Source organism: Struthio camelus, chromosome 1, assembly GCF_040807025.1.
Source record: "Struthio camelus isolate bStrCam1 chromosome 1, bStrCam1.hap1, whole genome shotgun sequence".
Lineage (NCBI taxonomy): Eukaryota > Metazoa > Chordata > Aves > Struthioniformes > Struthionidae > Struthio > Struthio camelus.
The window spans coordinates 128418421-128561281 of NC_090942.1; the positions used below are offsets into that span (position 1 = coordinate 128418421).

Sequence of the window (142861 nt, forward strand, 5' to 3'; positions counted from 1 at the left end):
TTTTTTTTTTGGGGTGAATCAGGCTAGGATTTATTTAAAACAATACTGCTGCAGCGGTGACATGCAGTGGCTCAAGGTTTTAGTGATCCTCCTTTTATGGCTTAGGGAGAAAGCTGATTTTTCGAACAGCAGGCTCAGTTTGTGGCTTGTTTGTTGTGAGGGAGCTTCCCCACTTAACGGTTAAAAACCGAATACGTGCTTGACTCACCACGAGTGGCCGCTTGCCCCATGGCAGCTGATACATGGGGCAGGCGCAGGCCCGGGACGCCCCTGCAGGCGGTCGAGGTGGCCTCGCACTCCTTCAGCCCCGTGGGGTGTTGCTCAGGGCCCCAGGGTGTTGCGGCCGACCACCCTGGTGCCCCCTCAGAGGATGTGTGCTCCCGCTGCCTGTGGGGAGGGTAGCTGCCCCACAGCCACTGCTAACCTCTCCTTGGACAGCTTTCCTCTGTGGAGTGGCATGTGCAGGGTTGTGTGCCTGCTTCCCCTTCGCAGAATGACAGAAGGGTTGAGGTTGGAAGGGACCTCTGGAGATCATCTGGTCCAACCTCCCTGCTCAAGCAGGGACCTCTAGAGCACATTGCCCAGGATCACGTCCAGGTGGCTTTTGAATATCTCCAGGGAAGGAGACTCCACTACCTCTCTGGGCAACCTGCTCCAGTGCTCTGTCACCCTCACAGCAAAGAAGTTTTTCCTCATGTTCAGATGGAACTTCCTGTGGTTCGGTTTATACCCGTTACCTCTTGTCCTGTCGCTGGGCACCACAGAGAAGAGCCTGGCCCCATCCTCTCGACACCCCCCCTTCAGATACTTGTACACATTGATGAGATCGCCTCTCAGTCTTCTCTTCTCCAGGCTCAACAGGCCCAGCTCTCTCAGCCTTTCTTCAGAGGAGAGATGCTCCAGCCTTTCTTCAGAGGAGAGATGCTCCAGTCCCCTCATCATCTTGGTAGCCCTCCGCTGGACTCTCTCCAGTAGCGCCATGTCTCTCTTGTCCTGGGGAGCCCAGAACTGGACACAGTACTCCAGATGAGGCCTCCCCAGGGCTGAGTAGAGGGGGAGGATCACCTCCCTCCACCTGCTGGCAACATCCCAGGATACCATTGGCCTTCTTGGGCACAAGGGCACATTGCAGACCTTCTTCCCTTCTACCTCCAGTCTCCTCTCCCCTCCTTTTCCCCTTTTTTCTCCTCCTGTCGCACACTCAGGTCTCCATGCACTCTACCCCCTGAACCGTCTTCGCCCCTTCTTCACTCTCTGGCTTCCCCTTTCTCCCTCGCTCCTCTCTGTTGCTGTTCTTGCGTCCGCATAAACATTCACTGATTTCCAAATCCGTCTTCCCGAGGCGGCGGCTGCCGCTGCTGCAGTGAGCACCGTGGTCCTCAGCCCTGCTGCACCAGCCCTCCTGAAGGCAGAGCCTGCCTCCAGGTGATTGACAGCAGGTGCTGATTCAGGAGTGTACGTGGGATCCAGCAGCAACCGCATTAGGCGGATTTACGAAAAAGATAACGTGCAGCGCTGAGCTTCCCTTGGTAATCGTGCGGCACACAATTCGGGGCTGCGCTGAGAATTTCGGCACAGATGACAGGTACACAGTGCTGATCCAATTGTCCTTACAGCTGTTATTAACCAAAATAAGGGGCAACTGGAATTACAAACGATTTCTGGGTAAATGCTTAGCTCTGATTCTGAATGATCCCTCGGCAATAATCCGCACATAATCCTCAATACAGAGAGCCTGCTTTAAAGGCAGCTCCATTTTGAGCAGGCCTTGATAATGCATGGATGTCCTGATTCACAAAGTAAAGATGGAGAGGTGAAAATAAAAAAAAACACATTTGTTTTGCAGCCTTTTTCCGGGTTGAACAAAATTTGAGGAAGTGGGTGATCACATACATACCATTTATTAAGCAAAGATTACCTGCTTGGCAGTTGTTTCTTCGGGAGAATAATTTTACCTACAATGATCACATATGAATGTCTCAGATAGGGCTGATGTATCCAGAAAATACACAACAAAATAAAAATCTCCTATAATGAATTGGTTTGTGATATTTAGTCCTCAAAATGCTGTTGTTGTTTTTTTCTTTCAAAGGAAAAAGTCAGCAACTGGATAGTTAACGGGACCAGAAATAAGGACGCAATACACTTATGGTTAGTACTGTCTCTAGTCTCCTCTGTATATGCTTGCGTGAAATATAGCCTGACCTAGTGGCTATATACATATAATATATAGCATATACCATATATATCATATACCATATATATATACAAAATAACCCCATTGCCATGACACCTGAGTGCCCCACAGTCTTTGGTGCATCAGTTAGCCTCATCGCAGCCCTGTGAAGCAGGTCCCCAGAGGTGTGAGGGTGCCTGTTTCCTACTCTGTGTCCCACTGATCCCAGTCAGAGCCCAGCACCTGGCTCTCCCGGCCCTGACCCCCAGGGGGGTCCATGCTCCCAGGATTTGATTTCTGAAGCCCCGTCTCCAAGTTTTCACCCAGACTATTCCTTCCTATCCTCCAGCTCAGCCCACCAGAGCGCGGTGGACTTAAATCTGGACTTGCCGTCACTTACGATTGTACTAAAGTAGTATCATAGACTCCCACTTTGTACTGGCGTGAGACTAGATCAAGAGTTAGAGAGAGAGACTGTATTTCTGAAAGCACCTGCCCATTTTGGGTGTTTTGTGTTGGCATAAGACCAAGGGCCAGGTTTTCAGACGGTCTCATTCCTCTTAGCACCCCCTTGAGCTCTCATGCTGTGCTGTTTCTCTCTTTTACGAATGCTTTCCCTATAACAACTTGATTGCCAGAAAGTGGGCACAGAAGAACTTGAGTCTGCAAAAATTGCTTGAGTGAGTAATCCTCGGGTAATCCCCAGAGGTTTTACCTGACTGACTAAGGATTCTCGGACTATCACCAAACCCTTAGATGCATTCTCTAAAAATATTTTTGGCCCATTGCTTTCTCTAGGACTTTCAAGGGGGCAGGAATAGGTTTTGTAATCTCTGGTGCATCTTAATTAACGCCCCTACGACATTTTAAACAATGGGATCAGTTCTTCTTGGCTGTACAATAGAGAAATGTGGGAAATGATATCTGCTCATCGTGAATCATACTCTGCTAGCTATCTGCTACAGAGGGAAAAGGAGACGTTGCCAAATACCACTGAAGAAATTTAATCTTTTCCTCCCAGCAAATTCTGAAAAAGCAAATACCATTTTCATAGTTTGTTTACTCATTTGTTCCTTAAAAGAGGCAAAGGAATCTGTGAATCAGAAGAATTTCCATCTCAAAAATTGCTTTGGCAGCCAGTGGCTTGTAATTTAAGATTAAGTGATTGAATTTCATGCAGCCTTGCTTAAAATTCACTACCCCACACACTTTCACCACATGCTTAGGAAAAAAACAAAAACAAACATCTATAACATCTTTTGTAAGCTAGTAAAAAAATGTCCAATCAGCTAGGAGGTGACAAAATGTACTTAATAAAGACGTTGTCTGCGTGACTGCTAGATTTTTTCCCTTCACAGCGTTTGTAGCCTATCAGAGAGTTTCTGTTCCTATGCAGTGCTGGTGCCTGGGCTCTCTTCAATCAGGCTGCACAAATCACTGGAGCAGAAATGCCTCCTTCTCTCCATCACCTGAAGCCAATGCTGATTCATCTGTTCAGACCCACTCCTCTTGCCTGTCGCCTGAATTAACTGATTGCTGAATCATTTTTTTTTTCCTCTTTTTTCCTGTACCGAGTGTCCCGCACTGAATGCAACATACTGCGTTTCCAGATCTGGCTCAAAGGGAATATGGAAATTAATTGGCTCAGGCTGTGAACAGCTTTTTACACGCGCCTGTATTCTGTGAGAGGTGCAGTGCAATTGCCTTTCCATTGTAACTCCTCAGCAACCACCTGTCTCCTTGCGCGCGCGCGTGCGCGCTACTGCGGCTGCAGTCGGCGTGGGCACCGGAGATGGATGTCCCCTTCCTCGCCCTATTATACAAGAGGGAGGGCAGCTGGCAGGGCTGTCCCTGAGAGGGTTGAAACTGCCCCTATTTGACTCAGAATAGACCAGATTTGGTGAATTCTCCAGCTTGTGGGAAATAGCGTGTGACTGGTGCTTTGGCGAGGGCTGCAGAGAGATGTTTAACAGTACAATGTCACTCCTGTTGAAGCGGTTATTTGTTCTCTCTGCCGGAAACGGAGCCCAATTCAAAGAGGAGCAGCCAGGCAATGTCCCTCAGCTGTGGGAGGCTCCTAGTAGCACTGCAAGGCACCCCCTGGGAGGACTGGTATAGTTTGACCCTGTGGCTGTGCTTCATCCCAAACATTTTCATAGATTTCTGTCTTCCACTGCTTTCAAACCAGGTTTTTCTCATGGGGCTTTCTTCTGACTGTGGAAAATTTGGTTTTCTCTGGTGAAGTTGCCCTGTTTCTTGGATGTCAGAGTGATTTTACCGTTACAAGAGCATGGACTGAGGACAGTGGCCTTGCTGTGCTGTGCTGAGCACTGCACGGACACCTCCATGGCGCTGTGGAGCTTTTCCATCTTCATGAAAAAGATATAGCCGGGGAGAAGGAAACCCTTATCACTATGTCACAAGGGAGGCACAAAAAGGAGAAGGACTCACACTGGGCCAGAGAGGAGGGCAATGTCAGAGAGGCCAATACCTAAAGAGTGGGGGGAGGAATGGAGAGCCGTGGCACCACTCCGGGACTCTGTGAGTGCCTGCCTCAGGAGGCAACGGGCAAAGTGGACAGGCTCCTTTGAAAGGTGGATGGTGCAAAACCAACCCTGACTCAGTCTTCAGCTGGAAGGGCAAAACCAAGGTATAATATCCAGAAGAGTATTGGTCATTTGCACTGATTATTTTTTTCTTTGGCAGCATTTCAAAAAGTGTCTTTTAGAGACTCGAGGAGGATTTCTGTGCCCAGAAGCTTATCTAATTTCCCCATCTATATTCAGCTAGTCTAATACAAGATATTGTCTTTATGCACAGACCTTGTCTTACCTATGTCCTTTGACCATTACCGCCGCCACAGATCTACCACGAGGTTGTTAGGGCATTTGACAGGAGGCCAGTGTTGCAGAAGTTGCAGAACTCTACAGCTCCTCCAGACTAGGAATAAGAATAATTAAGCAGAGACATGCTCACCTCACGCACAGCATCTACCCATGTGCCCTCATCTCAACAGGCTGATGGCCAGCTGAGCCCCAGTAGATGCCTGGGCTTTGACTCTCACATTTTGAAGGACCCAGGAGGTGAATCATACTCTCTCGACACCATAAGTTTGGTGCTGGCTGTGATGTCTCTGGCATGAGGCCTGTTTTTCTCTGCCATATTTGTACAGTCTCTTGCCCAAGGAGTTCTGGCCTACAAGAAAGGCTACTTCCTCTTATTAATACCATAGCAAGAAATGAAGGAGTAGGCACATCTGTACTGCAGTATCATTTGCAGAGAAAACGCGATCTCAGACATCCTAGATGTCAAAAACAAATGTGAAACTTTTCTTCCAGTTTTATCACAGTTTCTCCCAGAGCCACTGCTGCTTGCACTCTGGAAATTTACAGGATGAAGGATTTTGTCATGATATCTAATTCTAATCTGAAGTGATTTACTGTTAAGTTGAAAATCAAGCCTGTACATATCCCTCTCCAAGCGGTTTCTATGACAGTTTCTATTAACCATAAAAATGTCACTTGCTAGGAAGTATCAGCCTTCTTATAAGCTTTGCAGTCATCACTACCAGATGCACACCTACTGAATGGAAAAAATAATAGTCTTGTACAATTAGCCTAGGTGGCAGGGCATGTCTGGCTATCTCTCTCACCTCTGAAGTGAAGTTCTCAAAAGCAAATCTGTATATCATGAGATGAGGTCTATCTAGATTCTCTGGAGTTCTTCCAGTTCTTCATATCTTGAATTACTGTAATGCCTTATGGCTAGAGCACAGCATTATGAACTTAGGCTTACAGTTTTGTTGCATATCTTCTTCGTTTCAGTCTCTATAAACAACAGAAAAATCCATTTTCCATTGCTCTGATCCAACATGTAGATTATTTGATGTCTTTTTTGTGGCTTATGGCTCAGTGGCATTTCCTGGCATTGCACAATCACAGTAAACCTGGTACTCTGTGTGTGCGCCGTACACACTTTGTCCCTAGCTATCCTTCAAGGAAATTATGCACATGTTTCTTAAGACTGGGGGTGTGGATGACTGCTGCTGTCCATGGGATGCGTTAGCAGCATTCACAGATCTGGCTTAATCTGATCTTTACGTTTGAGGAGAAATGAGAGTTTAGATTTGCATCATGCTCTGTCAGAAATCCTAGCCATTATGCTCAAGGTCTCTGCTGTTGGTGGAGAACTCCAGAAATCGACTTGAATGATGAAAATGGCACTTGATGTCCTGTTCCTATGAAGTGCCTACCATTTAGGCCATATTCCAAAGAGGAGACGTAAAGAAAGCTGCAACCTAGACCTTCATCGATGTGTTCGGATCTGAGGATTGAAATCCAGAGGGTATCAGACACAAGATGGTGGGTTTGGCCTGCATTAGACACATTGCCGTTGGAGCAAAGAGCAGCCTTGTGTTTTTCATCTGCCTGCAGGACAAGGTCATATTCTGCTGTTATGTGCACCAAGTTCAGTGTGAAGTTATTGGACTTTGACTCGCCTTTCAGGGAAAAGTCACCATGACACAGTTTGCAGTTGGCACAATATATGGAGATAACACTAAAGTCTACAGAGCATCTGGCTCACTTGGTGAACTGAGCTTACTCAGCCTGGATGCATTTTGATGTAGTGAGGTGTGGAAGAAAGCATTTGGTCGCATTTCTAGAGTGGGGAGACTGTTTCTGAAAGGAGCAGCCCTGAGAGGTACACAGGGGCTACGACTTCAAAAAAGTTGTAAGTTCACTAGCTCCAGTGGAGCTATGCTGGTGTGAATGAGAGCAAATTACTCCCGCGTCCATTCGTAAGGTGATCAGAGCCAGGACGTGAACAGAGGAGGCTTCATGTGGCTGTGGGGAATCATGCAAGCAGGAGCTCGTGCATCACACTGCACAGTGCTAGTGCAGGAAGCTAAGGCAGACAATGGAGGGTTTTGCCTGCTTTACAAAGGCTGTTGTTAAATTGGAAAGGATTTGAAAATATACGGAAGAATGATTTGCAGTCTGTCAAACCTGCTTTGGAAGGAGAGGTTGAAGAAGCTCAGTCTATGAAGAGCAAAGAAAAGCTTGAAGTATGACTGGACCTCAGCATAGGCAAAGTGAGACTGTTTCTGATACTACAAGGCCCTTTGTTTTTCATTTATCAAGCACATATCTCAGAGCTAAAAGCCACTGTGTGTCCCTGACCCATGGAATTTATAAAGATTTATAAATTATAATTATACAACTCAATAGTACACAACATATAACTCTAAGCACTGTTGTCAGTGGGAAAAGTGCCTGTGGTCTTTTTGTGACTGCAGGATCTGTGATGAATACCTGCAGTTTTCCTCTCCTGGTAATGTTGTTAATTGTTTTTTCACATGATGAAGTTGGTTTGAAGCCATTTCACTGGCCCTTTAAGTTTTCTAAAAATAGAAAGCAGGTTATTTCAGTAGTGAGAAAGACAATGCTCACAGTTGTTGAAGAATTGAAAGCCGCATATATGCTCCAAAGTCCGCGGGATGAGGCTACTTTCTTCACAGCAAAGTTAACACATGCATCTTGGAAAATCTTATCTCAACTAGCATCTGAGTATGCATTACATTCAATGGCTCAGGAGCAAATGCGCCACCTTTTATTCAGCAGCATGGAGCTCCAAAATCAATGTCAGCTAAATATACTCATTGCTAACAAGCTAAACTTATTCACAGATATTATTGGGATCAAAAGTTGATCAATAGCACTGGGCAACACTGATGAACATAAATTCTCTAGACTAGAAGCCTTCTCACCCAACAGGGTCAGATGGGAGAAAGGGCAGGAGTCATTTTTGCATATTTTCATCCCCACTATCTATGTTGTGGTTCTTGAACTGCCAAATGTCACCAAAAAAATAGTGATTTGGCAAGGATTTTGTGTGGAAAGGTCCAGCGTAAAAAGTGGGACAAGCAGGCCACACTGAAAGAACACACCGTTTTCGAATTCCAGTTCAGTACAGCTTGGGAATTAATTGGGCCAGTTAGTAAGTGGTCTTTTCCATGCTTCACAGTGATAGCAGGTACACAGACACATGCTGTGTGCAAAGGCATTTGCTGAAAAAAAAAAGTTCATATCTCTGAAAGGTGCCAGACTGATAAAAATGGGAAGTAGAGTCTTTCATCTGCAGAGCAGGTATGACAAAGGTCCTGGCAGCCTGAACTTCTCCACATAGTGGAGAACACAGTGACCGAGTTTTGTTTTAACGTTTGCTTCCATGAGGAGAGAAAGGACAACTCAGTAACAGTTGGATGGTCCCAGCTCGCTTTGTGAGTGCAGCTTTAACATTATCATGTATTAGATTCCTCACAGCAAATAAAGAAATAAAATCAAAATTGCAGTAGAGGCTATACCTGAATCTCAACTGCATCATAAAATGTAATTTAGATTGCCATAATAATACAAATACTTGAAAGCCAGGACAGCTCAAGATTTTATCTTTTTCAAAAAATTCTCAAACAACCCAAGCCCTCTCACTCCCTACTTCTAAAATAAATGCATTCGCAGCTAATGTCTGTATGAACAGACTTAACATTGACTCTGTCCCTCTACATTCAGTCCATAAGGGAGCATGATGAGAAAATGAGGAGCTTGGAACGGCTGTTCAGTGGCAAGTCAGACCACAGCATTTCCTACCACAGTAGTAGATCAGCCTGCTCATGGGAAGGGGTCCTTGTCTGGAGCTTCTCACTCGTGTTCTGTTGACTTTATGGATAGCCCTCGCAATCTGGTCCGAGCACATCTGAATGTTTGCACAGCACCTGACGCAAAGGGGCCACCGACCCGCTTCATTTATCAAATGATAAATACCATAATAGTAGTATAATTGAAGTCATTTGTACCTATGGTAATCATCTGGTGATTCAGTATAGCGTAGACTTGCTAGATGGAAGAGTGCACTAAGCTTATGCAGAGATTTCTATCTTGCCCATTAGTTTCTGCACGCTAAATATATTCTGAATTTACGAATGTTGAAGTTTTAAGGTGAGATTTTCTATGCTTGGGCTCAACCCCAAAGTGATTCATTTTCGTAATGCCAGAACAAAACCATTCAGCCACTTTTGAATTATGTGAGGCTGAAAGACAAGATATTGATAAAGTTGGTATTAACAGCTGAATCAAGATTCCCTGACAGCACATATAATAATATTTTTTTATTTATTGAACGAGGATCAGCAATACAGGGGGAGGTGGAAGATAGGAAACTTCAGAGAGTTTATGCCTGCCAGTGAGCAACACCCAAACCAGGAATCAGGCTCTGGTGATGTGCAGCGCACGGAAAGTATACTTGAATTAATGCCTACGACCTGGCTGATACATACCTCATAGTTAATCTGGTTACACGGGGTTTATTTCACAGTCGGAAGTTTTTGCGCTGGAAGGGAGTCCTGCTGGGGTTTTCTGAGCACATGACTGAATTAATGAATGAACAAATGCAGCTTGCCAGTCCAGATTTAAACTGCTTACCAGACCAAAATCTGCTCATTTTCTCTGTCCTTTCGCCGGCCTCTCTGCCTTTTATTTATTAATTTATTTAAGAAAACAGATAAGAGCAAAGAAAACGCCTGCGGACATCATCAAGGCGGCGAACCCAGATAAATGGCCATTTGTCATGCCTGCCTGAAGCCCGGCGCTGGGCTTCGAGCCCAGCCGCGGCCCCAGGCAGGGAGGTCCCTGGCGGAGGAGGCTGGTGCCGGGCTGCCGGTGCTGGCCGCGGGGCTGGCCAGCAGCCCCTGCTCTGCATGAGGCCAGGGGCGCGATGAGCCCCTTGGAAGAGGATGGTTTTAAGAGCAGCGGAGTCCACTGTGAAAGGCAGGAAACAAAACCTGGCCTTGCTTCACTGGAAGGATCACGCCGTCCCTAACTTTCAGATCCACGCTGCCTTTGGTATTAGCCCACTGTCAGATTTTAGTGGGCACTTGCTAACAGGATCTCTGAAATATTTTCATTTATTTGGCCACTGGGCAGATCTCCAGCCTGCCGTTGTGACTGTGGGGTTTGTATTTTAATAGGAATTTTAAGAAGGCTTGGTTAGGGGTATTTAAGGTAGTCCCTGAGCTTTTATGTGGGCTTTCCCAGTGCTGATTAAAAAAGTAGCGCCGAAGAGAGGCAGAGGCAGGATTTAAGCAGCAGGGAAGCAGGGACCCTGCAAGCGTGCAGCCAGCGATGCCCTCCCGAAGCCTCTTTCAGACGACTGAGCTCATTTCACGCTGCCTGTCGCCTCTCCTTTGGCGGACCAGCCTCCGGACTCCTTAACAGCCCTGTCCAACCTCGCTGAGCAAGGCCGAGATGTGCGCAGCTGTCCGCTCTTGCAGAGCCGCGGTGCAGCCTGCTCCACCTTCAGCAGCTCCGGCAGAGCATTGTGGCAAAGCAAGACGCCCGCTGGCCCTCCCCCTCGCTGTCCCCAGCCCCACTGGGCAGGGCTGGACATCTCTCCGAGCCCTGGCACTGAGATGCGCTGCAAGGACCCAACATACGGACATGGGGAGCTCAAGGCAGCCAGACACCTCCGCAGCCTCTGGTTCGCGCGCTCCTGAGCAAAACGGGTAGGAGACAATCGTCGTTGCGCCTGCAAGGTGAAGGGCTGCAGTGGCATGAAGGAAAAGCAGCCTGTGCTCCGTGCCAAAGCCTGGAGATCCTCCTGAAGACTCGTTGCTGTTCAGTTTTTGTGGCATCTCAGATATGAATTTTAGAGCTCATGAGAACAAGAGGCTAATAAATCTACAAGGTTAATCAGGAGAGAGATGCTGCCAATATATCCAGGTATCCTGAGCTGCACTGTCCTTGCTCTTCCTCACCTTCCCCTCCTCATGCTGTGGATGTAGCCTGGGCAGGGATGGATAGCTATGCTGCACGATGCTGAGCAGGCATGCAGGCATCTCAGAGAGCAATACTGACCAGGTTCACTTCACTCACCTAGAGACTTTACTGTCAATTTGAATCCAGGTCTCCAGAGGTGCAAGTCCAATGTCTCCAGACACCACTCTGCCTGAGGCTGGCTTAGCATTGCCTGTTTGGACCCTGAGGAGGGTAGGGTCAGCACCACAGTGCATTTCTGCAGCACCTTGCCGTCCCACAGGGAGCGGAAGCACTTCAGAAATGAAAATCTGCTTTGACCTGAAGGACTCAAGCCACTAATAAAATGAGGAGCTGAGGAAGACATCTGTATGGACTTTGGAGGGCCATGGCCTACTTAATGTTCTCTGGGGAGCAGACTGATCTCAGAAAGGGCGTTACGATCCTGAGCTCCCTGACCACTCCCTGGAAGCAGCGAGGCCAAGCAGGTCCACGGTGGATGATTTTAAAAAGCACCATGGGGCCCAGTGTTTCAGGAAACGCCACAGTCATTTGGAGCCAGGCTTCATAGAGCTACATCTGTCAGCACAAGGACTTGCAAAGAGAGTGGGCCGTACACAGCTGCTCGGCCCCTGCACTTGGAGCTCCCCATGGGGCAGGCGGAGGGGTACGCACCAAGAAGCAGGACCGTGCGAGTCCTCATGGTGAGCCTGGGAGCCCCATGGCGAGCCTCGGATGTGCTGCTCGGTGTGCCCACAACTACCTGCTGCATCACCAGCCACTAGCTGCCTATGGAGGGTGAGGCTGGGTCCCAGCATGTTGCGCTGATTTGCAGCACCAGGAGTTTGGGAGGCTGAGGAAGAACACCAGAGCACCTTGGAAAAGGGCAGGCTGTGGCCAGCCGAGGAAATCATTGCCAAGTGGCAGATTCATTTAGGAGCAAGGATGCAAAAAGCAACCCATCGCAACTTCAAACTTCACCAGCTTCCCCAAGCATCTCTTGAAATGCCAGTTAAAATGAGCAGAGGGAGCGGAGTCTGCTAACAGGATCACAGACTCTCCTAAACTGAGTAATAAACATGTAATAGGCGTCTATGTTTCCCCATATGCATATTTTCCAGGCTGAGTTGACTGTAAATGTTGCGGTTATATGAAACCCACATAGAAGAGGATGCAAACATCAACTAGAAAGAGAAGCAAGGCCTAGTCACGAAGCTGAAACAGAAAAAAAAAATCATGACAGTCTTCCACATATAAATAAATAACTGCCTGAAATGAGGGCTAATTAACTTGCAATAAACCAGCTTAACCACTTAGGGGCAGCGTTAACACAGAGTTAACATGCAAAACAAACCTGTATTTTCTCACCTGGTTAATTTAATATGCACTGTGAATATTCATAGTGTATCAAATACTGATACATCAACACACTGAATGATGCAATTTCTCAAACCCAGGAACGCATGATAATAGGAGTAACTCAATTGCTGCTCATACAGTGTTGACTTTGATCACTGGGTTTTTCTAAACACACTTCTAGATGTAGGACTTTACTTCTTTTCCTCTGTCAGGGTCATGGAATATGTCTCTACAAAGATTAAAATCTAAAAAAAAGAGGTTAAAGAAAGGGTTTCACTTAAAATAGACAGAAAGAAGATGAAACAGAAAAAAAGCTGTCTTGAGAAATGCTGATCTCGCATGCAGGAGCTGAAAAACACATTTTATCTCCATGGCCACATTCAGAGTCACTTTGCTTTTGCACAACATGCTTCTTTCTCTACTGCACATTCAACAAAGTCCTGGTTCCTTGGATACCTCTGAAACATTTCCTTGCATTATGAAAGAGGCCAGACCTGCTTCAGGTATGTTTACGCTCCCCAGTCAGAACAAGTAAATAAACGAAAGGGGTTTTCTTAGTGTGGCTTGACTAACTTGAGCTAGGTCTGACAGGCGGGCACAGCAGGAAGAAGAAAGTAACCTGGCTTTTTTCAAACAGGGCTAGCAGCTTAATTCAGCCTCCGGTAAAACTCGGCTTATGCTCACCGCTACTTGAACCTCAGGTAAGGAGAGCAATTTTCTCCTCCTCTTCCTGCCCCTTCCCCCTGTGTTGGCTCCCTTAGGGTTTACAGCTCCTGTGTGGGTCATTAGCATCCCAGCTTTATCTCTGCAGCCACTAGGTCCTTCTGCCTTTTCTGGCTGGGGCTGTGGGATCTGGAGCGTGCTCCGGTGGTGCTCAACCCCTGCCACGGTGTGCCCAGGTGCCACCAGCAGCTGTCGGAGCGTGCTGAGGCTGTGCTCCCGTGGTAATTAATACCAGATCCGTGCACGACCAGATCGTTCGGCAGTGCAGCTCTTGATCGGCATCAGGTGCAGGAATACGATCGCGTTTCTGTCGAATTAGCCTGGGCGCACGGTGTGGAATTTGTGCTTTATGCTGGCTGAGGGAGGACAGGCAATACCTGATCTGGCATGAAGCTAACTTGGTGCAGAGAGACGATATCGGATATGGCACAAAGTTAAAGCGGGGCAGATGATAAACAATATCTGATCTGGCATAAGAAGCTGCTGGTACAAAGTTGGCTTGTCAGAACCACTAAAACAAATTCAGAGCAGTAGAGTAACGTGGCCAAAGCATTTCTGCTGCAGCACCAGGGAGCCCAGAGCCAGATTTAGCCCCTTGTCAAACTCTGTGCTCAAGAGAGGGAGGGAAAGAGGAAGAGCCCAGCACGGAAATGTGCGGCCACCCTCACCGGCATGCCTTTCGGGGGAAAGACACTGCGACAGATGGGGCGGTGAAGGGCCAGGGATGTTCACGTTTGCAGACGTGGACCCTGCCTGGCTTTGCCCAGGCCCTGACAGCTATCACGGAGCAGATCTGCCATAGCAATGTGCTTCGCGGAGGGAGGTGGTGCTGGCGGCGCCGTGCTCAGGCTGGTGCTGGCTGGCAGGCGAGGTGGAGGAGGAGAGGAGCGCCTGTGACGGCTGCCAGCGCCACCGAGGGAGGGGATTCAGGCGCCGGAGCAGTCGCTCTGCCAAAAGCATTAAATCTACTGAAATATGCTCCTGCAAGAAGAGGAAGCAAGCAGTCTGAGTGGAGAGCGAAACAACGAGCCCACTGTACGGGATCATCCACAAACCCTTCTCCACTGGAGTGAAATTTCGCCCTTTCATCTGCCTCAATCGGATTAAGAAAATCAGCACTCAGGCACTGGCTTTCTTTGCCTCTAAAATTCAAGTATCGCCCCTTACTTTTCTTGCAGGACAGACAGTACAGCTGAGGAACATCCAGTCCCACAGCTTCTAGGAACTGGAAAGAGAATGGCAGGGTGGAGTCGTCATGCGTTATGCTGAATATTTACCCCTCATGCATGCTATTTTATTTTAAATCTAGCGTGTAATATGCTTTGCATCTAGCATGTTGCTCTTGTGTGTTTTTCCCTTGCCCTGCCTGTCTCTTGCTGGCAGCTGCCATCATGAAACAAAAGGCAGCTGCCAGTTTGAGTGAACATCTCTCTCTTCCCCCCTCTTGCTCTCTGGAGCTGATGCAATACCACTTTGCAGATTGGGTGGCGGGTGCTGATGTGAGGGAGGTTTGCAGCCCTCGGGAAGCTTGGGCATGTCCTGCCTCAGAGAATCACTGCCAGAGCTCAAAGCCGTATTTAAGCTCTTGAACCTGGCTCAGCGGTAGCCCGGAGAGAATCTGCTGTCACCGTGCCAGCACACCAGCTCGAGCTATCATCTCCATTGCAGTGACTGCCCATTTCACGGGATTTAACGTTGCTGCTTTTGGCAAAGGTAACGGTTTATTAAATACAACTTTGGTCTTCTGCCTCAAGATGTGTAATCAAATGTAGGGATTCCTTCTCCAAACATGTGGTAGAAGGAATAAAAGTCGAATGAAGAAAAACCAGAAAAAGGGAGATCGAACTGAGGCAGCATTTGGGAGAAGATCCTTTTCTGTGTCAAATTAAAATACTGTGAGGATAAATAAGGAAGAATACCCAGGACCTGGACACTCAGGCCAGCTGTGAGCCTCCGATGCTGCTATGCTTTGGCCCATGGGAGTACTTGGTACACAAGTTCCTGTGCATGATGAGGGAGCACATCTGAAACTCAGCTGGGATATTTATCCCTCGACTCCTCTTAAGACTGGCCAACTCCATGATCTAGGAGACTGGAGATCATTCGAGGAAACAGTTCAGCTATTTTTTCCAGAGCTGGAGTGTATGGATGAGCTTTTCTTGCGGAACCTTTAACTTGAGCCACAACACAAACTTGCTTTGAGAAAAAAAAGTTGAGCTCTTGACTGCTGTAAATAGACATGGGCTGGATAATGCCTCTCAGAAGCGAGTGCTGAGAGGGGCAGAAATGAGTTGAAGTTCACTAGAGCTGTGGTCACTGACACATTCGCAGTGTTTCCTTATTTCTTTGGGCTGCGGAGGGAGGTTGGGGAAGAGGTGAGGTGCACAGGGCAGGAAGGTTATGAGAAACCAAGCAGAACCCCAGGTGACAATGTGAAAGGAAAAAGCAAAGTAAAGGCAAACCTCAGTTCCAGTCAGGAAAGTTAAGAAGTGAGATCTGAAACAGCCTCTTGGGAAAGTCTGTTGCGTGCTGAAGAAGCACACTGAAATAAATTCTCGTGCAAGCTGTATCTCTGATTGTCAGAGAAGCTAAGCCCTCACTGCTTTTCTTTGTGGCAGTTTTCTTTCAGACACCTCCTGGTTTTTCCATCCTAGAAATGGCTATCCTCACGTCATTGTAAGCCCTTTTGCTGAAATTATAGGACTTTGGGCTTGTTCTAAGGAATAGTTTGGAAAGATCCTGGTTTGACCATTTTGCCTGATTATAAAGTCCAAAGCAGACGTTATTTTCCTAAGTGGAGAGCCAAGTGAGAGAAAGAAGCTGCAGAGGATAGGTCTGGAGTCTTTGAGGAGCTGTCAGGACAGGGGAGAAATCACACAGGCAGGTGAGAAGGTTGTAATTTTACAGTCAAAGAGCAAGCTATGCCTTCTAAGTGCAGACGATTTCTTCTAGATTAAAGAGGGCTGAAAATAAACAAAGAATTAAAGTTCATCATTGTGAGGAAGACAGAGCATCTTGCATTGATTCACAGTGCTGACTCTTGCCTCTGAGACAGGCTGGCAGGCTTCTTGCATTGAAAGAGTGCAGTGCAGGAAAACAGAGACATGAACGCTTCTGCCTGAGCTATCATAATCCTCCTCACCTGAGCACCTGGATGGTGTCCACAGATTTTCTCTAGTCCCAGAGACACCACAAAGGATGCAGAAAATACAGTTTACGGATATCTGTCCCTTTCAATTTATCTAAGCCACCTGCTAGCAAGCGGATTGTGAGGAAGCGGCAGTATAAATTAACGACTGGATTCCTACGGACTACAGTGTACCTCCCTTGATCTTATACTCTGTTTTCCCAAAGTTGTGCTGTGAGACTGTCAAGAAGTCCAACTGCAAGGGCCTCTGTTGCTTCGACGGGACACAGGGCCCAGAGCTGCTCTAACCCCCACACCAGTTGTGCGATAGGTGAACTCTGAAAACCTGTATATTTATTTTGACTCCTCTAGCACTGATGGGTTAATACAGCTATGACAGAGAAAGTGAAAGAGGCAGATCCTTTCCCTTTGCAACCATCTGGAGTGGCAGGTAGGGCCCAGCAGTTGGGCCAAATTCTGCTTTCCAAACGCCCATCCTTTGCCATTGGTTTGGTTTCTCCTCTATGCCAGCTAAGGAGCTTTCCTGATCTACATATTTTCTTAGCAGCTTTCCCTTGTGAAGAGCCCTCTTTATCACCAGTCCTGGGTGCTCATTTCTTGTCTTCATGAGCGGTGGTCCTGGTGAGCTCCCCACTGCTGGAGGTGCAGCTGCAGCTGCTCGTGCTGGGGGCTCTGGGAGTTCAGCTCGGCCGCTGCACTGCCTTCTGCTGCCGCCCATCCTGCAGGATGACAGCCTGCAACAGTCCTCATACTGTAAGCAGGGCTCCCCTAGACAGACCTGCCAGCATCAGCGGGTCTTCCCTGGTATGGCTTCAGGCTGGTCTGTGGCTTCAATTCCCCTTCTCCAGGCACAGCTCCTTTCTCCAGCACAAATGACGCTACCGACTAGGTCCTTTGGCTAAGTTATAAGAATCCTTGTAAAAGGATTTTAAAATATCTTCACAGAAGATAAAAAAAAAATTCCCCTTGCCCTGCTCTTCATTTTCCACCCATATTTTCTGTAAGCTTCCCTTGGTTTATCCAAAGTTATTCCCTTGGTTTATTCCCTTGGTTTATTCCCTTGGTTCCCAGGCTCCATTCAGCCAGTCCTTGCCTGCTGATGGCAGGGGGAACTGTTCCCATTCACCAGGTGGCAATGGAAGGGGAAAGCACGCTGTCCTCTGCTGTGGTCCCAGTCTCTGCCTCATGGCTCCAGCTATTCTGGTTTGTCTCCCAAGACTCTCCATCCTGGCTGCCCTACAGGAGAGCCTCCATTGCCCTTTCTTCTTTCCTAATATTCCCTTCCTGCCTGCTGGCAAACTGCCTGTGTGGTCCTCAACAGGCCAGGGTCGAGGCACGTTTCTGCCACTCTGATGTGCGCTCTATCACCTGGGGACATGGGCTACCTCGGCATAGGCAAAGAGCACCCTCAGGCCCTCTGGGAAGGACAGGATCATCGTGGGACACGACGGTCTCTGGGAAGCCTGGGTGTGAGAGTTATAGCCCCTGGGCTCTGGCACACTGGGGTAGACAAAGGTTTTGCAAGTCTTCGCCTTCCCCTAGCCTGGACCTCTGTCCATCCCGGAGAGACTGATGAGACACAGAGGATCAAAGCCACCCACCTCCTTCCCCCTCTGACTTCTGACCTCTGACTTCTTAGTGAGAAACTAGTCCATGTATGACCGATTCCCCTGTGCAAGGGAGAGAAAATCACTCACTGCACTCAGACAAAGAGTCAGGAGTGACAGCGAGGATGAATCAGACCTCCACCTCCCCGAACAGTTCAGCAGTTGTTCCCTTGCTGTAACAAGAACCAAGACAAAATTTTTCTTCTTTTACAGCCCTTTTAGCTGCTGCATCTTCAGCTGAAACTAAGGTGTATACTCAGCAGCCTCTGCTGACCTCCATCCTGTGGGAAGTTTTCCAGCCACAAACAGTCATTCCATTAGCCAGGGTCTAGGCCCTGGGCTCAGTTTGAGGCTTTGAGGCCAGATCTTCCCCACTAGTATGCAAAACCAGCTCTTGTGTCTTACCTTTCTGTATTTTCAGCTTTAAACTATGGCAAGCTGGAGACAGACCTTAAACTCAGATTCAGGCTGAGATCATTACAAGCTCTGAAGACCCCAACTGCTGGAAAGGCCAGCTGAAGATGCTGAGTATTGCAGTGCCGGAGGATATCCAGACTGCCTAAATTAGTAGCTGGGTTGACCACAGTGAGCCATGCTAGCAGGGCAATCTCAAGCCCTCCTTCCCCTTCCTGCATCAATATTCCTTCTGGAAGCTGGCCTGAGTTGTGCAGTTGTGCTAGTTAAAGCCCAGGCACAAAATGAAACTCAAAAACCTCGCTAGCAAATCAACAAGAGTAGACAATGTAAAGGGCACCTGGAGTCTGAGAGTTGTGGGGTCACTTCCAAAAGGGCTCAGCAGCAGGCACCTTTTCTGGAGGGCTCTAACTCTACAGTGGCACTCTGGCAGGCTGCAAGGACACTGTACTCCAAGACACAGCATACGTGAAGAAACCAAGCCCCTAGTCGCCTGTAAACCTCAGCAAACTGTGGAAATTCCCTCTTTTTGTCAGTAAAATGGTGTCCTGTGTGTGGAGGAGGAAGGCCAAGATGACACACTGTTGAAGCCTCCCTTTTAAGATCCTTTTCATATCCTTTTTATCACGTCTGCCCCCGATCTGTAAGGCTTGTCCTTTGGAAAACGCAGCAGCAAAGCTGAATCTTAAGAGCTGTCTTGCAATTCTTAGTTGCTTATCCCTCAAAAGAGAAAGCAGAAAATGGGGGGATGCTGAGGGCCACGATATAAATATGCCATGCATGTGTGGTGCAGGTAGATCGTTTAAAAGGGGAGAAGGGAAGAAAACCCCGGACCCTCCTATAAACATCCAAAGCTCCCAAGCCAAAACCAAATAACAAGCCTGCCAGCTGTTCCCCTTCCTCCAACCCTGCAGGGGCTCTGAAGGCCACACAGACACCTCAGGAGCTGGAAAGCCTGCGGGGTGACGGCAGCCACAGGACGGGGGCAGCCAGCAGAGGCGAGAGGGCTCTCTGTGGGCATCCCCTGTGCAGCCCTGCGGGAAAGGCATGGCCCTGGGGAGGTGCGAGGTGCCTGCGAGCAGGCTGAGTCAGCGGGAGGCAGCGGTTTGTGTGACCTCCAGCAATCCATTATTACAAAGGGGCTTTCAGAAACTCCTCTGTGCCAAGCACAGCGAGGGTTATTGATTGAGGAGACAGTGTAAATGCACAGAGAGGCTCCATCCATTAGGGCCGCTGCTCTCCACCAATTAGAAAAAAATCATTACTCAGCAGCCATCAATGGGCTCTGCGCAGCGCTGAAGTGCATGCATTCAATCTATCTTCTCCCACCTCCCTGAAAACTTAATGACAACTATTAGAGCTCCACTGAATGCCCGGTGTGTACAGAAGCAAAAGATTCATTTGGTAATCTTTGTAATTACGACGCCATAGGAGAATGCGTGCTAAATTCACACAAGGGGGTGGGGGCGGTGGGGGGAGTTCCTGAATTCCTGCATTGCAAAAGCCCCTGTTGTACTCCGCCTGCCTCCGGTCCCTTCTCACTCACCTGCTGCCTCCCTGCCCCCTCTTCCCAAAGTCGCTTGAGAGGGTTTCTGAGGTGCTTTCTGGTTTTGCTTTTCTGCATTTTTTTGCCCTCCTCAAAAGGGAAAAATCATTTCATGAAAGTAAATTGAAGTGGGGTGACTTGGGAAATATTTGAGACCTCTGGATGAGGCACAAGCCTAGCAACACTGTTTGACAGCACTGCCCTGAACGATCAAGAATATGAATTCCCATTTACACAAGCCTGTAGAGCCACTCTGGAGTCTCGCTGGCATAACATACGCAGGGTGCAATTTATTTACTCTGCCACATCCCTCTCTTTTCCCTCCCCCTCCCCCAGCCTTTTCATTTACACAGGGCAGAATGGAGGCTGAGCCAGACCTTCATCTCACTTCTTGCCTATGCATGTCACTCCAAGTTACAGGGAAAGCCAAGTCCCAGGAGGGAATTTTTGGAAGAACTCAAGGATAGATGCAATGTGTCATTGAAGTTGAAAGGAGCAGTTACTTATAAAAGATGGTGCTTTTTACAGGTCTCCTCTTCACCGATCTGGGAAGAGGTAAGTTACCATTACATGAGGGGCATTGCCTCTATTCATCAATGGTGAGAGCCTGAAGGCAGCTGTCAGTCATGCCAATCTATAGTACCACACCTCTCAGAAGAAGAGTTTCTATCACACCATAGAGAAATATGCACATGGCAGATTTAGCGAGGACAAGAGACAGCTGAAAGAGCAACATTAGTATTCCCTTTCTAAAATTCTCCCTCTACAGGAGTCGTTCCTGCCAGGGACAGCTAGCACAACACCAGGCAATATGAAGGGGAGGATGCCTAATGCAACAAAAAGACATGCCACCGAAGCCTGCCTCAGTTAAAGGTGGCAGGTTGATCTTGCAGGGTGTGGAGAAGCTGGGTCACCACATTTCTATAGCTAACCTCAAGACATTAGCTGTGCATGATACAGTTGACCTCTTGAGAGAGGTCTCAAGAACAGTCAAGAGAGACCATTACTAGACTTTTTAGGCCTTTTCTTGATCTCCTAGGACTCCTTTGCTTGGACATGTTGTAGGAAGAATGTGAAAGTTCCTACAACAGTTGACATACCGAAAATATGTCAAAGGGAGATGAGAGGTCTCAGACAGACAGACATATGAGAATTAAGAAAAAATAAGCCAAATCCTAAAGACCCTACTTAGCTTTTATTTTGGTTTTACTCAAGGAAGGTCCAACTTCGTTCCTCAAGATTTAGTAAGCTGAGTGAAGGCCTCGAAGTTCAGTTGGTTTTCAAGAAAAATGCAGCTCCCCAACTTTATTAGAAATAACAACAGGAGAAGAAAGGCAGTAAAGTAAGTAAGTCAGTGGGGAGAATTACTTTCCTTCTCTTTATACAAAATATGAGAATGGCACTGAGGGAGATGATACCTTGTCTGCCCTGTTACACAACATAGGACAGGAACAGGGTGCCCATTCCTTGCTGAGGGCCAAACCCTCAGCCTTGCTGAGGGTTAAAAAAACCCATAGATAAGTGATGTTTTAACAGTCATCTTAATGTTATCCAGTAACAGTGATGAAAAAACACATGTGGCTATAAGCCACACACAAAATGGTATTGCAGCCTGTATCTGCCCCATAGATTCATGTACCCTAAGTCTCTCACAGGCTAAAATCAGTAATCAGAGGTGACTCTCACACTCTGTCCTGATGACCCTCTCATAACTGTTATTAAGCATCTTTTAATGTTAAGATATATAAAGAGAATGAATCCCCCCAGATAAGGCAAATGTATCAATTGCTCTTTATTTTGTATGAGGACTGGTTGCTGTCGTGTGTGAACCGGGAGATACTGAGTTCAAAAAGGGCATTCACAGGTTGGAGAAAACCTCTCCTATATCCAGCGCTGGCTGCAAGAGCCTGTGAAGAGCATAAAAGAGATGCAGCCAGAAATGAAATCTTCTCCTCCAGCATCAGTGGTTATAACCAGAATGCAAAACTGTGAATTAGTATAAAAACAATCCCCCTGCTTGGATTCAGCCAGTGCAGGTGAGGAACTCAAACCATTTTGTCCCAAACCATGTGCTGCAAAGGCCGCTCTGATTGCCCAGTCCAGAAAGAAGCAGCTAATCAGAGATAAATTTTCCTTTCCTCTGGGGACTAGGTAATTTCCTGTGCTCCTGGACACACTTGCTTCTCAGCCGTGCGAAAAGGTAATCTTTGTAAAATGCAATGGCAAGCAGTACTTGAACGCACCTGGAAGAAGAAGGGATTGGCTCCATCATAAAACCTCCCAGCACCTCCTTGTGCTCCCTTTCCCCCGAAGCGCTGCCAGACGGCACAGCCCGGCCCTCTTTGTGACAGAAACTCTGCTTTTTTATTAGGGAAGAGCTCCTGAGACAGGGAGGCTGGTGGAGGAAAGACCATGACAACAAGATGAAAAGATGACACCCTTCACAGCCGTAAGGCTGGGGGGAGGATGATTTTTGTTCAGCTGCCCCTGACCTTGAAGTGTCCAGTGTGAGTCAGTGCCAGGAAGGCCAACGTGGGCGAGAGTCCATCTGATCTCCTGCTCAGGGGGAAGGTGCTGGCAGCTACCACACGTGCTACGGATCTGGCCATCTGGTGTGGATGCAGGGTAGCTACACAGAGGCCCAGATGGCAAACCGGCTGATGGCCGGCCAGCCCGTTAAACAGTGAGGAAGATCTGCAGGCTCAACACTGATGGCCCCAGGAAACTGTCTCAGTTAACGTCTCAGAATCATCTTGCTAAGGCAATGAATTTTGTCTGGGCCTGTTGGATGCAACGGAGACCAAGCTCACAGGCAACTCAGGTGAGGTGCTTTGCAAATTGGGCAGAATGGTAGGTGAGAGGACCAAGACCCTTCTTTTTTATGACCTGGAGCCAAACTGGCTGCTAATGTGAACTACAGAGCACACTGTTTGACTGTTACTGTCGCAAGTTATGGAAATCATGGAATTGTATTCCTCGCTTAAATGGGAGTGTGTGAGCACCAGCTCTGTGGTGACAGGCTCCCTGGTGTGTATAAATATGTTTATCTGGAAAGTCTTGAGCAACATCCTCCAAGACTCCTTGTGAAAACTTTAGCAACACGGAGCTGGGAAAAGGACAGGTATTGAATTGATAGCACTGGCCATTTCCTACAAACTGCAGGCTTTGGAGGACAATGGAGGATATGCTGGATCCTTTGAGCAGTGGGACACTTACTGTATTTCTCTGACATTGGTGCTCAAAGCATGGTGCAGAGGATGATTGCCTAGAAATACATGTGCTCAGCTATTTGCTTAAACTACAGAGTCACTTGGGCACCATCAGACAGAAGGAAAGTCATGAGCTCTTTTGCCAAGAGACTACTGATATGCCCTTGAAGAGAGATCTAAAGCTCTAGGCCCATTTGCTGAGCGTCCTTCTCCACATTAAGTATGATTATTGCATTTAAGGGGTAATGACATCAAGATTTAGGTGACAGTTTAAAAAACTCCAACCCAATAAAGACACAGAGCCAAAGCTTGAGGAGAGGCATGTATATTACAATAAATAATCAAAATAGTCTATTTCAAAATTTTTCCTCTGTTAAGACTGATTTTTTTTGAAGCTCCAAGCAAGAAAATGGCTCTAGCATACACCACTGGGGTGAAAACAAGCTAAGGTATTTCTCAGTGTGGCACACAGGGACAGTGGGCATTTCCATCTCCAAGGCTTTAATTTCTCTTACACAACAGACACACACCCTAAATATCTTCTGATAAGACGATGCTTGTCCAAGTTGTCTCCCTGTAACTCTATAGAAGGTCAAAGGAGCTGGAAAAAGAAACCTGCCAAAGGGCCTGTCTGCAAATATAAGAGTGCTTTGAAACTGCACAGTATCCTTTGCTGTTAGGCGGGATGTGTTGCTTTCATTATATTTGTTTAGTTTTGGAGAAAGATCGTCCTGATGGTCCCATCCTACCCCTTTCACAAATACTTCAATCTGAGCCTCTCAGGACTTCTTTTGAGTGTTCCCTTGCCTTTCATTTTAAAACAGAAATGTTTATGGCATTTTAAATGCTTCTCCCTTACTATGGCTGACTGAGCTGCTCCTCCTGGATCCCTGAACTAGTTTTGTCAAAGAAAGCACGTCCTCTCTGACAGACAGGACACCTGCCTTGATTTGGTGGGATCATTGGTTAGGTCTCTTCCTCTCAGCTCCTTTCAATATTTACAACTTATATTTTGCTGAGGTGCCTTTCTCTCCCTATTGTGCGTCCTCTTTTCTGTAACACTTCCTTTCATCACCTACAGAGCATTTCCCAATTTGTCACTCATTTATAACTCTCTCTCTCTCTCTGTCCTTTCCTGTTTCTCTCCGGTCTGCTCTTTCCATTTATTCCTTGTTTTCCCGGTACGGTTCTTCTGCTTCCTTATCTTCTGCTTCCCTCCTCCATCACCTTGGCACCCATCTTTCACATCAGATGACCCCCCTCTGCTTCCTCCCTTACCCTCCCCACCGTGACTATGTCTAGGTACTAATTGCCTTGCTAACGTGTGCAGCAGGACAGGTTTTCTCATCCTCACTTGGTCCTTTCCTGAAATAACTTAAATACCTATTCTTACTCTGGACTGAAGACAAGGCCACCCCTGCAACTCCCACTCTTCCCCATCAGCGAGCTGCCAGGAGAGAGACCTGCAGACTGGCAGGGTGGATTACAGCCCTGTCCCTCCTCAGCACAAGGAAGGGCCTGCTGACCTTGCATCCTTGAAGTCCTTGTGTTTGCATCTACTCCCTTTCTAAGGCTGGTCTGCAAAGAAACTCTAGTTTCTAAAATTCTGAAAAAACATCATCTGTTTTACTCCTATACCTCCTAAAGGTCATGTTTTAATGGACAAAGACTTTAGAAAAGAATTAGTTCGATGCCAGCCCCTCCAGGATGGTGGGTCCAGCAAGCCAAGGTGCTCCGTGAAGCCCTGAGGTACAAAGCTGCCAGGGGAGCCCCAGTGTGGAGGCCAAGCTGGCACATTGTGTCTCTGAACTGCACAACCACTTCCTGGCTGGGGGGCTGCTAGTGGGGCGAGAAAAAGTGGAGATAAAGCTAGTATCTAACTCTTCTGGGTGAGGGTAGCGCATCTGTAATGACAGAGACTGTTTCCTTCTTGCTGTCGTTTGACACTGAGGCTGCCTACAAGGAGAGAGAGAGGAATGAAGGACGAGCTCCTTCCTTTCAGGCTTATCAACACCACCTTGTTAATATTCTTCCCCTTCTCTCCCCTCTGCAGATACCACCTATCGTTTCTCTCAGATGGTCTGACAGATTAACATAAACCCATGCAATTGTGCTCAACCATATTTACCTGGTAGATTGTTGCTTTCACTTCAGACCTGAAGAAGGTCTTATGTTCCCAAAAGCTGGTTGGTTTTACCCAGCTGTACAACTTTGTTTAATGAAAGATACTAGTGCCGCACACAACCCTTCCGCTCATTTAGGTCAAGACACGTAGTGGTACAATCTCCCTGCTTTCTTTCCTGAGAGACTTCTACTTTGTCTTCTCTTCTCCATTCAAAGATGTTTGGTCAGAAAGAAAAGGCTTCTTGCCTTCTCTCTGGAGGCAACATCTCTGTTCTGTCTTTGCACCTAGTGAAATTCATCTTGCTAGAAGGCTCCCTACCAAGCTGCCATGAGCAACAGGCGAGCCACCAGCTCCCTAGAAATCAGACGAAAAGTTTTCTTCCGATTGTGAAATGAGGACTACATACCTGTTTTCCAAATAGTAGACTGGAATGTATTACTGCTAAACTCTTCCCAGTGCTCCCACAGGCATCAAGAAGGGTTAGAAGTGGTGAAGGTCAACAGAATTAGAGCATTAGAGCAGACTGTTACAATCTGAAGAGTGTGCCCTACCCAGCAATGCTAAAATTACTCAGGGTTGAGACCACGAAGTCCACCAGACTTGCCTTGTGCTCTGCTCTGCATCACTCCGTTGCAGACTTTGTTATGCACGTTTATCTGTGCTGCTGTTTTTCCCAGCCTCCGTCTCCAGCAGTAGAGAGGCCTAACCTGCACGACCTCATTTTTCCTGCACGAGGACATCTGGGAGGGGGCCTACGTTTGGCCTGCGCTGTTCCTCTTTTTTGCTCCAACGGTTTTGGAGCAGGGCAGAGCTGCCGTATGCGAGGGGCAGGTGGGAGAGAGGGAGTCCCAAGAGCAGATTGGGTGTGGGAGGGAACTGCTGTGAGGAAGGAGGGTGCCAGCACCTGAGAGTTGGGGAGAGGGAGCCAATAGTGTCAATTGCTCTACAGGTTTTACCACAACATAGAGTCTCTTGGGAAGGATCTTGCTCCTCCAGTGAAACTGGACCATCTGAGGAGTAAGAGTTAGAAGGGGAGAAAAAGAGAAACCCTTGCCTTCACTGAGACTCCTGAGCCTTCCCAGCTCAAATCTTTGTCCCAAAGGTTCAACAAAGTCATGATACTTGATGATGCCGTGACACTTTTTTTGGTATTGGTATCATGGAAGATTCAAACAGCGTTGTCCACCTCTAAAGCTTTTGCAGAATGAATCTGTTTTCCTATCTGTCTGACTTGACACACATTCTCTGACTACTTGGAGGTCACAGATTTAATTAAACCTCAGTGAATACTGGCAGATCTCAGAAATAAGGGTCCTAATCCAATTAAACCACACTTGTACTGCAGTATTGCATCAAGCATGGTCAAAGCAGAAGGGTTGGACAGTGGCAAGCTAGAAGGGCCCCAAGAAGTTCCTCTGTAAACTGCCGCTTATGGATGATAATGTGATTGTGACATTCACAGACAATAGAAGCAGTTTCTTAAACTGGAGGTCCAAGGCTTGATGATATCACACCACAGCCAGTTAAAGAAACATGTGAAAGATCACAGCCAGTTCTTGGGGTAAAATGGCTGTGGCTCTCAGAAGAGCTATTATTTGTCAGGTGGAGATCAACTTTAACAGTAGCTGGTACAAATCCCTCACCAAGTCACAGACTTACTTTATAGTGATTAGTTTTGGAGGAAGTTGGTCCTCTCTCCCCCTTTTTTTTCCTAAAGTCTTTCTCATGTCTCAAGGGAAAAGGCAGAAGCAGCATGTAGCCCTAGGAAGTTCTTTTAACCAACCTACGCAATGCAAATTAATTTTGCATAATGTCTCACACTGCATTCCGCCCTGGAGGAGGCAATGCTTGCTATGTGGGCCAAGCGATTCACTGACGATCAGAAGACTCGGCTGGAATTTTTTTTGAAATTGACAGAAAAGTTTACTGAAATTTTGAGAGTAGGAAAATGTAACAATGTCTTCACAGGCTGGTCATCTTCAATCCAAACATTGGCCATCATTAATTGATTTTCAAAAATTTATTGAAGAAATGGACCTTTCTTCACAATATTCCCCCCAAGCATAGAATTCCTATCTAACCTGGCATAGTAAATATTATTGCACTGATCAGATTAAGGCAGATTCAATCTGTAGGTGAAGTTGTACTGTGCTTTGAGGCATTTTCTGGGAGAGAGGTATGTTGCTATCTGTCAAAATATTTGCAAATACCTTATATGCCATATATAAGCCATGTAAGTAATTAAAAAAAAATTAGTTCTGTAACCACAGCAAGATAGATATACAGACATGGGAGGTGGTTCCTGATGGCAGGTTCTGGTTAGGAGAAAAGGCACCTGAAGTGTATAGCAAGACTATGTTAAAGAATCTTACTGTAGGAGACCTCAGGAGAACATAAGAGCAGAGAGCTGTGCACTTCACAGAAGTCTGTGTCCATCCTGTTCGGAAATCAGACGGGAAGACGGAGTGAGAATTGTTATTACTCCTTGTTATTCAGACTGTGGTAGGAGATAGCGAGCACGTCAAGGATCTCTGTGTTTAAAGCTGTACAAACAGAGAGTAAAGGACAGTGCTTGTCCCAAAATGGTTGTAATGAAAAAGGAATAAGGACATTGGAGGGCAAGAGCAACTTCTGCTTCGTGTTTTTTTCAGGTGGAGCTGAAGTTTTGCTGCACCTTTACTTGCACTGGTGGAGGAGGGGGTACGTATGAAAATTATGAGAATCGAGTTGAAAAATGGGGCTTTAAAAAAGAGAGGGTTGGAGAGGGAGAAAATTGTAATGTTTTACAAACCATTTCACCTGCCTGAAGAGCAATCTATGATCAGCTGCAATATGCACGAGGTAGCTCTCTGCCACTTCTTTTCCAGGGACCTGCTTGGAAGAAGCCTCCTGCTGCGAGCCGGGCAGGGCCCGGCTCTGCTCTTGGTGCTGCTCTAGGCTTTCTGCTTATGGACAAGTTCAATAGGCTTTGTTCCTGTGCTCACCCAGCTGATTAAAAGTCATTTTTTAATGCCAGCAGCATGTGAGCCACAAGGATCTGTTCATTATTGCTCAGCCGTGCTGTGAGATGCCGTCTAGAAGTAATTAATTGGGTAATGCTTTGGAAACATGGAGGAAAAAATAATGGAGAAAGAGGGGAGGGGACTTCGTTTTTCCCTTTGAAGTGGGGATCTTTTGCTGAAAGGGAGGGAAGCAATACCAGAGAAATAAGCTGGCTTGTTATTTTACAATGTTATTCTCCACAGCCGTATGGATAAACATGTAAATTCAGCCTGTTTTTTTCTGCCTGATTTTAAAAATAGCCATATAAGTGGGACTTTGTGAAAGAGAGTTTCCTGTGGGGCATTTTTTTTCACAAGAGGGAACTCTGTCCTTATTCCGAGTCCTTCCCGCTCGTCAGTTCTTGCATTCAGGGAGGCACGGGAAGATCCAAGCCTCACTAAGTCGAGGGGTTTTCAGTGTCATTTGCAGAACATCTGTTCTTTTCCAGCTAGACCTCAAATAATCCTGAAACTTTAGCAGCAACCACAAGTTCATGCAAGGAAAAAAGGGTGGAGACCTAGCAGCTGTTGGGCAGGCCTATTTATATCAGCGCTGCTCGAGTTTGGTGACGTCAGTAATTCCCCCGCGAGGTTTCTCACTCAGCACATCAGCTGCGCTTTTCTGTCTGGCTACGGACCGGATTAAACAGCTCTAAAGCCAAACCAACTTTTTAGACAAAACTGTGTACACCAGCAGCCAGGCAAAACCACCTTTGAGAGCGCAAACTGTTTGGGCCCCTGTTGTCGCGCCTACCTCCTCGACTCAAACCCATGGGACAGATCCAGCCCTCTTGCCCGGCAAACACAGCTTTTGCCAGGTCATCTTGGAGTCGCTGTTTCTCACTGGGATCCTGCAGGCCGGGAAACTGGAAGCAGTCTAAGAAGAAGTGATCTTTAATCCCAAAAGGACAGGGGTGAATGAAGGGTAGGGGAACTCAAAAGGAAAAGGGGGAGCCCATGGAGAAGAAAGGAATATAACAGGAACTCTCAGAGAACGGGAGCAAGAGAGGGTCATGCGGGCAATCCTTTGCAGAGGCAGAGGCCAAGTCTCTGCATGCCTCTGTGTGTGCCTGTGTGTGTGTGTGTGTGTGTGTGTGAAGTCACCAGGCAAATCAGACACTGTGTACTGAATTATACAGAGGATGGCATGGTATATTTTGCATGCCTTTACCAGATTCTGCACTGAGAAGCACACAACTCACCGACTTTCTGTTTTGCAGCACAGAATGCAGGTACCAAATTCAGAGAAGAAAACTGAGTGTCATAAGACCTCCATCTTCTACAAGTTGTATAACTCCCATCTCCCAGAGAAGGCATAAGTCCAAAGGTGACGACTACAGGAGCTGCTGTGAGAAGGAATTTCAGGAATGCAAATAAAAATTAGTAAAGACATCTAATAAAAATAATCTCCCGTAACTCCCGGTGTCCACCCACTCTGAAGCCACACAGCCTCTGCCATGATCCAGCATCAGCATTTCAGAGAAAACATGAACTGCCCTGTCATCTATGGCCCGAAATAAATGAGGTCAGGCTGCCTGCTGCTGATGTAGCCCAGACACCTCTGTCCCACCAGCAACTCTCCTCTGCGGCAGGGCTACACGTATACAGGGCGACAGTCACAGCTCTGGCATGCTGGGAAACCAGACAATGCTTTCGGATTTCTGACTTTGTGAGCAATCTGGAGTACCTTTGATAAAATAATAAAAAAAAAAGATTTGGTGGTAGAAGGAATAATTGGAGTTTGTCAAAAAGTTGGAAAGAAAACAGCTTTTATTTGTGAACCTGTTGTTTTACAGGACTATTGCATTTCTGGTTCAAAGGGCTTAAATGGGGTTTCTTTGGGTCCAGAGTTTTTTTCTGCCCGATCTTCTGGTTGTATTCAATAGTGCTGCTGCATGATGTTGCATGCTGTTTTAAGAAAGAGTGTGGCTTCATCAAAATCATGAGAGGAGCCCAGGTTCTCAGCAGCACCCCTCCTCCCAAATGCACTGGCAAGCTTCCTAAAACATCTAGGGCAGGCAGGTTGGTTTGCCGCCTTCCCCCCTGCCCAACAGCTTCTCTGTGCTCAGCTCCCTTGCACCCCCACGTAAATAATCTGCTGGCTTTTGAGCGTGCACACTGGCAGTGATGGTTATGAGAGAGGGCAGCTCAGTGAACTGGCAGGGAGATGCGAACCTAAGGTCACGCGGGGATCCCCGGCCACGGGCCGGCAGAGGTGGCCCCAGCTGAATAGCGGTGACGTGCTGCCAGCTCCCCCGTGGCCGCAGCCAGCCGGGCCAGGGCTGGGAAGCAGCCCACCCTGGCTCAGGGAAAGAGAAGAATAGGGTAAAGAGAAGGCAGAAAGGGAGAGAGCACAAAAGAGCATGAGGCGCTTAAATAGCGCTCGGGAGGGTTGTCGCGATGTCATTTGGGCCCTTTTGCACGCTGCTTCAGACACGTCTAAGCAAGCAGACAGCACTGAGTCTGAGAGGATTACGTTCACCAGCAACTGGCTAGCCCTGCCAGTAGGTACAAACAAATAGCTTATTACATCAGGGCCAATGTTATCAAAATGGCTTTAAAAAAAAAAAAAAGCAGTTCATCTTAGTTTCCTTCTGCTCATTAGAAGCTGCAGTTAATCATGCACTGTGAAAAGGCTCACCATCAAGTTGCTTACTCTTCCAGCCCTCCTTTTCAGCCCTTCTCACAAATAAATCCCTTATTCAGCTGGGCCATCCCCTGCAATCAAGTAATTCCTTATGCCTGCCACCCACTCTGCCTGGATAAACCTCAGGTGGTCACTACATTGCAGGTTTCTTGAAAAGTGCTGCCTCTGAGCAACCTCTTTTTGTTTTTTTCCCCCTAAGCCTCAGTTTTAAAATCCCTCTGTGTATCATGAACCAGCAAGACTTTCCCCCCACAAGCTCTACCAGTGGTTTAATAGCCTCTTGTTTCTCTTAAGTCCTGGTGCTGAGAGTCCTCAGCCTTATTGGTGCTGGATGTGTGAAGGATGCTTCTGGGGAGGCAGTGATTGCTGGCTCCGAGGAGTGACAACTGTGCTGGGTGTCCTTTTCTGCTCACTGCTCCCGGCAGGCGCTGGGTCCTGCTGCCTGCCCAACTGGGGCTGCTTTCTCAAAACGCTGTGCTTGCTGTACTCTGCCTTATGCAGCAACCCTGCCCTGTCTCACCAGAGCCCAGAAATGCCTCTCGCACGTGTTACCTCCTGCTCCACAGCCATTACAGCATTTTCCTGAAGTAGTAATGGTGGCTGCTCTGACCAGAAAGGTAGGTTTTACTTTCTGACCTATTGACCAGACAGCCTTGAGGGCTATAGCTCCTGCTGTAGAGATTCCCCCCACCCCAATCTTCCTAATGCTGTGTGCTTTAACTTCCTACTTTTATCAAGCTACCAGCCTGATGGGCCAGGCTTGGACACAGCCTGCACTGACAGCGTAGACACCTTCAGCGACTGTTAATGTTGACTAGCTCAACAAATGATGTATTTGCTATGAAAAAGCGTTCACAGACTTTTGAATGGAGGCAGAGGCCAGGGAGACTGGCTTATACGTTGCTGCAGCCAAAATCAAAAAGATCTTCCTTATTTTAGGTGTTGTGCATAATTTTGTAAGGAATCGCTCCTCCCCCAATGAACGTATAGTGTAAATAGGCAGGATGCACTTCCCTACCTAACAGAGTACCTAAAAATGCAGAAAAGCCTCTTACTGGCTTTCCAGAAAAAACCCAGGATCTCACTCTCACTGATTACAAGACAGAAAACTAGATCAGAGGGAAGCATTAGAAATGCCTTTAAATGGAGAAACCAGTGAGACTTCCACCTTCTCTGAAGAGGTAACTGTTTCGGGAGAGCACTGGGAATCTGGTTGATATTGCAAAGTCTCAGCTCTTGGAAAAAGATTTTACCTCTATCTGCATGTCTTGTGTTACTGCCTACCGACCCTCTGTGTACAGCAGCACTGTGTACAAAGGCTTGACTGCCAGTAACAACGTGGCTTTTGCTGAATCTCAGCAACAGCAAAGAAAAAGCACTCTTTTCCTGGTCCGGACACTGTGTGGGATGGATATACCAGGTGCAGCTAGTTACTCACCAGCGGGGGGCTAGCGGAGGGGCCAGCAAAAGGTACCTGCTCCATTACTTATGTCTCTTTTCTGTTACTTATGCCTCTACTTATGCTTTTCTGAATTCGCAGCACCCCGCCAGTGTCTTCTGCTGGAGCCGTAGGACTCATGAGAACGAAGTTCAGCCTCCCGCAGGAGCAGCATGCGAGTCCGCCAGGACATGAGCAACTGGGAAGAGGGAAAATGCATGCTTTGGGTAGCCAAGAATGCCAAAGGATGCATAAAGGGGCGCTCCAAGAAATTATACGTTATGCTGTGACTTGCTCAGGAAGAGTAGGCATCTAGCATTTTCATTGCAAACGGCTTTGGAGTTACTTGTGTTACAGCTCAGTAAAGGTGGCCTGTTGAAAGTTATAGTTTCTTTGCTTTGTTTTGCATGAAAGTGATTGTATCCTTCGCTGCGTTCATAGTGAATCATACAAAAGTCTAATGCAATTTAGTCACAAAAGGTGAGATTCGTCTCATCTAATTTTACATGTCCGCAAAGCCCTGAGGAGGGGGGCAAAGGCAAAACGCTGCTGCGGCACCCTGCTGCCAGTGTGACTGCAGGCCGGCCAGGCTCTTCGCACGTGGCTAGAAGCAGTGGGAAAAGCTGTCGTAGCTCGCGTCTGCCTGGGAACAGCCTGCGTGAGCTGGTGTGACAGCTGGGCTGCGTGGGGCTAGAGCAATGCCCTGGCATGTGTCTCCTATGCCCCCAGCACGGCGCTCCCCCGCGGCACGTGGCGCGGGGCTGGCGATGCCAGCGGAGCGGCTGCAAGGAGCCCCGCCGGGGCACAGCAGGTCCAGGGGCCGGGCTGGATTTCCTTCTGCGGATTTTGGCTGGGGTTGGAGCCGTTTCTCAGCGCCGTTTGCATTCATCACCGACGCGGCTACCCGCTGTGGTCCTGCCACAGGGACCACACAAGGGGTGGGTGGGAGCGCGGCTGGAGGTGGCATGCGGGAAAATCCCTTTGCAGACCGCGCGGGGAACGCACGCCACAGCTGCACTGGAGAGCTGCTGTCGAACACGGCGCTGGCGGAGCCGCGTCTCTGCGACGAGCGCTCTGGAGCGCAGCTGCCGCCGCAGCCGCCGCGGGGATCGAGCTGTGCACGGGGGGAGCGAGGGAGGAGGCGGGCACGGAGGCAGTGGGAAGCGAGCCCTCCGCTCAGGCTTTCCCTGGGTTTGAGAGGGATTAGCCAGGACCATAGCATTATTTTAGCCGTTTCGTTCTTAATGTGCCTTGCGGCGCAGCTGTTCAGAGTTTCAGACGGCACGCAAAGGCGAGTCCTGAGGCTTGCCCACAATTACCCAGCACTTTTTGCATAGCTGCGTGGAGGATTTCCGTAGCTCCCTTATCAAACTCACACTGCGCAGACCACACTGCCTTGTTTAAGATGTCCCCTGCAGCTTACACCCTGTTAACTGCTGCCACCTTCCTAAAACCATTGCGGTCCCAGCACGACTGGTTCACAGCTTGCTACCGCAGCACAAGCAGACCAGTTTCAGCCAAGGGAGAAGTAATGCTCACGCAGGAGGGGGAGACCCTTCAGATAGCGTGCCTGCGGTGTTGGGCCAGGCGAGCGAGGAAGGACGGGCTGCTTTAAGACCTTCCTCCGCCACTGAGGCGGCTGGGGCTGGACGGATGCCCGGGTATAAACTAAAGCAGCTTCACAACTGCTCTAATTTATGTCCAATTGCCAACGGCCCCAGGGCTTTTCTGTCAGCTGAGGCTCAACCAGCTGTAATAGCACCCTACTTTCAGCATCTTTTCTGGGTGCCCACTGCTTTTGCCGGTGGCTGGGAGAGATCCCAGCGCAAGTGGCCCCGGCGTGGGTCCCTCTGGGACGTGGGGTTGCTCTGGGAGTGGAAATCTTTAGGCGTCTGTATGCCCTGTGTTACTCCCCCACTGCAAAAGCCAGTGTTTTCCAGCCAGGCTGTAGCCCGTGTTTCAACCCTCCTGGATGAAAAGTGCTTCCGACACATATGGTAGATATGACAGTGCTCTGCGATCTATATCTGTACATGTGACGTGAGCAGCAGACACCTCTGCAAACCTCCCACAGATCAGCCAGGAGTCAGAAAGCCCCATCACAGAGACTACAAAGAAAGACAAAAAACACCATCTCAAACTCAGAAATAGATGATACACAATATTTTTTCCCTTTTCTTCTCGCTGCCTTTGCTAGAATTAGTCAACAATCTTGGCCTGCAATAGCTGCGCAGCATTGATTTCAACAAATGCAAAGAAAGAGCATTTAAGATAAATATTTAAACTTCCTATTCCAGCCCATTTTATCCTCAGTCATTGTTTGTGCTCAATTCAGACACGTATGCTTAAGCTGACTCTCATTCTAGCTGCTCAGGATATTTATATACTTTTTTCTGTACTGACTCTGATCCCTAATTCTTGCTTGGGCGCCGAAGGAATTATGTGAGTAAAACACCCTCATGGATTAAATTCAAGGTCAGATTACATTCACAAGGAGATGGAGAAACCCTTACAGATCAGAATGGTGATTAAATGGCAGTTATATCCATACGGATGTCAATACCTGCTCTTTTTCCACTTACACCTCCTCTCTCTAGGATGGTGTAAGTAAGTGGTGGTACTGAAGAAAGGAAACAGCACGAACAAAAATGCAAAAAGTTTCCTTCTGGAAGGTGTTTGCATGCCAAGTCATTAGGTGCACATAAAAAATGAGATTGGAGCTAATTGTAAAAAACTCTTTACTGCCTTGGGAACTATTTAAAATGTTTTGTTGTTGTTTTCTTTTTTCGTAGGAAAATTGCTTGAATTGAGCGGTGGGAATAATCAAAAGAGCGTGAACTTCAAAGGCAGTACTTCATCTCTTTAAAACTGAGAATGTCGAAAAGAGGAAGGAATGAAAGTAAACTATTAATTCTGATCTGTGATTGCTCATGCACGAGTGCGACGTGGGTTTCCCTTGGCTTCCTGTAGTCAAACGCGTACAAACGCGGTCTCGACGCGGCGCTGACGGAACAGCCCAGCGTAACCTGTGCCCCACGATGGATACGCTTTCCCCTTTTGTGAGTTCCAATTAGCTTGTGCCAACAGTAGTTTGAACCGGAGGGGGGAAAAGTAATATATAAACTTTAAAGACAGCTCATCTACCACGTGCAATTTGTATTTTACACCTCATGAATTTTAACAACTAAAGTCATAACTTTGCTATTAACCCCCTGTGCGCCGGCGCTTCTGCTGTCAGCAGCTACGGGCAGTGGCAGCAGGCAGCAGCAGTCTGACTGCCTCAGCACGGCTCCGCAGCTGAACCCTTTCCTGGCCACAGAGAGGGTTTCAGCACTTTCCCTCACGGAGCAGAGCTGGATCAGAGGTGCCGATTTCCCTGTCTTCCTCCCCCAGCCTCACGAGGGTAGCAGCTATAGCAGCAGAATAGGATTTTTTTTTCCCTAAAAGAGTGCAGTCACCTGTTAAAGCTCTACCTTTCAGGCACATTCAGGCTGAGTATGGGAGTAGCAAATGCCCTCCAGATACCACTAAACTGCCACTTAAAAGCAAAATAACAAACATAAAAACGCAGATGACTGCAGCATGGAGTTAAAAATCACTGCACTACAGGCAGGCTTTGCTCACAGCCATAGCTGGATGGCTGCACAGTCTATCTTCTGCAACTATTGTTTACGCTGTCATTAAAAATTGTTATTGCGACTTTTAAAAAACACCTCAAAACACTTGGGTAGAATCAGAAAGAAGTTTGTTTTTATAACATATAACTGCACATGCAGGTGAGACCTGGGACCTCCGGTCCATGGTGGTGTTTCATTACGGGCACTGAGACTATTAAACCAACTTCTTAACTGCTTGGGTGCTTGGGTGTTGGATTTCCTCACCTGAATGAACTGGCTCAGAAGTCTGTAATTTATTAAGCAAGGTATTAGCCAAAAGTCTTACATGCTCTCTCCTTGCTGTGCCTGTGAGCTCTAACCCTGAGATCTTTAAATACAGCTCACTGTTTTTTTTTCCATTTGGTACCACAGGAGCCAGATTTGAAGTTGCTTATTAGGTGCTGTGGTGTCTCAGCTCATAGCTTAGTCTCGTGCAAGTTGATTGACTGTAATAAAGCTGTAGACGCGCGATCGGGGGATGACGAGCACCGCTCGCAGTCCTTCACGTTCAAGCTGTGTTTACACAGCAGCGTGGCAGCGCTCTGCAGCAATGGAGGGCTGGCAGTAAATGAATTAAGGCAGATAGAAGCCCAGCCACGGCGGCACAGAGCTCTCCCCGGGCTGTTTCCCTGCTCTGCAGTGGGATGATCAGCCACACAGGACCCTGCGCAGCCACGGCAAGCTGGCTGCCAGGACCTGTAGCAGCTCCCTAAGAGCTAGCTTAGCCATCTGGGTGGCATCATGCAGATATAGCCAGCTGGTCAGCCAGTCTAGTGTGTGCTGTGAGACCCGAATGACCTGTCAGCCTGTTAGCTGGCACATGTTAGCTAGTGAGCAACCTAAAGCTTAATAGGCAAGACATTGTATACCTTAGCGCACCTTAAACCAGCCAAATACAGCTTAGGCTTGCACATCGGCACTCACTTTTAGATTACAGCAGCGAGATCTTGTTCCCAGCAATCCCCCTTTATGTCCTGAGCCGTACGGGACTGTCTGTTAATCTTCAGTCTGTACAGATTTTCCGGTGAAACCTGCTACTAAAGACATTCTTTCCTTTGCTGTTTTGCAAGGAAGCCTTGGAAGTACCCGACGGGCCAGGGAGGCAAACTCCGTCTGGAGACTGAGGTGGCGTGAGCTATCGTCCAGGGTGAAGGCGTCAGGGGAAGCTGTGCACTAGACCGATTCATATCATCTCTCATCAAACTCGGAGTCACCTCTGAACGAGGCCTCACGCCACATATCCTGGAGCCATGTCAAGTCCCTTCACGATTTTTCCAAGGGGCTGCGCTCACCGGTCCTCCATCCAGCTGCTGTGTGCTCCTGCCTCTCTGGAGTGAGAAACAGGAAAAATTGGCCTGTGCTGAGGTCTGTATTGCTGCAGCTAGACAGCCTCCATTGCCTGAGCCAGCTCTTATAAAGCACACAGGGCACATTACTGCAAATGTCCCTGCCTTTGAGACCAGTGCCAAGGAGGGCAAAATTAGGGTGGGCTGGTGCAAAACCACCTGAGAGAACATGGAGCTCCCTCTGTGCTCCAGCTCCTGCACTGTGCATGTGTTTGGGAGAAAGGATGCAGGGGGGAGAGGTGGCCGCATGTTGGGTTGCTCTGGATCCTCCATGCTGTGTTGCAGTCTGCAGCATGGACAGGTTTGGGCTATGATCAAGGGTATCACAAGCTCAATACCTTCTATAAGCACAGCAATCATTTCTCAGACACAGCTCCTTGCTGCTGGAGGTCCAAGTGAGAATTCCTCATATAAATGTACCTTTTATCCTTTCTTCAGAGCAGGAGAGAGTTATAAACAGGCGGCTGATGCTCACCAGTGCGAGGCTGCACTGCATGTTTACTCTGGTGCTCGGTAGCACAGGAAGGACTTTACTTCCAGAGAGGCCTTTGCATTTGCAATCTCAATCAAATCCCATGGGCTAAAGATAGCTGTGACTCATCTATTGTTCCTCCAGCTGGCAACAGCTATATTTCTTTGATGCTTTCAGCCCCCAGTCGTTTCCAAGGAACTGGCAGAGACACTTTTAATGCAGGGCGTACTTGAGCACTGACTCACACTGGTCACTGCATGTGACCAGCCCTCCCGGCCCTCCTTTAGGTGCTCTCCTCCCTGCTGGCGAGGAGTCACCCAGGAACTGCAAGTCTCTGTCTTGCTAAGTGCTGGCATAAGCGGTGTCTGTACATACCCGTGGTGCCACCCTCTGAATCCCCAGTCGGGCTTCAAGGCTGTTCTTCAACAGCTCATCCAAAAATGAGAGTCTTCCTCAGGAGCAGACCTTTTGTGAAAGGCTCACTCGTGCATTTCTCAATTAGTCCTACCACTGTTACTCCGTAGGAAGAAGTAAGTGATATTATCTTTCCTGTATTCCTTGCTTGGTTGTTATTTGGCTTCATCTAGGTACCTTTCTAACCCGCCTTTTTCGCATGTCTATTCGGTAAGAATTTAGTCATCATTTATTTCAGAAGATTTCTGTGCAGTGCCAGTCAAGGAACTACATATTCTGCAAGGTCACTGAATGCATGTTGGTCTCTGAAGTAGTGTGAACAATGATTTGAAGTGGATTAATGTCAGTAAACTCCTATCTGTGATTGCTTAGGTTTGTGTTCTGTGTATGTGCATCACACACATACATATATCATATATACGCATAGCGTGCTGTGTATGTGATTTGATATCTTTGAATCTCAGGGAAAAAAATAGATGAACTTGGTGTTTTTCCCAAAAGTGAATTTGGGATTGTTCCATACTAATTCATGTTGTTAACTGGTTATAGCAGGTAGCCAACAAAAAACATAAAGGATTTCAGATTCCTTAAGAAGAGTGCCAATACAAACACAGATACAGATTCAGATATGGAATTTTCACAGCACCCCTCAGTGAAACTCATTTATTAAGAAGAAAAAGCTCAAAAAATAAATGTGAGATGTTTGCAGTTTACTCATGAACATTTTGCAAACTGGAAAAAAGAGAATGCTGGATCAGCAAATCATCCCCTGGGCATATCAGTAATTCACATACCAACAGAGGAGAGGGATGGGGAGATTTCTGCCTTGCTGCATGCAACAGTGATCCTCACAGCCCTTCAAGGAACAGCAGTGATTTCCTGACTTTTGCAGGAGGTGCTTCTAGTTTATACGTCCGGTCCACCACTGAAAGGATTGCCGTCAAGAGGCATGGAGCCTGAAGGAACCGTATGGAAGATGAATGCCAAAAAAGAGAAAAAGGCAGGGTCCTGAAGTATTTGGCTGGGACGCTTCCTCTCCCACAAAAGAAAAAGCTGTTCCTATATGGAGGCAACATTGCAAAAATCAAACACAGCACAAAGGGAAATGTGCCTCTCTTTGTATTCACCAATAAACTAATGGGAATATCTGCAGCCTTTTCCCCGTTTTCTGGAGACTGTCCTAGTCCCACAGAAGACTGCATCTGAGCATGTGAAATCAATGCTGCTTTTTTAGTACTGTCCCTTCCCCCAACCCTGCCATGATTCCTCCTTTGGTACTGAACAGACATCTCAAATGAAAGCAGCTCTGAAGCAAAAACATTGACCGTTTTGAAAAGTGGCCATGAAGGAGTACAGCTAGTAGGAATTAGATGCTTCAGCAGAGTGGAAATAGGACATGAAAAGAGTTCCAGGAGCAGGTTGCCAAGTGGGCTTAGGAATGGACAAACACCAAAAGCATCGGTTATCCACTCAGGCATTCACATATGTGTTTAGGGCTTTGAACTGTCTGAAGTCGTAGGACTGGGAGTCCCATCTCCCCATGCAGCCTCTGACTCTTCCTCCTCCCGCATAGCTGCGTGGGTGCTTTTCTCCAAGTCCCAGGAGAGTCAAAACCAGTAGAGCTGTATGTTATCCCTGATGGCAAAGGAAGTCAGCAATCTTGATTATCTTGATATAGATGTGGGTGCACGGTCGTTCACATTGCACATGTTTTGAGCACCACCAATGCGCTTGAGGAAATGTGTAAGTCAGTGCTTCACAGGTTCCCTCTGTATTGAGTCCATGGGTAGCCACAAGACTCCTTGTACAAGTACATCCATCTGGCAACTTTCAAAAGCAAAATAGCACTCTGAAGCAACTTTTTATTGTTGTTATTACATGGGGAAACTACAATCCTCATGCGAGAGGACTTTGATTAAAGTCCTCTAAAGGACTAAATTAAAGAATGAAATAAAACTGTTTGCAGAGGCAAAGTTTCTCCCAATCTTTAGGTGGAGCGATGCTGATAGTTGTGATTGCGTGTGCCCTTAGGGGAAGAAATGAAAGCGACTCCATTGCTTGGGCTTCAATCTGATCATTAATAGCCACAAAAAAATTCAGGAAAAGGACACGTTTGATGGAGAGAAAAGAAAGGGTCTTCTCTGATTCCACACTGAAGTCTCTTAAGGGACAGTCCATGAGGAGTTTCTCAGGAGCTTGGACCCTGAAGGAGAAAGGGGTCTGTGAAGGCTCTAGTAAGAAGCTCAGCCCATGAGGTGCAGCTGGCAGAGTGCAGGCTGCCGTGCAGGGAGCTCACTGCTGCTTGGGTGTGTGTGACGGCAGGGAGGGAGAGAGCTGGGACAGCTTACAGGGGCCTGGCCAGCTGGATCCAAGCACAGAGGCCGCTAATTCAGCCCGCCTACCTACAAGGAGAAACAGCTGCTGCGGCTGTAAACAGCCACACGGAAAAGCTGTGTCGTTCGCTTCCCAGCCTGGGAGATTCTCCCCTGCAGAACCGCTGTGTGCCAGGATGACTCACGCTTTCTGCTGGATCCAGGGTTTGGTCCTGTGCCAGGAACACGCTCCAGAGGGAGACCACAGAGAAATACAGAATAATTTGCAAATGCGTAAAAACTGTTGCTTCTCAGTGGGGTCTCTTGGCAGGTGCCACAGCATATTTGTAGCAGGTGTCACCCGCACGCGCGTGCTCCCAGGTGGACGGCTCCCCCATGCCAGGTGATCTGGCATGGCAGGGTCTGCTGAGAAATGTTAGTGAGTGCCTGAGTGTGCCAGTTGCAGTTGCAAGTGTGCATGGGATGGAGTTTTATCTGCCCCTGAACTTTGCAAACAGCTGAGGAGGGGCAGCATGGAAACGTTCTGCACACTACAAAAAACTCCCACGAACCACAAAATGGCATGGAAGACCCCCAGGAGTCTTGTAGAACAGAATGGTGAAATGCAATGAATAGTCAGACATATGGTAAAAATGAATTAATGTCGAGTTGCCATCCACTCTGCCATTTTTTGCTTTCAGTTTCCCTGCTGTGTTTGTCTCCTGGCATCACTGAATCTTGATTCAGAGACAGGCAGCCAAGTAGCTTCCTGTGAAGCCAACATCATATCCTAAGTTGGCCAACAACTTAGTAGTGCTTTCTATTGGCTCCATCTGGCTAGGAATCTCCTGCTTGTCCTGGTGGAGAGTGACCTGGCCTCCGCGACACGAACCTTCACCTCCTCCTGCCTGGCAGGGAGCCGTCTCCCGAAGGAGAGGCCAGCCGAAACAGAACACAACTCTCTTCAAACAGGAGCTGCCATGAGCACGTCAGGTAAGTCCTCCCCTTGGCTCACCTAGGAAATCAAGCCACGTCACAGATCTCAGGCCTTGTCATCAACAGACACAGTGGTCTGAACTCAGGACTACAAAAGCATCACTTGGAGTTCAGGTACAACGGTTGTCTGCTGGCTGGGGGACACTAGCCAGTTCAGCAGAGACTGTCTGGGCAGGGTAAGAAGGAAAGCTCCAAGCTGGTGGAGCACACCCATGGGAATGACTGCTGAGCGCCTACATTGCTACAGGTAGCAGCAGTGCATGTGTGAGTGCGTATGCGCATGTGAGTGGATATGTGCGACTCCACCTAATTTTCCCTCCAAGAAGAACGCCACGTGAGATAAGATAGGCTGTTTACCTTGGGGAGATGCTTGAAAAACTGCAGAAAAGGCATACACACAAGAACTGGACTAGAAAAGGACAGAAATATTATATGCAGTCTCTGCCTTGCTGTCATGGCTCTCCTTGCAAACACGTCTCTTTCTGCGCTACATACAGCATGGATGGACTTGCTCCAAAATAAATGCACCTGTGCTTTACTCTCAACTGGAACTTTTGTCAACTATGACCCAGCTTCAAAAGGCCACCGGAGATAAAACAGAAGGGTTTACTGAGCTTGGAGGCAGTCTCCCAGGCACTCTGCATAGTCAGTGGAGACAAGAGAGCAAACAGGAACCCAGCTGAGGTGCTCTGCACAGCAGGGTTTGCTTTCTCCTCTGGGTACGTGGGGTCCCTGCCTGGCTATTGCGGAACATAGCCGGACAAGCAATTTCCTGGCAGCAGGGCTGGCTGAAGCAGGCTTTCCCCCACCAGCAGCTCAATCCTGCCCCTGCTTGGCTGTGCCCTGTGCGGTGCAGGCGTCACTGCTGACGCTCCCACACAGCACACCACATCAGGGAACTGGTCTTGGCAGATAAAACGACTTTCTTTTCTTGCGGGACTGAGTAAGCCGTAGCCACAGACAGCTAAGGCTTGTATGTGTCGCTGTGTAAGCAGGTGTGTGTGTGTAGTGTGAAGGTGTGCATGCATGTGTGAGCAAGAGAGAGTGCAGAAATGCTTACTTTAAAAGAGTGAAAGAGGAATTAGGACCGGCCACTTTGTGAAGAGACACCTCTTCAGGGCCTGAGAGGCAATAGTGTTTTAATCAGGGCTCCTTGCTGAAATCAAGACTCCACTTTTTTAATCAAAACATCACACCAACTTAAAAATAGATGTCTTGTTATGGTTCCTATTCTTGGATTTCCTGGAAGAAATGGATCAAAGGACAGGAAATAGAGGTCAGGGGACTTGCATCCTTCTGCTGACTTAGCCACTGCCTTGTCATGTGATTTGGGGAAAATCATGCATTTTTTTCCCTGTATACTAAATAGGTGGGAAGGAAAGGAGGAGAGGAGGGGGACAGTGCTGTTAAGCAACCTTTGTGAAGTGATTTGAAATACACGGTTGAAAAAAGACTGTAAATGTCACATCACATTTGGTATTGAGGGTTGGTGGCTATGACCATCACTTGCAGAAAGCTGCTGTGCCCAGGCCAGCCGTGGCAGGTTGCTTCTGCGCCGTGAAAACCGTCCTTCCCATTACAGCAGCTTCAGCTGCACAGGCAGGGGAGGCCCCAGCCACCTGAAATCATTTTTATTATCTGGCAATCACCCGTGACCCAGAGATATTTTTAATGCCTACATTTTTAGTGCCTTTTTTTTTTTCTCCTACATGTGCAGGGCTCTTCAGACAGCCAGTCTAGTCCTCTTCTCGCTTCTTTATTCAGCGCTTGCACTCTTTTCCTTTCACGGGCATCCTGCTCGCATGCCCAACATCAGCGATCAGACGCAGGAACAGCTGGGGAAACAATTGGGTGCCAAATTAGAGCAGCTCTTCAAGTAATTGACTGATGGATCAGCGCGCCTACTTTAAAAAAAAAAAGGTTTTGTAGTATGACTCACTGGGGTGCCGCCGTGCTTTTGCCCGTGCTCTGAGCTGTTTAAAAGTCAGCACGCTGTCGAGGTCGGGGACCGGTGGTATTTTGCGCCTTCCTGCCAAGTCTGCCCCTCTCTTGGGATAAGCTCTGTGCAGGGTCACGCAGTCCCACCGAGGCAGAGGCGCGAGATGTGCCAGTGGTGCCACCCTCGCTCCAGGAAACTCAGCACCCCTGAAGCTGAGTGCCCTGCTCTCGTAGGCTCGTAGGAGGTGGCGCTCAACTCGGCGGTGGCGAACACTCACAACTTCTGACGCGCTGGCAGCCCTGCCTGCAAAACAGCTCCTGAAGGGATGTTTCAGTCAGTAAGTTAAGAGGGAGAATTTCCTCCAGGTCTGGGCTAATCTTGCAGTCCCTCTGGCTTCTTGGTGTGGATGCAGCCAGAGCATCGCAGCCCCACACCAGCACTGCAGGTCCTGCCTGTGCCCTAAACAGCAGCCCTGCCAGGCAGCCATGCTGAGCACATGCAGTCAATGGGGACAGGAAACTTAATTTTAGTTGCTGTTAAAAAAATCATGAGTTTTCTTCCCGCTTTTGCTCCATTATTAATATTTTCAAAGTTTCTTGCACCCAGGAGGGCGAAAGAAAAGAAGAGACCACTAAGACTTCACATTATCACAGGACTCCAGGAGCTGGGGCTGTAACATGACTTTCCAATATCATACGATATGCAAAAAATATATATGATTTTTGAAGCTCAAGCAATGCTGGGGGGAAGCCAAAAACAGCAGTAAGATGCTCTCATTCCTTTTCTTCCTCACCCTTTCTAATTCTGAAAGAAGAAAGAAGATTTTTGCATGTTGCAGGTATAGTCACTCTTGATAAGTCAACCAGGTGTTTAAGAAAAGATACAAGCAAACAAATCTACTTTGGGAAATCAGTCAGACCCCTCCCAGACTATCAGAGAAGTGATTCTTGGGTGAATGAGCAAGGTCACTTGCACAAGGCGTGAGGAAGTTCTTTTTTTAATGTATTGCCCCTTGTCTTCCAGCTCTACCTCAGAGGCGTGAGAGATGTTCAAAATAAGCTGGTCTTACACTTCAGAGCAATATTACCACTTTATCTATAGTAGGAGGAGAGATCAAAAATGTGCCCTGAGTTTTCCTTATAAAACCTTGGCCTCTGCTCCTGAAGCCAGCTCGTTAACAAACTGGAGCATAAGCTTATCGCTGTGGCCAACATACAACGGTAGGCTGTTCCCCAGCGCAACCTGCCCTGTGCTTTCCAGAGGCAGTTGCCCTTACTGTGCACTATTTCATGTCAGAGCAATGTGCCTGTGGCCTGCTGCCCATCAATCCCACCCCCAGGCCTGATTTTCAGGCTTCTCACAAAGCCCTTCGGGGGTTTAAGTGGTACGTTCTCGGCTTTTTTTGGCCTGTCAGAGCACCTCAGATAAAGCGGGTTGCAAAGCCGTCAGCGGCGCTCAGCTCCTTGTACTTCCCTGCTTCCTCATCACTAGTGTCTTGCTCTCATATATTTTTCAGCGTGTCCACGGTGTGAAGGTGCCTCCTCGCCTTCCCTTGGGCCTGATTGCTTGCTTCTTTTTCGTGTACAAGGGAGTGAATGAGAAGTCGGCATCTCCTGCAGCAGCTCGCGTGGAAACTCGATGAGGGAGGGAGACGGAGGTAAGGAAGGGAGCGGCCTCGTGCGCGGAGGGAGAGTGGGGAGGCAGCATGGCCCCAGGGCTCCCTCCGCACCAAGGGCGGGGGGGTCTGGCGTCCCCTTGGCTGGCTCCAGGGCTTGATGCCCCAGGGTGCATCTAGAGCTGTAAATCTGAGAAGCCTCGGTCCTGGAGGTGTTTCAGCCCGGTGAAAGAAGAACGTGCATCCCTCGCTGTCCAAAAGGGGAAAGTCCTGGCCCATGGGCAGGGCTGCTGCGCACGGGCTCTGCTGGCAAGGAGATGCTCAGCGTGGACGTGCTGGGGGGAGCAGCTGATTTTGTCTCTACCCCGGCTGCACCAGATCACGGCTCTTGCTCTGCTCTTATGAGGAGTGTGTGTGTGTGCGTGCGCGCGCGCGCACAAGCATGGGCTCACACGATTTCCAGTCTTCCCCTGGGGCTCGACTAGGTCCCCCCCCCACCCCCCTTTCTTTTTTTCCCGGCTGCTGTAATAAAAAAGTGGCTCAGCCAATTCTTTCGAACCTGAACACAGAAGAGACAGGGAGTGAAAAATGTGAAATCAAATAGGATTTTTTTTTTCCCCAATGGACACAGTCCCTGGGGGAGCAGGGCTGGGAACACCGTGGCTGTCCCCCAGCAGCAGGCGAGAGGGGAAATAGTTATTCATGCCGGCACGAGGAGGAGAAGAGCTGCTCTCCCCGTCTGAGAGAGCTCGTTACTGCCCTGAGTTTGCTTAAAATACAGCTCTAATTACCTGTTTAAACAATAGCTCTGTCCCTTCCTCGGTCTATGAAGACTGCACACATTTTAATTATCAGGAAGACCTTGGCCATTCACCTTTCTGAGGTATTTAATGCTTCCAGTCAAATGCTTGCCCTGATGTACTCTGTTACCATGCCACCTCTCGAACTCTCGCCAGCAGAAAGCTGCAGGATATCAGTGGTGAAATGACATTCTCATGCGGAATTTTCTTCTGCATAATCATGGTATTTGGGTTAATTTTGCTTTGCTGGGCACATTAATCTTTGGCTCCTAAACAAGAGTATGCAGGCCCTTCTCTTGCCTTGCCTTTTCCTCTGTGCACATGCAAAACATAAGGCTTAGCTTGTGTCTTAATGCATGATAATATTGTAATCCTATAAATGGATGCCAAAGCTCGTACGGCAGGAGAGCCTGTTGTAAGTGCAGTTTAACCAGAACAGGAGGGACTGCCCTTTTCCTTTGTCCAGATGTTGATCCCTCTCTCCCAATATAACATCCCATCCCCACGAAACCTCTCACTGAGGAGGGCGTAGGGCAGCGGTGCGGACACGGTTGTGCAGGCGTAAAGCTGGCGGAGGCACTGTGAGCACAGCAGGTATCCCTTGCCAGGCAGGGTGAGGGCTAGTAGTCCTCCCTTCCCCTCCTCCGAGGGGCGGTGAGGGCGTGGGAGTACGACTTTTTGCTGGAAGGGGGCAGTGATGCTCAGAAGAGGGGAAGACACGTATTTGCACTCAGAAAGAAGGAGAGAGGCCAAGCACTGTCCAGACCGAAAGTCTCGCCCTCTGTGAAACCTTGCCCATTTTATTCAGGGGCTCAGTGCAGCTGGCTTGGAGAAAGCCAGAGTGAACTCAGCAAGCTGCCTGGAGGGTTTAGAGCTGTAAATCTCAGCAGCCTCAATTTAAAGAACTCCAAGAAGTTTTCATGAGGTTGGAGAAGTGCCGGGAACGAGGCAGAGGAACACCTGGCTGCAACATCCTCCCCACGCTTCAGTGCTGCTGCCTGGGGTTTTTTCGCCCTTCCCTTTAGGAGTTTGTAAAGTATAATGGAGCCTTTTGGGAACGGAGGATACTGCTCTGATTTAGGGTAATTGCCTGTATGTCATGATTCAGCAAATCAGTTGAACACTTGTCCACCTCTGGACATGATTAACTGTAAAGACCACAGGGATTTTCCATGGGACTTATGCACGTGCTTCCATGCTGTGCTACACTAGGTCCCCCATTACCGCTACCGAGCACAGAGAAGAACGCAGCCTTTTTGTACCAGATCTGTCTTTGTTTCATCCGACCACCGAAATTGCCGAGCTGGAATATTTCAAAATATTTGCTCAGCTGGCCACGAAATGCGAAGGTTTCTTTGGGGGGAACGGTTCATTTCTTCTCCAGCCAGATCAAGCACCTCCAGCTAATGATGAAGCATCGCAGCGCACTGAAGCCCTGCTAATGGCAGCGTCCTGAGGAGCCAAGATAAACAGTGCTTCTCGCAGCATGGGGGTGTGATGATCCCTCCCCTCTGCTCACGGCAGAGGATGAGCAAAGGAAAAGGGGAGGGGGAACAATGTGCTTCTCCGGGTGCCCCAGTTTTCCTGTGCCTTTTTTTTTTTTTCTTTCTTTCTTTCCTTTTAATACCTAGTAGTCTTACCAAAGCTAAGCAAAGAATCTCTTTCATCCACTGGTCTGTTTTCTACCTTTGATGGCTAGCCTTTTATTTTACTTTGAGGTATCCTCCCTCAAAAAGCTCCTCGCTGCCTAGCCAGCACGTTTGTTCCTCTCCGGCCGGATGCAGATGTGACTGGTTTGCTTCCCTGATACGATACGAGTGGAAGCAGAGGCGAAGGGGGCGAGGAAGGCCTGAGAAGTCGGTTTGTGCAGCCAAAGCCAGCGAGAAGAGGGTGGCACTATTTATTCTCTTGCTTCTACCGGGGTCTTCGGTGTCCCGGCAATGGCAAATCTTAACTTTCATGCTGTAGTGCGCCAGGATGCCGTTTACTTCAAAGACAGCATAAATCCCCGACTGCCACTTATATCACAGGACTGTTACAGAAAAAGGGCTTATGGTGTTTCGGTCCCAGGATGAGGTCTGCACTTTCCTGTGTGGATCTAAACAGACCGGCCTGTGGTTGTGGTTGGCCTGAGCGTCCTAACGCACCGCAGGGCAGCAGCGAGGACGATGACGAGGACGAAGACAAAAGGCCGTCCCTGCCCTTCCAAATCATCAGGCCGCTAAACTCTGAAATGCCGGCGCTGGAGATACCCTTTCCTTGTGCGGCCCGATGATGACGCTGACCCTCCTGGCTTGAGCCTCTATGGGGCCGTCTGAGGGCAGCAGGAGAGGTCAGTGAGTGGAGGCGTCCCGGGTGGCTTGGAGAGGGGGCTAAAAACAGGGTGCAGGGGAGGGAAGGGAGGAAGAAGGAAATCCTTTCCTCGCTGCTGCCGACAGCTTTCTGGCCAAACCAGAGGCGAGGAAACCACCTCGGCGAGGCAGCGTCGCCTGCCAGCCGGGCGCCCGCCAAGGTGCTGGTAGTGCCAACACCGGCCCTGCCTTGAGGGTGAAGGAGCTGCCCCGCCACTGCTGAAATCCCTTGGTCTCTGCGGATGCCACAGAGTTGTGCTGTTTTACACTGACCCCAGGAGCTTTTTGGTGCTGTGGCAAATACCAGATTTAACCAGCAAAGTGCTGAAGACCTGCTCAGTTGCAGGAAGGTGCATTTTCAAAAGCGACCGAATGCCCCTGCAGAGCTCAAACGTCAGTGTCAGGACTGAAGTGCACGCTTAGAGACCCAAATCATTTCCGAAAGCGGGACTTAAGCTCTACTAAAATGCTTCCTTACGATCCACTCCTTGTCCACTACGGCAGGTTATCCAGGCCTCTTCCAGGCAGCCGTGTTGCCCCAGAAGACCAGTCATCTGTGCTAGCTGAACAAAAACGAAGCTAGAAAACATCCAGTTAAATTTCTAATAATTTAATCTCTTGGATAAACTTGGGAACCTAGATATTTTGTGAATATTGCTTTCGGAGTGAAAGAGGAGAAAAGAAATTCCTTCTGCCCTCTGTAGTTCAAGCATATTAATAATGCCTTATTTACGGAGCTGTTTATGCATCCCTTCCCTTCTGCTGGGGTACGGCTGTTTATCTGCTCTCATCAGAGCACTGCTATTAGCTGGCTTCATCATGCAGCAATGTTTCATCGTTAGCCAAAGTTGCTTTATCTTAGTGAGGGAGAAATAAGCCATTCCTCACAGAACCACCCATATTTCATGGCCAACTAAGCAATATTGCAAAAACATTGAGATTCCTCAATTTCCTTGATCATATGTAGCAGACGCTGATTTGATGCTAGGAAAACTGATTAGCAAAACCCTTCCTGGCTAGTATGTCATAGTGCTGACAGCACAAATGCAGTGAGCTTGTCCAGCAATAGAAAGACTATTACCAAGTGCATTTTTCATGCAGCGAGAAACAGCATTTCTAGCTGTTTCTATGTACTGAAAACAAATTTCCAAAAGCCTGCATAGCAAAGTGCTGGGGTTATAATCCACTCCAGTACAATATTACCTTCAAATGTGTTATCGTTGGAGCTGTAAAATCCCGTCCCCTCTCATGCCGGAGCCCCACTGTCATTAATCGAAGGCTTTCCACGGCTGGGGGCCTGTCTGACTTCCAGGGCTGGCTGTGAAACCAAGGGCATTGCTGGATGATGTTGTCATGCACAACTGTGCAGGTCCCTTTTAAGGGAATGGCCGAGCCATTGTAGTGGGGGAGCTGAAATCTAGTGTGTATAATTTCAAGGAAATGTATAGACTTGCAGAGGCAAAAAATCGAGATCAAAAGTTCAGGGTTAAATTCAGCTGTCAGGTCTAGATAAGCTTATCTCCAAAAAGTGGCTTACGAGAGATCTGCTCTAGGCTGAAATGCTTAACTGGTGACCTGCAGGACTCTGCGCTGCTTTAGTTCCCAAAAGGGCTTACCTCCCGATCTGCATGTCTCCTGCATTTAAGATGCGAAAGCTTTAAAAGGGAGGCAGGGGGGCCGTGAAATGGGGAGGATAGCATGTCAGGACAGCTGCGCTTTGACCTCAGGCCTCCCGTAGATTTACGTACTTTCGCTTAGCCTCAGTGTCCCAAAGAGAGCACTGAGCATTAAGCACCATGTTTTTGTTATTACACAGAGGCCTGATCTGGCAAAAGGGGAAAATTAGACAATTTTTTCCAAGTGTTTTTCCACTCTCTGAAAAAAAGACATGTCTGCAATCAACTGTAGGAGCGGAACAGCCCTCTTAATTTATTTTAAAGTGTCCTTCAGGACTGTCTCATTAATAACTGAATTCCACTGTGCTGCATTCCCAAAGGGAAAAAAGGCACGGGGATTTGTTCCTGGATCAGGCGCCCTCCCCTTCATCCTGCGGGGACGCAGGAGGGGAAGAGGTGGTAGGAAAGCTCGCGGGCTGACGCAAGGAGGACGCAGGCAGCTTTCCTGCCTGCTCCCCACAGCCCCCACGTCCCTGTGTTTGGGACGCTGCGGAGGGCTGCTGAGGACCCCCTCGCTTCTGCGACCATCTTGCCTCGAGTTAACGTACTTTTCCATGCGTGACTGAGGCCTTTAATGATGGCTGAGGCAGGATGAAGTCTCCGTTGCCCGTCCCTTTCTGCGAGGACAGTGTTTGGTGCAAGGGGGCTTGCGCAAGGGGATCAGGGCAAAGGCCTCCAAGCGCCTCCGCCATCAAACTTGTAGATGCCTGAAATTTCCAAGTCCTGCCCTCTGTCCCCCGTGACGCCCTTCCACGAGGAGGGTGTTCTTCACACTCCTCGCGGTTCAGGTGTGTGGAGGTGCCTGAGGATTTTTCCCCTTGCAGAGAACACCAGCCCTACCCAGAAAGAAAGGGAGGTGCGTTTTCCCAGGACTGCATTTTGCTCAAGGGACCCTGGGATGAACTCCTCAGCTTTATGTATCTATATATCCATATACTTATATATATATAATATAAATAAATATATATAGTATTTATAAATATGTTGATATATTTATATATACTCTTCCTGGTCTAATTCTCTGTAGAAGGGGAAATAGGCTTTCCCCCAAAGACTGGAGCCTTCACACACAAGAGGCTCCCACAGCTGTTGAAGATGGGGCAGCTAGAGAGACAATACGTGTTTAGATCTAGCCCTCCATTGGTTGCATCATAAAACGTATCACAAATTTTAGGTTTACAGCATTTGCATCACATCCAGTGCATGGCTATTTGATTTCATCAGGGATGTTTGTAGTCTGTTGAAATGACAGGTTTCTGGGAAGGGCAGTAAATGGGAAAAAAGGTCATTTGATCAATCATTTTGCAATCTAGTGGCACGGTGGCCTTTGTAGGGAAAAAGAAATCAATCTCTTCAACCCATCTCTATTTTTAAAACCCACATGGAAGTTTCCAGGATGCAGCGCGGAGACACGGCTGCTCATTAAACAGTCAGGTGCCCTGTTACTTAACTGGCCGGTCACAGTGAGAAATTAAGACAGAAGCAATAAAACAAGCCTGGAAGCCTGCCAGCACCATAAAACAGCATCAAACAGGGAGGAGGAGGTTTCTGCCAGGATCGATGCGACAGGCACACGCACCCGCCACCTCCTGCGCCCTGCCCGCCCCTCCAGGAAAGCTGTTTAAGGAGAGACCCCGGGGTCCCGCCAGCGGGTCGGTTTTGCCGAGCAGCTCCTTAATCCCCCTGGGCAGCCCCTCTGCCGCGAGCGGGGCTGCTCCAGCCAGCAGCCACCTCCAGCCCCGGGTGCAGCACGGCTGAGCTGCCAGCGAAGGGCCAACCCCTTACCAGCTTCTGCTCACAGTGTATTATTTCCTTGCCGAGGCACAGCTATATGCGTGCGTATATGCATCCACGAGGGTACTGTATTCCAGCCAGAACGCAAAGTGTGTTATATTGGCGAAGACAAAGAGATGTATCTAAATGCGATAATGTGAGTCACTGCCACGGTGCTGTTGCTACCTTAAAATGATCCAGAAATGTCTGGGAGACTGAAAGTTAGATGTTTCTTCTCCTTAAAAAAAAAAAAGAAAGAAAAAAATAGAGCTGATTTAAAGGCCTAGGAATACCAGTTCAAACTTGTAGCACTACCTATGCTCTTGTTTTCCTTTTTTATTTAAAGGTGGGCTATGACATTTTGGAAAAAAAAACTTGTTGTAGTTTTCAAACAAGCGTTTGTAATATTTAAGAATAATGGGAGAACTATCAAAGCTTTACAAACCCAACAAGCCTTCACTGATAGTTTAAAGAAATCCAGACACCGCAGCAGTGAGATCCTGGAAGTGAAACTACCTTCAGCTCCCTCCTCCAGACCCAAAGATGTGCAAGCATTAAGCTGAGAAAGCAACAGAGACACGTGAAATGAAGTAACCATTTTTCTCCTCAAATTCTATAGCTTTTCAAATACAGCAAATGTTGCTGAGTTAAAGGCTCATGAAGATTGTTCCCTGAACTATTCACTGAGTTACCCCACAGCAAATCTAGAAATTGGGAAACCCTACTAGAAGGACTTTCTTGAAGACAGCAGTTTTATATTTCCATTGTTTTCTTTGCTTTTCTGAGGTCCTTTTTTTTTTTTTTTTAAACAAATGAAAACATAGATAGCTACACAATCACAGAAATCCAGGACTGGAGGCCTTGAGAAAAAATGCAACCTTGTACGACAAAGCTTATCATAAAGCTATATGATTTGGGAACTCTGCTGGAAGGCAAATCTGCTAGACTGGGTTTTCATATCCTGTTCTCCCAGTGAGGTTTCTGATGGCTCAGTGCGGGGCTGTGGAGTGGATTTGAGGCCAAGGAGGGAAAGGGTGGTGGGACGGTTAATATACATGAGAATATCCGATGAGGCACCAGAGCAACAGCAGCCTCTTCACGCCCTCCGTCCAAAAATAAACAGGCTGCAGGGAGTTTAACTCCAGCTAGACCTGGTTAATCTATGCTTAGATTATCCCAGCTGCTTCTGGGATTAGGAAACGCTTTAGCACAGGCTAATCTTGCCCCGTGTACAGCCCGTCTGGCTGACTTGTTAATCCCAGCGCTCCACTCCTGGCGGCTCCTGGGTGGGCAGGCTCCGAGGGCGCCGGGGCTGGAGCGCCGCCGGCTGCCGGCAAATCCGCCAGGAGCCCGTGCGGGGCCTGGGCTCTCCCCAGAAAAGGCTCAACAAGCTGTCGTTTTAGCTGCAGGTTTTTTTTGCATGGGATACACTCACTTTTGCTCTTTCTTGGTTCCCGCTTTTCCCTCTGCTACAATAGACAGAAACGAGGCAGAAGGCTCCTAGCGTGCAGCGAGCGCAGCCCAAAGCATTAGCGCGGGCAGGACACAACCGTGTTAATTACCCCGATTTCCTGAAACAGGTGCTGCGGCAAAAGATGAAAGGGAAGACGGCTGACTGAAGCGAGCACGTTTCTCGCTTTCTGCTGACTGAGGCTTCAAGAAGATCCTGAGCGACGCTTTTGTCCAAGCGTAACCAAGTCCGGCGTGCTGCTCCTCGAGGAATGTTCTGGGGAAGGTAACTCCATCCCCGCCTCGGTCCCCCGGGGAGGAAAATAAGTCATGGGACAGCTGCTGTGGAAATCTCACATTTTGGGAGAAACAAGAAAAAAAACAAAGGATGTTTTCTGTGGGTTTCGAGAGAAGTGAAACATCCTGGCAAAAAAGAAAAAAAAAAAAGGGGCAGAGGAAGGGGATTTTGCTAGTAATAAACCATGCAAAACCAACCCAAAATTTTTGGTTTGCAATGTTTGGCACAATTTTGAGTGGTTGAACTTGGGAAGAAAAGCAGGGGTTTGCAAGTACTAAACACTTGTGGCTGGCGTCCAGCAGCAACCCTGCCAGGGAGCTAAGAGCCTGAGACAGACTACGGAGCGGATTGTGCCAGGCCGTAAGGGCAGCGGGCCTCCGCCGAGCCCTGGCTGGGACACCCCCGCGGCGCGTGGCCCCAGGGAGCGGGGCTGTCCCCCAGGCATCGCCCGCGGCATCCCCGCACGCACCAGCCTCCCTCCGCGCCGCCTGGCCTCCCGCTGCCTCGCAGCACAGCAGGCGCGGGCTGCGCGCAGCCTCCCCCGCAGCAGCCCTGTGCAATCCCTGGCCTCGGACAGGGCCCAAAAGCACCGCTGAGCCCGTAATTGCTGCCCGAGGTGACAATTACGGAGGCCCCTGAGACTGAGGCAAAAAGCAAAACAAAAACCCTGCCCCGAACAAATCAGCAAAGCTGCCGGAGCAGCAACAAATAAACCCCTGCACAATACAAAAGCCTGAAAAGAGACAATAAATAAAGCCAATTAGCCCAGAGACTTAGCGCTGGCTTATGTGAAATGAGTCTGGCAGAAGGGCAAACCTGAGAGCCACTAGCCACAGAAGGATCACATCTTCCTAGGTCCAAAAAACCAAACGAAGCAGCCCAAACGGGCAACAGTGGTGGATGCAAGGAGGGAAGGGGAAGTAGAAGGGAAGATCCTGCAGGAAAACGAGGGGATGGAGACAGCGAGCCCCACGGAGCGCCCCACTGATGTGGGACGGGGGGGCCATCCTTGCTCCCGCCACGAAGGGCTCGCCACCCTGAGCCAGGGCTTTGCAAATGCTGGGCTTCCCCGCTCTGAGCCTGCAATGCCACGAGGACCAAAAGGTGAAAGAGACCTGGCTCAACCTTGTCTGGCAAAACGTTTTTCCTTAAAAAGCACCAGTTCTGCTCTCTTAGGGATGTCTTGGACTCAGCAAGGTTTTGCTGGGCGAGGTTTCCCCTCTGTTGCAGCCAGCTGCTGCCCGCCCAGCTGTCCTGCCTGCTCCTAGCTTCGTCCCATTCTCCTGTCCCCTCCTCCCATGTCAGTGCCAGCACTCTTGCGGGCTGAATCAGCTCTGACTAAAATCTAGTCCTTTTCCTTCCTTTTTTGCACTGTTGGTTTCCAGGTGGGTCAGCGAGCTGATTGCTGAGCCTGGTCAGGAGGAGTGAGAAGCAGCTCAGTGGAAGGGGAGCCAGAGGAGGTGTGGAAATGTGTTGGAGAGGGCGTATCTGCAATCCCCTTTGGGGTCATCCCCAGAACTTGCAGTTTTGTGCCGCGGCACCCCGTCCCTCCCCATTAGGAGCCTCCATCCCTCTCCTGCTCTGGGCCCTGGCGCTGTACGGGACCACTGACCATGGCTGCCAAATGGGGATGGGGAGCGAGAGCTGGTCGTTCAGGTAGTTAAAGCCAAGGTTACAAAGGGATTAATGCGGTGTTTCCAAGACCTTGAACTCTTCTCCTAACATGGACTTAGAGCCTTGAATTCACTGTTTTGGCCATTTACTGTCCTTCCTCCGTGTTCCAGACTGTCGTGTCACTTACAAGAAATGCCCTTTTTGGTGCCCAGAGGGCCCTCTGTGCGTAGGTACCTTTGCAAATCCTGTCCTTCATAAAAGCTGCCTTAAAACCACATACCACTTTGGGACTCAGATACACAATATGCTTCTGTGCTAAGCGTGCCACAGTGTCTCTTAACTCCTGATAACCATTACCCAGCTGCTGAATGAGCCTTCTTATAAGCAATTTTTGTAAATCATATTGAAAGCATGAAGTCAGAGGGAAAAAAAAAAGTATTTCAGGTCGTGAACTGCAGGAACACCTGGCAGGTTGTTTAAAAAAAGAAAGAAATGCTAGGAAAGATGTTGACACAAGATCCTATGGTGATACATTACAGACATCAACATCTATGTCACACCCAAGCCCACAGCCTGGCTCACCCAACTCTCCAGCTGCAAGGTTGACACACTTGTCAGCTGCTTGACATCTGATCGTGTGCATTTCCTTTCCAGGAGCCTCTCAGGAGTTCGGTTCAGAACGGGCCAAAACCTGAAAGGTTTTGAGACGTGGCACAGCCTGTTTTTTGACAGAGTGTATTTCCAAGCCGAGGAAGGCTGGGGCGGACAGGGAGAAATGCGCAGTCTTCTCCGTGTGCGCAGCGGCACGGTATTCACTCCCAGCTATACCCCGCTCGCCCCCGAAGTACAGCGCGCCGCTGCGATCACGCTATTGTTCATGGCAATTGTGTAAGCAAGGCCCAGAGCAGTGGACTGGATAAATTATGCATGTCTGCGTGTCGGTGCTTATGTAGGCTGTGTCACTGGATTAGAGCCGTGTATAGGCCATCTTGGTGGTTTGAATAGAATATTTTGGCCATCACTAATCAAGAGCCTCCAGCAGTGACCCCAAAGAACAAGGTAACGCTCTGGGTGCTGGTGGCATTTGCAGCTCTCGCTGCAGAATACAGAAAGGGGCGGGGGGGAAGGCAGGCAGGCGAAGGTAATATTTAGCATTTGCGTGTTCTCCTCGGGCTTTGCTAAAACCCCTTGCTGAATGCTGCTGATAATATCCAGCAATTAGCAGCGCTGTTTTGAAGACCCTTTCTTAAGAACAAATCCTGACAGGCAGCGCCGGGGAGAGGCGAGCCTCGGCGGTGGAAGCGGTGGAAGCGAAGCGTGCCGAGCGCGGCCGCGGGGCCGTGCTGCAATTCCTCGGGTGCGTCGGGTCTCCGTGTGCCGGGCCCTGCGCAACGAGGAGCGCCGGGAGGAGGCTCTGCTAGGAGAAGCAGAAGGGTAATTGGAGTGATGCCGGGTGCACCGACGCAGCGGGAGCGTCAGCATGTCAGGCAGTATAAAAAAAGCTGGCGCCTAGGAAAAAAAAAGGCGGGGAATCAAGGCGGACAGGCGCGCTGCGCAGGTGTGACAAATTAAAGATTAGCGCTGCCACGCGCTGGGATGTACCGCGCGGGCTTTGTTACCGCCAGGGTTTCTCTCGCTCCCGTCTGCCGCTTCCTTTGCAGCATGTGGCACCGTCCTGACACATCCTCCGGCTTTGATGAAGTGGCAAGACCGATGCCCTTGCTATGACACGGCGGCTCTCAAGTCCAGCTGGCTGTCTTTCTGCCGGCCCCGAGTGCCTCTCGCTGGACTCTGCCAGTCCTTCCGGCTACACCCACTCATTAGCGGTTCACGACTTGCAGCCTCCTCTTTTCCTGAAATCCTGCAATTGCTCAGAAAGCTGGCTCAGACCCTGCTCGCACACGGTAGCGAAACAAAGGCGAGTCAGAACCGGCAGCCCGGCTGCTTCTCACCCTTCAGACATCCCCGCGCAGGCAGCACGATTGGAGGAACAGGTACCGTTCGTGTTTCAAACTAAAATCAAACCAGGAAGGAAAGGAACGGGCTTGCCAATGAGCTGTAAAATAAGAGGAGGTTTTGTTTTCTTTACCGTGAGGCCGTTTTGGCCGGCGCAAAGTATCTATCAAAATGGAGACAGAAACAGCTCTGCTTGAAAATGTCGGGGCCAAATTGGCTTTGAGACTTGAATAGTCCTGAGCCAATTAAAATGTCATAATAATGCAACCTCAGAAAAAAAAAAAAAAAAGACACTGTGTCTGCTAGTCATGAAAGATATTCAGGAGAAGAAATCATTCCCCAGCTAGAAATGTTTATCCAAATGGCTCTCCGCAAGGATATCAGTAAGCGAAAAGAGAGAGGGGGGAGAAAGAAAGCAGCAGTAGCTTAGGTCCCAAGCCTGCAGTCTGCTCCACGTTTGCAGTGTCCACTCTGGTACCCCTGAGACCTCTGTGGATCCAGGGAGGTCTTTGCAGGTCTGGGCAGGTTCTGCCTGCACTGCAGGCCTTGAGCTTTGGGGTAGCTTCATTGCAAATGACAGTTTTAGCCTCTTTGTTGAATTTCCTAGCCTTGATGAGTCTTTGGGAGACATGTGTCCCCCAGGTATATCAGCAGTAATGGAAAGTGCCACTGTCACTACAGGCACTAACTCATCATCTTGACGACCCATCGATCCCTGGAAGAGTGGAGTGGAGGGTAAAATAAATGTGGTTTGCTGGGATGGGAGGGAGGAGGAGAATACTGAAGACTCTGCTTCATGGGCCGCTGAAATGAACGGAGAGCCCGTCGCTGACTCCTGTGGACACAGGGCCAGACTGTGCCTGCGCTCGCCAAAAAACAAGGGAGGTGTGTTGGAAGGCAGCCCCTAAACGTGGTTATCCCCCAACCCAGAGAATACCAGCCGTGTCCTGCTACAGCCGCGTCTGCCCCTGCCGGGCGATCCCGAAGCTGGTGTTTGGTACCACCTGGGCGCGAGGAGCACCCACGATCTGCCTGGTGGGAGATGAGGACTCCCAGGTGCCTCTGGAAATGCATGCAACTGCCCAGGTCCGGGGTGGAAAGAGCGCGTTTCCCACAGCCCCTCAGGCCCGGCGGGGCCCCGTGCCACAAGGTGCAGCGGGCGCTGGGGAGCACGAGTCTCCGGGGCTCGGCGGGGAGCTGGCGGCTGTCAGCACGGCGAGCCCTGGGGGCCGGCTAGCTGCTATCGCCAAGGGCAGTGCTGCAGCTAATTAGCCCTGCTGTGAGGGAAGTTAATTAGCTCGGGGAAAACACGGCGCTAATTTGCCTAACCTGCTTTTGGGACCCAAGCTAACACCTCCAAGCAGTGCTGCAGCACAGCGCCTGGCTGGGCTCCTTCTGGCTGGGGCCGCCTCGGCTCTTCTGGCCCCTCTGCGTGCGGCAGGCATGCCCGCAGGCGCTGCAGCCTTTCGCTCCTCTGAACGCTTTAGCCCATCTCGCTTCAGGCCGCACTCCCTCCGGTTTCCCAGCAGGGACGATGGCTGTCCCGAGGTAGCACCGAGACCTTTGTGGCACCAGCCAGGCCCCCTTAGCAGGTAGATGGAGCAGTCTCTGTCCTTTGCCGCGGCCAGGGGACGGCGAGGCGAGCGCTACGCGCAGCTCTTTGCTGAGGAGCGCTGCTACGGCGTGACTTCACGCCGGGTTTCAGCAGCGGCTACCAAGGTCTGTGCAGAATTTACAACAGATGGGGTGATCCCTGTCCACCTCCTCAATCATCCAGCTGCGCCGTGATTCTGCATGACGTACTGCCTGCCCTTCAGGCCAGAGCTCTGAAAGAGCTAGATTTCAATTTCAATTTTTGTTTTCTTTATAATTCTCCCCTGTCTTGGAACACTGTTAAACTTGGAAAGGACAACCTGAGCAGAGCGTTCAGCTTTTTGAAGCTGGCCACAGCCAGGTTGAGGAATCACTCAGGAGATGGAGGCTGGGCATGACAAGCGGAGAACCTGCCCCTGGCTTGGCAAAATATCACTCCCTCTCTACAGAAGGCCAGAGCAATTGCTCTTGATCTTTTTAGAATCACTAAGTGCTTTTGGCATTCCCACACGTGGCTATCCTCTGCTTGGTGACCCCACTGGAAGCCAAGACTGGTTCAGCACTGCTTCACAGCAAGGGAGGGAAAGGAGGAGAAACACAGACATGCAACAAAGAAACAGGGAGAAAAGTCACAGCAACCAGGCAATCTTCAATGCCAGCTTGCACGTTTGTCTGAAAATAAAGGGTAAAATGGTCCCTAACAATTAGCCAGGAGGCTGCTTTATTTGCAGCAATGCAAGTTCAGCAGCAGTGCTTTTGTCAGGAGGAGACAGGAATATCCCAGCAGCTCTAACCTTGCAGAGAAGGGGAGAGAGTCTTGCCTTCTCTGGCCAAAGGATGTTTCCCAGAGGCAGCACGTGAGCGTGTGCTCACAGGCAAGCACATGCATATCTTCTCTGGCAGCCTAGAGGGAAAGAGAAAGAGGCCAGCGGAAAGGAGATATCCTCTCTGCAACGGCCTACTGACTCACTGGGATTAGCTGCTCCCTGGCCTTCAGTCTGGAAGAAACAATAAAATCCTTCCGGGGGGGGGGTACAGGGGGGGAGGATGGAGGGGGGCAGGGAAATGTAACAGCATCGTGAGTATAAGTGCACTTGACCTAAAGGAGATCAGGCAAGGACAAACAGCACACACACATTTTGGTAGGGAAAAAAGGGAATAGGGACCAAGGACTGGATCACAAAGAGCACCAAAGCCTGAAGTACTGAAGTGCCTTGTCTGGAGACACCTGTTGCATTTCTTTGCGTCTAGGGGAGATGCCAAGAACGTGCTACCCCCTGAACCAGCACGTGGAGTCAGGGTCCCTTTTGGCTGATGGGCAGCAGATGTCAATCTGGGCTTTTCCAGCCAGCCGTAGTGAATGCACGGTGGGTGAATGCGTTCAGGCAGCAGTGCACAAGCTGTAACCACAGCAGGCACCTGGGGTCCTTTGAGGCAAAGTTCGACACCACCAGGTGTGCCCAGACCCTCTGCATGGCCAATGCCGCTTGCTTTCTGCAAGGAGAGGGGTGCCTACATGTTCCCAAGCCTTGGACGGCAACAGGCACCCTCAGCTGTCCAGGTGCAAAAAGGAGGGGGTGTTGGTAGGGAAAAATGTGGGGCTTAATTGTCCCCTTCTCTAATGCCTGACCCTGAGAGTCCTAGGGAAAGCTGAACAAGCATTTTGCTGCCAGGTGACTTCCCTTCAGACCCCCCTTTCCTGAGATGGCGAGGGCAGGGTGGCTGCCCTCCCCTCCAGCCAGCAGGTTACATGCCTGCAGGGGCACCCCTCGTGCAAAGGTGGACAGGCACCCCAGCCACTGCCCTCTCATGCACCTTGGGTGCTCTCCAGCCTCTCCTTGAAATCACCGTCCTGTGCACGAAAGAATGAAAGCGCGGCCAAAGAGATGAAGGAGACACCCAACTGCAGGAGGTCGAGTAACATGTTTGCTCTTGCTCCGAGCAGCCAGACACATGTGAGGCTGCCGCCGTCCCTGGGAGGCACTGGAATTTCTTGGCTTGGTGCCCGGCTCATTTTCATGCGCTGCTTTGGCTCGGAGGCTGCCCGCGAGGTTGTGCAGCGTGGCGCGGGCTGCAGAGGGCGGCTCGTGCTGGCCTGCCTCTCCTTGCCCAAGCCTCTAGGTCCCAGGCAAGCCTGGCCAGCCAGCTCTGCTCTCACGGAGGAGGAATTTCCCTTCGTCAAATGACAGTCCCTGACTTACTGCTGGCTGCATGGAAATGCAGACGCCTCTCCCCGCCGTCTGAGCTTTGTGTGTGTGTCTGAGTGTGCCTGTGGCAGTTCCTCCTGAGGAAGCACGGTGCTCTGTGATGCTGCTCCCTCCCGAAGAGTCTGCTTGCACTGGGACAGCACCAGCAGTGCACCACTGCCAGCTGGAAGTGCTGGAGGGGAGGCGAGCTGGAATAGCAGGATAAGGGGCAGAATGAGGGAAGATGGTCATTAATTTGACGTAACCAAAAGGGTTGCGTTCAAGCTGTGAAAACAGGCCATGTCCCATCTCCCCCTGCTAAAACCCATACACTTTTTGGTGGTGGTGGCTGCTGTTTGCTCACCTTGTTCCCATTCTCATCCAGGGACATAAACTATGTTATGCTCATGGGGGAAGCATTTGGGTGAGACCTGATATGGAAATGATGAAAGGGTCGCAACCCCACTGCCTTGAGGAGGTGGGAGACTTCAGTACAGGTGCTTTGGAGCATGTGGTGAGTGCAGAGGGTAGCCTCTGTGCGCACAGGGCAGCTTAGGTTCACCAGAGCTTATTAGCTCCAGGTCACTGTCTGTTCTGCAGGGTTTGAGCAGCCCTTGATGAGCTGCTGAAGGGTTTCTGTTGTGCTTCCTAAGGCTCCGGGTCTGAGGAGGCTTTGCTGGCCCAGCACCACACCCGGCATGGAGCCAGCGCAGCTCCAGCATTGCAGCCACCTGAAGTCATGCAATCTGGAGTCTGGGGAAGGAGCTGGGCGATTCTACTTGGGGCTGTGGTGCTCCAGCCCTGTGCTGCTGCGTACCCCTCAGGTGCATCACACCTGAGTTTGTATCATGCTACAGCTGAGCTGATAAATTGTGTGGACTTGAAGCACAGGGGTAAATCAAGGGTGTCTGCATCTGTGGCAGGATTCATGCACAGTTCAAGCAAAACATTTACAGGGAGTGGAGAATATCACAGATTCACCTTTTCTCAGCCCAAGCCCACTGGCCGATCTTGCTGCAGGAGGGGCTTCGGTGAATCAAGAGCCCCAGAGCTCTGCTGCACAGGTAAGGGCTGCCCATGCCAGGTAAGCAGCCACCACTTCACAGCCATCTTCCCCAGAGCGAAGTAGCACCGATGAAGATTTACTTCCTAGGAAGGGAGAGAGGTGCCCCGGGCCCATCTGGAGGAAGAGGGCATCTCACGGTGCTTCCCCCATGCTCCTTGCAGGAGGCTGTCTGAGCTGGGCTGCCCTCTCTGCCAGAGGGCTTGGTGGGGATGAATAGCAGAAATGTCCCAGCCTGACTGACAGGGGCCCTTGGGGCACTGGGAGCAAGGCAGAGGGAGAGGCTTCATGTGGGAAATGCCACCAGGCTGTAGGAGCATGAAAACAGGAAGTAGTAATATTAAAAAACACATGAACTTAGGCACTTGCCTCCTGCCATGCTTACAGTGGGACCAGGACTGGGATGTAGTCTGCTTGAATCCAGTTCATTTTATGCATTTTATGACCATGAATATTGCACCCTTGTTACGATAGAAAACAAAGGCCTGAAGAGCCTCCCTCCAACATGATGGCTGTCCCCCCTGCTGCTCCTGTGTCCAATTGCTCAAGCCCATCTCATTCTCTGCCAGACAGAGAAAGGAGCAGAGGGCTCCTCCGCAGGTGCTGCCTGGCCCAACGCTGCACCAGGAGGTGTGACTGAGGTGGGTGCAGACACATCCAGCCCAGCTTTATGCGCCTGCGCTGATGGTGGCGATGCAGCCGTGCGTCTCCCAGGGTCGCAGGCCAACACTGCCACTGGCACTGCTGCATGCATCCTGTGGGCTGCGATGTACGTTAGCTGGTCCTGCCTTATCTTCTCCACCTACCATCATAGGGTCTGTCGGGAAAGCTTTTGGGTGCTTTTTGGGTGAGGGCTGCCTGGGCAAATAGGCCTTGAGCAGCAAAGGCTGCTGTGGGCTGAGCTGCCTGCTTTCAGGGAAACCATTTTGCTCATTTTTGGCAGAGACTTAGGGTTTTCTCAGAGACAGCTCTCGCACCAGCAGTGCCTCCTCTAGGCAGAGGCAAGCTGGAGGGAGCCCCACTTTGGCTAACTCATTCTAAGTTGCCCTAATTTTGCTAATTAGAGCAAAAAGAGTAATGATGTGGGTAATATCCCAGGACTGCTGCTTTCCACATTCAAGAGATGGGTAATCATACCTGATAAAAGTATCTGTCTGGTCTGCGCTGGTGGAGCTAAAGCCCAGCAGTTGAAAGGACAACGTGCCATCTGACCCACGGACAGCAGCTTTCCCCAGAGCTGGGAATTAATCCATTGCTAAACTAAAGAAAATGAGCTTTACATCCCATTTCAGGCAATACCCAGCCCCTGCTGTTGTCCTGTTGATTTTGTGGCTCTGCGATCAGATCTAACTTCCCATCTTTTTGTCCCCCCTATTGCTGTGTGTGAGGCCTGTGCAAACAGCAGGGGAAACAGGCTAATTGCTTCTGGAAGAGAAAGAGCGATAACAGCCATGCTCAAAGAGCCGTCAAAGGCACATGGTTAGCAAACTGAGAACACAGGGAAAAAAACCCCCCTCTCCCCTCTATCCGTTAATCTTAAGTATTACTTGTACCAATAGGAGGGAGCACGGTTCCAGCGCGCGGCGCAGCGCTGATTTGTGAGTGTCCCCTCTACGGGGACACGCTTAACTGAAAAATTTACTAGTCAGGAGGTCTCTCCAGGAGCGAGTTTAAAGCCGGCAATCCCTAAGGCTTGCTTCCGTGCAGCACAGCAGCTGTCGACACCGGATAAAAAGTGAGGAGCAGAACAAGACTGGCAGCGAAACGCGCCAGAGCGCTGCTTTATGGCAGCTTTACGGCGTATGGGGGGACACGTGCATGGCGGTGGGGGGACCGCTTTGTAGTTACACCGTGGGCTGCCCAACAGCCTGCTGGTTTACCTAAGCTATGTCCGCTCTGCCCTCCAGAGAGGGCATTTCAGCTATAGCACAAAGCGCTTAAACTTGGGGCATCCCCGACCATGGGCAAGGGGGGAAGGTGGGCAGCTTGCTGCAAACCTTGAGTCTGGAGAGGTTAGACTGAGTGCCACTGCCTTGCTGTGTTATCTCCTGATACAGAGGACCATCGGTTCCCCTTTTGCCCCAGCCTCACTAGAAACCACGAATTTGTGCGTGTGCTTTTGCCAGCAGGCAAAGTAGGGGCTTTGTGTGAAGGCATGGTGAAGGCCTGAAGAGGAAATTTTGATAGTCAGTAGGGACAAGGATGCGCTTGCCAGGGGTGCTGAGAGGCAACGGCGGCTCAGCCTTTTCTTTGGTGCAGAAAGTTGGTTCTGCTCTGCTCTGCTCCCAGCCTTTTATTGATTTCTCTGCCTAGCTGGGATGTAGAGAAAGGGTCTAATGAGTTTCTTCATTACCTGCTTTTTCCCCATCTCCCCCAGCCCTTCATCTGCTCCTGCTGCAGGAGCTGCATATGTGGCCCCAGCAGCTAGGGCCAGGAGCATCACTGCCACCCCCGCAGGCATCCCGCCACTGCCCTCCGCTTTTCAGAGCTTCTCCTGCAGACAGCGAAATTCTCCAGGGAGGAAAGTGGTCTTATGCTTGGATAGAGCAATGCATGAATGTAATAAATGCATCCTTTCCACGAATGCGAGGAGCGCGCTGTGAGGGAACGGTGCCTACCTGCAAAGATTACAGCTGAGCCACATTAGAAGTGGTCGTGGGGATTTTTTTAAACTGGCAATCAAGAGCTGCCTTAGGATGAAAAATCAATGCTCTACAACTGAGCAGAGAGAGGTAGGGGCTGCCCTGCTCCCTCAGAGCTGGCAAAATCTGCGCTACTCACCGTTCCTGCAGCACCGAGTGACAAAAAACATGCCAGAATGAAGGGGGAAACTTGGACCCAAGTACTAATGACTGAGATTTCCCAGCTGTGAAGAACTGGGCTCCTATGAGCTGCCCAGTGGCAAACCACTCACTTCTCAATTTTCTAAAAAAAAAAAAAAGAGTGAGAGGATCATAACAGGGGACAGGCAGCAAACCCAGTATGTCCAATCCTGCTGCAAGCTTTCCCTGAGCATGGGTGAGTGCTCAATTTTGGGGCTCTGGGAATTAGAGAAGTTGATCCCAGACACGGTCTGGCTCCCAGATTGAAACTTGCCTGTTCTCCCCAAATTCACACGGGGAGGGAGGGGGGTGTCAGATAAACAGGGGCTGCTGATGGAAGCTTCTCTTGCTGGGAGGGGAAAAAAGAAGGAAAAAAAAGCCAACCATAATGCCCGCTTTGGCTGCAATTAGCAGAGCTTTGCATGGCAGGTATAAGGAATGCGTGGAATTTCAATCTGCGCAGTGCAGCACCAGGGCACAAGGCTAATCTTGGATTTTTAAGGGCAGTTATTACAAATAGCTTTGTTTGTGCTATGCACAATCCTTCTCTCCCTGCACGCTCCCCTCTCCTCCCCCTCCATGGCCTTTTACTTCTTCTGGCTTCAGGCATCTCGTGCTCCGTGACGCCGAACGCAGCAGCAGCAGCAGCAGCAGCGGCAGCAGCGCGGCCTGCTGTGTGTTGTACAAGGAGGATCCCGATGTTAGCAGCTTTTCCCAGTGCCAGTTTGCATTTCCGATGACAATAAAGTCCAGGGGCAGAATCTGCTCTTGGCACAGGTCTATTGACGTGCCTGGGGTGATGCCAGCAGAGACGGTGGCTGGGAATTGCTGTTGTTTCTTCAATAAAGGGGAAGTTAAAAAAAAAAAGAAAAGCCGAGAACAGCAGAGCCGCGTACCCGCCTCAGTGCCAGCTGTGTGCTCCCCGGCTCAGGCCGTCCGTCGCAGTGGACAGATGGCTGCTGCCCGCGTTAGCACGTTGCTGTTTCCAGGAGAGACACACGTTTTTTCCTCCATGCTGTTTTGTGCTCCGGATCCTGTCCCCGCTATGAAGCAGCCTGCTATGAGGACTTGGACTGAACCAAAGGCATCGCTCTCCCGAAAGGCCAGGGGTTACTTATATCATGGGGCACCCTTCCACTTGGAGTGAGATACCCGCGCCGGGATGGCTGGCAGCGAGGAAAAGCAGATGGTTCCTTTTCTAGGGGGTAGGGCTTTGGGGGGCAGAGGCCCCCTCCACCCCGAGATCGGGCAGCTCACTCTGCCGTGCTGGAGGGTGAACCCACACGGAGGGCTGCCCGGGGCAGAGCTGCAGGTCTTGCACCTGCTCCCACGGGAGGGAAACGGGCGCCCTCCCGCAGCAGGTCCCGCTGGCCACAGCAGCCCCAGGGTGGTCTCCGTAGCTCGGGAGGATTCGGACCAGGAAAAGCCAGCACGCTTCTGGGGGGAGCTATGCCCAGCATGCGGCGTGGGGCGCGGGGACACGGGCAAAGCCTCGGAGATTAGGTGACTTGCGTAAGGCCACGGTGGCGGGGCCTATGTCAGGGCCAGCGCTGCTATCTGGAGGACCAGCCCGGAGGTCAGAGGGTTGCGACCGCATCCCTCTCTGACTGACCCACGGAGAACACAAGCGTAAAGCCCGCAGCTCCCCGAAATCTCCAGGCACCATCAGCACAGGAGCTCCCTGGTGCAGGTGTCAGCCGTGGGGGCGCGGGACCTGGAGCGAGCAGCAGCACAGCACGGGTGTAGGAAGGTGCATCTGCGGAGCGCCCCGCTCCCCAACGCCTCCGCTCCTCCTTCCCTCGGCGGGGACCTGCCTGAGCCCAGCTGCGTTCCTGGGCGTTTGCTGCCTTTCCCGGTGACACAGAAACGCTTGCCAGGCATGCAGCGCCCAGCCGTGACAGATGGGCCCCTCGCGGGCTGCCGACGCGCGCTGCAAAGGTAGAGCTGCCTGTGGCGCTGGGAGGTCGTCGGAGATGGCGGAAAGCCCGAGACGATTTTCCTGCATCCCCCCCCCGCCTTTTCCGTGCACGCACGCACACGCAGTGCGCACACGCGGGCGCCGCGGGACAGCAGCAGTGGCCTCGGTATAGCCTGGCACTTGGAAAGTGCCTTGCGGGCAGGATGAAGGCAGGGAGCTGGGGGACAGGATGCATTAGCATGCAGAGGGAGGACGAGAAATAAATGATCCTTGCGGTGAGCTGTAGGACTTTCCCTGACGCACACTAGTAAAAAACTATTAAAAACAGGATGCGAGCATGGCAGGAACAGACTGTCTTTGGGCCGCTCCCAGCGATGTGCAAAGCTGGCATCTGCAAAGCAGGAGCGAAGCCCCGAGTGCGGGGTGAAGCTGCAAGGGGCTGCTGAGCCCTGGGCCGGCAGCACCCTCTGGCAGTATGTAAATGCCGTGGCGGGTATTAAGCACGGTGGCGCAAAAGCAGGAGGCCAAATTGCATTCCTCGGCCTGGGAACTTCAAGCCTGGGCCTGACCCGAGGTCTGCCTGCCTCATGCATCACTCGGATGACAGCAGAGTTATTTTTTTTCCGACAGGATCCAGAAACCAGGTCACTCCACATGTAAATCTATAACAAATCTGTCTGGGATTAGGCAGGCCATTGAAAGGTGGCAACATACGGTATTCATCAGATGCACCCATAGCAAATGCCTCTGCACCACACACGGGAAAGCAAAGTGTAGGCACATTTTTTCACGGCACAGCCGTGAGCAGTGGGGTTGCTATGCCAGAGGCTGCCGCGCCGGGTGGGAGGATTTCAGCCACGACGACCCCAGCAGAAACAAACACCACATTCCTGAGAGGCCATTCTTTGCAGGCGATTAAAAAATAACAATTTGATAGTAATAAGCAGATCAATCAATCCCTCCATGAGCCAAGGGACCCTGGGGGGAAAGCTAAGCTTTTCCCAGAACAGACTGGGACCAGCTCTTCTCCAATAAATACAAATAACAATAATAACAAACCTCAGATCTCAGGCCAAACAGCAGCGAATGACACCCTTGCGGCACGCGGGGCGCGTAGGGGCTGCATGTATGTGGCTGCAACGCAGCCATGCAGCGGGCAATGCTGTGGGCTGGGGGAAAAGTGGGGGCCCAGGGGCACGGCTGCGGCAGGCAGGGGCACGCGAGCCGGTTCCTGCTGCCCCCTCCTTCCTGAGGAGGCAAGCACCGGCGTATGCAACGGCAAGAGTTATAACTCAAGGGTGAATCACGTCTCTCCGGCGGCCCGTCTCCCTCATCCAAGCTAATAAGCGGCGCCTTCAAGAGTTAAAGAATAGCGGCATTTATCTTCGTTGGCGTTGCAGGACATACGCAAAAATCCTGGCCCGCTCGGATCAGTTGCGGAGGGAAGTTTTCAGTGGGAAACGCCAGTGCCCTGGAAACTATTAAACCCCGCAGACCCTAGATTGCTTTTCTGACTGCCCCAGGCTGCAGCCTCCGCTCCTTTCTCTTCCCCGCTGCAAACTGCTGGGTAATGATCCATCCCTGCGTGCCAGTTAACCTCCCCCTCCTCCCGGCTGGCAGCGGCGCTCGGCCCGATGCCCTTTTGTTCCGCCTGTGCTGAGATCTGCAAACTCATTGTTAATTACTGCATCTGGGGCCTGCAGCGCCAGCCACAATGCCTGGACTTACGGCGGGCTCCTGACGGGACAAAGTTCATCCCCCGGCTTATTTCCTTACCAAAGACCATTATCTCTCATTTACATCTAAACTAGTTTTTTATACCAGTTTAAATGCTGCCCCTCCCCCTGTAATCTCAATGCAAATGAATTAAAAGTTCATTCTTCGGATGTTCAAATCCTGCGCGCTTTCTTTTCCACTTCTTATTTAAATCACACACTGTTTTGAACTAAACCTTTTATTTCCCCCCAATTATTATTTCTGGTGTGTTTTCCAGAGCTTTACAACATGGCATCTGATTATACACAAAGCTTTGGAGCAAAGCCCTGTTTTTTCCCTTCATTAAGGAGACAAAGGATTCCTGTGTGAGCCAAGCAGCACTTCGGACACTAATACAGCTTTACACCCCAAATCACATCCTGGCTCTCTGCAAGGCAGATGGGGGAGTGGATCCGTGCCTTTCCTTGCTGCCAGCACCCTTTGCAGCCTCCAGCCAGCTCCTCTCCTCCTCGGCGTTAACATCCGATTAAGCGGCGCTAGCACGTTCACACTGCTGCCACCGGCTCTGCCCGGACCGTGACCTGGAGTATTTCCTGGCTAATCCTGCGTGCTCGGGTCCCCTCTGCTTGCCACCGAGGTAGGGACCGGGGAGCTTTGTGGGCCCACCCAGGACTTTGCCCTTGTTGTTCATTTCCCAAGGAAGGGAGTTAGAAGGGAGCTGGGTATAAAGGCCAGGAAAGCTCCGTCCTATGGAAACCCCACAGCCTGCATGGTCCCTGCCAGTCTGCTCAAAGCCTAAAATTAAGGAGCTTGAGAATATTTTGGGCTAGGTGACAAGCCCAAGGTCATAAAGGCAGTCAGTGGCAGAGGTGTGTTTGCCCCGTAGGTGGCTCCTAGGTCCCTGTCAAGTCAGAGATGTCCAGAGGAACCTATCATCAGCTGCAAACTGTCTGAATCAAGCCACAGATACAGAAAACCACGTCACCTCATCCTGAGCAAGTTTACCTTATTTAACAGCATCACGCAGAAAGGAGTAGCGCACGCTGTGTTTACCAAATGAAGAGGGGAGCTCTTTTTTATCAAAATAGTGTATGACTGAGCTGCTTATCTACAAACGAAAGTCTTTGTAAGCAAATGTTTTTGATCTTGTACGACATTCACAGGACAGCGTTTTAAAAATAAACTCATTTCTATCTAGTTCTAAGAATACTTTATTTCCCTTCTTCTGGCCCAAAGAAGAGTTTTTTGAGGCCATGTGAAGCAGACGAGAAGCATTTGGGAAACACAGGGGTTCAGGACAGGTTGTCAAAAGCAGCACAAGGACTCTTAAGAAACAATTTGCCGGACGTGCACAGGATAGAAGTTACATCACTCGTTTCCCCAAAGCCAGACCTCTTTTATTACGGAGAGGTTCTGTCTAACAGGCTTTGCACAGGCCTGTAAGGTAAGGATACCAGACTTTTAGCTCTGATATCGTACCATGCTTCTCCTTTGGGACCTTGGGCAATTCACGTTATCCCTGTCTCTCTTAAAATCCCTATCTGTAGAACAGAGATATTGCTGCCTGCAGTAAATGGCTGCAAAGTGCTTGAATGTGAGGGTTATTACGGTTAAATATCTGTGCAGCTTTCACCTCGGCTGCACGGAGAAGCAAGCGAGTATGAACCATCTCTGCAACATGCTGCTAAGCCGAACGGGATCTTGCGGTGTGGGAGCGAACGTGGACTGGGAAACGCGAGGAAACTGGGAGCTTCTGCACACTGGGGATTTTTTTTTTTTCCTAAATATTCCAAATCTGGTTTAACTAGCTGCTGACGCCTATGGCCACTGGAGCCTTGCCTTCATTTTCGAAACAGCTGAGCCAGGCCACGTACTGCCTTGAAAGCCAAGCTGTCTTTCCTACCCTGCTGTGGAGCAATGCACGTACCCCAGATGCCAGACTGGCCACTTTTACTTGTATCATACCGAAAAAAAATGAACATCTGAATCCCCGGGATCTGGGTCAGACTGACCTCTGGAGCACACGCACAGCCAGGAAGGTCCCAGAGCACCCCAGAGCCCGCGAACAAAGCCTCTAACTGGGTTTTTTTGTAGCCATATTCTGGTTCCATCCGTCTTGCCTTTCTTAAACCGCCCCATGCCGCTTTTAGACTGCTGAGACACAGCCTATTTTTGCGGAGGCAAGGACAGTTGCGATCCTTCGTGTTGCTAATTCTGTAGCGCACATTGTTTGTGTTGGCAGGGAATCCCGTGTGATGTTTTATCTCAGCCGGTCTCCTCTGGCTGCTCGAAATATTTGGAATTATTATTTCTGGCTAACGGGGCCGTTCTAGGTCATGACGTGATTATTCCCGGGTCACGCACAAGCGCCCGGCCGCTTTCTCCGGCGCTGGTGGTCGAGAATGGCCCGGACACGTCAAGGGCGGGAGGGAAGTACAAACCTTTCGCTTGGCTCGGGACAGACAAAATTTGCAACGGGGCGGTCGGCTGTCGTCCTGGCCAGGGAGGGGAAGGCAAAGAAGCGAGGGGAGGGAGAAGGGAGGGGGGTCTGGGGTCTGCACCTCGGCCACAGGGGGCTGCCGCTGCTCCCAGGGGCCGGTTCGGGGAGGGCAGGGGGCCCCGTGCACCGGGGCCAAGGGGGCTCCCGCCGGCGCGGGGTGCCGGGTTCGCAGGCGGAGGCTGCCTCCGCTCGGCCGCTGGGGCCGCGGCGGCGCGGAGCAGCCCTAAATCAGCCGCTGATATTCATAACCGGGGCGGAGGCCGGTCGCTGGAGCTGGGAGGCATATCACAAAGGGCACGTTTTTAACACTCCTTTTAATCCCGCGATCCTGCGCGTTTACGCGCGAACTGCCTGGCCGGCGGACCTCCTTTTTTGCAGCCCTTCCCCCTCGTCCCCCCCCCCTCCCCTCGCCCAAACCACAGCCTGCTCCAGAGAGAAACTAATTAAAGCTGCCCGAAAGCCTGCTAAATATTAAAAGCCCAATAACGGTGCAGACAGGGGGACGTCGCCACATGAATGACAAAAGCCGGTCGGCGGCCCTGACCGAGAGGCGGACGGACCAGCCCGGGCTGCTCCGTGGCCTAGAGCAGGGGGCATCGCCCCGGGGCAGGCGGCATCGTGTCCCCCCCCTCCCCGGCTGGAGCCTCCTCACCAGCCCCCGCCGGGAAGTGACTTTTCCTGCCGCTTTTCCTTTTTCAACCCACGCGACTCGAGGCCGGGGTTACGGCCGGCTGGCAGGGCGGAAAGCGGGGGCAGCTAAGGCCGGTCGGCGCGACGGCGGCGCAGGCGGGCGACGGGGGTCCTGGCCTTCGCTTTTAGTCCTTCCTCCAAATATGCTGCGCTCCCGCCTGCGGTTGGCGGCTCCCGGCCCCGGCCAAGGCTGCAGCTCGACGCGGGGCAGGGGGGGAGCCCGGATTTCGGCCTTGCTGATGTGATGCAAGGGCCAAGCGGCCCTGCGGGGCGAGGGGCGCAAGCCGAAAGGAAAAGCCAGCCGGAAAAGGGAGCTGGAATTCAGCTGAATCACGCTTCTCCCCCTGAAAGTTTCCACTCCTGCAGTTGTTACCAGTAACACGTACTGTTGCTATAGCTGAAAGAAATGATAACAAGCATCTCGTTTTCTCCGCTCGCTTACATCGGGCAGCGTTTTGCGCGCGGGCGGTTGCCCCGCTTTGCTGCGGCAGAGGAGCTGGAAATGGAAGCGGAGGAATAACAGCGCAAGGCGCCTTTTTAAACTGTTCTGCAAACGCCTCTGCGTCTGAACAACCAATAGACAAGCTAGAGCCCTTGGCAAAAGCGATGTGACAGTAAATAACCTGGCAGTTTGCAGAGCTATCGTAACGGTGAGAAAAACCTCCACGTTCCTTATTTAATATCCAGATCCTGCCTGGCGGTGCGGTGGAGTACAACGCGCCGGCAGTAACTTTCCATGACCACGACGGCACCGCCGCCGGCTGTTGTCCCCGTGCGGGCCGCCACGCGGCGGGGGGAGAGCAGAGGCGTTTCCCCTCCCCGGCCAGCTCCACGGGGCTCGTCGCCCGCCCCATCGACCCGGCCGCCTTGTCCCTGCGAGGCAGGTGACGGTAAAACGAGGCGGCGAGCCGCGCGCTCTCCCCATCAACGGCCGTTCGGTCGATGCTCGGCAGTCCCCCTGCCATTGAGGGTGCCGGCGGCCCGTCCTTTAGCGAGCAGGGTGGCCCGAAAGGACGGGAGACGCCGCCGGCTAGGGCGCGCTGGCTCATGAGCGCGCCGGGCTGCGTATCGCGAATTATTTATGCCGCGGTGGCTGCTGCAGGGACCGCAGCCGTGCGGGGGGCTGGGCAGGGGAAGCACGGAGCCGAGCTTTCCCCCCGTCCCCGAGGGCACAGGTTGCTGTCGGCTTCATCCCAGGGCTGACGTGGAACAAGCCAAAACCCCCAAACCACAGTGAGCTTGGAGGGTGCCGGAGGCATCCAGATGCAACCCAGATGCACCGACGGCACTTGTGTGTGGGGGGGAGGGTTTCAGGGCGGGGGGGGGACATCCCGCACTGGGTCCTCTCCTCCTCCTCCTCCTCTCCTTCTCCTGGCACGGCTGTAGCTGATACCCGGGCACAACGGGCGCTGCCGTCTGAAAGAGCCACGCGCTCTTCGGTATCCTGAAATAAACTGGTGGGGGGGATTGTTTTTCACTGCAGTGTAACAGGCCATAAAAATTGCCGCTGGGGGAAAATTCAGACGAAGCTCGCCCGCCCTGTCGTGTGGGCGTGTGGAAGATCACAACCCCGGTCCGAGCTGGGGCTCTGGTACATACCGGTACCCCTCCCTTTCCAGCGTACATGTCACCGGAGTTCAGCCCCCAGCTGCGTTACCCCTGCCTCCGGTGCAGACCAGGTCCTGATGGAAGCGGGACAAAGCCACCGAACCGCCATTTCCCACGGGCCCTCTCTGCATACCCCACATATTTCCATTAGGGCCTCTGAAACCCTTACCAGCTCCCTGCGGGCTCAGCGTGCACATATCAGCTTATCCCACGCTGCCTAAGTGACCGCGATGCTCCCCACGCGCTCTCCAGAGGCTGCTTAGAAACACCTTTTTTCCCCCCCCATCTCATCTGATCAAAGGCAGGAAAGAGGACGGACGCCCAGCACAGTGCCCCAGCTCTCTGTTTACTCTCGGGTTTCCAGGGTTTAGCAGCAAAATGAGCTCCCTAGTGCCTGCAGATCACGTGTCATTTGAGCCACGGGGACAAAGCGTGCTGACCACAGCCTGATTAGAAATTTTCGATTAAAATGACTTTTCCATGAGACAATGATGTGAGCTCATCAGAGCTGATGATTTTTTTTTCCCCAGGAGCAAAGCAGCTCCTATAACGTTTTGCAGAGAAAAGGATGGAATTTCTACTTAAAGCCAGAGTTTGGAGGAAGATAGAGTACCAACCCTGACTGGCCAGGAGCCAAACGATTAGGACAAGGAAAGGCTCAGTATAAGTCCTTTAGCTGAGCAGAGCTTGCATTTGAACCTGGCTCTCCGATGCAGTAAGTGGGTGCCTTAAGCTCGCTTAAGATTGCAAAGTTGTCCTGAAACATCTAATTCTCCTAGACTGTGAATGTGGGATGGGGAGGCAAAACAGAGCGGAAAACTTCCCAAAAGCAAAAGCAAAAAACCCAAACATAGAGATAAACTGGAAGCTGTCATTGGACAGGGAAATTTCCCAATTACAGTCCTGCTCTCAGCTGTCCCTACTCCGAACCAGTTCCCTAACCCTCCAGGGGTATCTCCAAAGTTTCCTTTTCTCCTCCTCTTTCTTTGAATACACACATTGCATTCAAAGTACTTTACATACAAACTGCATAGAAACTTTCCGTCAGACCTTATAGGCTTTGTACTGTACATATAAAAGTATCCACAGCAAAGTGGAGATTTTTACAAAAATTCCCTCTTTGCGTGAGCCGTGAAACCAAACTGTGTTCTGCCTCGATGCTCACAAATGGCACAAAAATTAAGATTTTTGTTTTAATATAATCTTAAACGTTGGTCCCAGTTAAGCATGTGCCCAAGTCCCATTGAAGTTAAGTGCATCATTTCTTTGCTGAACAGGGAAGGATGCTGAATCAGGATTCCAGACTGTAAAATTACCCAATTGCCTTCAAAATTTCTAGAAGAAAAAAGTAGTGTGCAATGAAAGCAATCACAAAATGCATTCGGTATTCAAAGGGTATAAGTGAGTGCAGGGCTTATAATTAAATCCTTATCTACGGAGTCGCTACTGAGTGACTGTACATTCTGGGTAATTTTTAATGGCCTGAAACTCAAAAACCGGCATAACCAATTTTTTTCTTTTTTTACACAAGGCACAGCTAGTTAGCTATAATCCTGCAACAAATCCATTACTGCCAAACAAGCCCCTGGTCCTGCAAGCATCAATGTCCTTACTTTTAATTATCAAGCTTACCAAGGGTAGCCACAGCAGAAGTTGCAGCCGTTAATACAGAGCAGCTTGCAACAGTGGCGCTCAAACAAAAATAAGGATCAGGCTGAGTGTGTGGTGGAGGCGCAACCCTCCTCTTCTATCCTGTGGCTGCTCCTGCCCAGGGCCTGGGAGAAAGCCCGTGGCCAGGTGAGGTATGTGACACTAGTGGTGACATTAGCTACAATCAGCTATTGAGAGGGCAAAAACTTCTTTCACCTTCCTTCCCTCTCAGCTGCTTCATTAAGCCATATTTCCTTTCAAATATCTTATCAACACTTTTTACCTCTGTGAAAATCTTGGCAATGTAGTAACAGCAGTTTAGTAAACAAAGTTGCACATTAAAGAAATGATGTACAGGGTAAAGTTTCAAATCTGGGAAAATTATTTTTTAAAAGCCTGGTAATTTAAAAGACAACTTGTCCAATTTTATCCAACCTTTTGGGAAAACTCTCCTTAGTCCTTGAGTCCAGTCGTGTTGTGGAAATACGGCTTAAAATGGAAAGTGTATGTGGGCTTACTGGAGAGATACTATTGTCTCTCCAGAAAGTACAGTTAGATAGAGGACAAGCTCTTCTCTGGTATAATCTTCTGTAATAATTTGTTCTTTAAAAATATATAATGTCACAATTACAGAAGTGAACCTGAGGCCTTTCCTACAAAAAAAGTTTGCACAGCTTTAGCTGCAAATAAGTTTTATAAAAAGCCTTTAAAAGTAGGTCAAAACATAGCAGGGCCGCTCTTTGTTGACCAGGTTTCCCTCTGTCTTACCCACTTGGATGAGGACATCAGTTCAACTAGATGAATGTAAAGTTTTGCCGTATCCGGGCAGATTTATTCAAGCTATCCCATCAGGCTGGTCTTAAGCAGCAGCAGCAACTGTTCTAGTTGCCCTTTTGTAGCGCCAGTAGGTGAATGCAACACATCTATCAAATCAGCAGCGGCAGCCAAATGAGAAAGGAGAACGTAGGACTGGAAAGCTGTTATTCCAGGGGAATGACACAGACAAGCAAAAATATATCGGCTACGTATAGAAAGGGTCCGCCAGCTTTCCACGTCTCGCTCTCGCCTCCTTCACCGCCCTTGGCCATGCAGGGCTGGGGCTGGTGCTTTTCATGGTCTGGACCTTTCTGTCCTGCTCCTCTGGGGAAGGTCAGTGCCGCTCCTGGCCTTAAACACCAGCCTAGCCCTCACGCAGGCATTACTTACAGTAATAGGCTAAAATATGACTAAGCCCTTGCATAAGGCCACGGCGACAGAGAGACAGGGGCAGGTGGGATACTTGTCTCAGGAGCTGGTGGCTGGTGTCTCATCACACACTCTCCCCTTGGCCCGTCGCATACTTGCCAAGCCTTCTGCTTATACCGTTGTAGGACTTTGGGGATGTGATGTTTGAGCTTGTATTTCACAACCCTGGGCTTTTTTTTTTTTCCTGATTTTGCCTATCTGTAGATTTTATTGGCTTCTGTGTGCTGGTTGCTAAGTAGTTCCCATTCACGCTCCCTTCTGCTTGCCCTTAACTTACTGCGGATCTCTCCGTATTTCCCCATCTTTTAATTACATTAATATCTGTTACACTCAAAAAAAAAAAAAAGTAAGTCAGTCAAGAATGGGCAAAGGCCGGTCAGCAAGGCCAGGCCTGCATCTTTTGGCTTTATCTTAATCCCTCCTTCCAGCTTTTTCAAGCAGACACCCTTGGGTCCTTTCCTTCTCTTGAGAAAAGCCCAGGCATCTCTTGAACTCACTCATGCACTTTGCTTCAACCATCTCCCCCAGTAACTTATTCCATATGTTTACTTGGCTTCGCATTCTGCCATAATTCCTTGTTTACTCCCAGCTTCTGAACCCTTAGATCATATCACTGAGTCTTTTTGTTGACTTAATTGGATCATCAGCCTCACTTTAAAACTTCCCTAGACAATTTTGCTCCCCTCTCTTGGGCTTCCACCCCAGCCCGAGCCCAAACTCTGGTGGAAAACATATTTCAACACTGAATGCATAAATAGATTATGCAAGTTAAATGTAAGAAATCTTAAAGCTGATAACCACAGGTGCACTAAGTGCTGAATCCCCAGCGTGGCGGCAATTCATCAACGTGAAACAAATGCCGCTTTCTAACTCCATGTAATAAGAAACTGCCTGCCCCTGCAGCCATGTGAACAGCGAATGCTCTCCTCATGGTCCCCTCCTGCCCCGCTGCCTCCGAAAGGCTGACGTCCAGCACGGCAAGGTTAAAAAAGGGCTGCTCGCGCTCGCTCAGAGGAGAGTCGTTTCAAAGGGCTGGCGGAGGCGACGCTGGCTCTCCTCCAGGACGCGGGATCAGCCAAGGGGCAGCGCGGACCCTCGTGCCCAGCGCAGCAGGCTGGGCGGGCGCAGCGCCTGCCCGGGAGGCACAAGCCGGCCGTGGAGCTGATCACCAGCTGGGGCACGTCTGTGTGTGCCTGCGCCCCTGCCCCCAGGACACTGCAATATTTCAAACCCACGCTGGAGAGTCTTGTTCCATGGAAAATACGCGACGGGCGTTTTCACGGAGCTGTGGCACTTGCACAGGGATTACACAGCCGTAACGCTAATAAAGGCCATAAACTAGCAAGGGGGGACAGTGGCAGAAGAGCAACTTAAAGCGCTGTCTTGTTGTGCTGTTTCATACATGGCACGACCTGCTTTAGGAAGGAAAGCACAGCAGCTAGAGGTCGTTTTCACTCTTGCGAGAAAATACTGAGAGCCCTACCTAGGTTTACCAACCCTTGAAATCCCAATTGCAACATCACGCTATTGAAATGCTTGCTTGCTGCAATAACATACTGCATGACATGACAGCTTCGAACGTGGCCTGGAAGAGTGTAACTCGCCGCCCTCGCTGTGAGCTGAAGCTCAGGGGCTGAAATTCCTGTCCCCCAGCCATGCATGTCTCTAAGCCTCGAGAGGAGAAAGCACTCGTCCACCCCTCTGCTCAAACAAAACCTTCCTTGTAGATATGCATGTGTGCCCTCGAGCCTTTTGCAGGCCGCTGCCAGCTGTAGGACCTGCTCAGATCACACTACGGCTTTGTTCGACACACTGCGGAGGAGCTGCTCCCTCCTCCGACAGTCCCGCAGGTTGGCTGGTGGGTTTGAAACCCTTACAGCTCTCCACTCCCTGCGCCCAAGCTGAAATGCTGCCTGCTGTTCCTGCAGGGTCCTGCTGGGAAGGGACTGCCCCCGCATCCCAGCACTGCCTCCAGGCAGCAGTCAGTTCTCCTCCAGCTGGACATCTGCTGGTCTCCTTGTGTGGACACATCAGCGTGGTGACAGCCACCACCATGCTACAGTTTTGTACTTCCTGTCACTTCATGGCTTTGGATAGCAAAGAGCTTAGGTACAAAGCCTCCCACTTTATTGAATGCACGATTTTACTGCGCTATTAATCCCTCTGCCGCCTGCAGAAACAACAGGGCTAAGATGGTGCCTCTGTGCTTAGTAACCGTACACACCCCCAACAGCCTCCTCCCGCGAACAGAGCCCAGTCGTTCTGGTATGTCATCTATATGCTAAAAAGCAACGCCATGTCGCCTGAGCTCTGGGCGCGACCAGGGTACAGCACTAGGATGAAAAATATGGAGCAGTTACGTAATCAGGACAGAAATAATTAGATAGATGAAATCCTAACAGAAATAATCCATCTTTTGAAATGAACTGACAGCTTGAGAAATTTAGAAATCTTCATCAAACTATTACGAGCCCGAAGCGTACATGTGCTTTGTTTTATAGGTTCTTAACACATACTGGACATGCAAGTATAATTAAGGGTTTGCATTCCATCTTTTTGATATTGGAGTTGGACATTGGAGACCACAATAAATAATCCGTAAATGAACCTTCAAAAATGAATAGTCTATCAATTGAAAGAAAATGGCAGTTGGCACATAAATTACTTATCTCCTTAATGTTGTCCCCTTTTCATGCTGGAGAACAGGATTAAAAACAGAAAAAAGAGAGTTAATACACACCTACCACGTTATTATCTTAGCTAGCTTTCATTAACTCCCTGCATAATAGGAAAGTAACAGGAGTAGAAAATTATTTCAGCTGATCACAGGCTAGAAGAATAGAAAATGTTTTCTTTCATTTAAGAAAGTGGCACTAAAATGTTAATTGTCACTACGCGGCAGGTTTGCGTGAAGATACGTGCTCTGCTCTATCGTGAAGATGCACGACTGCTCTTTCTGCCTGCCGCAGCAAGTGCCTCTCCGTGTGCACAGGAGCTGCTGGGCTGTGCCGGAGCAGGCAGTGCGCGTGCAGTGGCCGAATGCAGAAGTTTCACCGCGCGGGTCCTCGCAGCCCACACTCCCAAACACAGCTGTTTGCTTTTAGCTTGACTTTTAAACAATTTTCAGCTAAGTCCCATCCTCAGCGTGCCAGCAAAGAAACGCTTGAGAAGGCGCTATCATCTCACACCTTCACGAGGAGAGGAAATGTGTTTTCCCTTATTTTTAAGCTTGCGGTTTGCTAAGCATACTTCAGACTTGTTCGGTAACACCCGCTAGCCGCACTGGAACGACGTAGCTGGTTTACTGGGAGCCAGAAGCTGCTGCCAGGCCAGCTTCAGCCCACGGACGCTTACGCGACTCAGGCTGCCAGAGCCCTACTCCTGCTGGTGGGCTGAGAGACAGCCTCCTTGGCCACGCATGTAGCTCGCCATCCCCCATTTGCAGCAGCCAGCTCCTCAGGTGATATTGAACTTAGAGGTCCTTTTATCAGAGGTGCAAGAGGGAGAGAGAAACAAGTGTACTGACAAAGCAGACAGGAAAACCGCTCTCCATAAGTGCATGCAACAAGATGCGCGAAAATCAGTGCAGAGAGGCTTCCTGTGTGTAAGAGTCACATCCAGACCCCTGCCTGTCCAAACAGCTGCAGCAGACAGGCCGACACATTTTTCAAAATCTTGGCCTGCCTGGGAAGACCTTGATCCTCAAGGATCAGGCCCTCTACAGCCCTTGCTGTGAATATTGCAGGAACCTGTTCTCCACGCCACACCACGTTCCTTGAAGCAATGGAGATGAGGCGAAACTTGCAGCAATTTCCTTTTTTTTTTTTTTTTAGCAGTTGGGTCCAGCCCCTGAAATGTCTGTCTAGTTAGAAAAGAGCACAGAACTCGGCAGACTCATTTTTACACGAGCTGGCACACAGGAGCGGCACCCAGCCCCACCTCCACAGGCCAAGGAGTCCCCATCTGCAGCAAACTCACCTCTCGTGTCTTGCTTAGGCAATCATCTGTCTTACCTGCTTTTTGTAATGTTGGGAGAAGTCTGCCCCCATGGTAACGGTTCTGCCAGACGGACAAACACGCACCCATAACGCTGGAGGAGACGCCTCAAAGTTTTTGCTGTTATCAAATCCTTCTGCTTCTCTCACTGTTTAACTCTTCAAACGCTGACATTTCCATGTTTCAACGACGTCTGGAGTTGGCAGACTGAACCAAATTTGCTGTAAACAAGCAGTCCTATTGGTGACTGTTTGATCTACTCCATTCAATGCACAGGAACCTGTGCATATGCTAGCTATACCTTTTAATAGCTATCTCAAGGCATCATTAACTGTTCCTTATGGGACTGTTGAATTTTTGCATCCTGGTGTTTTTTTACATAGTTAAGCTCTTTTCACTTCATTATTTCAACAAACTCATTTGTATGTATGATGGCTTTAAGGACTGTGTATCAATACCAGTCTTTTACCTTTTACCCATTTCGTTTTTAACCCCTGTCAATGACTGACTGGAAGTTATGGCCACATGAAAACTGGTTTCCAGACTGATTTGAAAAAATAAGGCAACCTCTGCCTGACGAATGCTGCAGACCCCCTTCAGGGCAACAGTGGGTGAATAAGTTGAACAGGTCTGGAGTCATCCTCAGCCTTTTTTGGAAGAGTGACCTTCAGGTGAAGGCCAGCACCTACACATGCAGCTCCTTCCTACTGTGTAACTCCAGTGGTTTTCTGAAGTAGGACCTGTCTTGAAGTTTCTCAGCCAGGTTCCTTATCATTGCTAAAGATAACTCCAGCGCATCAGGTTCCCAAAGACAGGGTCTGAGGGCTTCGAGATGTCCTGACGGGAGCAAGCAGGCAGAACACCACCATCCCTAGCAGCACCCGTGCTGCATGGCCAACGCAGCGTCGGTGTGTGAGAGAGGAAACATGGCAGAAGCCACGTTGAGGATGATGAACCAGCTGCTGTCTTTGCGTATTTGTCTTCCTCCTCTGACATGTCTGGGAGGAGAGATCTTGCTGCTTATGTGAGTGCAGGTGCTAGCAGAATCCTCCAACTGGAGATGCCTTCACAGGAAGCCTTTCCAGGGCGCCAGCAGCCAAGCACACGCTGGAAACCTGCCATTCCAGGGACCGTGGACTTCTCGTTTAGAAAGTGATTTCAGTTCCCGTTTAAGATACGTGGTTACCACAATGGACAAAGCTGATCTTAAATCAGGGCATGGTGGCTATTGGCGAGCTCATTTACGGAGCCCAAGAAAATGAGCTCCGAGCAGGGGCTCTGATGCTAAGGAGGTGATACGAGCGCTCTTCTGGGGGCTGGAGCGAACACAGACAGCCATTCAGACCTTAAAAATGCAAATCTTTGGGCTATAAATTTACTACTCTACCCAAAGCAGTTGTTAGTTTTCCGTATTTATTTATGATTCATTACAATCTGGGTTTTTATAGATCTTCTACTTTAAGTTTTACGTTTAATTGAATGAGAGTCATGGTATCTTTCTGCATGTGTTTATGTGGTTTTCATTAACTACTGTGCAATCTAAGAAAGATCTTTGTTAACCAAAAATAAGGAATGTTTGTTAATGTTTAATGGAAACAATAACAATAAAATTACACAACGATAATTAAAACCACCCCAACCGTAAAAGCTCTTTCTTAATGAATCATATTAAGAGAGGGTTCAAGCATGTATTTATGATCTAGGTTGTGATTTATGGGCTAAATCCTGCCCTCATACGCCTGCATGAGGCTTTCACTGATTTCCATGGGGGGAAGCACGTGCAGCGGAAGAAGGCAGATTTTGGATGCGTGCTCGTTGAGTGCTGCCAGAAGAGAACATTATTTTACACTGACATGGTATATGTAGAACTAAAACGTAACCCTCCTCCCCCCGCACCGTCATTAAAAATAGAGAGACTATGAAGCATGACGCTGCTGTGTATCCTCACGCTCTCCTGGTAACCAGTTGTTGGGCGCGTTCCAACCGACGGCCCCAACTCCCAGCAGTGATTTATCACTAATTGTCATAATGGGCCTAGCACTGCAAGCAGCTTGCAAAGGAAACAATAGCTAACATCGGCAAAAACACTTTCGCAGGCAGCTTGCGAGGCCCAGCCTATTGCATGGTGTTAAATGCTCAAGAATTTGGTTCTCGTTTACGCTAAAATTTCTCTGTGCCGCGCCGGGAGCAGAAAGAGGCCTCAGAGTGGACATGGTCCTAATCTGCTTTCCTTCTGGGTCTCCTTACTTTTCCCGCGTGGACTAAATGGGACTTAGGGCGACTGAGAATCAGACCCACAACATTTCTGATTTGTGCGGAAGCGTCAAGAAAGACAAGCCCATATTTTTGCAAGTAATAAGACATGATTAATGAGTTAATGATTAAGTTAATGATTTTTAATTAGTCAGATATAGATTTTTTCATCTGGGTAATTTTAGGGCACAAGTTGATAGATCTGCAAATAAAATCACCAGGCACAGCTACTTTGGAGGTATTAACAGAAAAGGGCCATCTGTGGAAGCGTAGCCCATCTCCATCTCTTCCACAGTGAGTAGAGTTGCAGTCTTACGTAACAGATCCCTGACGGCTGCACCTTACTGCCGCAACCTCAAACTTGAAGGAGAATTTAATCTTAAAAGTATGCAAGTAGTAAGAGAGGTGTTAGTTCGAGACAGGCTCTGGGCGTCTGCAAGATTTCTTCGCCTCTGCCCGACCGTGTAGGACCCCTCTGTGTCCCTGGTTGTCGGCCTGGCTGTGTCCCCGCTCGGCCCAGCAACAGCCAGCGGCACCTCCTCAAGTATTTTGCAAAGCAAGACCTGGGCAGAACTGCAAAGCAAAAGGGTGGGGGAGGCTGCAGACCACGCTGCTGGTACTTGTTTGTCTGCGTTGCCAACACAACTCAGAGGCTCATTTTTTAAAAAATGGAGCCCCCTAATGTCTATTTAAACCAGTAAAAATATACATCCCTGTCCGGCTTCAGAACAGAGCCCTGGCCCTGCAGAAAGCTCCTCTTAGCTTGCTCAGTTAGAAAATACGAAGCAAGCACCCTCCTTTGGCCGCACAATAGTGACTGCTCCTATTATCCCTGGCCTCCCAATTATCTCTGAGAATCTTTTGCTTAATGAAGTTTCTCTCCCTCCCTTTCCCAGCTCCCCAGACTGGTGGAGGCTTGTAGAACCAATTTAGCAAAATGTTAGAAAGAATAAAATGCAACCACTTTTTTGTTTCTTTCTTTTGCCATTTAGTCTGCAGCTCCCTGCTCTGTTCTCAGCTGTGTCCTTCAGAAGTGAGCAGATCAGAGCAGGGAAATGCATATATTGTGGGTGTCGGGAGATGTGAATCATGAAAATGGAGACAATTCCTTCGCCTTGATCACAGTTTGCCCACTTTTTCATTAAAAGGGAGCCTTAAACAAAACCCTCAGATCTGAACACCTCCAAAATTGGGAATCAGATCTAGATTTTAACTGTAATTCTGCCACCACCTATGACAGTAATGGGTCAAGCCAGACTTTGAAGGTGAGCCATTCCCTAATGGTGCCCTGTCAAAAATCCAGTGTAGATCAGGTTGGGACTGCGGTGTCTCAGGACCAGCTTCTAAAATTACAGCATTTACCTGGCCTTCTTTTTTTTTTTTTTTCACATCACCTTCACATCCTCTTTTCTGCTTTTTCCTCCCTTCTGTGATCACCACTTTATTTTGCCTTCTTTTTTGACTTTAACAGGATGTCCAAATACTCCTTCCATTGCCTTTTCCTGTAGATTTTTCCTTTCCAGGTCACACCTCATTGTAATAAGTGCCACCTATGTTTTTAAAAGTACGCTCATAATTAAGGGTGAAAAAAAAGTCTACTTACCTTTTTTTGTAATATGTGCCACATGTAGCATTGCTGCAGTTAGTTTATCATGTTGGCAGTGTGGTATCTCTTATTGAACACAACATTTTTCAAGAAGAGAGGAAAAAGACTCTTCATCTTAACACTCTCCTCCCCCATCTGACATTCCTAGGAAGGATTTGAGCTTCCAAAAGCTTCTGCTAAGATGTAGATTTCCCTAGTTTAAAATAAATGATTAGCAATCCACAGGCATGCACTATTATTGGCTCCATGAACTAGCCCTACAGAGGGACGCACACGGCAATGTCTGAGAAGAGGTTTGTGTAGCCTGAGCATCTGAGCCCACGTGAGATTGGAAAATTGGGATGTAAGTTTCCTGAAATGTTATGAAAAGTTACTAAAAAAAAAAAATTGGAGAAGGATTATTTGGAATAAGTCAGCAGCAATGAGCATCAGTGGACAATTGGGTTTCCAGCTGAACGTTTTTCACCAAAAGTGTCATATTCTCAGTGAAAATGCAGAGTTCTGCCTGGCTGTCCCTTGTTCTTGCTGGGATGGGCAGGCAAAGCATGGGGGTGGGAGCTCCGATTAATTCCCCTTGTGAGGATTTCTTAATTTAAGTACTTTAGGGTTATTTTGGGGAAGGAGGAGAACTGAAAATTGCACTAAAAAATTACAGCTGGGTGTCAGGTCTTGCTCTGCCATCCCCTAGGAAATGTTCATATTTTTCAAGCGAACCAGCCAGGTGGGGCTTTATCTGACAGCAGACTCTGAGCCTTAGACCTGGAGAATGAAATAAAGAGGCCGAGCCACCAGCCAGCTCTTCACATGCCTCAGGCATAGGACAACACAAAAGCAGCCCTGGAAAGTCAGAAACTGCAGTATAAGACAGAGTTACCCTGCCAGGGCAATCCTCGCTGCTGTTATTCCAATCACGGCAAAGGTGTGCTCAGGTGAGAGCATTAAGAATTATAATTTTAAAGGGATTTTTGAAAGCGTAAGGAACCTAGCCCAACACAAATGCGTTTATATTCCAGCTCATTCCAAACTTATAACACTTGCAGACGCTGTCTTTTGGCACACTGCATCTGCAGGTGCCTTTTGGAAAGCAGTGTTTGGGACCTGGCAGCCAAACTGAGTAAGCAATCCAACATCTGGGCTGTCTGCAACCAGGTCCTGCTTCAGTTCCTGAGCCTGAAGGTACAAACGCCGGGCTGCTAAAGCAAGGCAACACTCCCAGGCTTCGTTTTTGCCCATCCTGGCTCCAGTTCTGGAGTGGAAATCACATCAGTAGCTGAAAGCTGGAATGATAGCAAGTGGAATATAGCTGCTGGCTGCCAGCCGAGACCTCTGTCACCCCCAAAAGCGTGGTACCCAGAGAGCACCTGCCACTCTACGGAGCCAAAGGCTGCTCCTGCCAGAGGAGGCAAAGTCCTCTAGGGGGTCTGTGCTTCCAAAATTTAGGAGGAATCCTAGTTTAGGGGAAAAACACATTGGAAGAGGAGGGAGGGGAAAACACCAGTCTGAAAAGCAATCCTTTATGAGAGCATTTCCCGCTCTGATGGCCCCAGAGCTCAGCACCGTGCAAGCGCTCAGCTTCCCTGCGGGGTGGAGCAGAGGCAGGGAAATCAATTTGGCTAGAGCCAGAGGTGAGCGCAAATCTATCCAGGCCAGGCAGCCTCTTCCCTTCCATATACTGTGAAGGGTATTTTCCTCCTTTTCCTGCCACGTCGTCGAGTCTGTCTCCTGATTTCAATGCTCTGTGCTTCCTGTTTTGATTCCTTATCATGCATCTTTCCAGCTTGCTTGCTGCATTCGCCTCTCTGCGCCCGGATTTAAGGAGCCTCTGTTCACTGCGTGTTGTCGCTCTGGCTGACAGGAACAAATGACTGATGTCCGCTCAATGGATAGCTACTCAATATTTCTTTTTATCCCTGCTGACCGCTGGGCCCCTGCCCTAGTCCACTGTCCCCACCCCATACTGGAATCACTCATTTCCTCATGGGTTACGCTAGGTTGATCATTACGTTAGTTCCCAAACATTTCACTAACAGTCAGGAATTTAGCCCCACTGGGATTATTGCCTCTCTTGTGAAAGGGCTGAGTACAGCAGAGAGAGATAAGCCAAAACTGTGGAAAATCTTGTCTCTAATTTGGGGTGGCCAATTTAAATGCTTAGTTTTCCCTTGTGTTTAGTACTTTATATATCCAGATTAGAGCTCCGGTGCTTCCTGCCACAGCACTGAGTGCAGACTGAACTCCTTATACTGCAGATTGGATACTCCAAAAACCAAGAGTTCATAGGCCAGATCCTGGCCACCTGTACGGATTTTGAGTTAAGCCATTTTGGTAGCACCCACTATGAACTCTGTGGCAGTGGGGGATACAAATCAGGGCATCAGACCTCTTGACTTAGTCCTATGACCATGACATCTCTTCCTGCCATCCTCACTACTGATTTCCGTTTTGGGCACTGGAGGATGCGGTAGTCCCGATCACAGCAGCTTAATCCTCTGCATAAGCCCTCCTGCCTCCCTCAACACTGCCCATTTTGAGCATCAGAGGATGACATCTGTTTCCCAGCAGCTTTTAAGTTTGTTTTCCTGCTGTTGTGTAATGACAGCAGCATTTTATGAGAGCAGAAATGGACATGTGTCCAGTTTTGGACCAAAACCTGTCTTTTAGAAGTGCCTGTGCGTAATCTTTTGTGGTTTGACTGTTGGCCCAGTCAAGGAGATTCAAACTAAGGTCTCTCTCCTCTCTCAGTTTCCTCCCTCTGGCCTCTCTGAAACAAGCCAAGGGAGGACTTGAATGTGAGCCAGCCACCAGTGAGGCTGAGGGTACTTCTACCAGGCCACAGTGCCCAAACAAGTCTGGTTTCCCTTTCCTGCTTTACTCTGTAGCATAACCCAGAAATGAAGCCTACATCTGTATTGCTAAATAAAAGAGTGTCAGGGTTGATTCCTGTCCTGAAGACAAGGGGCACTAAGTAGGCTGTGCCTTAGCACCTCCTGTAAAGCAAAGTGGTTGTCTCTAAATGGTATGGCCTTGGATCCTCTCTGGGCCCACAGGAACAAGCCTCTTTGGTCCTAAAATGTAACTTTGACCCTTTGCACATTTTTTTGAGTTTAAGGCAGATGAAGCAACATGATGGCTGTGTTGCAGCCCAGCAGAGCTGAATTTTATGGTATGGAAACGTACGGCATAGTCTGAGGTGTAACTAAAAGGCTAACGGGGTGGCTGAAGGTGCAACGTTTGGTGGGGCAGTGGTGGAGCTACACTGCGGCAGGAGGAGCCCAGCCTGGTGTGGTGTTAGTCAGACTGCCTTTTGGCAGTAACCCCTGGACCACTCTTGGTCCCTGCTCCTCTTTTGGGACCAATCAGTATGCTCTGGATTGTGCCAGGGCAGTGCTTCAGAGAGCGTTAGCTGATACGGCCCAAATCAGAGCCAAGGAGCAGAGGAAATATTCAGCAGTGAGGTTCTCTGGCGCCCCACGCTCACTCCCTGGCTGTTTGGCGCTTGCACCCGATGAGACCAAACCCAACGGCAGACATCATTTAACGACAACATTCCCTTTGGCATCCATGGGGTGTTCCAGGGTGCTTTTTTGCAGTTGCACTCTTAGCAGCTTTTGAAAAGCAAAAGGGAGAAACCCCTCCACAGACACAATCAGAAGGAAGGTTCTCAACCTTTAAATGGTGCTTTGGCCCAGCAACGCTTTTGGCAGTGATCTCCACCAGCTGGGCTAATGGTATATCTGGTAGTGGTAGCAAACCACTCTCCTCCAGGAGAATCAGCATGTAGGAGGATGGGAGAAATGCACGTTGCCAGGTTCAGAAGAGGACCATGTCCTCTTAATAGTGGTTACGGACCTCTCTACCTTAGGTGGATTTCTGGGTCTTCCATCCCCAATTGTCCCTAGTCCCTGCGTTCGCATCCTTCATCATCTGTTCCCCACGCAGCCTTTGCCTCGTCTGTCTACTCACGCTGGGCACTTCCCATTTCCACCCAGGCACTGCCAGGAGAGGCACTGCGGGCCCCGTCTCCCCCTCTCTGTGCTTCTCTCGCTGGCATCCAGCTGCAGGGAAAGTCTCACTCTGTCGCTGCTGCCTTGGGACTCACTGAGGCACAGCAGCCTGGATGGGCAGAGAAAGCCACGGCCGCTTTCCTCGGGCCCTACTGGGACAGGAATGAAGGTCGCCCTTCGGCGGGTTGCAGCAGACTCAGGTTTGGGTGGATTTGGACAAGGCCAGCAAAAGGCAGGATGCCGGTTCTTTTTTTCCTGGCAAATGCTGAGGTCCGTGGTCCAGAGCCTGAAAATACTCAAAAGAAGCACTGTCAGGATGTTTTTAACATAGACAAAACTGAAGTATTTTCTTTCAGCTTCATTCTGAAAGCCAGCTGAATCATTTTTTACTGAACCGCTTCCCTAAATATTCAGTCAGAGATGCGGGAAACTTCAGGACAAATAGGTAAAAAGAAAAGCGTGCAAGGACTCTGCTGTATAATACACTACGTTAAAGAGGTTTAAGTGCAGACATGCCTGCCTATTCTGGCTCTACGATACACCTCTAACCCTTGCTTTTGTATAGTCTGTGCGTCCTTGACCAATACAGTCAACCTCTGGATGAAATGTCATTATCTCTGGCACAGAGAAGACACTTCACAGGCTTGTTGACACTTGGTCATTTGTGTAGCACTCCGAGGATGAAAAGTGTTACCCAGGTGTTATACATTATTGTTAAGTAGGAGAGTTTCTTATTTTTGGTACCATGTATTATAGTCACACAGGTGCAAGGGTCCACATTGTTTATATTAGAGATAGGTTAGAATAAGGGTAGTCTTCAACTTTCTATCAGCTATTTTTAATTCAAAACCAGATCTGGAACTGAGGTTCAGCCTTTGCTCTTTAATTATCCAATTAGTAAAATTGAGACCAAAACAGCTGGACTTAGGAACAGTTAAGTTTCAGATCATATGAAATTCTACATCTCAAGCCCACGTTTAACATGCTGATACTTTTTCTCCTTGCTTTTACTCTATGTAAGTGATTTTCTTTCTGTTTGCAGAAACAAAGTGTATATTCTTTTTTGTATACGACAACATGGTTTACCTGGTTTAAACATCTAATCTTCATTCCACGAAACAAAAAGGAAAAAGAAGCTGCTTGAAGGTATTAAAATGATGGGAGCAAGATTCAGTGCAATACAAAGCAGATTAGATTAAGCAAACTGTTGAAAATGTATTCTTCTGGTTAATTTTATCTGCAAAATTGTCCTAAAGACTAATATTGTCAATTCTCATTTGGCTCTATAGGACACTCCGTGAATCCAGATCCATCCTTTTTTGGCAGGCCTTTTTATCACCAGTAGTACGGTGACATCTAAGCATCAAGAAGATGGGCCAGTCCGAGCATAGAAAATTGATTTGAACAGCACCCTCCCCCCTTGGCTGACTGCAGATAAACAGTTTGGCTAATATGCTGCTTCTGACCTCTCTGAGGCTGTATTTGAATATGATCTAATACGGCAGCTGCTTCATGGAAACTGGTGGAAGTAAAACAGTCCCTGAGAAGTTTTGCTTTTCTCTTGCATTTTTAAAAGGTGAGGCAGAAGATTAAAAAAAAATAGACATGCAACCACAAGTGTCTTACACGTGAAGGGCTATGTGCTGTTTGCTGCTTAATGATGTTTTTTTTAACACTGAAATTGAGGGAGATTAGTTTGCATTGGGCATAAAGCCGCAAGCACACAATTAAGCCATCTTGGCTCTTTTTTTCTCCGAAAGCTTTCTTTACAAAGCATCTGAGTAACTGATATTCTTGAGACATTTAGATACAATTTGATAGCAATGGTGTTCACCATATTCCTCCCTTCTACCTACCACCTTCTGGGATGAAAACGCCTTCATTTCCCCCATCAGGCTGGGAGCTGAATGAACCAAAGTGAACCAAACCCTGCCTGTGAGCACTCTGCCATCAGCCACCTTTTAAAGCAGGGGCAGCAGAAGTGCTCGAGATCTGAACATCTCTCACCGCCAGGTCCCGGGCTGCCAGAGGGCCATCCCCGCAAAGCGCCTGCTGTGTCTCGGAGGCAACGCTCCGCACGGCCGTGCCTCCCGGGGCATGGCAAGGGGCAGCCCCTGCTTCTTGTCCTGCCCCTTAGCCCCTGTCCCTAGCCCTGGGGAAAATCCCTGGGCACATGGCGCAGTGTTGCAGCTAGGGCAGGCATGCTTCGGCGGTGCGGCAGGCCAGCCACGGATGCAGCCTTGGTGTTGAAAGAGTTAGCTCGTTCCCTGCAAAAACAGTGAGAGTTTCCATCTGCTTCAGGCCTTAGTCTGCTTTTGGATGAGGGAGTGATTGAGCGCAGGGGGAGCCAGGAAATATGAAAAACACAGGGCCCTCTGCTCGGTTTTCTCTTCTTTTCTTCCCATTTGGCGATCAGGGACGGGAGTGCTCCTGCCATTCATCTTCCCCTCCCGTTCGCTTCCAGGGCTGCTGCGCGCTGCGCAGCTTCTTCCAGCACTGTCATCCCCGCAGCATCCGAGCGCCTTCCAGTCGGGCATTACGCGAACTGACTAACATCTGTCACACGTGGCTCATTCTTTCCCTCAATCAGCCTCAATCAGCTTTTCTGCAGGCAGCACTTCCTATCTGCAAATAGCAGCCGTCACGGGGTCTGACAGGACGGATTCACTCTCCTCTGCTCTTCCTTTCCTAGCTGTATTCTGGTTTTCTCTTATTTCATTTCATTGCCTTTTGTTTTCTTCCTGCTCACCATCACCACCGCTTATTTGCCTTTGCCTTCTTCTCCCATAAATCTTCTTTCCTCCCTTTATTTATCTTCTTCTCAATCCATTTCTTATCTCTCTCTCATTTCCCTCGATGACCTCCTTTCTTCCCCGCCTTCCCCTTTGCTTCCATCCCTATCCCCCCTGGCTGCCCGCCCATCACCCCAAAATGATCCAGCTGAGTTACAGCACCTCCTGCCACGAGTGAGGAAGAACTAAACCTGCTCAAGTCCTTGCACCTGCTGCACTGGGGCAGGAACAGCGCAGCCTGCTAGACCTGGCCAGGCACTTTCAAACCAAAGGCCAGTGGGTGGACCCATGCCCTGGGCTTTACCTGGGGTCTCGGGAGCGGTCCTTGGTTGGGATGCCGGGGCCAGTTTGTACGCCTGGCACTGTAACATGCCGGTGGTGGCTTTTGATGAGTGGCTGTGTCCTTAGTGCTGTGTTTATTGTGCACGGCAATACACAGAGACAGTACTCCTCACTTCTTGGGCTCAGCGTTTGAGGACATATTACTTTTAGGATAAGAGGAATGAATCCCCGAGGGCAGAGCACAAATTCCAAACTCTTCTCTAGCTGTGACCAGAATAACACCATTGGTGGCTGAATTAGGAGCTAACTCAAGCCTAAACTTGACCTCCTGTTCCAACCAAAGCAGCCCCCTAACTGTCTTTCCCTGCGTTTGAGACAGAAAACTGCTTCTGAATTAAACATGAACGTGGAGGTGCCCTCTCGGGTCATCAAGTTCAATCCCTTGCTATGGGCAGACAAGGTTCCATATAATCCCTTTCGCAAACTTACTGAGCTGGATCTTAAAAATAGTGAGTTATTATCCTTCCCCTGCAAGCCAGTTGGTACTTCAGAATTTAGCTAGGTGAGAAAGGAGCACAAGATACATTTTTTTTTTCCAATCGAGTTTTCAGTAATAAGGAAGAAAATTTAGGAGAAATATTCTGCCCTCACTGAGCAGTCAGGAAAGTTTGGATGTGAGGTATGGATCATTTTCTTTATAAAAGAAATAGGCATATAGGGAATTACTTATTTGGAGGTAATCTGTAGCGTTTTTCTCCAATATTACCTTAGACAGAAAAATAGGAAGAGAGAGCCCATTTACCGGCAGATGTTTTAACAAGAGTGTTGCATGAATAGCTTGCTCGTTTAGCAGACACTTTCAGCCCCACACCTGTTCAGCTTCAATCTGGTTCGTAGCATCTTAGAGCTAGCTGCTATTTTTGCAGAATTAGGTTTGCCCACTTGTGCTGACGTTAACCAACAGTCAGCGGAGAGGAGACAGTTTTAAAAAGTCAAAAAAGCCAAAAAAGCTTCATTTCAAATCGTCTTGTTTCAAAACTCACCTATATTTCTTTCTTTAGAAGATTTAAAAAAAAAAAAGACAGGTCTGCCTTGAGGCTCGAGAGTTACGTTCCTGGTGCCGCCAGGGCCCTCCGCACCTCGCTGAGGCTCCGCTCCTGGCAGCTGGTCTCCTGCAGGCCCTGGGCCAGCTGCGTAGGAATAAGCAGTAAAGCTGTGTGCTGACCCTACGTTTTGACACCTACCTTGCTGCCATCCCACCAACCCACCAGCTAGGAAGTGTGGGAGTGACAGGGGGTGGCGCGGTAAAAGTGCCATTATCTGCCACCCGTCCCGACCCCGGCGCCCTCGGCGCCAATGCTGAATTCAGGGTGCTGCGCTGGGCAGCCCAGATACCGTCTCTGTGGAGAGGTTCCTTCCTGCCACGCAGAGGACTCACGTTATTAAACAGATAAGATTTGTATTTGTTGTCACTCTGTCATCTCGACAAGAGTGCAGGGTAGTCGGGGCGAGGGGCTGCTTTGCTGTTAGAAGCAAGGCGATCCTCCCTTGTGCATTAAGGCTGAACCTGAAAAGGTCTGTGCGGCCCTTTCACAGAAACCGTCACACGAGAATATTTCTCGGCGTGTCGGGGGGGAAAGGCACGCTTGCTGCACCGGCTCCCTAGCAAAGTGCTAGCAATACGAAAAGCCCAAGCCTGTGAAGAGACACGGGACGCCACTGATCTTCGGCTTCCCAGGAAACTGGGCATCGATGTTGCCACAGCCTGATCTTTCTCACAGCACTTTTATAAAACCGTGTAAATCCTCTGCTATGATGAAGTTTCACTGCCGTACATGGAAGCCGGGGAGGGAAGAGTTGGGCTTAGCCCATTGAATTATGTTGCTGGCTCCATGCTCTTGGCATGACGGGCAAGGCACACGCTCTTATGTGCGGTTCCCCTCCTCAGCAGAAGAAAGGATCATCAGAAAAGGAAATCAGTGTTAATCCAGCCAGCATGCTCAATGGCTGGCATGGGTACACTTCTGTCCTTCATACTGTCAGCTTGCGGTAATATCACACCCTTGCAGAGGGTGTTGCTCTGGGGCGTTGGTGTAGAAAGAGCCAACCAAACTCTATTTATCAGCTTTGCCTTCTCAAAAGCCTAGCTGACACAGCACTGGATTTTTATTTTACTGATTTAACACCGGGATTTATGGGTCGTATCCAACCGCACATTGGAGGGCACCACCTAAATAAGTATTTATCATGTTGGACGGGTCCTGGAAGGGTAGCGTTGTGCTTAGTAGTATATAGCTCCTCATCCTCAAGTCAGCTGCACACAGGCTGCCTGACTGTCACAAGGAGAGCTCGCCCCTCAAATTTACGTTGCTACAGATGGACTGGTGAGAGGTCTTTGCCAGGGACACACATCCATCAGTGGACCAGCCAGCGGCCTGCTCTTCCTGCAAGGGCTGTGTCTGGATGCGCTCAGGGCTTTCCTGGGAACGGGCAACCAGCTGTAGACTTCTCCCTGCTGCTGCCCAGGACCAGGAGCCCTGCATTTGTGGCAATGCTATAAACTGTTCATGGAGGAGAAGCTGGTTGATGCCGCTCAAAAATACATTATGTGTTTCCTAGGTTGCATAGGGGTACCTGCTTGTGCGTGTGCTTCCCTGCTGCCTGTGCTCCGAGGAAGGGTTGAACCACCGTGTTAGTCCACAAGCTAAGGAGCATCTCCCTGAGGAGACCAGGGATGGGGCCAAAAAAGCTTTGTGAAAGCCAGTGCAACTGGTGTGTAAGAGAGGGGTGTTTTGATGCCTCGTACATGCACTGCTTGTGCGTGTGTTCAGTTATTCAGCATTATGTGCCGTGCATCCCAGCCTTCTCACCACACGCTGATTCCTCCCTTGGCCATCAGGCAGGCAAAAGATGAAAATTAGGAAGATGAAAATTGCTTTTGATATATCCCTGTAAGAGGATTCAGTGAAGCCTTTGCTGGTGAAGTATTGGTGGTTTGCATATTTCTGCTCTCTTCTTTGTTTGCTCTACTTAATCTGTGCTAAGAGAGGAGCTTAATTTCTCTCTCTCTCTCCTTCCTCTGCCCCTCCACGTTCTCACAACTTTCACAAGATGAGTTGCTGTGTTTGCCCCACGTGCAGGATAATGTGGCAGGTGAAAGTGAAGAGCGCTACCCTAATCCCTCAGTTTGGAAGACTGGAGCTTGAGATTTCATTCTTAAAGGGAAAATATCCCTCTCCCTTCAGCCACATCATTTCAATGCACTACCGCTCCAGCTTTCTGTGCCTACTTCTCCCTTTCAGCTATGTAACACACTGACCTAGATTAGTATGGGAGGAAGAGGTATCTTCTTTACTTAGAGGGTCATTACTTTGCACAGATAAGCATTTCTTTCCTTTATACCACATTCCCCCCTTTTCTTTGTAACCCTACAGTTCTCTGTTCCCCCACTAATACGCAATCCCATCTGCAACTTTTGCCTTTCAGCCCTCAGTTACATCTCACATCCTCCCCATCTTCAACAATGCGACTGAAACGTAATGCAGGACAGATTCAGTCCTGAAACGGAGGAAAATGGATGGGATAACGAGGTGCACTTTGCCAGCCGCTAGTTGCAGGGCTACGGCTGCAATCAGCATGCTCTGGAGACGGCTCAGAGTACGCCTGTGAGTCAGAGCCCAGAGAAAGGGCAGGAGTGATTCATTAAAAAAACACCACCATGCGCTCGCACACAATCCTGAATGAATGTCACCAATTTCATTATAGAAAAAGAGAGACCAAAGAGAAAACGTGACAAAGTACATTTCATGTTGCTGTAGATCTTTAAGCAACAATGTGATTAGCAGTGTCTTCTCTTTACATTTCAAAGAGTTGGAGCACAATGGCAGAGAGATAAACATCCAGAGGTGCTGCTTGCTGAAAGACATCTTTCTGACAGCACGCTACATTTCATGCCTCCCGCGCCAGAAAGAACATGAGGTTTTAGTCAATGATGAAAGAGAAAAATCCACACTTTATCTACCATAAACAGTTGCCTATTTGTATTTATTTTTCCCCTAGTGAGTCCCATCTTTGAAACCCCGTTCCCCTGCCATCTTCGCACAGCCTGGAGACTGAAGCCACTTTCCCATGAACTTGCAGGGCCCTGGCTCCTTCCCCGAGTGAGCTGCAGCTGCTGGGAAAAATAAAACATCCCTGATTTCTCTCTGCCTGCTCCGCAGACCTCGTGCGTCTCCCCGCTGTCTCCCAGGAAGAGCTCGTTAGCCAGGAGACCTCTGCTCTCCAGAGGCCAAACGCTCTACTGAGAGGGAGCCAAAAGCCAGCAGTGAAGTCTGCACCCTTCACACTCCCCATCAAGAAAATGCAGCACAACTCTCTTCCTCAAGAGTTATTGGCTATGACAGCTGCATCAGCTTAGGCAGGATTAAAAAAAAGAGAGAGAGAGAGAGAGAGAGAGAGAGAGAGAAATAAGAACAGAGAAAAACCCTCCTTGCTTCTGAAATTACTCACAAAGTCACCTTTTTAATGCTAACACACACAAAACGCACTCAGCCACTGATTTCAGCAGACCATATGCTGCCACTGCTGCTGGCCAGGTCCTAAGGGATGAATTTTTTTCCCCTTCAGCAAGCCTCCAGAAATGTCATAGAAATTTATATGCTTATTCACAGAGCCGATAAAGCAGAAAACCGGTGTTTCAGCTATTTTTGTTTTGCTTTGCAGATGGACAGTAAAAGACATAAATCTTTTTCCCACTCCTCTAACACCCTGCCTGGCTCCCTTTTTGTGTCAAACCACCAGTCTTATATGATTTTCCTGTGGTCCATAAGTCACTCCTCTTCTTCACTTAAAAAGGATTAGCAAAGTGAAGCATTAGGAATTTCAAACAGCTTTGAAAGTATCGTGATTACTGAGCTCAAACACAATGTTCTGTGCAGCCATCAAGACAGGACACCGTTTTTGTTGTCTCGAAGGGAGAAACAAACATTCTGCAAGCCCAGAAGATGTCCATGTCCCTTCCTTTTCCGTGCTAGTGTCCCAGCTCTGACAAAACGTACGTCATCCTCCCATTACATTATCTGATATATGCCCCGATTTATAGCGCTGTGCTGCACATGCCCATAAATCAGGGACGAGACTCGCAAGGGGAGCCAGGCTGACCACCTATTGAAGCGTGCGTGGGTTGTAGACCCGGGTGATATTTTAGCGATGTTTGACGTTTAACCTCAGGGAAAGCAATGTGCTGAGGGGAAGGGGAGGGCCGTGGCTAAATCTCTCTCCAAGCTGTATTTACAGTTAAATCTCTGGATGAAGCTTGTAGCATAGCAGAAAAGCCGCCTCGCGTGGCACATTACAGAGGAAATTTTGGATTAGCGACTGAAGCCTATTGACTTGTTCACTGAAGGAAACGACAGGAGAGTTTGTGACTTAGGGCAGGAAACAGCTTTATGGCAGCGGATGGCCTGACGGTTCCCCGAGGAAGTTTTCCCAGTGGCATCCCACCGGTCAGCAGCTTTCAGTGCCACCTCCGGGAGCACATCCCTCCAGGCAGAGCAAGCCTCTGGCCCTGCTGCAATGCTGCCAGCACCAATCCAGCATCTGATGTCACTTGCACCGGCACTGCGGGACCTTGCACCCTGGGACAGCTGCTCCCACTTTTGGTGCAGGGGGATTTCCAATCCGCAGTGTGGCTTTCAGCTTTCCCTTGCTGTTGTGAGGACACACGTGAGGACTGGCATGCCTCGTCCAGAGGATGGGGACAAGAACGGGGAAATTTGGAAAGAGCGACTCTGTTTTGTACTCTGCAGTCGCTCACCAAGACGGGCCGAGAGGGCGGGCTGTGGGACACTTGCTACTTCTGTTTTCCGTCTGCTCCATCGGCTGCGTCAGCTATTGAGAAAGCCTTTGGGGTATAGCCTGGCTGTCACTATGTGTTTTTAGCGAGCCCCGTGTGCAGTGGTGCCCTGATCCTAGCTAGAGCTCGAGGCATTATTGTAGTCCAAATGTCTCTAGGACACAGCTGGTGGGACCAGTTGTCTGCGCAGCCAGAACAGAAAGGGGCTGTCTTACCGAGTCGTGCTGCACCAGGGAGCAGAGAAATTAGGAATAAAACCAAACCCAGTGGGGACCTAGAATTTAGCCTGCGTGTCTCACACAGGGAGCTTGGCCCTTTAGGCAGACTGTCATCCTGGCTAATAATGGCAGGCCAAATATTTAACTAAGACCTTACGATAGCAGGGAACTAGGCAGAAGGAGGCCTGCAGAAAGCAGGCGCTTCCCCTCAAAAGTCTGTTTTCTCCTTATTTAAAAAGGAGGAAATAGGTCAGCTGCCGTATCTGCCAAGGTCAGCAGCTCGATTTGTATTTCAGAGCCCGGGAAAGGTGAATGCGCCAGCGCTACATCCGTGATGGAAACAATCACTCATTCTAATAAGGCTGGCAGCGACGGGGCCTGCCTTGTTCAGATACAATTATTACAGCCAGGGTGTCAGATTACTGCATCTATTAGCCTGGAATCAGCTGTTGTTTCAGAGCAAGACAGTCATCCTACAAGCAGTTGTGATGTAGATCATGCATGACACCCGGTGCAGGCTTTCCCCACCGCGAGGGAGAGGCGAAGGGGGACAGGACCACCTGCAGTGCTAAAGAGAAAGCCTATGTTAGTGACCTCTGGACACAGGTACATCTACCAGATCGTGACGTCAGCATTGCAATGATTTGGGAATACAGTTACTAAACAACTCAATTTTCTGAGAGAGATATCCGAAACTTATTTCAAGCATAGCCCAAAGGCGTGGTCCAGGCCTACTGTGTCCCTTCTGACCAAATCCTAAAAGAGCAAGGGGTAAGTAGCCGGTGGCACAGCTGATTTTCTGCCATAAAAGTGCTGAGGAAGACTGAAAGGGTAAGGAGGGGAGTGATGCTCAAATCAGTGGGGAGCTCTTTGTGCTGGAGCTAAAATAAGAACAGCCTATATCCAAGAGGAAATACAAATTGCTGGTTAACAGAGCATCCACGCCAAAGCACAGCTTAAAAAGAATCCGTGCTACTTTAGCAAGAAGAAGAGGCATGCCTGCCCCGTTCTGGCGAGGCATGCCTAGGAGCCACCCCAGGCACACTCAGACCGAATACCGAGCAGGCTGCTCCCCCAGCTCTTTTGCCCCTCGTCTCTTCTTAGCAGCAGATTTCCCAGTGATGCTCACCCCACCTTTTTTTGTCTGTCCCCTGCAGTGGATCAGCCACCTCCCCACTGAGAAGATGGTCACTGTCTGCTCTGCAATGTGAGGAATGAACCGCAGCAAACCATTGCAGCTCCATCTCAGAAACCACCATTTCAGATATACTCAAGACCTCTGACTTTGTCCCATCAGCTTGCAGCAGTTACAAGTCATAGGACTTTGTGTTTTGTGCTTCTCGGGTCCCTATCTTTGTTTTATGCACTCTGTGTTGCTACTGGGGAGACATGGTATTTTCTAAGTATCCCAAATATTTGCTCAGTGAACCTGAGTGAAATGTCGTGTCCTGCGTACCGTGCCAGCTAACGTTAGACGTGGTAAGGCGATTCTGTCCCCCAGGAGTGACGCGGAGAGGGGGGTAGAAGTAAATAGAGTGACTCAAGGCTGTATATGCCAATTGTCTCTCATGCATTTCTGCCCTGTTAATTCTCCATGTTTGCACCGCTGCTCTTCTGTTTTATTAACATGCTCACTAAATCTGGAGCACGGCATAGGACGACCTTTCCACAAGGCTGGAGCAACAGCAGTATGTGTGTGTGTTGTGGCGGGGTATTAACTATACAGGGCACAGGGACCGTAGGCGCTCATGATGCACCACCACAGTGAGGGTACAGCCATGGGCTGGAATCCCCTCGGTTATGAAATACCGCCAGAAAATAAGGGGAACAGGATCTCCAGGAGTCTGTCTGAGGACAAAGCCAGTTGCTCCATCTGCTGACAGAGTAATTATGGGCCATCATAACATCCGCCCCAGTTAACTGAGGAATGGCACATCAGGCCTGTCTCTGGAAATCGTTTTATTGACCCTAGGAGCAGCTGTTTCTCAGAACAACTTGTTTTGACACCAGCACGGGAAAAGACAACTTTCGGGTTAGTGAGATGTAACCAGGAGGTGTTAACGGAAATCCTACACCGTCTTCCTAAATTCGGCAAGGCAGAGCTGCGTGCAGATATGGCTCCTTGGAGACCGCCTCAGAGGCAATCCTGTTTGGAAACCAGCTTATTTAAAGCTCAGCATTATGGTGAAGGAAGTTGTTAGCAGCAGGCTGAGAATGAGAGATGACTGCAAGAAACTGTGATGGAGGAGCAGACAGCTTTGGCACCTTCCTAGAGGGAGAAAAAAAATCCCAGCGTCCTTAAGAGAAGTACATCAAGTCAGAGAGACCAGAGAAGTGTCTTCTGGGTCAGACTTGCCCACCCTACCGTGCATCCCCTCCACTACTTATTGCATTGGCCTTGCTGGGCACAGACATTACCTGCAGGAAGCTGTACTAGATGTGAGGCCCAAGAGAAAGATGTCCTATTCAGAAGAGAGCTTTGAGGCTTCTAAAGGGCAACTAACAAAGATGCCACCGAAGCGGAGTGGCGTGCAGTTTATTTTAGTGTTTTCCTTAGAGGAAGAAGAAGCCAAAGACGAAGAGGACAACAGAGCAGCATTTGAAAGCTAACTCCAGACCCTGGCCATGGTTAGATGGGACAGAAACGATCCCCCAAATCTATGGCAGATTCTTCTACTTTAAGCCCCAACAAACTTTCTAAAGTTGACTGGAGTAGCCTTTTGTAATGGCTAGTTACAAGCATTCGTCTAACCAACTGAAAAAGGGAGTGGGGCATTTGATCCAAAGCGGGAAGCCTCGGCCGCACAAGTTTAGCTGCTCACAGGACATGCTGCACAGGAGGCCATGGGAGCCTTAAAAAGCAGGTTAAGGCTCTTTCTCACACTGTGCTTGCACACAGGCAGCTAAGTGCCAAAATTTGTGAGGCCGGGGATGGCAAGAGCTCTGCCTTATTATAACAACAGCTCCCTGGATGAACAGACACTTGTGTGGGCCACAGAGCATGCCATACTGTTTGCATCACTTGTCCCTCTTGCTAAGCAGTGCGACTCCCCATCTTGGCTGGGTAGGATGCTTCGGGGATAATTGACCATTATACATTATCATGCCCGTAGGGGAAAGTTTTCTCTTAAGCCCAAGCACTTAGCTGTTGGCTTGTGTCCTGAAGCATGAGGGTTAATATCCCTTGCACATTTTTATCATAGAAATGAAAGAGAGAAGGTATTTTCTGATTCAATGGGAAACAAGTGAATAATAATTCTGTGAAGCCATGTACTGGAAAGGGAGACTTTGAGCGCAACAAGAAACGGGATTTTAAAATTTCATCTGCACAGCAGAAGGTCCTGCCAATTGAACCGTTTCCAGTAAACAATCTGCTAAGTCTGACAGTTTGAAGGAATACCAGACTGCCAGGAGTGAATAGGCTGGGATTTTTAAGAGGTTTATTTTTCATTCGAACACTTTTGTTTGTGAGCAAGAGCTTAAAAAAATAAAAATGCGTGCGCAACGGTGTTTGCAGCCAGGCAGAGGGGTTCCCCACCAGCCCAGCCTCTGGGAAGAGCCGAGCAGAAGGGCTCGGCTCAGCACCCCGCAGCAGACCTCCTGGTCCCCGGGCCTGCAGACTGCTGGGTTTGGGGGGCTCAGAGTGCCCTCGTCTGCCTGCCACGGCACTGTGTTGTTCAGCCTGCTCCAGGGCCCTTTTCATACCGCTGTGATGGAGAGTTTCTACACTGGCAGAGCCCCCTCCAGTCCTCCTCTCACTCCCGCAGAGAGGTCTGTGTTGAACCCAGTTTCCTCTTGCGTTTTCTGCTGCCCTGCCTGCTGTCTGTCTTTGCTGGCTCAGGGATCCCCAGAGGTATGCTGAGGGCTGATGGGGCAGAGGGACCCAGGGGGATGCAGGGGACAAGCTGGAGGCCAGGAGGTGCTGAGCGTGTCAGGGAACCGAGGCGCCAACGCTCGGATAGGAACACAAAAGGCAAATGCACGCTAACGCGGCACTGCCTTCATCGTCAGCACCTGCAAACTGCTCCTGGCAGCAAGGGAGACGGCGCTGGTGTGACTGCGCCTGGGTCAGGTCTGCTGCCAGTGCAGGGCTACTTCCTAGGGCCGCCGCTGACAGCAGCTCGTGCATCGGCAGGGCTCGGCATTGGCTCAGATTAGCGCTTCACTGGGACTCCCCCTGCCCAGATTAGGCCAGGAGCAGAGATTAAGGCACTGAGCCCCTGCGAAGGATCGGTAAAAGGCCTTCTGCGCAGAGCTCAGCTCCGTTTTGCTCTAGGGAAAGGTTAACTGAACAGCAAGGGAGGTGCTGACAGGGAGATATATAGAAATAGCCAGGAAATACAGTGTGCGACGGGAGATGCACAGCCTTTACCTGTTAATCACCATGCTAGCCTTCCTCGGCACCTTTCCCGCATGCATCCCACACAGTCTCCAAAATTAGGGGCTGTTTTGAAGGGGTAGTGCTATTCATCTTATGGCCAGAACTGTCTGTGGGAGTTAGGCTTTAAGTCAAACCTGAAAGAGGACGGGATTATTTTTGACCTGAAAAACATTGACATCTCAAACCCTTCCTGGTCTCCCTCACAGCAAGAAAAGAGGAAAAAGGTCCTGAGCAGAGTTACAGAGACCCAGCTGGGATCTAAAAAACAGTTTCAAGTCTCTTTTCCCACTTCAGGCTGGAGGCTCAGATGCAGAGAGGACAGCCCTGCCTATGTTGCTTTGAGGCAGGATCCTCAGGTTTGTCCTATATCCGGGAAGTGCTTCCTGAGAAAAAGTTGCCCTGCGGATTTTCAGATTTGAGCAACTAACATTTTCTGACAAAGGACACCTCTGTAAGGGAGAAGGGGCTCTCCAGGCTCACAGGCTGCGATGTCTTCCTGTTGCAGAACATATAAACCATTGAGGTATGGCTCATCTCCATCTAAAAAGAGTTTGTTTTTTCATGCCGCCACCACTCCTATTGAAGGCTGCTGGAGACTCTCTCTGCTTCCCACCTGCTCTGTTTTGTAGAAGGATGTCCTGACTGGATAAATGAAGAATTCCTTAATCCTATTCCTGCGTTTATGATAACCCCACAGCATGCCGCTTTACAGTGGAAGGTCCCTGGGTTGTCACAACTGTCACTGTAGTTTTTCCAAATGCAGTTTAATAAATATCCCACCGAAAATCAGCGTGCTGAAGGGTTTTAGTTCAAAAAGGCAATTATTTGCACTTCTGAGACCTAAACAGATAAAGATAAGGTTGTCTCAAAACACTACCAGGAAAAGTGTAGCCTTTCTGATTTGGTGTAAGCAGAGATGGCTGAACTCGTATTCAACATACACAAAAGAATAACAGCATTTCAACAGATTCCTGGAAATGCAGTTCAGGGTTTTGGTGGCAAAATCCCCTGGTCCAAACCACATCTGATTAGCTCATGCTCTCCCAGGGACGTGTCGATTGCTGTGCTTCTCTTTGCATGGCAGAATTGCTTTTGCAAATGCAAGTGCTTTCCATCAGTTTTACTCCCACTTATTATCAGGAGAGCCCAGCTGCAGCTTGGGTATGGTATTTGAATGGTCCAATAAATAACTTCCTCTGAGCCCAAATGTTGGCCTTTAGACTACTGTAATCCACAAAGTAGAAAGTGACCTTTTCTGCTCAGAAATGCTTGAGAAACAAGGCTTAGAGACTAGCTAGAGAGTGAAGTCTAGCGAGGATCCTGGCAGATGGAAACACTGATATGCAGAAGTGTCAAGCAGTAGTATCCAGACACAGTAAAAGCAGGGCTGACATAAGAGGGGCTATTTCAATAGCTTCCTGTGAAGCAGGAATATTTGCCACTCTGAAGTCCAGGACTGGCCCTTCTTTTTGTATGATGACTCCACGCCCCTCCTCAGGTGAGCTGGAAGCTTGACAAAACGTGCTGCCTACACCTTGACTAGGTTGGTCTGGGGAAGTAAGGGCTTGCTTCCACTGGCATGGTAGGGGGAAAGTCTCGTAGTGTCTTGCAAAGAGCTCTTTCTTGGCTGCTGAGTATAAGATAAGCATGGGAGAGGAGATCTGGGTTAGAAGCCCAGCTTCATTTTAACACATCTGAAGTTGCCTTATCAAGGCTTTTCATGGCCACTTTATGATGTACGTTATCCTGCATCATAGGTTTTTTTGGGCTCTACTGCTACTGCTTTCTTTCTTTCTTTCTTTTTATTTTTTTTAAACTCTTAAAGCCTCAAAGAATCAGCCTGAAAAAGTACCCTTGGCTGCAATATTTTTTACCCAGTACACTGTACGAGACGGGATTTGATCTCCACAGCTTAATTCTTCAAGTACAGGACACGTGGGGCTTATCTGTTGCACCTCATCCCAGGTACCAACTTACTGACCAGTTTTCAAAAATGCCACTCATTAAGTAGAAAGGTGAGGAGAGAATACCCCAAATCGAAAAAGGAAATAAATCTACTGGGCACTGCTCCACAGCACTCTTAGGACTGTCCTAGGACGCGGTCACAGGAGAGCGTAGCTTGTTGCCCCTCACAAGAGATGGGCCAAAACCAAATGGCATCTGCCAGTCCCTGCTGATGCCTTTCTTTGTCTCCACAGAGGGAGAAGAGAGGCTTAATCTGCCCTGGGGGAGAGGCACCGATGGGGTCAGAGCCCTCCGGCCACGGTCTCAGTGATGCCCCAAGGCGAGGGAGGAGGAAGGCTGCCCCAAAGGTGACTTGGCCAAGAGACCAGCCGCCCTCCCTGAATGCCCGATTGTCAGCATAAAGGCTGGAGGGGGCAGGGGCAAGAAGGGTTAAAGAGAAGGAGCGTGAATAGCTGTCAGAGGTGCTTCGGGTTTTCTTAGGAGGTTGCATTGAATCAAACTTCCCCTCGCCAGCCACGCATCGGGCTGACAATAAGTGTGTGTGGGGGGAGCTGAGCTTGTTGCCAGGGATACTGAAGAGGATAAGGGTGGGAAAAAAAGAGAAGGAAAGACCAAGAAGGGAACAAAGATAAATTCCAGGCAGGAGCAGAGCGGGATGCTGAGACCAATTGCTGTAGGACTAGCTCCGAGGAAAAACAAGCATACGGCTTGTCTCGAGACGCCCTGTAACACCGGTGTCTATGTAATCTCAATGGTAATGCTGAAGAGCCTTTTTCCTATCTACAAGGCCAGTAACTGTCACTATTTCCCAGAGCTAACGTAAGCTGAGATCACATTTTTCTAATTTACTTTCAGAGTCTCCCTCTTTTATATTTTTAATGTGAATAAACATAGCTTTCTTTCAAATGTGCTAGACAATATATTCTTGCAATATCACTGATCTGTCCCAGAGCTCAAGCATACATCTGTGTCCCAAATCGCCAAATCAGTTTACAAATCATGAGACTTTCTCAGAAAGGTACTTTCTGTGGCTTTCAGTTGTTTAGCACCCTTTGGTTTCTGGCCTATTAGAATTCAACGGTTCCAGGATTTTCTTTGTAACAGTGAAGGCAAGAAAGATTTCTTTTCCAGAAAAGGAAAACCGAGATTCCTACCTCACATACTCATTTTTCTGAGGAAAAACACCATAAAGCATAAGGCTGGAGATTAAATCACAAGAATTGGCAACGTGGAAGCACAAGCGCTGCTTGGTGCTCTGCGGGGACTCTCGACAGCGTCCTCCTGAAGGGATGCCAGCGTTTCAGCTGTGCATGGGCCAAAACACAAAAAGCAGCAAAGTCATCAGACGAGGGGTGAATTTTGAAGCAGAGGCCTCCTCTCTTCTCCAGTTTCTCTTCTCCAGTCACTTAACTGGGACCCCGGCCCTGCAGATACTTGATCGCACAAAGCTTTTTATGTACTTGATTAGTTCCCCTGAACTCCGGGGGAAGCTTGCACGCTGGAGTACGTGGAGGGTTGGAGTCTATAAAGGCAAACAAAGGAGCGGAAAAGCTAATGGGTTGCCTTCTCCCTCCTGCTGCTCCATGGAAAGCTTTTATGTGTTGGACTCTCCCGTCTCCTTCCTTCGCAAACAAGCCTTAGGCCAGAGAGCATCTCTGCACAACAAGAAGCACTTTGCCAGCCTGAATATAACAGTAATACTACGGCAGCAAAGTGCTTTGACACAGACAGCTTATACCAGTAAACCCTATCGGTAGAAGCACAGCTTTCCTAGCATAACTTCACCCACATTACGGCCTTCGTTTGGCACCTCTCTCTCCCCCTTCCTCATGTGGGGTTGGCACGCTGGAGGAGCAAGGACGTGGAGGGTGGGCGACAGTGTGCTGACAGCACCGTTGCTGTACGTAGGCTTTTAGTTTAGTTTTGCATTTAACGGCAGCCAGCAACACGGCATCGTGCACTCCAAGGGTAGTGGAGGCATTTAGCTGCTCGGCTGCTAGAGCAGCCGTGCTCCTTGCGAAGAACGGAAGGGAGTTTATTTTTGCCTCTTGAATGAAAATAACGTGCAAAACTTCTTGGGGCCCGAATGCCTTTTTCAACTCCTGTTACCCGTCTGGGTTTCCCTTATGTTCCAGAGACAGTGTCAACATGACGCTGAGACACATAGCTCAACAAAATTTATATACGGAATCAACTAGAACGGAGCCTCAGACCGCTCCAACTCTTTCATTATTTACTGCATTCTGCTTGCTGACTTAATAGTGTTTCGTCCTGTCCTTGAATCCTGCGTGGATGGATTCAGAAAAAAATCAATGTGCCCTGGCCTGCAGGCCTTCTTTCCACAGCGCAGGGGAATTTCCAAAGTGCCACAGTTTCTAATATTTATTTGTTTCCTTTATGTTATCAGCATTATGGAGCTAATTGTAATGTTTCAGGTGCATGAAATCTCACTTTATACACTCCTAAACCAGTCAGGGAAGAAAAGAGCAGGAGTCATAAAAACAGAGCACAAATAAATGCCAGCCTTCAAAATGAAAAATAATGATGGAACAAATAAAAGGCACACTAATCTTTGTGTACCTTGTTTACTTATAAAGCGCTGCCGTTGTGATAACAATGTACTAATGCAAAATGAAGGAGCAGGAACAGGGTAACTGAAGAGTTCTCCACTGTGGCTTAATTAGGCGAACAGCTACAGCTCGCCCATCACCACCGCTGTAATTAGTGGGTCGTTGCTGAAGAGCGTCAGTGCAATGAGATCCCAAGGCAGCTTGCGAAAGAAAAGGGCCCCCTACCAAGCCGTGCCAGGGAAAGGGCTGGCGTGTCAGACTGACTGCGGGACGTGCGCAAGGGACTGGGCTGGCGTGGGACGTGGCTCAGGGGAGATGTTTTCTATATGACGTGGCTCTGCAGGCAAAACTTGTAAGCAAAGTGCGGGCCTATGCAGCGCTGGACCAGAGGTGGGAGTTACTGGGAGCTACGCTTGGGAGCTACTCTTTCCTGAAGGGGTGAGTTCAACTCACTCTTCTGTGTTAGGCCTGGGCAGGGCAGTTTGCAGAGGTACAGACCCGAGATGGCAAAAAGCCAAACAGAAGAGGAGGTGCATGACCAGGCCAAGGTCTTTGCCTGGCAGGAACATGAGTAATTTGCTGCTCAGTCTCAGTAAAGGACGGCGTTTCTTACTGCTGCTCTTGAGTTGCGCTGCTGCACGCAAGAGTTGTGAGCCTAAATAGCTTCACAGGCTGCTTTGGTGACAGGAGGTCAAGCTGCCTCCAGAAGGCTGGTGGAGAGTTGGACCCTGACATCTCATTTTGCGGCTTCCTCTCCCTACCTGTGCGTACTGCCTGCCCACTGAAAACCAAAATGCTTGTTGCCGTGGGGGCTGTATGCTCTCACGTGCTCTCACAGCACCTGGGACGCTGAGTGTTAAAACATTTAAATATGACATTTAACGATAAATGGACTCATCTAGTATTCACAACTCTTTTATTCAAAGCACAATATTTATAGTCGCTACATTGTCTTAAATCTACAGCGTAAAGGCTCTCCCCGACAAGGTTTACAGACTCATGGGATACAAAGCAGCAGTGCACTTTTGGGGGAAGGCGCGCTGGGCTGGAGGGAAGAGCCCTGCCCGGGGACCAGGTGCTCTCTGCGACTCTTGCCTGGTTTCCCCACCAGGACCTGGATGCTCGGCATATGGGTGAGCGGGCAGCAATCAGTATAGCCACATTAGGGTCTGCAGCACCCTTCCGGCAAGCCCCGGGTCCGGCTCCGACAGCTCAGCCAGGAGCCGCTCGGGACTGTGTGCCTCTGCCCCGGGACGTGCCACTGGGGCACGCAGCACAACCCCCTGGGGGTCAGCCCCTGCAGCTCTGCGTGCTTGGCTGAAGCACCTTCGCTGGGAATATAGCCGTCTGGGGCTCCCCACGTGGCGAATGCAGCTGAACAGCCTCCTGGAGGCACTTTGTCCCGATTGTGGAGCGAGCCGAGGGCAGCCGGCTTGCAGCAGAGCCCTGGTGGAAAGTGTGGTGAAACTTGTGCTCAGGGAGAAAGTATTTAGCCAGTGGCTAAATACATGCTGCTAGTGAGGCGATATGAGCCAGTGCCCTCTTCCCAGTGAGGTTTTGCAGCTCCAGTTCAGTGTCATCCCTTTGCTAGCAGGAATTACCTGGAGAGCGGTTTTCCCAAGAGCGACTGGTGAAGCCTTTTGGACACCAAGACCCCATGTCGATACCCCACAGAGCTGCCTGCTGCACCATCCACAGTAGCTTTTCCATTCGTACAGCAAAATCCCCTGATCTGAGCAGGGGCCGGTGGCCATCCGCAGCACCAGGCATCTCAGCCACCCCCGTGGTGCCTGGGTGGCTCCCCGAGCCCTTGAGCCCAGGCTCCTACTGCAGAGAGCGTCTGCAAGTAACGCACAAACTACTGATGGCCAGGAGCTGTGGCCCGTCTCCTGGCAAGTCGTTCCCAGAGACTCCTCCACCGCAGCAAGGCATTTCTGCCAGTCCTTCCCCCTTTCGCCACCCTGAATCTCAGCCTTCTGCTCCGTGTGCAAAAGCTCAGCCAGGTTCACCCAGGAGGAGGAAGGAACAGCACCACCAAAGAGAAAGATAGAAGAGGTGATTTTAAAGAGGCAACAGATGCAGAGCTGGCTCTCCCACCAAAGCGATTTTCCACATCAAAGTCCCAGCACTGCCTTAAAGTAGGGATTGGCTGGTTTTCACCTCACTTAGTAATCTGGGCTTCTGCCTTCAGCGCTGGCAAATGCAGGGTGCCCGAGGTCTGGTCACTCCTATCCCACAGGATTTCAGGATCTATGGGCTGTTACAAAGCTGGTGGATCCCTCCTACCAAAAGAAAAAAAAAAGAAAGAAAAACAGGATGCTTGCGATCCTTGGAGGGACTCAGTGGAGCAGTCAGAAAGCAAGGAAAACCAAGGTGCTGCTCCATAGCCCAGCTGGGTGCGAGGACACTGGCTGAGGCCTTCCCGGGAGGCAGCAGCCGCAGCAGGGCTGCGATGGGTCCCCCCGTCCCAGCAGCGGGGCGGACACCTCGCTTGCCCCTCCTTGCACCCATGCAGATGCGTGCTCTGGAGCCTCGCTGACCCCTGCGTGGGGTTTCGTCGTCCTTGTCACTCAGGACAGTGGCTGCCAAGTCCCACTTCAACAATACGCCAGGTGGGTTCACAGCAGAAGTCGGCGTGTGTTGCATATAAGTGGGATAAAACCTCCTCTTGCTGGGTCTCCTCTCCTGCCTCTCTCACGTGCCGCCGCGCTGCCTGCGTTGCAACGTGGGCATGGTGCGCTCTCAGGCTGGGGTAGCTCGGATGCACGGCAGCAGTATAGGGTAGAGGATTTCTCCGTTCCCTGCTGGCAGAGAAGCAGTGGCACAAATGCTCAGGTGATGCAAAAACGAAATTCCTACCCCTGGACCTTCATAAGAAATGCAAGAGGTTTCGGCCATCCATTTGAGTGCATAGCAGATGAAAAGAGGAGGCTGGGATCCACGCTGCACTGGCCTCTGTAGTGGCATTGCAATACTTAGCCAATCAATCTCCATTAGAGTTCACAGTCCCTTTGATCAATCTCGTCTTTAAAATACCAGTGCTCCGGAAGACTCAGGAACTGCTTAATGCTCCTTCATTATTTTCAAGCCATTAAAAAATAGAAGTATTAGCTGCTGAACACTTTTTGCTTGCATTCAAATAAAATGCATAGGAAGCACAATGTTAAAAAAGCAGCTGAAAATGATTAAAAATAACAGAGTGATAAAAGCAAAACTGTTTTCTCTAAAAATGTTGATGTGTTGTGTTGCTATGGGCATTGTATTCATGTGAATGAGCACAAAGTGCTCTGCTACCTGTGTCTGTGATGAACTGTGTGCGTCATTATAGATGGCTGTTGCATTAAATCCAGAAGGATTGCCTTCTGCTTGTGCGGAAACAAGGCTCTCTTCTATTGTTATGCAATGCAAGGTGATTGTTGTGTAAAGCAGGCTCATCTGGGATGAGTTTTGGTACACAGGAGGGGTTTTTTGGCACTCACGCATTTTCCTTTCTGAAGAGTCCTGTAAATGGGTGATCTGAACTGCCCTGATTCCTGTTAGCTCCGGCCCTGCTCTTTTCCAGAAACACTGCCGAGCCCTGCAGAAGTGTTTCTGAGCTCGTGGTGTGCCCCCCCTCCACTCTGCACTTCACCGGGGTTATGGGACATGGTGGGTATGTGGTTTACGGGTTTCTCTACTGAATTGGCGAGTCCTCTACTGACACACATAAATATTCACACATGGAGGCCTGGCCAGAGCTGCAGAAAAATCCTTTGCTGGAGTCTCTCTTTTCTTTCTCTGCAGTGCTCTTTGCCATAATGGCAAATCGTATGTCAGTGGTATGCTTATGGGTAACCAAATCAAAGCCTAATTTGTATTTTAGCTACAAGAGAGAGACGGTGCTCCTACTTCTAGCAAGGACTGAAAGACATCAAAAATGAACATCTGAAAGCTGTGGGGTGTCTCTTGTGAAATAACCATATGGTTTCGGGGTACTACTTCATGCATAGTTTTTATTTGTAAGCCAGCTATACATTCAGCAAATAGTATGGATAGGCTTGGTGAGTCCTGAGTGGACATGAAGGCTAAATGCTTCTCCAAACGTGCTTGAGGAATCCACATCCACTAACCACTAAAGGCTGTTTCCCACTAGCCTTTGCACTATTTTGTGATGACTAAACTGGTGGACTCTTGGATTTATCTGGTTCTTTTGGCTGAGTCCCATCCTTGCACCAGGACATGAAGCGAATAGTTATTAACTCCTTCTCCCCTTTCCACACCTCAGTTTCTACCCAAAATAAGTCGATGCCTGCGGGTCAAGGGGAGATGGAGGGATCCTAGGATCAGGTTGCTGTCCAGATCGGCAGGACCCTGAGGCAGGACCAGTCTCGACACAGACTGAGAGGATCCATCCCCTATTCCTGGGGACTGGCACCTGCAAACACAATAAAATCTGTTTAACTTTGAGAGAAAGCCTAGGTGGAAATTTTTACTGGTTAAACACAAATCTGTCACCATTTGCTTTCTAGGGAGATTTTACAGGCATGGACGGGGCCTAAAACTGGGGCAAAAATCACTTCAGCATGTGTAAAAGTGTAAGGTTTCTCTTAGCCAGGCACACTGAGGTTTTCTTTTCCATTCTCTCTGCCGGGTCTCTTGCCAGGCTGGTGCAAAGCCAAAAGCAAGAAAAGGATGAAATTAAAAGAGAATTTGGATGCTTAGTCAAAGCTTATCTGAACTCCATTGGTTTGTAGAGCAGGGCTGCGCAGCCAGCTCTTGCGAGGCTTCTTATGAAATGCTGGCTATTTCTTGCTGTTTTTTCCAGCCTTCCCAGCTGTGAGCCGAGCTCCTTGCGCACGTCTGGCACAGCTCCATCTGGAAGTCAGCAGCGCTGAGCTGCCTCTGTACGACGCAAAACAGGCTGGGGGAAGCGCAGCAGGGGCAGGAAAGGGACTGGACTTGCTGGAGGCGGCTGGATTTAAATGCCTGGGATGCCTTTACCTGGTGCTGGGGTTGCAGCTTCAGTGGGGAATGACGGTTGCTCACGCAGACCTCACTTGAGTGAGGAGAGCGAAGAGCAGAGACAGGTCACTACAGCCTTGCACACTGCAACAGCCCTCACAGGCTCCTCTGAAATTATCAGGAATGATGAACCTCCCATGAGACATTTGAAAAACGGAGCCCTGGGAAATCCTGGAAGCAAATGCCTGTGCATTTTAGGGGAGCTGGTGGGAATGAGGAATCTAGCCTCGATCCAAGTCCATGGGTATGGCAGGAGGAATACATGTGCTTAGGATGTGCTGGTTACAGTCGAGATGTTTATGTGGCCCCTTTCTTCCAAATGGAGAGATTCCTGGCTATTGCAGAGCAGGAACATATGAAAATGGATTGGATTATTATGTATTGGACATAGCAGCAGCTGGAACCCTCCACAGTATACGGCAGTGCAGGTGAATATTCCTATCTGAAAGCATAGCTTCTGCCTATTCATCAGTAAAAGCATATTTTCTGACATCTCCCAAACATTCGTTCTGGAACAGCTTCATAGCAAGTCTCCGCTTTCTCTGCGGAAGCCCAGATATATAGCAACAGCTCCCGGAACGGCAAATCTGCCTTGCTCTTCCTTTAATTACCTTGCTGCTTAAGGAAAAGAAAAACTGACACACTTTTCGTGCAAGTGGAGATTAAGCAGAAATTCAGCTCCAGCTCTGAACGGCATAGCTTCCGGCTTTGATTTTAAACAAACAACTAAAAAATATCCTAATGCCTGTAGTCAGCAACTTCAGACCATGTGGAGGTTCCCCTGTTGCTAGCCTGATTTTCAAAGGTGATGAGCTGCAGCGGGCCCCCTAACCCTGACAGAAATTGCCAGTATCTGAATAAATAAATAAATAAATAAAGCCAGTACAGACACTGGGCCCTAAGCCTTGTCTTCTTCTGCAGCTTTTTCTTAGCAATGCATCCAGTGGATCCATGTGGATGACCAGCATTTTAGGTTGGAGCTGGAGCTGTGAGTGACCGCAGACAGTCCAGGCTTGCTGGGCGCTCGATCTGCCTGATGTAGAGGCCAGATCCCCCACGTGACTGGAGCTAGGCCCCAGGTGACACAGGGCTGAGTCCTGAGGGTGGCTGGAGAAAACGGAGCTCTGTCTATGTCTACCCTCACAGCTGTGCCCTGAAATGCTGCCATAAACCAACACAGTTTACTCCACAGGAGTGCATCTACGTCAGGCCTCCTCCTCCCTGGATCATTGTGTTCTTCAGGCTTATCTGGAGATCAAGAAAAAAAGGTTCTGTTCCTTAAATCCAGAAACGACACTGGATTCAAAAAGGAACTAAAGGTACCTCTCTACTGCTTCCACCAGGAAGGTGTAAAGATACCCCAAATACTTTAGGAAAAAAAAACTGTGCATCAAGGCACACAGTTAAAATATTAGAGAGTAGGGGTTCATTTGTGCGTTTGCCGTGGAAAGGGACTAAAACACAATATTTCACCTCGCAGGACACTGTCCAGCTACTAGCTGGCAGGGCATCCTGGAGGGAGTGTTTCCCCATCACCTGTTGTTGTATAAATAATGATGTCCCACAGAGCTGGGGGGGCAGGACATGAGGGACACCACAGTCTGGGGGGAGAACATCCACTTTGGAAGGTGGAGTCCCCACATCAATGACAAGTTAATATGCTAATATTAGCTAATCACTGGTTTATATTAAACCATTTGGAAGGCACATTATATATGTGCACGTGTGCTCCTTCTCTGCCTGCAGAATGCTGTTTGAGTACCTTAGTGAATGGTGCTTGAATTCCTCTTTGCCATACGAATACTTCCTTTTGGAAGTCACATATGAAAGAGTTATATATTAACGAATTTTTAGAAAGAATTTCTCCATATTATTTCCTGCCGAAGCTGTTTTCCAGTTTAAATCTCAACTGCACTGAACAGTCTTGGCTTCCTAGAAACTACATTTCTCCATGAATAAATAATTTTCCAGTTCTCCCTCCTTCAGATCTTATGTCCTGTGGTATGCTTGGAATATTTCTGCATAGTGCACAGCACCATTTTCCATATAGTTCTGCACTCAATTCCTTTTTAGTTCATAATAAGCAATTGCACAAAACTGGTGCCTGAGCACGGGGGACACAAATGCCCCTTAGCATCCTCCTGGGACTCTGCACCGCTCTGATCTGGGCCACCAGCTTCTGACCATGGGAATCGTCACCAGCTTTCAGTGCATATGATGCTTACTGTTACAGACAGTGCTCTCAGCGCAGGCAAAGGCCACCTCCCTCGCCCACCCCGTCACACTCCCCTCCTCCTCTTGATTAGAGATGTCATCTGTGCAATAGTGCCAGTCTCCTGACAGTGTGGGAAACTGGAATACAGATGTTCCTCTCGATCCAAGCCTCGTACTTGGCAGCACAGTGCATTATGCTCCCTCCCAGACATGCCGCTGGGCCAAACACACACAAACAATTTTATTTTTAATCCAGCTCTTTTCATAGCAGCCTAAATTTTGTAATTCCTACTCCTTCGTTTCCTCCTCTCTCCTCCTCTTTTTTTTGACGGCAGTGCGCTCTCAGGTTACATCCAGCCTGGGCATATCTCAGTATGTAACTCTGACTCTATTTTTACACCTCTTCTTTGCTCAGCTGCTCGCTCTGTGGTTTTTGATGTCGTAGGCAAACTGGCAAAGAAACACCCCTTGCAGTCCGGAGTCACATATACAGCAACCAGTTCCCAAATCGCTGCCTGAGTCTGCCTCTCCTACTCTGCCTGCGTGACGCTGCCCCGGCGGCTCAGGGCTGGTCACTGAGAGCTTTTCCCTCTGCATGTGGTCCTGTTACCCTCCGATCAGGTCAACCATTTCATCTCTGCCTCCCCCCGCCTCTGCTGGAGCCCTCGCTTCCCTTTGCCTCCTGCACCCTGGCACGGAGACGCACAGGCTCCTCTGGCCAAACTACCCTTTGCTGTTCCCCAGAAGTAAGTCTACCTCCATGTGACTGCCTGGGGGCTACTTTTCTTGGGAAAGTTTGCGCTGGTTCCCTCTGTGGAAGTTTTCGTTGTCGTTGTTGTCCTTGTGGCAAAAGCAGAGGGACAAAAGGCTGGGCACCCTTTCCGTGGCTGCTGCAGCGAAGCGAGAGACATGCTAGCAGAGATATCAGAAGGGTTTTTTTTTTAATTGCTTCTATCCACTCTTCCCATGCTTCTTGAATTATCCTTCCTCCCTAGCAGTCGCAGTCACTGCAGAGAGCCACCCAGGACACAGATATATATGCACATTGTTAGTCCTGCTTCAAATCCCGATATATTTAAGCATTCATCACCTCTTGGGATACCAAGGATCAGCATCCTCTCTTGACTCCTCTGATGCTATTTCTGCCCGTCTTGTTGCTTATCCAAATCCTGTGTCTCAATGTCAAGCTGCAGTTTCTGGCTGCACACGCAAGAGGCACCCTGCCCTCACAAGCCAGGAGCTGGCTGGGAGATAGGGGACAGATAGCAAACAGTTCAAGCAACCCTCAGTAGCGAAAATCAGGCTGCCACCAGTAAAAAGCAGGAACTCGAGTCTGCCCTTTTGCTGCACCTGCAGAAACCCTTTTACGTAATTCCAGATATGCCATTGTTGAGCTGATGACTCCAAAGCACTCTGCGCGGAGCAGAAAAAAAATGGCAACTGCAATGTAATTAATGCTGTAACAACTTGTTTCCCCCTTGGAGAATTATACCATTAGCTGCTTCAATTGTGCATGAAATATAAATTACATTACTCAGAGGCATCATGTCTAAGCAGACACAATCCTAAGTGACATGGCTTGCCACAGTGTATCATGCTCCCTGGTCAAAATTAACAGAAGCCCAGTTGCCTGAGGCTAGCAGATACTCATTCAGATATCAAAGTTATAACCAGGGTAGTTCAACTGCCTCCCTGCCTCAGGGAATTTCTCAGCGGAAAGCAACCAGGCTCTATCGTCCGATTAGAGCCACTCACAGGTCTGAAAAACGCTGGCTTCCCCCCTGGCAGCTTCCTATTTCGGATCTCAATTCTTTAACAATTCAGAAACGTTTTAGCATCACCATTCTCGTGCCCACATCCGATTTGCACGCGTCTGATCTCTTTTTGTCAGCAGGCAAAACCCATCCCGGATCCGCATGCTAAACTGTAAAGCTATTCACGGGAGGTGCTTAGTGGGAAGGCTCCAGAAGGATAGCCTTTGCCTTAGTTTGCCTTTGCAAGGTGAAGTCAGACAAATCTCTGCGTTGACAGGAAATGGAAAAAAAGACAGTCCTGACAGCGAGTCAGAGAAGATCAGCCAGTATCTGCTGACACAGGGCCAAATCCAGCAAGGCACTGTGTGCCTTCAGCTCCCATTTAAATCGAAGGGAAATGGGAATGCTCAGCGCTTTCAAGGCTGGGCTCTTCCCATTTTAACATTTCACCTGTGACGTTGTCTGAGAACCACCGACACAGATCTGTCAGGGACAGCTAACCATGGTCTCTGCCAGGATCTGACTCTATGCAAAGACAGTTCAGGCTCAGTACCACCCACAAGGCATACTTTATGACTTGCAAAGTTGCAAAGACTGTAACTTGAATGTCTTTCCAGGGGCCATAAATGTGTGGGCTTTCCCAATAATAGTGCATGCAGAGTAGTGGCTCTGGATCAGGTTAAACAGCAGACGTTGACAAGTCTTATCCAACACAGTTTGGTCTTTTGGTTCCCCGTGACCTCTGCTCCTTGGTAAAGCAGGAAGCGTGCCTGTGGAGTACCTGGTGCTAAGCCAGAAAACCGCTCTGGCGGCAGACAGAGAATGATCCTGGTCCAAACTGACTTTGGACGAAAGGTTGTTTTCTCAGTTTCTTGTCTCACTCAAAATCCAAGCCACCAAAAAGTTCTTTCCTCCAGAGAAACTGTTACTAAATTCAGTCGCTGAGCAAAATGTGCAGCTGGGATAATTTCCAAAGGACGACTTTCTCCCCCTTTTTAATTTTTGATTCCTGAAGGGTTCAAAGTGCAAGATGGCTGGTTTTGCATGAGAAAGGAGGAAGCATTTCATGCAGAAGTGTAATCATCTAGAAAAGCTTACTCTCTGGTAACACAAATTCCCTCCATGTTCAGGGAAAACATACACTGCTCCTGATGTATGTCATGTATGCAAAGCATGAAGGTGGTTATCCTGGTCACAGCTGAAAGTCGTACATTTGAGTACAAAGTCATGTGGCGCTGAAGGCTTTAGCTTTATGGTGGGGCAGTCTCAGTGGGACAAACTTGAAGTAAAGTACAACGTGGGCACTCTGTGCAGGGGAAACCTGGGATATGGCTGTCCCTCTGATAAACAGGAGATCTTTTCAAGTATTGAAATAACATTACCTATCTTCCTTCTATTACACTCACTGACTTCTGTGTGGCAGCCAGAAGGGTGGTGAAGATTTTTGAGGAAAGTGCAGGGAAGATGAGGGAAAAGGAAGCTTTTGAATGGTGTAACTCTATAAGAGCCAGGCACCTGACTTCCCACGTGCATCTTTAGGCGTCTCCCCGCCCCCACAGCTACAGCTGATGCAAACGCACCTAATCGTGTCAATATTCGCAACACAGCACATTAAAAAAATAGCTGGAGGAAATCAAACATGTTGCTTCCTGAGAAGACCGGGGAATATACATTCCCAAGCACTGAGCAAGATCATCCATTATACATTTCTATCCGTTCTGCTGACTGCCTGCATATCTCCCACCTGCCTACACAGAACAAATACCCTTTTTCTGTCTTCAGCACAAGAGAATTGCATCCACCAAAGAGGCAAACACACATCTGCGGCTCTGCTCTCCCAAAATTAAGATGCGGGCACTCTTTCAGGGACAATTTTCTTGGCCATAGAAGATCTTGACTGTCAATTGCACTTCAGCAGTAGCCAATATCGGAAGTAGAGGTATAAATTCTCATTCTCATTAAATGTGTCTGTCTGACTGATGGACGCTGGTAGAATTACACAGCAGATCCAGATTTGTGGATCTGACAGTAATAAACCAAATTTTCATATAGAATACATGTCTCGGAGGGGTTTTGGACGTGTTTTATTTTCATGAATTATAGGTGCCACAAGACACAGGAATGGTGCTGGCCACCGCTGAGGGGAATGGTCACTGTAATGAGACCAGCTATAACAAGTGTTGGAGTGTCCTCAGAGATGTACACTGCATCCATTCCCTAAAAGATCGGCTCATTCACCTCTTCTAATATCTGTTCATCCAAAAGACCTTTTTCTCTGAAAAGCTGCCTTTATACCAGGAGCTGCTTTCTGCACTTTGCTTTCCGCTCAGCTGCAGCGCCCGTGTTGGGAACAGGCAGACAAGGGAGAAACTGGGCAGAGGAGTCTGAGCTCTGTTTCCAAACGCACCATCAATGCTCCTGTCACTGGTAACCTCTTTGGACAGCCACTGCAACCGGAAGAACAGTGAGGAAGGGGCTGCTCCAGCCTGGGCACTGATACTTTTCCTTTAAAGTAAGAGCAAGCTGAAGGTATGCATGCTGGGCCTGGGATGCTGTGGGTCACTGCACCACTGCGTGGCAGCCAGGACACCTGGAGTTTTGTTTTCCAAATCACTACAGCAACGGCCGGGGTTAGATACTGAAGCCATTAATTCTTCTGCATGGCTGCCATTGGTTGTGCCAGAAGGAAAGGTCTGCAAATTTTCCCAATGCGACTATTTCTCAATAATGTTCTCTGTCCTGCTGTTTCAGGTGGCTTAATAAAAGATATAAAATTATTTCCTTGTCTTACTTTTGTACTCTGAGCTTCTGTTTTGTACACAATGCCCTTTTCTTGTACTCTGAGCTCGTTTTGCATGCAATGCCCTTTTCTCCTCTCGTCTCTACCTCTTCTTGGCAACTTTTCTCCTCCCAGCCCTGTGAGCCAAGGCTGTAACCCCATCCTTAGCACAGCTTCCACAGTTCCCACAAAAGGGAACTGAGCCTTTGAGCCTAGGATGCGAGGCACCTTCCCTCGCACTGCCACCCCGAATGCCATCTCTTGAGCGTCCCTCCCAGCATACCTATCAGGTAACAGGCAGGGAACTTCAGGTCCCACTCACTGGCTTTCCCTGCTGGAGTCTAATTCCCTGCCCTCAGCCCTCTACCCACAAGCCACGACACCCTCATCCTGAACGCGTCTCCCGTGCTTGCAGAGTGTCCTCAACGCAACAGCCTATTTTCTCTGGTGGCTGCGAGCCCCTCTGCTGACTTGGATTACTTCAAGTGAATCCACCAGCAGCAGTTTTGCTCTTAAAGTCCTCTTGACAGCACTTTCCTCCCCAGTGGAAGCGTCAAAGAAATTCCCCTTGAATGCACAGGCAGCCGTAGAAAATGAGCTGGGAACGTGCTGAGTGGAGGGCTCTGGTGGGTCTCATATTGCGGGACTAATCCTGAGGCTCACAGCACTGGAGGATCCTGGGGATGGTGATGCCGGAGCTCCCCCTGTACACAAGCAGCCCAGACTGCAGTGCCTCAGGAGTCCCGGAGGGAGGATTAGGTCAGTGCACTGAACAAATGGATGGCAAACGGAAAGCTCAGTTGTTTTGGGGTTGCAGATAAAAGGTGTAAATATAGACCTAAAAGATTAGTTTGAAAGGAGATCAAACTTTAGGAAAGCAGAAAGTGAGTGGGCTGGGTTGTAGCACAGTCTGCCACCTGGCCCGTTCTGGCCAGAAAGCACTAAGCACTAACGAATGAGGGCCATTAGCGTGGGCCGATGGGCTTACGGTGCAAATGATGGGCAGGACGGGTCTTGGGCTGGAGTCAGGGACGCACCTCACAAGCCGTGTTGGCTTGCACGGGCACCACGGGGCTCTATGCTCCCCACGCTGCCCTTTGCCTTGTGGTGCAGCACAGGGTAAAGCCATTTCACCACCTGTGTTTAGGGAAGGCTTGAGTGGACACCGGGTGACTTCAGGGCACATGGTGAAGGAAAAAAAAGTGAGGACAGTGAGAATGTGGTTAGGTAGATTATATAAAGATTGGGCCTCTTATTTGCCAAAGGGTGTGGGCAGTTTCTGTGTTGATTCTGGTTCCAACAGCATGTGTTTGTTTAGTTTAATGTTTACCATGCAATTTTTCCCCCAGTCTCAGCCTTTCTCCCTAGAATTCCCTTTGGTGTTTCCATACCACCGAGGTTCTCACAGGGAATGGAGTAAATAGTTACCCACACAGTGAGAGCTTACATTTTCTGAAATACCTCGGAGATTTTTCTGTTCTTGAAATGCCAGCCTTGAGGCTTGGAGCTGGACTGAATTTTATGTTGTGTTTTAGAATTTGCATTTTGTATTTATGATGTGTTCCACTGAACAGCCCAGATTCTTCATCCTTTGGAGGAGGAGATTTCCTCAGTCTCCCGTCTCCACTATACCCTTTTAAACCCAATATTGAGCAAAACTAAGCTGATTTTTGTGCTTTCCCCAGTTGCTCTCCTAAACTGAGTCCATGACTTTTAATGCCTTATTCCCCTTCCTCAGTCATGTATTACTACAAGCCATACAGATTGCTGCTCATCTGTAGTGTGATAGCAGATGTCTGGAAACAGAGGAACAAAGTGAGAAATGAAAAAATTGTAAAAAACAAAAAACTGATCACTTCCCCATGCATTCAGAGATCAAGCAGTGGTCATTTGCCAGATAAACGCTCCTAAGACTTTTCATTGCAATACTTCCCAGTGGCGCCTGTAATAACAATTTGGGAAACTACTCTGAGCTAAGAGTCGTTAAGAACCTCTGTCTCAACAATTTCAGACCTTGCATTAAAGAGAAGGGCTCAAATCATACCTTTCAACAAAATCCATTTCTGAATACTTGAGCGTCCAAGAAGGTTCAAATTCAGATCAGCAGTTTTGCCTTTGCTGTTCAATAGTCTGGATCAAATCTAACAGTCGCCACAGGGGCTGGCCAGGCCCCATGGACAAGCCGAGCAGCGGCGCCGTGCTAATTGGCTTGATAAAGCTCAGCCGGGCCCTGGTGCCTGCCCCAGCCCCTGTGCCTCTAGGGCACTCCCGGACGTGGCCTTCTTCTTCTGTGCCGTGTGGCCAGGCTGTTTGGATGGTGTCCACTCTGCCAAACATCGAAGAGAGGCAGCACTGCGGAGAAGAGGCAGTCAAAAATCACTCACCTGTATTTCATAGAAAGGTCTTCAAGCATAATTATAATCATGCTGGCCAGCAGAATTGTTTCCCCCAAACCTCTTTTGCAATGGGTCCTACTGCTTTCTTTAAGCAGTCTGCCCTCTGTTTTTCTGGCAGTGGGTGGTCACCTCTCAGTGTTGTGGAGCTCAGTGATCTTTTATGTGCTTTCCTTTGTCCTTGTCAGTTAAATTCAAAGAAATGAAATGATATACCATTGTTCTTGAAGCTAAGTGTTTGAGATGCTATGCAGACCTAGTAAAGTGGCAAAAGGTTATGCCAATGAAGCTGAGAGTCTGAAAGCTTTATCATCGATGGATACTGGAGCCTTGTAACCCCTGGTTGGTGGGCTCTAAATCATTTTAAAAAATCAGATAGGAGAGACCTTTTACTTGGGTAAAATCTTCAGATAAGAACAAGGTACACAAAGAACCCTTTCTGCATCCACCGGAGGGTAATGAGCCTGAATATATATACCCTTGAGGCAGATTATGTACTGGCTTGAAGCAGACAAAAGTGATTTTACTGACATTTGCTCTTCCTTCCCACATTTTGCAAGAGTCAGACGGCAGCAACTGGAACTGTAGGATGTTAAAGGACTTGGCAAAGTTATCATAGATTGTGACATATTTATCAAGAGCTTGAGCTACTCTGAAAAGCCTGACTGCACCAACTGTATCTGTTGTTTGATTAAAAATACTCATAATAATTCATACCCTCCCGCAGCTTTTGCACCAAGCTAAGTGCTGAGCTGTTCTGTGGGAACTCTCCTTGACCGATATATTTCACAATGCTCTATGTGATAGATAAATATTATTGTTGCATCAAATACTAGTTTAGTTTTTGATAAGCTAGGCAGAGTTGTACCAGGCTACCATGAAGATGTTACAAAGTCCAAACTGGCTAGTTCGCAACTTCCAGTAGCGATAGACTATAAGTCAGTATTTAATTTGAGAACACAAATTGTACGTTATTTGAAGCAGTCTGTATTTGAGCTAGATATTTTTGCCTCGTACTTATTCAACAGTGATCCTTAAAGGCTTGCAATATCTTAATCTAAGTGGGTATGCATATACCATTTCACATTCATTCCAGCCTCTGTAGAAAGAGTGGACTGGGTTTCCTACTGCACTTCCTACATTTACTGGGCAAATGCGGGGTCCCATCGTAACTTAAATTGTTATCACAGGAGCTCTCCCTAAAAAGAAGGACAATAGCAGTCTTGGCCAACAATGTCAAACTGAAGACACGGGCAGTTAATGCTGGGCAGGAGTCTTTCAGGTATTTCTCATCTAACGCCAAACTTTCCTGCTGGCCTTTCCCTCCAGCAAGGGCATCACAGGATAGTGATGGAGCGCCCTGGGTGTCCCTCCTAGAGGCAGGGGGGACAAATACGCCAACAGCCTCACTGCTTCCATTGCCCACACAGGAGGTGGGCAGGGAGCAACGATGCTGAATGCCCGTCGGCTGCAGAAGCGCGTCGGGAGCAGGAGCGAGGATGTGGGAAGCAGGGGGTGGCTCTGAGTGCTGCAGGAGATGGGAAGGACCAGGGCGGACTTCAGCTCCAGGGACAAGAAGTGAACAGCGGTTACCTCTGGAGGCTGCAGAATCTGGTGGAGGGGAAAGAGCAGCGGACGAGGCCCAGGAGCAAAAGGCATTCACTCCTTTTCTGCTTAGTATCTACTCTGGACTGAGTCCAAACCTGGACGCTTGACAGCTCTGACCCGCCTACACAGTGTTAGCTGAGCTTTGTGTAAAGTTAGAAACAAAAATCCGTAGCTCTGAAAATCAGGTGGCTTATTTACATAGCTAAATATAGAATTCAGCGTCTAACTTCGGGGCACCTTGCTGAGCAATTCCTGCCTTGCATGCAGAGAAATATGTCCTATCTGCTGATATTCTCCCCTCAAAGGACAATGCAGTCAGGCCTGCACTGCATTTCTCAGTTTTTTTGGGAGAGACGCAAGGATAGGAGGGGATGCATATTGAGGATGGGAGAATTATGGTGAGGTCCCAAGCTGATGTCCTGCTCTGAACTAACCAATCTGGCCCTGGAAACTGTATAGTCACACTGTATTAGTACTGGCACGCAAGCTAGTCTACTCCGCAGGTGATTGTAGCCTTCACCTAGAGGGAGGTGGCAGGCACGTAATGCCTCAGGGAAGGCTGGACAAGACACTTGGACAGCCTGGGTCTCTATTCCCAGCTCTGGTACTACCCTTGGGGGAGTGAGGCACTTCCCATTTCTGCTCCCCACACTCAGAAAGGGGCAATTTATGACCCTGACCTTCTTTGTGCTGCCAAATCAGCTGATGAAAAAGCACTGTCTAGGAATTGATTAGGGACTGGTCCAAATCACACCTATAAATCTAAATGCCCCCTATCAGGAATTGCAATATGAAGCTGGGTTTTTACATTGGCCCTTATATCTATAATGGTCCAAATCTGGACTCTGAAATGTTGCAGCTCACAATACTCCTCCACAATACTTTAACTAAACTTTTTTGAAGTCTAGCTCCTACATATGTTAGTAGCAGTGGGTGAATTAATGATCTCCAGCACTTCTGGAGTTAATCAAGAATAAATTGGCATTTTCAACCTGATTCAGATTCAGCAGGTCTGGCCATAAATCGTTTGTATGTCTGTATGATAAAAAGCAAATATAAATTTTCAAAAAAATTTCACCTTGCATGGTGTATAAAGAGAATGTATAACATTCTTGAGCATAAATACATCTCAGATCAAACCTATTGTATATACACAGAATGCATAATGGGTTTGCTTGAAGCCTCATGCTGCAGTTAAACTGGGAATCTTTCTATGACCGATATAGATATTTGCAACGCTGATGGTACTAGCTTTCTCTGCACTTGTGCATATGCAGTTTTTCAGGACTAAGACACAGAATCTTCAAGAACGTGTAGGTGTGCAAAGTATATATAACACCTATCTATTATTGTAAGAGTCAGCTGTGGAAGCTGACTTTCTGTACCCTAGGAGGACAGAGCCTGTAGGGAAAAAGCAGTATGTTAAATGAAGAAACACATATGCCAGTTGGAACACAGAAGATAAGCTGGAGCTCCCATCACATTTATCTAACGGTTTAAGAAAGCAATGAGGAGCTGCTGCAAGTATACGCCAGTTTGATGATTCTTAAGTGCTCACACTGCAAGAAGAGGAAAGACGCTCTGGCTGCCAGTAGCACAAATAAGGAAATGTCACTCACTGCCCTGCATTTGCTTGTGCAGCTGCACAGCGCCACACGGCACGGTGCTATGCTGAGCTACGTGCTTCAGTCCTGCACCACCTCCAGCTGGGCAGCGGGCGCTGGGCTCCTGAAAGAGAGGGAGGGATGCCTGCGCAGTCAGGTGTGCTGTGCTGGATTTCAGATGTGCTGGTCTGGTCCCAGGCACAAACCAAAAGAAGCTGCCCTGTTACTGACAGCCATCGTCCACATCCTCATGTGCCTTCGCAGCTAGACGGTTCCTTCTGAGACGGAGACGGCTCTGCCTGGGTGGGCTCTGCAGGCAGCAGCTGTGGAGCTCGCTGGAAGAGGAAGGGATACTGCCGACGTGTGTGAATGCACATATGTGTGTGCACAAACACATGCACACTTTTGCTTGTGCTATATCCAGGCCTGGCATAAGTCACATCTGCAGGTCTAGAACTGCAAGTCAAACGACCAAACTGTTATTGCTGAGTTTGAAGGAGTGTGAGGTTCACTTGCATCCACACGGCCAGGCACCTGGATGAAGATAAGGGGTGGCTGTGCGCAACCCCTCTACGTCTTGCTTGAATTGCAACCTGGGCAACTAGGAAGCAGGGGACAGAAATCCCTTCCACTGACCCTCCTGCCAGGACTATCAGAGGTCTGGGACAGCAGGTCTCACCGCAGCACCTGCCTGCCCTGCGCGGGGACTGGGTCATGGCGGGAAGCTGCTGGGGCAAGCACGGAACCTCATCTGGCATCCCTATGGCAAACTCTTTCTGAAGCGTGTGGGAACTCTGCTCCCCAGTCCCAGTTTCTTGCTCGAGGGCTGCTGCTTCTTTAATGTTAGCAAAAGCTGTCTCATCTCTATACTGACTCTCCGCAAATGTAACTGCAATTCACAGGAAACCGATGTGAGGTGGAACAGCAGTGCTGCACACAGGAGACCTACTACAAGAATAATATTTATTCCCTGCTTCCAGTCACACGCCAGAGAGCAGGTTTATGAAAGGTTAATACCCCCTTATACAGCGGCTGTCAGTTCTCACTTCTTCCAGCAGCTATGTTTCAGTCTTTCTTCCTCCACCCCCTCCTTTTCTCCTGTCTAAGAAATGCAGCTCAAGAGACATGAAAGGGAGAGAATGAAGAAATAATACCTGTGTCCCCAGTCGGCAAAAGTGTGATGACCCAAGTGGTGTTAGAAGTGACTGGGAGTGCTGTCACTGAGCTGCAGTGCCCAGCTGATGTTTTGGCCAGGTTTTCTTCTCCATCTAGTCTCAGCAGTGGCAACCCTCTTCTAACAACAAGGTAGGAGCTCCCGCTCCAGTTTTCTCCTCTGATCCAGCAGCTTTGTGCTCTTTCAGTGATATAAATTGTTATCCCCAAGTTTTGAGAGACATCCCATGTGAAGCCCCTCCATCCAAAGTGTCTGCTGTCTCCTTAGGTGATAAGGCAGTGATTTCACACCCCGCCCCTCTGGACCACACTTGTGCACATGTGAGGGCATGCAGTTAGGGAATAAACACTTCTACAAACTTCCTTCCTTAACCCTTCCTTTACTCACCTGTCTCTCTGGTGTGACATTAATAGAATTTGACATTGTGGCATAAACCGTTAGTCATCCTGCCAGACTAGTAATTTGGTCAAATGACAAACTTTCAATCATTTGAACAAATGGCTATTTCACTAGGGCATTTGATCAAATGATTAAAACTAAAAGGCATTTGGCCACATGACTGAAGATGTGATCATGGTTCTGGACAGGTGCCGCAACAGATTTTTATAAAACAATCAGACTAGAGTGTAATTCTTCATTCTCCACAGCTTCAATAAAAACATATCCTGCCTGCTGTTGATTTGAAAAATAATTTAGTTTCTTTTGCCTTCTACCTGCTTGCTCCTGAGTAACCTCTCTCTTTTCTAGGGTGCTTGGATCTGAGCCTGCTCGTACAGCAGTACGCTCGATGTAATGCCCTACCTCTTTGGCCCTGGGTAGGTGGAGAGGGGAAGAGGCAGTGGCACGTCAGTGTCCTTCACATATGGCTGGAGACCACCTGGAGAGGGTCATTGCCGACAACTCAAAGCAAAGGCTGGCCTCCTGCTACCCTGCCCAGGGAGCAAGCACAGCAGAAGAGGAAAAAGCCCCTCACCTCAATGGCCAGTTGTGGCTCACTGTAATACTATTTCTCCCTCTCTGGTGCAACAGAAAAGCTCTGGGGAATGGCATTTGGAGATGTGTCTGGGGATTGATCTCTCCCACAGAGATTCTCCTGGGCACCTTACCCATTCCCAGCCTGTTCTGTTTATTTATGACAGCAGGAAAAACTCTTTCCGGGCAGAGAGGGGGCCACAGTCTCTCTTCTGTGGAGCTGATAAGCTGTGACTGAAGAGAGACGATGTTTACGGCGAACAGCTTCCTACGGCTACAGACAGATTAAGAGTATGCTTACCAAAAATAAGGTTCAGTTCATTGAATTACTGAAGTTCAAGCAGGGAACACAGAATATACAAGTGAAGAGAGGACTAAAGCACCTAAGCAACAACTACTGTGATGCATTTAGACAGTATTCTCAAATCACAGTACTTGATGTTTTTGCCAAAATTTTAAAAAAAGGCAGAAAAAAGACTATTTCCTGACCAGGTTCATTGTCCAACCACTGTCTCTTTTAAAGTTCTCTGGCACGTCCACAAGAAATGTGATCTTTACATGCTGTTGCTGGGGGTAGGCTTGGCTCCTCAGAGGTATGTGAAAGTATGTGATTGCTGGACGAAAGTGAAAATTAAGCCGCTCAGCTGGCAGCAGCCCTAGAGGTGTTTTGATTGCCCACAGTACTTGGAAGGCCCAGGAAAGCGATGTCTTCCCTCCTATAGCTTCCGGAGGCTGTTTTCAGCCTTCCCATTTAACATAATATCACAAGAAATGCCCTACTGGGTCAGGCGAGCGGTCCATCATGCCCAATGCTCTGTGTTAAGAGAAGGAATTTAAGGAGAGCACAAGAGCCTTGCCACTCTCTGTGACCCCGTTCCCTTCATCTCTCCCCTGGCACCCACGCTTGTTGGTGTGCTAGGGATGGTGGAGAGCATATACCTGTCTGTTCTTTCCCTTCCACCTGTTTATGAACCTGTGACCCATGAGGATGTCTAATCCTTCCTATGGCTGTGCCTAAGAAAAGGAGAGACCTCATCCTCAAGGCCCCTCAAGACCTCTTGTCCAATAAGCTTTATTTCAAAATGGAGAGTCAAAATGTGCAGGCAGGAAGATCCAAGATGCACCGTCTATAGCAAAGGAACAAGAAGTGTACACTTCTGGCCAGGTTACAGCAAATTTGTCAAGTCAACACAGCAACTGTACTTTCCTTCTCCAACAAATGGCGTATCCCAATGAGTGATTCAGGCTGAAGAGTGCCTTCACCTGGTGTCTGCACTACACAACATAATAGGATCCTGATCTTGATCCAGATTTCTCAGAAATGTGCAGACACAAAGATAGCTACAATTCCTCTCTGTCTCTGTATGTATTTGCATCTGTCCCTTTTGGGGAAAACTTTTTTTTAATCCTTCCTCTGCTGAGTTACATGACAAGAGGCTTTTAACTAAATGCTTGGAAGTTTCTATTTGGCCAGGGGACTTTGAGATTATCATCTGGGTAAATGACTGAAAATTTCAGCCACTTGGCTGACAGAGTGTTTGGGGAAAATGCCTTATCTGCTGGAATGATGTGATGCATTTACCATCATAATGACTAAGGCATAGATCTGTGCATATGGGAACTCCTTTCCACCTAATAAATAATGCTTGCTTACTTGCCCCACTAGGGCATAGGGAAGATTCATTAATTACTGACTCTGCATAGCCTGGAAGTCAGAAGATGCAAATACTAGCTGTTTTTATCTTGTAAGGCAAAAGGCTGCATTTGGGTTTGAAGCTTTTATTTTGGTGGAGACGCAGCCAGTAGTTTGTCCTGCAGTGGGGCTGTTCACCCAGCTACTTGAGGCAAGTATAAATCATACGGACCGCGTGCAGTACAGGAGAAATCTACTCTATGCAAAATTAATGTTGGGCTGGCCTAGCAGAAGCAGTGCACGTAGCAAAGGTGAAGTGCACAGTCTTAGGGGGAAGCTGTGTGTCTGCCCACCTGGTAAATTTATGTCTTTCACCTCTAGAACTTCAATTCATGCACAGTGTGAGGTTGTAAGTGAAATGAATTTATTGGTGTCAGTTCATTCCCTAATGGGTAACAGTTCATGTCACAAAATCAGCACAGATAATTTGTCATGATTGGAAGTCTCTTCTAAAGAGAGGCTCAGGAGTGCAGGGGTATGGAGGAATTAGTTCCTGGCCCCTGGGAGAGAAGGCAGAGCTCTGCAGAGAAGCCTACAGCAGAGGAAACAAAGGTAATAACTAAACCTGCCTCCCACCTCCTCGTCCCATTATGAACTGTGTTAAAGAAAGTTCCTGTGCAGCAAATTCAATGCTAATGAAAAACAGGCCTCCCTTATATTACACTTCATCTTAGAACGGGAATAAGATGTAACGGTTATGTTAGATCAACACTAAAGTCACTAGGAAAACAATGTTAGCAGAGCATAACAGAAGCAATGGACCATATCTGCAGCTGTGCCAAGAAAGAAACACCACCCAGTGACCCCTCATGGTTTACTGAAGGGGAGATCCTGCTGGCAACACTGAGGGGCCTTGACACTGTCCCAGGCCGCTCCGTCTCCTCTGCAAGCTGGCCTTTCATTGCCTGCTTCAGTCTCCGTTTCCATCCTGTGAGGAAAAGCAGCCAAGACATACTCACCGTCAGATACTTCAGACCCTACAAACTGAACCTGGACCATGTTCAGATCTGAAGGGGGAATGCTTTGGAGTTGCCTAAATCCTCAAATGTTTGGAGTACCTAAATCCTCAAAATCCACTAACTGATCCATAATAAATAACCTGGAGAGTAACCACAAATTTGGAGCTATTTGGAGCACTGTCTGCATGAAGTTCCTTATCCTGGTCAGAGTGTGATGGCCGGACGAGCATGGCATTTCTCCCGGAAGTGTCCCCCTGGGGCTGGGGCTGCCTGGGGGTAGCACAAGGACACCCACATCACTTCCAGCCCTCGGAGAGGCTGGGCTGGGAAAGCCTGCATCTCGATGTAGAGTCATTTACACCTCTTCCCAGTGCGTGCAGAACTGTGTGGCTGTGGAACACCTGCATGAGGTTGGCTGGGGTGTTTCTACACAGCACTGCATGGGAAGGACATAGCAAAAATACGTGTTCCATCCACTGCCATCTCATGTCTTTGACTCCTATCTTCTCTTCCACTTGACTTGCAAGGGAGAAGTAGCACAGGAGAACAGAAACCCTATGAGATGTTTGTTCTCCTCTCACAAAGGGTTATCACCTGAGGGATGACTAGAAACTGCTCTTCCTGTGCCCTGGGAAATTCTGAATTAAACAAACAAATAAATGAACAAAAACCCTGCCAAGCAAACAAACCTCAAGCTAATTTGATTCCAAAAGAGAAGGAAGAATGTAAAAAGAAAGGACACTCTGTCTCTCCCAGGGTGCTGTGATCCTCCAAGATTTCACACAGTAGTATTTTGATCCACTTGCTATCTCCTCAGCGTTCCCCAGGCTTGCTGACTGGCCAGGAACTCCAGCAGCTGGGAAGCCCAGGGAAATCCCACTGCCAAGGAACCAGGAGCCTGGGGGCTTGGCAACCTTGATTCCCAGCCTGCCAGCTCCCCACTAGCCTGCCAGGTGGGCTGCCGGGGAGCAAGGTAGGCAAGCTTTCAAAATTTGCTTGGCAGGGAGGATGCCATCCCAAATCTGCCGGGTTTCTGGGACAGATTTCCAGAGTGTTTCAATGCCAGGGTATTAGCTTTTTCTATGCCAGATAGGCATGCCAGAAAATTTCTAACCAGCTGTACTTTGAACAGTAACCGCTAGAAACTATCAGCTTAAACCCAGCCCATCTCTCAAGTAAGTAGCTAAAGCAGTATAGGGAGCAAACCTAGCCACTGTGATAGCAACACCCACTCTGCATTCAGCACTGCCTTCTTCAGATGTGAGCAGTGCAGCCTCGGTGCGTGTGGGCAGCCCAGTTCCAGTGTCAGAAGGATGGACTCCAGGCCAAGGTACACAAGGGTTGTGGCCTCTTCATGTCTGCTCTACTAGATAGGCCCTAGGCTTGAATGGGGACGTGGGTTCATTCCCCTGTCAATCAGACTTGCACACATACAGTTCCAATAATGAATCAAGCTGGCTTGGTCTTGGCCTCAATCAATCAAGCCAGCATACTGCACAAACCTTCATTTAGGCTGGCAATAACAGGTAAAAGCCCTAAGCATGGCTGATGAAGAGTAACTCCCCATTGCAGCAGTTCTTCAGAGGGCAGAAATCTTTTGGTGTGCATAGGCAACATTCTGTCAGAGATATTGGTCAAAAATTAAAGATGGTAAGGAAAAAAATTTGGTCAGAGACCAAACTCAAAGATTTGCTATTAAAAATGTATGAAGAGAAATGTAGTGATGTTGGCATACAAGATTCAGAAGGCATTAAAAGCTCAAACTCTGGGAAATTCCATCAATTTACAGAAAAGTAGGAATACTTCTGCTTTAATTTAAGACTGCTTGAGAAAACAAAACTGCCTTGAAAGTTAACTGGGGTGCTTCCAGGCCCAGAGCTGGGAACAGGGTGCATAGCCAATCTGCATAACCAAAAGTTTCTGCTAAGGCCTCATGAAGGTAGCGGGGAAAGAGTCGTACAGTCAGAGCAGAGGCATTCACTGGTCCTGTATGATGAGGTCATCTGGGTGATGAGATGTCGTGTGACATGGCAAAGACTGTTCTACAAGATAATGTAGAAAATTAATATTAGGCACCAGCCTACAACAAATCTGCTTATCGGGAAACTCGACAAGCTCTCCTCAATCACAGTAGGAAAAGTCAGAAAAAAGGTATCTCTGCGAAAGTAACTTTCCTCTCCCAGCTGTGCTGAGCTGACAATTCAGGTTTAGAAAAAGCAAGCTGCGCTGGACCCATGCTTCAGACCCAACCAAAACAACGTTTATCAGCTCCTTCCAGATGTTCCTGCAGCTGTATCACCTCACCATCGCAGTGATTGCATGTGGCACCAAAGCAAATTAAGAGCTACATTTTTGTAGGCCTTGTTGGCGTTCTGTGCTGTGTACTCCAGCTCTCTTCTCAGCACATTTTTTACACACTAGTGTCCTCAATTACTTTTCCAAATGAAAGGGAGTCATGCTACTTTAATTAAACATTTAATTGAAGGGAGAAAAAAAAAAAGGAGGGAGGGAGCTGATGTTTGCCAACTAGGAAAGGATAACAGTGAGAGATCGCTGCTTCTGAATGCAACCTCACAATGCTGCTTTCCACAGTGAGAGAGGCACCCTGGGCCTGGGCTCATGTATCAAAGCACAGCTCAGCTCCTATTCAATTAATGTGTCTGTTTCGACAGGCAGGTTTTGTAAAGCATTGTTGGAAATGGTTTCTAATTTTCCATTCAGTTTTTGGCTGGCTTAATTAAACTTACACCCACTGAACCCTTGTGTCTCTCCAAAGACGAACTGGTTATTGACCTAAGGGATTTTTTTTTAATTATTTCTATGTTTCCCTGGCCACCTTCGGTGAATTAGTAAATCCAGCTTTTTTTTTTTTTTTAAGGTTGATCCAGCACTGAGGTGCTTCTATTCCCTCCCCCTCCAGGAGCTGGCAGAAATGTATCGTCTTTCTCTTTCTGCAGGAGCTTGAGAACTCAATCAGCTGTAACTCGCCAGGCTCGGCCCTCCAGAAATAAAGAAGTCCTCCAAGCCAGCTCCTCCAAAGCTGAATCAGGAGGTCTGGGTGCTTCTCAGCCCTTGCCCGAAGGTAGGCTTACTCGTGAAAATAAAGTTCTTCGCATGTCTGAAAGTTCATGGGAGTGGGGCCTCGTGAACCTAGGGCACAAGTTTGTTTTGTGAGTAACTGAACTGAGAAGGTTTAGTTTGCTGTCAGCTTGGGTCCTAAGAGTGAGTAAATCCTGGTGGATTTGCTAATGTCTGTGACAGATTGAGTCACACAATAGCCTCTCTCTCACTGCGGAGTTAGTAAGGTCTCTCTTCAGTTGCCTGGCCTAAAAAGCTTGAGGTCTTATTATATTTGGTACATCTCTTAAATTCAGTGGAAATCTGCTAATGAGTTCAAAAGTTACAGGAAGCAAGAATGAACAAACACATGGTTGTAGAAATCTCTTTTCCTTCAACGAGCAGGCTAAAAATGAAGCCGAAGCCTGGGAAATGTGGCTGGGAGTGAACCTCATGCCACTCCTATGCTATTTACCTGCGGGCCTGACTGTGTAAAACATAGCACCCGTACTTCATCTGATGTTATTTCTCAGTGCAGGCACAAAGTGTCTTTGAAATTTAGGTTCTATCTCCTTGTTAAAGGATGAAAACAGTCAAAGATGTCAAAGTACAAGAGAAGACTTACACAAGGAGAACATCCTCTGGAATATAGGTATTGCCTTCACACAGTTGTTCTAGTCGCCACTAATAAAGCAGGGGCCAAGGAAGGGTAAACTGGGCCACTCTAACAGGGGTGACTCAAGGCAGAAAGAATGACAAGCGGGAGATCAGAAAACTGAAAGCAAATCCTACGAGCAGGATTACCTACCTTTTTCCTCTCCTCCAAATGTTTTAAAAAAGGAGTAGCATATACAGTGCTTCTCAGGGAAGAGCTGGCTAAAAGCTCAAGAGGAATACAGTCCTGTCTGCCCACAAAAGACTGTACAGGCTTGCCGTTATTTAGGGCACAAAAGCTCTGTCCCATTCAGACCTGCAACCTTGCTGTCACTGCTCTGTAATGGTAAAGGGGTGGAAGTGCATCAGCCGCCTGGTTTTCCCCTCTCCGGCAGGCAGGATAGCCGTTCACAGCAGGGAGCAAAACAGGCTTTCTCCTCAGCATCTTGCTGTGCTATGGATTAGATTCAGATTAACCCAGCAACCTGCCATCCTCTCTCATCCACACCCAAAAATGCCAGCAAAGGGAAGCTGACGATTAGGAAGAAGAGCAGGTGAAGTTCAGCCTGAATTTCAACGTCACTGAAAATCAACCGTGTCAAAAGCAAAATGGATCTAGCCTTTAAAAATAGGCACACAGTGTGTTCACTGGGCTCAGGATGCTCTGCTGAGGGTTGGGCTGAGAGCGATAAAGGAGGAGGCTGGTCTCACCTGAGGCTCCAAGCAGGGCGACTACTGTGGTCCAGCCTTGGTTCTGCCACCCACTGGTTCAGGGACAAGACATACCACTTCATCTCGCTCTGCTTGAGTTCAGCCACTTCTGAAATGGAAGTACTAAAACATCCCCACCATGCCGGGATCTTCTGAACATTGTGGGCGCTTGCCCCTAGTGCCTCAGGGATGCAAGGCGCAGCAGACCTGCAAAGTAAACTCTAATTAGGAACAAGCATTAACCAAAATCCCAGCAAAACCACTCATGAGCATTGTGTGGGAATAGGAGGAGAGGGGTGGAGACAGACTTTGTTTTATCTAGATAGGAATAAAGTTTATAAACCAGGACTACTACTAATAAGATAAAGACAATATCCTCTGGCTTATAGCATCTGAGTAATTACTGTGGCTATGATGCACAATCATTCCTGCTTTCATTCTGTATTCCTTTTTGTACCTTAGAAAAAGCAAGAAGTCCACTCAAGCAGCTTTCAAAGTGGAAACCCATGGCATTTTTTGTTTTGTTTTCAGGTAGCTAAGATCATATTGGCTTATGAGTTTACTATTTGCATATACTTTACCCATACTTGAGGATCACCAAAACCCAGAGCAGGTGGGGAAAAGAGAGAGGAATCAAACTTAACCTGCCTGAAGGTGAGGCCCTGTGGCTGTCCAGCCCACTGCTTTCCATGCAAATGTACTTTACCTGGGCACTGTCATTCACGCAGTCCAGTGTGTGGTGATTAATATTCAGCTAAACCCCCGGGCAGGCAAGTAGGCTGGAGCCCAGTCACCCCAATGCTCTGTGTCACTGTGATGGTGTCTCTGTCTGGAAGGGCAGCAGCCGGGTTGTGTATCCAAAGCAACCTGCATGCTTATTTTACCTCTCTTTTAGGAGAGGTGCAGTATATGGCGTGTTCAAATACATGCTACGATGTGTTCTCTCTCTTTCTTAGACACTATTCAATTAACAAGAAGTTGTGTGGGCTTTGGCACTGATACTAGTAAAACACACGGATTTGGGCCCTGAGAGGTGATTGATATTTCTCTCTTGGTTCAGAAGGGTGCTCTTTCCGGTGTGAATTCTCTGATGTCTAGTACTCTCTGAGCTCATTCAGCAGCACGGCATCCTCTCCAGCAGCAAGTGTCTCCTCTCTGCAGCTGCCTATTTTCACAGACCTTGTAGGAACTGAATTACCTAAGCAACCTCTAGCACAGTTTTACATTTGGTTGGCTTTGGCCAGAGGATTCAAAAGCTATTACAGGGAGAGTCACACATTCATCGTATGTTCACATAAGCCTTTAAAAATCCTGCTTCTGCCATGCTGATTACCGTGGATGGTCCCCTTTGCTGAAAAATGAGTCATAATTGCAGAAAACAGTGCAGAATTTGGACCTAAGCCATTAATGCTAATGTAATATATGGTGAGAAAATACTATTAACATTTGGATGGAGGAGTTACAATACTCTCATTACCACACATTTGCATTCCTTAGCTTCTATGTGATTACAACCTCAGCTTTGAAGTTGTGCTACCACAAAGACATCTTGCTGTTTTGATTTTTTTCTTGGTGTGCGCATATTTAGAGCCATAGTCAGTTTGCTAGTAATAATAATATCACTCTCACAGTGATTCCTGCAGTGCCCAACCAAGATCTCAGATTGTGAGGACAGACGACTATAAAAGGGTCAGTTCCCATCCATTTTCCAAAGTGAGTTTCTGGAGACTTATGGAGAAGTCACCTCACTGCATTGTGGCTGTTTAAACCCTCCCAGTCCAAGCTAGCTGACCAGGCTTCCTGCATGTTGATCGGGGAGAGAGAGAGAGCAAAGCACCTCTAGAGGGCAAGTCATCCCACCTATTGTGGATGCCTCTCTCACAGGGAGCTTACGCCAAGCGCCTCCCTTCAGATGACCGAAGGTGGCTGCAGCGAAGCCTTCCCAAGGTGACTGTCCTGACGGAAAAAGCTTAGACTGCGCAGGCGAGGCTGCATTTGCAGCCAGCCAGCCAGCAAAAAGATTTTTGCTGATTCACTTACCAGCATTTTCCTCTAGGTGTGGCCCAGGGAAGATTTTTCTTGTGCCTTTTTCTAGATACCAGTGGTCAGACAAGGATCAGGAGGATTCCCGTGGTCTCAGTTGGAGCTGTCATGCTGCAATGCTTTCTCCAGGAGAGGCTGAGAAAGTCTCGTTCCCTGACTGTCTGTGTATGAGCAGCAGCAGCGTCAGAAGGCAGCAAGACAGACCTACCTCCTAGAATAATTGTGATGCTTCTGGTGCTCTTTGCATGACAAAAATGTATGAAGAGACCAGATGGGCAGAGATGAGGCCAGAGACTATTTTCAGTAAATATGCCCACATGTGAAAGATCTGGCAACCTCCGTACTATTAATAGGACCATATTTTATGATATATCAGAAAGCAGTAAGCTAAGTTATGAACCCTCTAAATAGCCTGAGAACTCCCTAGCACATGATTTAGACGGAAAACACCCATTTCCGATACGCTGCATACGGTCCTATAAGTTTCCCGTGTGTTTTTGCAGAAACAGCCAAGTTAGGCTCCTTGTTGCTGTTGTAAATCAAAAGCAATTTTCCCGAGAGTTAGTTCACATTGCCCTGGTGTAAGTGGGAAGAGCATCTGACCAAGAAGCCCTGGGGCTGTATCCTGGCCAGGAGGATGTCGGCAGGGTTAACTCCAATTGCCCAGGGTGGGGCCCTGATCACCCTCATTTTTGAGGAGAAATATAAACATATATACGGTGCTCACAAAGCATATCAATACAGAGTGGGTGTTTTAAATCTATTTTGTACTGACACTGCAAAAGTCTTTGTACTCCCTGTGGATGGAGAACAGCTGCTGGAGTCATCCAGTGCATTCATTTCTGGACATCGAGGAGGGTAGTAAAGGATGTGTCAACAGACTTGAAACAAAGTCAGAGTTACCTCTGTGGCCTTTGCAGAGAAGGGAGCTTCCTGTTGGTGTGTAGGAAAGCGCATGGGCACCAGATCCCACCCAGCGAAGGCTGAAGGCATGGTGATGCTGGTCTGCCCCAGCCTTGAACCTGGCCAACGGAAAATGCTCTCTGCGGGTTACTATACGGAAGTGCATGAGAAGGAGGAAGGTGCTGATTTTGTAACCAGCATCTATATTGCAGTTTTAAATTAATGGCAAGTTGTTTTAATCTTGGGACAGGTGTTCTTTTTTATTCTTGTCCCTGTAGCAGAATAAATGAATGAAATAAAAAATGAATAAGAACTTGAGCCTTCACATAATGAATATTGTGGATACAACTCCTCATAAATTACATTCCAGGCTCCCAAAGGGTAACCTCTCTTATATGTTACTGGGATAATTGTATGTTTTTTCAAAGGCTCTCTTACAGCAAAACCCTGAAAAGTTAGCACGGCTCCTGCGGGTTAGGGAGAGTCTGATGGAGGAGGAAGAACGGTAGGGTCATTAGGAAACATCGTTAGAGGCTTAAGAGCTAATGATCCAAAGCACATTGACATTAATGTGACTCCTTTCTTTGGACTCGGGCACCTGGACACATCAGTCCTTGCTCATGATATTCAAAATGTCTGATTTTCATGCATGATTATCTGTTTTGGAGCAGGGAATGTTTTTTCTTTTTTCTCATCTGAAGGTTAAAAAGCAAACAAATAAAACCCTTTGGCTGGACAAATGAGCATCTACAGCTGGAGGGAAGTTTTCCTAGGATTACTCCCATCATTAAATGCTGCTTTAATTTCTTTTCTATGTTAATAGAAACACTAACTAGTTCCAGAGAAAAAGCTTAAGCTTTTAATGAAATTAAAAGTCAGAAATTAATGCTCGCCAAAACCCATCTTATTTGGCTGTTGCAGCTGTCACAAAAGAACATTTCCACCTACTGCAGTTAATCCACAGGGCTGAAACTAAGCCCTGCATGCAGCAGATGCCCCTGGTGAGCTATTCAAGCGGGCTGAGCATGCTGAGGTGCTGTCGCTGGGCTTGGGCAGGACAGGCCTGATTGCAGGGACATAGCACTGGGGCAACGCTCAGAGATCCAGCCGGCTGCGGAGGGGTATGCTCACGAGGCTTACGTCATGGTGCCTGCATGATTTATCTAATGCGTGGGTAGTAGGGCAGAGAGCCCTAGCTCATTAGCCGTGCTGAGCTGAGACTAATGACAGCCCCGGCAGAGCAGCAGAGGGACGGAGGAGTGGCTTGGAAGACCAGAAGTGTCCATCAAGAGAAGGGATTCCCCTCCGAACACTGTCTCACCCCTCAGCTGGGGACAGTTTGGAGCAAAGCCGGGTTCCCGCTGGACAGGCTGGGCAGGTGTTTCCACCGGTAGTGGTTGCTTGTGTAGGTCCACATCAAGATCTACCCTCTACGTGAAGCAACAGTTTTTGTTCATGCATTTTAACCTAATCCTGGCTGGGTAACACACAGGGATCTCACTTATTCACATTACTCCATCACAGTTTAAAAATTCATTAATTGTTCAGCAATAAATTCTCAGCAGACTACCCTGACGAGATGAAAAACACAGGATGTCAGGTAATGAATCTTCATAGCAATACCTTGAAAGTAAGGCCTGCTCTCCTAGTCCACCCTGTTCCTGCGGCTGAATGGAAAGGGTTTGGTTTCTCACATTTCATTTTTTATTTCCGTTTTTCTGCAGAATGTGCAAGTAACGGAGACGAATTCCCCATCTGTCAAATATAATCCATACGGCAGCCATATGATCTCCTCCCCACTGTTTCAGTGACCTTCGATCTGGCAGGGCAGTCCTGCCTGAATATCAGCATGAGCACCGAGTCGCTTCCAATCTCCATCCTGTTCTCTCCTGAGCAACTTATTTAACTGTGACGATTTACATACGGTAGTTTTATAGCGTGGACTAGGATACTCCAGGGACCGATTTGAGACTCATGAGTCTGTTTCAGTATCTTTTTACCTCGGAGACAGTGGGGCGGATTCAAATACTTTGTTATGCTCATTTAAATCCAGCAGCACTTCAGGGAAGCAAAACTCTCCAGATTTACCTTGGTGCAGCAGGGCAAAGTAAAGGCACCTGGCTGAACTCGTGGGCATTGTTCATCGTTACAAAAAGTGCCCTGCCTACAGAACTCACAGTACTTTTTAGCTAAAGATACAAGTATGTCACTATAAATGCAGATATTGCAGAAGGCAGGAGGAGAGCAAACAACACAGATCTTTTACGGCTAAGTTACCCTTCCCTTCCTTCTCAAAAATGTGAGAGCTTTAGAAAGAACTGAAGTCTGAACTAACTTTTGTCCTTGCTATTTCCATGATGAAGTTATGCCAAAAGTATTTTTCCAAATAACTCCTTGCTATAGGCTGCATGGGTGGGTGACCTCCAAGTAAACCACATGCATTTTAAAATTTACTAGGGGTAAAAGGGAATCCCCTTTAACTATTCGCAACACAAAATGGAGAATCTGACTGAAGCAAAAGAGTTTTATTGAAGTTGTGGCCCCCTTTTTATTCTTAGTTACATGGAGATAGTGAAAATGTGCCTTGGGTTTCTGCCAGGGAAGACCTTAACACCATGCCATATGAGGCTGAAACAGCTGAGAGAAGGGAAGCGCAAGGAGCAGAATTCCTTGGCCTCTGTCAGTTTCTAACAGTCAATTAATTTTATTTGAACATCGCCTTTTTTTTTAGCACATAGGAATGTGCATCAGTGTCCTGAAATTAATAATAATTTAAAAAAAGGAGTTGTTGAAGCAATCGTGGCATGAGCATTTTTTTTCTTGCTTACAATTGGTCCGGTTGCAGCCTCCAAATTAAAATGAAAGTGGGAGCAAATCCAGATGTAGATTGCTTTGGGTAAAAACCGGCTCTCTCCCTTAGGACAGCTGCATGGTGCAAGAGAAGCCATCCATTTTCATGTCAGAGGCTTGTTTCCCATCAAGTGGATTGGAGCCCGTGGATAAAGTCAAGAGATACTATTCCCCTTGCACATACACGTTCCCATTACTCCTCATGTAAGCCAGTGGTGGGGACATTGCCCTCTACGTGAGGCCCCACCAGGCTCGCTGCCTAACAGGCTGCAAGCAAGTCTGCTGGCTGCTAGGTGTTGCAGCTATCGCTTTCAGCACTTCCTAGTACCTCTGAGGTGTATTAGTGAGACCAGCAGCCTTTCAAAGGGGATGTGATCGTGTCCCACCTGCCTCCTTTCTATGGAAACAGGTCCACACCCTGTGCAATTTCTCCTGAGGGTACCTCTCCTCGGCCGTATGCTCTCCCCTTCCAATATATCCCAAAGCTGAGAGGTTAGACACACTGCTGCTTTTGGCCTGCTGTGCCTCTTCTACGGACTTTCTATGCAAAGGGGTCTGTATTTTAAGGGGGAAGCAGCCTGGGAAATTTCCGAAGGCAGTAGTCATGGAATTAAAAAAAAAAAAAAACACAGGAGAAGTGAGTGGCTTCCAGCTTCCAGTATGTGTAGCAAAAAACACTTCAAGGTGATACGTGGCCCAGTACAAACCCAGGAGATGCCGCTACTGACAGCAATAATTGCACCACCTTTGCTGCTTTTGGCAGTACTGGGGGCAAAATTTTCTGTGATACCCTCCATTAGGCTAAGTTCAGTAGCTGTGCTGGTCATCCTAGACGTAGGATGAGTGAAATCTGTGCTTCTGACTCCTCTGTTGCTCATTCAAATACTGGCCTTGCCACAGAGCAGTCAAGGAGCAAACCTGGGCAAGCAGGAGACCACAGCTGGGGTGGAGCAGGCAGCAGTGGGCTGCAGAGAAAGCACACTCCACAAGTGCGAGGCTGATGGGTCTGGGTCACTTCCCTCCGTATATATGTCTAAAAGAATAAAAAAGGACTCAGCAGCTCCCAGTAAAAAGATAAATGTCTGTCATTGTTATCCAACAGGCAGGAAGGCCTGAAGGCAGTTTCACATGCAGCAAATCACTTAGGCTTTTCTCCAGCATTTCCTGCACCCCAACACCCAGAATCCTGCCCGTGGAGCTCCAGCTCCAAGGATGCTCCACGCTCACATTCAGTCCGCTTTGTCAAGTTGCAACTGGGGTTCATCCTGAAATTGCAAACCTCCCAGCAGACCTCTCTATACTCCTAAGCCCAATATCAAGACCTTAATGAAATCAGCTGAATTCTTTGAGCATTCTGGGTTTTCTGTCAAAGTTTCACTCAGTTCATGTGACTCACTGCTCCTCCTGTTGGGACGATGGCAAAGATAAGCCTACACTTGGATGTCAAGCGACCACAACCACCAAAACCACAGACAACAGAAATGATTAAATAGGAAAATATTTTTTAAATATCTCTAGGTCAGATAAGAAAAACCCATGAAAAGCAAATGCTTTTAGCAGATGTTTTCTGACAAAAACACATCTTGTAAGTTCTGCCCTGTCCATTCTGCTGGCCCCATCAGGTGCTGTACACGTGTTCAAATAGTCACACGATTTTAACGCTCCGTCTGAGATTGACTGCATACTTAGCACTTGCAAAAACATGATCCTAATCCCCCTAGAAATGGACAACATGGTGTACTTTGTGTGACCAGGCTGCAGTCCAGACAGAGAAAGGCCAGCTGCTTAAGTAGTCCAAACTCAATTAGTTTCCATGAGTTATTCCATCAGTGCTACATGATAGTCCAATTTAACAAAAATAAAATATCTGAGTCAGTGGAAAGGTGAAATGAAAAGACATTTTCCATAGCTTGGTCACGTCCTTAACAAGGTTATATAATGAACTATTAGTTTGCTCTTAAACTAACTAACTAACTACCAAGGTCTTTTTTTTCCCCTTGTCTTGAAAAGCATAGAGAGGAGGAAAGAGACATGAAACTTTCACCGATACCAAACACTCTTCTTCTAAATCTTTGTGCCAGTCAGGAGTGCATGGAAGCCAAACTGCCATCAGAGAAAGATTTCCACCTATGATTGGCCACAGCCAGTTCTGATATCCTCCCAGTCTTGCAGAGATTTTCATATCGCACAGTTGAAGACTATTCCTAGTGAGCAGTAGGTGCATGGCTTTGGAAATGAACCTGATTTTTTTTTCTCTGAATGTGCTTTTACTCTCTCTCCTGTGTGAGGATAGCAGCTTCGTGTTACTCTTCAAAAGCCTGTGAGCACTTTCCAAAAAAACTCCATTGCTTTATTATGAAGCTCATTTATACCGTAAGCTTTTCAGGGCTACACGTGAGGGTGTTTGTACTGCGCCTAGCAAAAGGCGAACTGACTGCCTTCTTTCAGCTCTTTCACAACAAGATGTACTTAATAACAGTTCCACTGGAGTTATCCAAATAAGAAACCCACCTTACCCACGAATAAAGCACCAGAGTAGGAGCTGGGAGACCTGCTCTCCTTCCAGCTCTGCTATTGATCCACAGGGGACACAGCTCTGCTGGTGGGAACACAACACATGAGCACAGTGCATGGCTTCTCAGTCAGCCTTCTCCTGTCATGCACTGCACAACAGTAATGTGGCTCTGTGAGCAGTAACCACAGTTACACGCTCTGACAGCCAGTAGGCATCTCTTCTCTCAGCCCTTTCTTCAAGTGGCCATCCAAGAGAGGCTGGAACAGAAGAAAGGCCAAACAGTGTCCATCACCTTATTACAGTGACATATCGCTGCCTAGCTTCCATAGCTAGAAGCTTATGCTTCTGCACAGACTTTAGGGTGAACGGCTTCTTGCAGTCGCAAGCTATACATGTCAATCACCAAGCTGACCAGGAAGACCAATTCTCTGTGGGAAAGTTGGGGCTGCCTTACACTGCTCTTGGGAAGGTTTAGGTAATGGTCTTATAGAAATACTAAGCAAAGATAAATACCTCTAGGTTCTTTCTGGAAACAATCAAACAAGCAAACAAACAAAAAGCCTAAGGAGGTTGTTTGTGTTTCAGATTATTTTCTTTAAGAACATTGGGAAGGAATTTAAACCTCTCTCCAGTTCCCTGTTTTATGGTGCTTTGACAAAGTGGGGTCTGGATCCAAATGATTGTTGTGCCGGTCCCAACCCTGACTTACCCATATCTGGAAAACTGAAGTTACTCCTGGTGTTAACTTTCTCAGTCTGGGCGTAGCTAGAAGGCTCTGCGCAAAGCCACAGCAGCCTTACTAACTTGCAGTCAGTAATAACACCAATGATAAAAGACACAGGGAAAGGTATCCAGCCTGCTGTGCGGTTCCCCACATGCAGTGCAGGAGGTCATCAGAGGTTACTCCCGTAGGCTGTATTACAGGTAGGGAGCTGAGGCTGAAGACACTCCTGCTAAATTGCAGACTGATCCTGGTGGTGTCCAAATAACTTCTGGTCAGAGAGGTTGTGGGGCAGGGGAGGAGGCAGAAATTTCTTTGCAGAGCAAACAGCAGACCTGCCTGGCACTCTCAACTGGGCTAGGAAGCCCTGGGAGCTCTGTGCACAGAGGCAATCTCTTGGGGTCCCCCCTCAACCCTGTTCCCCTGGGAATGGGAGAATTAATTCTCTGGGTCAGCCTGAATTTGACAGGGTCACCTCTGAGGATTTGCTTCACTAGGAATCATGAGTGTTCTGGTTTACCTCTCCTGAAGTATTTCTCTCCAGGTTTCCTGGGAGTGGTGGTGTCTTACACAATTCTCTCCCAGATTTGGCAGGGCCCTTTGCTAAGGTCTGCCAAGCCTTCAGTGTGCAGTGTGTACATGGGAGGGCCTTGTGGGGATGAGGAAGAGGGGAGGCTGAGGTCTCTTAAGCTCCATTCCCTTTCCTTCAACAGATTTCAAACTGTCTTTGAGGGCTTTCTGCTAGCTACAACGCTCCTGTGGTAAAACTGGGAGGGGATGATCTGGCTTCATGCACTTGTTAAAAAGCTTGAGAACTAAGAGCATTAGTTTCTCCACGCTGGCTAAAAAAAGGCTTGCTAAACCCGTTGAAACCAATTGAAGAGCAGAGTAGAGTTAGTCCTGGAAAATGCTCACGGTAGCTCAGTGACGCACAGCCAAGCAAAGGCAGACAGGGGTTGCTAATGACCTGCTCAGAAAGACCTAAGATAAGTTGCAATTAAATTCTGGGGCGGAGGCCAGCCCTCAGGGTTGTCTGGGTGGAAGTGAGGACTGCTGCTACGAAACCTCTCACACTGCATCTTTAACATTTGCCTTTCTTCACCTAAGATTTTCTCTAGTGGGAGTTTTTGACATTTTTCCATTTTCCTTCTGAATTCATGCCCATATATTTCCATTTTGGCAAGGTTACACCACAGCTTATAGTGCCGAGGACATTCATGGAGTAAAGACGCAAATGCTTTCACCTTTACAAGGGTTGTGCATTCCAGTCTCTTCTTTGAAAAACATTTTGTACTGTATTATCACTGTTTGTTATTTTACAGTGCTTCAAATAGCACCTGAGTACATGAACTGGGATGGAGGCCCCTCTGTACCAGACACTACTTTCAAGGAATAAAATATATTCTCTATTTTTAATCTTGGAGTTCAAGCATCAGA

General features: G+C 48.7%; 4 long non-coding RNA genes across 5 annotated transcripts; 3 read left to right on the forward strand and 1 right to left on the reverse strand.

The window, feature by feature from the left end:
* Nucleotides 1-10501: 10501 nt before the first annotated feature.
* LOC138061895 (uncharacterized) lies at nt 10502-32596 on the forward strand. The gene is made up of 6 exons (XR_011135895.1): nt 10502-12845; nt 12980-13043; nt 20309-20335; nt 27766-27814; nt 29376-29824; nt 32343-32596. It is a non-coding gene; the product is annotated as an uncharacterized lncRNA (long non-coding RNA).
* Nucleotides 32597-37848: 5252 nt separating this feature from the next.
* LOC138061899 (uncharacterized) lies at nt 37849-53536 on the forward strand. Of its 2 annotated transcripts, XR_011135898.1 has the most exons (4): nt 37849-38244; nt 41282-41433; nt 44892-45032; nt 53171-53536. It is a non-coding gene; the product is annotated as an uncharacterized lncRNA (long non-coding RNA). The 2 variants fall into 2 exon arrangements; XR_011135897.1 differs by lacking the exon at nt 41282-41433.
* Nucleotides 53537-56210: 2674 nt separating this feature from the next.
* On the forward strand, nt 56211-70513 carry LOC138061896 (uncharacterized). Its single transcript, XR_011135896.1, has 2 exons — nt 56211-56945; nt 68483-70513. It is a non-coding gene; the product is annotated as an uncharacterized lncRNA (long non-coding RNA).
* Nucleotides 70514-127360: 56847 nt separating this feature from the next.
* LOC104151457 (uncharacterized) lies at nt 127361-134578 on the reverse strand. Its single transcript, XR_695780.2, has 3 exons — nt 134433-134578; nt 132393-132599; nt 127361-127939 (listed from the first exon to the last, which is right to left on the reverse strand). It is a non-coding gene; the product is annotated as an uncharacterized lncRNA (long non-coding RNA).
* Between the last annotated feature and the right edge of the window lie 8283 nt (nt 134579-142861).